At 45.3% G+C, this 129,471-nt stretch overlaps 1 protein-coding gene across 11 annotated transcripts; it reads left to right on the forward strand.

The window, feature by feature from the left end:
* Positions 1-53,074: 53,074 nt before the first annotated feature.
* Positions 53,075-111,880, forward strand: LOC121271283 (ELAV-like protein 2). 11 transcript variants are annotated; one of them, XM_041177142.1, is made up of 7 exons: positions 53,075-53,327; positions 74,209-74,312; positions 83,424-83,577; positions 86,229-86,454; positions 96,107-96,145; positions 108,929-108,946; positions 111,529-111,880. In XM_041177142.1, the coding sequence occupies exons 1-7, from the start codon at positions 53,099-53,101 to the stop codon at positions 111,878-111,880; spliced, it is 1,122 nt and encodes a 373-aa protein (XP_041033076.1). In that variant the 5' UTR covers positions 53,075-53,098. The 11 variants fall into 11 exon arrangements, with proteins under 11 accessions (XP_041033076.1, XP_041033079.1, XP_041033082.1 ...); XM_041177144.1 differs by lacking the exon at positions 108,929-108,946 and adding an exon at positions 84,136-84,138 and having other exon boundaries at positions 53,081-53,327; XM_041177149.1 differs by lacking the exon at positions 108,929-108,946 and adding an exon at positions 83,766-83,774 and having other exon boundaries at positions 53,084-53,327; positions 111,553-111,880.
* Positions 111,881-129,471: the final 17,591 nt, after the last annotated feature.

A 129,471-nucleotide genomic window follows, 5' to 3' on the forward strand; every position in this document is an offset into this window, starting at 1 on the left:
ACAGCCCTAACCCACACCCCCCCCCACATAAACACCCCTAACCCACACCCACCACACACACCCCTAACCCACACCCCACAAACACACCCCAACCCACATCCCCCAAACACACCCCTAACACACACCCCTACACACACAACCCTAACCCACATCCACCACACACACCCCAACCCACACCCACCACACACACACCCCTAACCCACACCTCCCACACACACACCTCAACCCACACCCACCACACACACACCTCTAACCCACACCCCACACACACACACACACCCCTAACGCACACACCCCCACACACACACCCCTAACCCACACCCCCCACACACACCCCTAACCCACACCGCCCACATACACCCCAAACACACCCCTAACCCACACACCCCACACACACCCCTAACCCACACCCCCCAAACAAACCCCTAACCCACACCCCCCACATACACTCCAAACACACCCCACACAGACACCCCTAACCCACACCCCACACACACACCCCTAACCCACAGCCACCACACACAACCCTAACCCACACCCCCCACACACACCCCTAACGCATACCCCCAAACACACCCCTAACCCACACCCCACAAACACACCCCAACCCACATCCCCCAAACACACCCCTAACACACACCCCCACACACACACCCCTAACCCACACCCACCACACACAACCCTAACCCACACCCCCCACACACACCCCTAACCCACACCCCCAAACACACCCCTAACCCACACCCCACAAACACACCCCAACCCACATCCCCCAAACACACCCCTAACACACACCCCCACACACACAACCCTAACCCACACCCACCACACACACACCTCTAACCCACACCCCACACACACACACACCCCTAACGCACACCCCGCCACACACACCCCTAACCCACACCCACCACACACACACCCCTAACGCACACCCCCCCACACACACACACCCTTAACCCACACCCACCACACACAACCCTAACCCACAGCCCCCACACACACCCCAAACACACCCCTAACCCACACACCCCACACACACCCCTAACCCACACCCCCCACACACCCCTAACCTACACCCCCCAAACACACCCCTAACACACACCCCCCAAACACACCCCTAACCCACACCCCACACACACACACCCCTAACCCACACCTCCCAAACACACCCCAACCCACACCCCCCAAACACATCCCTAACCCAAACCCCACACACACACACCCCTGACGCACACGCCCCACACACACAGCCCTAACCCACAACCCCCCACATAAACACCCCTAATCCACACCCCCCAGACACACACCCCTAACCCACACCCACCACACAAACACCCCTAACCCACACCCCCCAAACACACCCCTAACCCACACCCCCCCAAACACAGCCCTAACCCACACCCCCCACACATTCCACTAACCCACAACCCACACACACACCCCTAACCCACACCCCCCCCACACACACCCTTAAAACACACACCCCGCACACACACCTCTAACCCACACCCCCCATACACCCCTAACCCACAGCCCCCAGACACACACCCCTAACCCACATCCCCCCCACACACCCCTAACCCACACCCCCCACACACACACCCCACACACACACACCGCTAACCCACACCCCACACACACACACCTAACCCTCATCCCACACACACACCCCTAACCCACACCCCCCACACACCCCTAACCCACACCCCCCACACACACACCTAACCCTCATCCCACACACACACCCCTAACCCACACCCCCCACACACACATCCCTAACCCACAACCACACACACACCCCTAACCCACACTCCCCACATACACCTAACCCACATTCCCCACAAACACACACTTAACCCACACTCTCCACACACACCCTAACCTAAACCCCACACACACCCTAACCTAAACCCCACACACACCCCAAACCCACATCCCCCCCACACACACCCCTAACCCACACCCCACACACACTCCCCTAACCCACACCCCCCACACACTCCCCTAACCCACACCCCCCACACACCCCTAACCCACACCCCCCACACACCCCTAACCCACACCCCACACACACACCCCTAACCCACACCCCCCACACACACACCCCTAACCCACACCCCCCACATACACACCCTAACCCACAACCACACACACACCCCTAACCCACACCCCACACACACACCCCTAACCCACACCCCCCAAACACCCCTAACCCACACCCCACACACACACCCCTAACCCTCATCCCACACACACACCCCTAACCCACACCCCCCACACACCCCTAACCCACACCCCACACACACACCCCTAACCCACACCCCCCACACACTCCTAACCCACACCCCACACACACACCCCTAACCCACACCCCACACACACACCCCTAACCCACACCCCCCACACACACACCTAACCCACAACCACACACACACCCCTAACCCACACCCCCCCCACACACACCCCTAACCCACACCCCACACACACACCCCTAACCCACACCCCACACACACACCCTAACCTAAACCCCACACACACCCCTAACCGACACCCCACACACACCCCTAACCCACATCCCCAACAAACACACCCCTAACCCACACCCCACACACACACCAAACCCACATCCCCCACACACACCCCTAACCCAGACCCCACACACACACCCTAACCTAAACCCCCCCACACACACCCCCCTAACCCACATCCCACACACACACACACCCTAACCCACACCCCACACACACACGAAACCCACATCCCCCACACACACCCCTAACCCACACCCCACACACACACCAAACCCACATCCCCCACACACACCCCTAACCCAGACCCCACACACACACCCTAACCTAAACCCCCCCACACACACGCCCCTAACCCACACCCCCCACACACTCCTAACCCACACCCCCCACACACACACCCCTAACCCACACCCCACACACACACCCCTAACCCACACCCCCCACACACACACCTAACCCACAACCACACACACACCCCTAACCCACACCCCCCCCACACACACCCCTAACCCACACCCCACACACACACCCCTAACCCAGACCCCACACACACACCCTAACCTAAACCCCACACACACCCCTAACCGACACCCCACACACACCCCTAACCCACATCCCCAACAAACACACCCCTAACCCACACCCCACACACACACCAAACCCACATCCCCCACACACACCCCTAACCCAGACCCCACACACACACCCTAACCTAAACCCCCCCACACACACACCCCTAACCCACATCCCACACACACACACACCCTAACCCACATCCCACACACACCCCAAACCCAGACACCACACACACACCCTAACCTAAATCCCCCCCACACGCACCCCAAACTCACACCCCACACACACACCCTAACCTAAACCCCCCCACACACACACCCCTAACCCACACCCCACACACACACCCCTAACCCACACCCCACACACACCCCTAACCCACACCCCCCAAACACACACCCCTAACCCACACCCCCCACATACACACCCTAACCCACAACCACACACACACCCCTAACCCACACCCCACACACACACCCCTAACCCACACCCCCCAAACACCCCTAACCCACACCCCCCACACACACCCCTAACCCTCATCCCACACACACACCCCTAACCCACACCCCCCACACACCCCTAACCCACACCCCACACACACACCCCTAACCCACACCCCCCACACACTCCTAACCCACACCCCACACACACACCCCTAACCCACACCCCACACACACACCCCTAACCCACACCCCCCACACACACACCTAACCCACAACCACACACACACCCCTAACCCACACCCCCCCCACACACACCCCTAACCCACACCCCACACACACACCCCTAACCCACACCCCACACACACACCAAACCCACATCCCCCACACACACCCCTAACCCAGACCCCACACACACACCCTAACCTAAACCCCACACACACCCCTAACCGACACCAAACACACACCCCTAACCCACATCCCCAACAAACACACCCCTAACCCACACCCCACACACACACCAAACCCACATCCCCCACACACACCCCTAACCCAGACTCCACACACACACCCTAACCTAAAGCCCCCCACACACACCCCTAACCCACATCCCACACACACCCCAAACCCAGACCCCACACACACATCCTAACCTAAATCCCCCCCACACACACCCCAAACTCACACCCCACACACACACCCTAACCTAAACCCCCCCACACACACACCCCTAACCCACACCCCACACACACCACTAACCCACATCCCACACACACACCCCTAACCCACACCCCACACACACACCCCTAACCCACACCCCACACAGACCCCTAACCCACACCCCACACACACATCCTAACCTAAATCCCCCACACACACACACCCCAAACCCACACCCCACACACACCACTAACCCACACCCCACACACACCACTAACCCACACCCCACACACACACCCCTAACCCACACCCCCCACACATACCCCTAACCCACATCCCACACACACACCCCTAACCCACACCCCCCACACACACACCCCTAACCCACACCCCCCACACACACCTAACCCACACCCCACACACACCCCTAATCCACACCCCCCACACACACCCCTAATCCACACCCCCGACAGACACACACCCCACACAAACCCCTAACCCACACCCCCCACATACACACCTAACCCACAACCCATACACACACCCCACACACACACAACCCTAACCCACACCCCACACACATACCCCTAACTCACGTCCCCCACACACACACACCTAACCCACACCCACCCCACAGACACACACCCCTAACCTAAACCCCACACACACACCCCTAACCCACACACTGCACACATACCCCTAACCCACGCCCCACGCACCACCCCTAACACACACCCCCCACACACACCCCTAACCCACAACCCCCACAACACCTAACCCACACCACCCCCACACACACACCCCTAACCCACATCCCCCACACACACCCCTAACCTACTTCCCCCACACACACACCCCTAACCCACACACACCTAACCCACACCCACCACACGCATACCCCTAACTCACAACCCCCATACACAAACCCCTAACCCTCTTCCCCCCAACACACACACCTAACCCACACCCCTCACACACATACAGCTAACCCACATCTCCCACACGCACACCCCTAACCACAGCCCCCACCCACACACACACACCTAACCCACATCCCTCACACACACACCCCTAAACCACACCCCTAACCCACACCCCTAACCCACACCCCCATACGCACCCCTAACCCAAACCCCCTCACACACACCCAACCCACACCTCACACACACACCCCAACCCACAATCTAACCCACACACACGCCTAACCCACACCCCTAACCCACATCCCCACACACACCCCGAACCCACACCCCCTCACACACACCCAAGCCACACCCCACACACACACACCCCTAACCTACAATCTAACCCACACCCCCACACACACGCCTAACCCACACCCCTAACCCACACCCCACACACACACCCCTAACCCACACACCACGCACACACACTCCTAACCCACACCCCAACCGACCCACCACACACACACACCCCTAACCCACACACACCTAACCCACACCCACCACACACATACCCCTAACTCACAACCCCCATACACAAACCCCTAACCCACATCCCCCCAACACACACACCTAACCCACACCCCTCACACACATACAGCTAACCCACATCTCCCACACGCACACCCCTAACTCACAGCCCCCACCCACACACACACCCCTAACCCACATCCCTCACACACACACCCCTAAACCACACCCCTAACCCACACCCCTAACCCACACCCCCATACGCACCCCTAACCCAAACCCCCTCACACACACCCAACCCACACCTCTCACACACACCCCAACCCACAATCTAACCCACACACCCACACACACGCCTAACCCACACCCCTAACCCACATCCCCACACACACCCCGAACCCACACCCCCTCACACACACCCAACCCACACCCCACACACACATACCCTTAACCTACAATCTAACCCACACCCCCACACACACGCTTAACCCACATCCCTAACCCAAACCCCACACACACACCCCTAACCCACACACCACGCACACACACTCCTAACCCACACCCCTAACCGACCCACCACACACACACACCCATAACCCACACCCCCCACACACACACCCCTAACCCACACCCCCACCCACAACCCCCCACACTCACCCCTTACCCACACCCCACACACACACCACTAACCCACACCCCACACACACACCCCTAACCCACACCCCCCACACACCCCTAACCCACACCCCACACACACAACCCTAACCGACACCCGCACCCACACACCCCTAACCCACACCCCCCACACACACAACCCTAACCGACACCCCACACACACATACCCCACTAACCCCCCCCCATGCACACACACCCCACTTGCCCCAACCCCCTACTCACACAAACCCCTAACCCACACCCCCCCACACACACACCTAACCCACACCCCCCCACACACACCCCTAACCCATACCCCACACACACCCCACAAACTCCCCCACATACACATACCCCACTACTCCAACCCCCACACATACCCCACTAGCCCATCATCTCCCCCACACACACACCCCGCTAACACCCCTCCCAACACATATACCCCACTAACCCACCCACCCCACACACACACCCCTAACCCACACCCACCACAAACACCCCCTAACCCACCTACCCTACCCACACACCCCATTAACCCTTCATCCCATCTACACACACACCCCACTACCCCACCCCCCCACACATACCCCACCATCCCAGCACCCCACACATACCCCACTACCCTACCCACCCCACACACCCAACTAGCCCACCCCCCAACACATACCCCACTACCCCACCCACCCCACACACCCCACTAGCCCACCCCCCCACACAAAACCCACTACCCGACATACCCCACACACCGCACTAACCCACCCCCACCCACACACACACACCCCTAACCCACCCCTCACCCACACGCCCCCCCCAACCCACCACCCCCATGCACACACCCCACTACCCCTCAACACACATACTTCACACTCCCACGCATCCCATTAACCCACCCAACCACACACACCCCTAACCCTAGCCCCCATGCACAACCCTAACACACACCCCCACGCACACCCCACTAACCCATCATCCCCCCACACACACATACCCCACCACCCCCACACACCCCACTAAGCCATACCCTCCCACACTCACACCCCTAACCCAAACCCCCACACACACCTCACTAACCCTTCATCCTCCACACACACACACCTAACCCACACCCCCCCCACACACACCCCTAAACCAGCCCCCTCACACACACCCTACTAACCCTTCATCCCCCACACACACACCCCTAACCCACACCCCCCCACACACACACCCCTAAACCAGCCCCCTCACACACACCCCACTAACCCTTCATCATACCCCACACACACACACACACTCCCACCTTCCCCAACTCCCCAACACACACCCTTCACCTCCCCTGCCCCTCCCGCACACACACCCCACCTCCCCCCCACTCCCCCCGACACAAACACACCCCACCTCTCCCAATGCCCCCACCCTACCTCGCTCAGACACGCACCCCCTGATCCCACACACCGCACCCCCCCCCCCCCATCCACCACCCAACAATTCTTGTCCCTTATATAAAAACAAAAAAACTGCGGATGCTGGAAATCCAAAACAAAAACAGAATTACCTGGAAAAACTCAGCAGGTCTGGCAGCATCGGCGGAGAAGAAAAGAGTTGACGTTTCGAGTCCTCATGACCCTTCGACAGAACTTGCGTTCAAGTCCAAGTCCACTTGCGTTCAAGTCCACTCTTTCTTGGACTCGAACGCAAGTTCTGTCGAAGGGTCATGAGGACTCGAAACGTCAACTCTTTTCTTCTCCGCCGATGCTGCCAATTCTTGCCCCTTCTTGGGTTCCTCCCGGTAAAGGGAGTGAAACAGAAAGCTCTGTAAACAGGGGTAATTTCTGGGGTCTGGTGGCTCTTGGTTAAATATTTGCCCATCGGTTTGCAAGGCCCCAGCATCGCTGGGGTGCCGAGGTGTCAGGGGGTGTACCTGGATGTAAAAGGACAGCAGTCTGGGTTTTGTGCGGTATTTTGTTGGTACTCAAAGGAGTCATGTCAGGTTCCAACTCTGCACTGAAACAAAAAGTATGGTGAAGCAACAAGGCAAAGCCATTCTCACTTGACCTCATTACACAGTTCTGTTTTGCAATAGTGTACTCCAGCGCTGCCAGCTCTCAGACAGAGAGAAAGAGGGTGGTCAGTCCTTTCACAGGTAACAATAGAGGCAGCAATTAGTGTACCTGTATCACTGCTGGTATTCATTCAAAGAGGCTTTCTCATGGCAATAAGCCCAATGCTTATTTTTAACAATTACCTCGTCCAAAGACTTATTAAGTGAAGTAAATAACTAGTCATTAGTGAGCTTGGCTGGATAAGGGGACTAAGATGCAAATGGGGGGAAAAAACATACATCATTAACATATTCGAAATCAATTGCCTATTTGAATTTATTTCTGCCTAGTGTTTAGTTCAAAATGTATACATCTTTATTTTGGGTTCAAATAAGTAATGTGTCTGCTGAAGGGCATCAGGTTAGTGGGGACCTACACCCCCTACTTAAAGGGGATGTTTGCTTTAATTAATACCTTCTCTCTGCCCCTCCACCACCACCACCACCCCCCCACGCCCCCCCCCCCCCCCACCACCACCACCACCACCACCACCACCACCACCACCACCACCAGGCTATGTTCTTGTGGCTGTAAGAAACAATGGCAGAAAGGGTATATTTTGTGTTTTCTACACAGGGATGATGTCCCTGTTAAGATGAGATCCTACTCAAATAGCAAGTCACTGTCGATCGAACCCATAAAGGCACCTCCCATGTTTTCATACATTTAAAAACAAAACCCTCGCACCACCACCCCAGGTCCTTCCAAGTGCCATTTGCCTTCCCAACGCATGTTAACAGGTGAAATACAAAATAGGATACTGATCAGCCTTCCGAAATGGGCATCCCACAATCTGTAAAAACCCAATCGGCAAGCCACTATCTTTACGTGGTGTCGATAATGGGACTCAGCCTCAACTTTATTCCTCGAATCAGCCCTCACGTCGTCAAAAATCAAAATTGACTAATTTCTGTTCGGCGAATGCAGGTTAATAATTATTTCCTTGTGAGTTTTAGAGCAGGGAGGCACAGGAATATAATCTGTACTTATTCATCGGCAGTCAGAATAGACGACAATTGTTACCACAGCCATTGTTATCTTCAGTATGTGAGCAGAATTCTTCTTCTTCAACCGAAGCGCTTTATATAAACTGAAGCAAGGAGCCAAAAAATTCAGGGGAGGCTCAATTGTTCAGGCAGTGCAGCTGGGGTGGGGGGGAGACAATGAGTCAGGGGTGGCCTCTGCTCAGAGCCCCTTTTCGCCATCATTTCTCTTGACTTTAATTACAAGATCCGATTGCTCATTGTAAACCGGGGGTCTTAACCTTGAGGGAACCACAGGAGTAGCTGCCCATTCTGCATTGGCAAAGGGTCCCAGGAGTAAATGGCCCCTCGGACAAAGGACTGTTGTGCTGAGCCTGATAATGGGAGTAGCTCACGGGGCTTGCAAGCTGTCCCCCTTTATCCAACCTTTCCCGTTACAGGGGAATAATAATGTGCATTCATCAAAGTGCGAGCGGATGAATTGCCGGTGTCCCCAATAAGAGACGCTTACGATGTTGTTGACTGATCTTCATGAGCCTAGAGCTCAAAATGGTGGTGAGGAGGCAGAATTTCTGAGATGTTCATTGGCTAACACCTGGGCCAACATTGAAACAGGGCATACGACAGAAATATCGCGTTGCTAAACTAATCGTGGGGGAAGACTCAAAGGGCACGGCTTAGTCAGACTTAGAACCCAACACATCAACCTTTACCAAAAAAGTGGAGTCTTTTGTTAACTAAATGAATTTCCCGTTTGCCAGTTAATTCTGCCATGCTGTACGTAGGTCTTGGGGAATGGTTTTCCACGATATAGCCTCGCACGGTCAACACGCAGGGTATGCTTTAAGAGCAAAGGGTGCCCTCAAAAAAAAAGTCGGCCTTTTATTATCTGACCGTGACTACCAGGGATTGTTTTAGCTTCAGCGTGTGAGGAGATAAGTGATAATAGAAGCCATCGGCGTCTGGTATTAAGCAGCAGCTCAGAACTGGGCACAAGACAAGTCAAAGCCTAATTGTTAAACCGCAGAACCTCTGACTCATTGTGTACGTTTTAATTTCTTCCCCCCACCAGCGAAAAATAAATGAGTCTCGACAATGAATGGTCCTTTTCTGATTCAGAAACACAAGGTCACGCCTGTTTTGTTTAAGAGCTTGCAACACTTGCCCTTGTTTAAAAGGGTTCCTGTGTCTTTTTTTTTAATCTCTGCCCCCACCCCAACCCCCACAACCGCGCACCCCGCACCCCATGGAATGAAGCAGCTACTCCAAACGAGAGGAGTATCTACCAACCTTTCCCCCCTACCGCCCCCCCCCCCCCGCTCCAGGGATCAATGGAATTAGAAAGCAGAACTTAACAAAGATTTCCCCCCACGTGTTCTCCTAGGATCCCAACCAGAATTTGCGTGAACAAACACCCTCTAAACTCCAGTTAAGGTTTTCAGTTGGATTTTGAGCACCACGCAAAGCTTAGTTTATTGCACTGCAGTTCAATTAGTGTATGTTTGTCCTGCACACAGAATTGTAGAGGTAGGTGGGTGGGTGCGGGTGGTGTGAGGGTCCTGGTAGAGGGGTTTCCTGGTAAGTGAGTGGGGGTAGGGGTGGGGTTAAGGGGATCCTGGTATGTGGGTGGGGCTCCTGGTAAGGGGGGGGTGGGTAGGGAGAGTTGACCTGGCAGGTAGGTAGAGGTGGGGGCGGGGGGAGTCCTGGTAGGTGGGTGGGGGTGGGGAGGGTCCTGGTAGGTGGGTGGGGGTGAGGGGGTTGGGGGGCCCTGGCAGGTGGGTGCGGGTGGGGGTGGGTGCTGGTAGGGGAGTTGGGAAAGGTTGTCCTGGGTGGAGGTGGGGGTGGTCCTGGTAGGTTGGGTGGAGGTGGGGGTGGGGAGGGTCCTGGTAGGTGGGTGGGGGTGGGGTGGGTTGTCCTGGTAGGTGACGGTTGAGGGGGTCCTGGTAAGCGGCGGATGGGGGTCCTGGTTGGATGGTCATAGGACAACACGACCTATTGGTTTTGCCTCCCGGTTGACACCCTGGTCTTCGTTCTCCGCTGTGGACAACTCCGTGGCTGGAGTTCAAGCTCTCCTTTGGAACGCACTGGCTGAGGGAACTGGGTGAAGGGAAAGTGAAAGCTCACTGGGTTCCGCTTTTCTGGCACTGCTCATTCCCACAGAGCGGCGATCGATGCCGCAATTATGCTTGGGGGGGGGGGAAATGGGGGCGGTGGGGGTGCGGTTGAGGGGGAGAAAAGTAACGCAGTGCTACACAGACAGCATTCCAATAGCGAAACAACAACCTTAAAGGGCCACCTTCCTCAAGTAAGCAGCCTCGTGAAGATTTTTTTTTGGCAAAAAAAAAATATACTTTATTCATTAAATACCTGAAAGAACATTACGAAACATTTCAAGATGGCCATCACAAAAAGTGCAATCATATTCCAGTTTTCCACTTAGATTATGTTGAGCTGCATCGTTGCGTCGCTTGCACAGATGGGAGTTAAGAGGACAATGCCCCTTTAAAATGCGCATGTTATACTGCATGATCTGCAAATCAGACAAGGCCAGGGTACAGGCAGCAGGAATTTATTTTCCCGTTGCTCGCTCTCTCTCATCGGTTTTACTTACAGCCTCTCTGAGCTCATTGCAGTGCCAATGCATATATTAAATAAACTACCATCCCCACCACACCAACCCCCCCACCCCACCCCACCCAACCCACCCCACCACCAACCCCTGCCCCCAGACGTGTGGAAATCAGAGTCACAGACCCCTCCGCACACTGCGCCCGCTGCAGGGAGCTGCATTTTTCACCAGCGCATCCTCGACGCTTCCCCCCCCCACCCCCCCAAGCACCTCAGAGCCTCTGGCTACCCTGGCATCGAGGCTTGCCCTGCCCGCTTCCTAACTCCCCACCTCCCGGGCCGTTTCCGGCTCTTCGATATTCGGGGCTCGGGTAATGCGCCCGAGGTGATGCACTGCGGGCCTGTCTCTCACCGGGTGAGGGGGGTGAGGGCGTGAGGGCGTGGGTCACCCTCATTGAGCAGGGCTGCTGCTGCTGCTGCGGGCGGGATCATACGCAAACCTGCCAACATTCATTAGGACCGAAAAGCTATTGCGTTCGGAAGCCTGCGAAACAGCCGCGTCCATCCGTTCCCTGGAAACGTTCGACCTCGCAAGCAGTGATTGAAACCTTGCTTGGTGACATAATGAGCAATGAGCTGTAGAAACGGGGCACACGCGTTGACAGCAATCCCAGGATTTTACAAGAAGCCTTGTACCTCCGCAGCCACCCTGCTGAAATAAAGGACGTTTCAGTATTTCCTATTACCACCCTGCCCAGTTCCAAAATGGCTGCCTTGTGTTGCTGGAGTCTAAAATGGTGCCAGCACATACTCTATGCACCAATCCAACAATGCGATGGATTGATTAAGTGCTTGGGGAGGCACTTAACTGATGGTGTTTCTTTTCCGCTGGAAAATGTCAGAGTGATTTGTCTCCACTTTTAATTTCTGATTACATTCTCACTTGTGCAGATGCAGATTAACCAGGTGCCTAACAGAGGCGAGTGTAGAACAGTGAGGCACCAGACATGCCGGCATGGTAGGCTGAGGGAGCTGACAAGCTGATTCGTGGAGTCTTAAAAATTCTGGAAATATGTCAGGATGTTGGAAATCAAAGCAGAGCCATGCCCAGCAGAACTAGCTCGGTCTGCCTCAGAAGGGAAAAAAAAACAGTAATAAGAATACTGGTCTGAACTGGTCTTGTGTACCTTAAACTGGGACACCAGTAAAAACCGGGAAATAAGAGTACTGGTCCGAACTGTTTTTTTTTTCCCCTTCTGGGATACACCACTGCATCATTTGCCATTTTCTAGAGATCGAAAATTCCTTTAAAGAACATTCCTCTCCTTATGTTCCCACACAAACCCCATTCAGAGGAGATTTTTAATCTCCTTTATTTCCTGCACTATCATTTCCAAATCCAACTTTAACACAGCTTCATATGGCTGTCTATCTTTTTTGGCCTGGTCAACACCTCTTTACAGTGGGTCTTAGCATCCCCCCCTCACAAAGGGGTAAGACAAAATAGGCTCTGCTTGGCCTATGTCTGACTTGGGTTTCAACCATCTTAAGAATAAAAGGAGCGGTGTTACAGATTCCACATCCTGTAGGGATTGGTATTGTATCGCAGGTTTGATGCTACTTCCCTGCAGTAAGAGCAGTCATCTCATGTCAAAGGGCATCGCCTCAGCGTAGTCAAAGCTCCACCAATGTGCCCTCATGCATGATGAGCTGTAAAGGATTCATGCTCAAGTGATTTCATTAGGGAGCGCCCCCAACAGTGTGGAGGGGCTGCATAGGAAGGTTGAACAACACTAGGTTTCCAAGATACATCATCCTTGGCTGATTGTTGGTGTCGCATTGATTTGTTTGGATTGTGCCAGTTGGAACAAGGTGCTTTCCTCACGTGAGAATTCTAACCCGCACTGAGTTCAAACAATTAGGGAACTCATCTAACTCAGGGTGGCACTTAATTTATAAAGTTAAGCACAATGAAATAGTCGCGCAAAATCCCTTCACCTTCCGAGACTGAAAACTGGCAACCATTTTAAAAAATGATCACAAATAAATATGTTGTGAAGTAGGAATTATGTACAGACTGATTTATATTGGAATGGTTATTTTCACCCTTGCGGCTTTGTCACTCATGCTGCATGACTGCCATAGTGGTAACATCTAAATGAGTATAATCAAGTTCCCTCCTCTTTCACAATTCCCTTCAGACAACACATCCCACACCACCAGACTCCTGCCTAATGCTGCTGATGAAGTATTTGGTGCTTACCGTGTCTATCAGTTAACTTGCAGTAACATGTTAAATGTGAACTCTGGCAACTTGAGGTGAAAGGTAGCTGGTGCGTATGTTGATGTGGGCTCAATGGGCTGAAGGGCCTCCCTCTGTGCTTTAATGACTCTGTGACCTAACTTGCAGATGTGCAAAAGATTTGTTACCCGATAGCTAATCACCCAGGCGAGAGTTTGAAAATTGGCTTCTTCTTGTTTAGTTTGAAGAAATTTATGTTTGTTTTTCTCATGCACTTAATCCCAATGCAGCTTTAGACAAAACACTCATCTCTTGCATGAGGATCACAATACCCCATAGTGTGGACTGAAATGCTGTCTTTTCTTTTCTTGGAGAAGCGGTGGGGTGAGATTTAGTAGAATGGTGCTGGGGATGGGCAAACTTGATTTTGTGGCAACACTGGAGAAGTTGGCATTGGTCTCCTCAAAGCAAAGAGGGTTAAAGAGAGTTTTAATTGAGGTGTTCACACTCATGAGTGGTCATAATGGAGTATTACTGTGTCCACTGGTGGGACAGTCTATAACCAGAGGACACAGATTTCAGGTGATTGGCAAAAGAAAATAGAGAGGAAGATTTTTTTTTTAAATGTGGTGAGTTGTGATCTGGAATGCACTACCTGGAAAGGTATGTAGCAGGAGAAGCAGGCTCAATGGTAACTTTCAAAAGGGAATTGGACATCTACTTGAAAGGGAGCACTTTACATGGCATGGGGATAGAGGAGGGCAGCGGAACTAATTGGGTAGCCCTTTCAAAGAGCCAGCACAAGCACGCTGGGCCAAATGGCCTGTGAGATTCTATGGTTCCAGAAGGTGGCTCATCACCACCTTGTCAAAGGCAGCTAAGGATGGGCAATGAATGCCGGCCTTGCCAGCGACATCCTTATTCTGAGAATGACTTAAAAGCTGAAAATTCGAGGAGCATGGTTATGATAGGCAGAGAATTTGCAGCAGGATGTTGGAAATAGGTGGTACATCTTTTCCAGAGCCAAGAATATCTCAACACTGGCACGGGATTGGTAATTTAATACACACAGCCATGCCAACTGCACGTGGGCAGCACTTAGCACAACCCTAGGAGTTGGCATCAAGTCTCCACCTCAAATCATTGCAAAGAAAAAAACCAAGGAATTTGGAGCAGATCAAGGAGCCATGTTTTACTCTGGTATAATCATGTGCCTTGGTACACAAACCAAATCATGTCATTCCCTGTGGGAAGAAAGCTGTTTGTCCCCTCCTGATATGCTACAAGGTGAGGGGTTGGATTTGAGAATATAATCATGAAAAATTCAGGAAGGGTTTAATGTGTTAAAAGTCAAAAACAGTTCACTCTACTCAAAGCAGCGGAACTCACTACCTCCTCAATCTTTTATTCCCTCTGTAAAGCCACCCAAGGCTTGTGAATCTTGAACGTTGCTTCTTATGTTACCATGTCCTCCTCTCTCTCTAGGAGGCTTTTTTTAAATTTTGGGGTGGTGGGAGGGGGTGCTGTCTTGCCTGATGGGCCTCCATGCACCCCCTCCATCCCTGCCATTCCACCTTATCTTACAGTTCTCAGCTTAGCTCATGCAGCTAGAAAGCCCACTGCCCAGTCTGCATGGAGTTGGTGGCAGAGTTATAATTGGATCCAGTCTCTCTAGTCAGGGGACGGGGGTGGTGGGGGGGGAGATGATGCCCCCACAGTCAAAGTGCTAACCAAAACCAATTGGGTTCCTAAATAGGGAACAACCACTTGGGTGAGAAATAGGGGGCCTGTGGCTTTATGACTTACATTTTTATTGCCTTTCATGAGGTCAGGATGCCACAAAGCATTTTACAGCCAATGAAGTACTTTTGAAGTGCAGTCACTGTTGTAATGTAAGAAGCCCTGTAGCCAATTTGTACACAGCAAGCTCCCACAAACAGCAATGTGATAATGACCAGATCATCTGTCTTAATTAATGTTGGTTCAGGGATAAATATTGGCCAAGGCACCGGGGGAGAACTCCCTTGCTCTTCAAATCACGCCATGGGATCTTTTACATCCACCTGAGTGGGCAGACTAATGCCTGATCCCAAAAAAGCACCTTCGGTAATGCAGCACCCCCTCCCCCCTGACCCTCAGTACCATACCGCAGTGAAGACTGGATTGTGTACTCAAATCCTTAGGGTGGAACATGGACCCACTATCTTCTCCCTCAGAGAGGTGAGGGTACCCTCAGTGCCGCAGCCAACAACCTAAGGTGGGTGGGCAGTGGGTTTGGGTCTGGGCTTGGGGTCCCGCAGAGAGAGAGTCACATTGGAAGGAGGGAGAATAAAATACAGTCAGAGTTTGTTCATTTTTATCCAGCATCATCATTCACATTGTGTGAATAATGGTAACGCTGGTGCCATCAGTCTGTACAGTTTAATAGCACAGTAGATGCGCTCAACCCCCACAGCTTCGCCAGATTAATCCCACAATGTGTCACACTCAAACACGCACACTGTAATCCAGAGGTGAACTAATTGTCTCCAATATTTCTGTTCAATCATGCAGAACCATTCTAACATAAGCAAAGTTAAAGAACCCATCGTCTTTAAAATGCATGCATATATATGTGTGTGTGTGTGAGAGAGAGAGAGAGAGAGAGTGTGTGTGTGTAATTGCCTTGGACACTGACTATTTTAGTAATTCTAGACCATAATCACTGTGAAGAGATTCTTTTGTCTCGGGGGAGAAATGGAATAGGTTTTGTTTTGTCGCGGAGCAATCTGTGATATTGGACACAGCAATTTCAGTAAAATTAACATTCCTTTGCTGGTTCTGCTGTTGGCTCGGAATCTGACAAGGTTCAATCATTCACTATTTGGGGAATTCAATTAAAATGAATACAAGGTGTTATTTGAATGTTACTTTTGTTTCTGTTTGCCTTTCATAGCTGCGGAATATAATACATATTCGACAGCCCCGCTGTATAATGTGATAGCTTGATATAGTAAAGTAATTTCAGGGTGCATCTGCGTCTCTGAAAATTATGGAGAGTGCTTCAGTCTCGGTTTTGTTTCAAACGCGTTTTCCCTGCAACTTTTCCTGAAGGGAAGGCTTGTATTGATACAGCGGCTTGTCACATCTCGCAAGAATAGCATATCATGGACGGTGGATCATTTTGGAGCACAGCTGCCCTTGTTAACGTGGTTCGACTTGCCAGTTATTTTCCGCAAGCAGCCATGAGCGAGGTGTTCGACAGTCGGTTTCTGGGCGCTGTTTGTCGAGGGGAGGAATGTTGGCCAATCAGGGGAACACCTTCGCCCTCATCGAGAGAGCGACTTTAGGATTTTGGATCCACCATGACCACTGGAAGAGGGAGGTAGGGCATCAGTCTTAAGGTAATATCACTGGACTAGTGGTCCGGACTAATCTGTCAGAGGCACAAGTCCAAACCCTGGCACAGCAGCTACAGGAATTTAAATTCAATTAATTAATCAATCTAGAATAAAATGTAATTAATAATGACCATGACACACCACTGGATTATCGTGAAAGTTAATGCCTTTCAGGGGAGGAAATCTGCCGCACACCGACTGCAGCGGCTCAGGGAGGCGGCTCACTGCCGCCCTCTCAAAGGCAATGAACGCTCACACGCCAAGAATAAATAAACAACATAAAGGCTCAGGTTGGTGCTGTTGTAGGTTCCCCAGGCGCTATGTCCGATTGGCCCTTCCTCATGCTTGAAGCCGGAGAGAGTGGTCGCAGGCGTGAAAGCAAGTTCGCAGCACCACCCCACCCCCCCCAGCCCCCAGCCCCCAGCCGGCCTTGGCTCAATTGGTTGCACTTTGTAGTCGTAGCCATCACCTTCAAGACTTGAGCTTCTCATCCAGACTGACACTTCAGTGCTGCACTGTCGGCGGTTACATCTCTGGAGGAGATGTTGAATGTGAAGTCCCAAATAGCTGCTGGATAACAAAGGCAGAGACCAAGCCTAAGACTTCTCCAAACAGAGTTTTATTCAGATCACATGAAACTCCACAGACAAATTGTCTCACCCGTTTCCCCCTTATATACCCCAAGTGAAGCACTTAGCTTGTTAACTTACACTTCAACACGGGTTTCCTTCCCTAACGTTAAATACCATCCTCCTGCTCAGCTGAATGTGAAAGGACCCAAGGCATGAACTGTAAAAACAGAACCACAACAGGGTCATTCTCCCCAGGAACATGGTCAATATTTATCCCTCAGGCTTGAGGGGCCGAGTGGCCTGCTCCTGCTCCTATTTCCTATGTCCTTATATTCTCAACCAACGTCACTAGAACAGATTGCCTTGAAAGCCTGGTGGAGCAGGTTCAATCATAAATATTAAAGGAAACGGATAGAAACTTGAAGGGGAATAACGTGCAGGGCTATGAGGGAAAGAGCAGGGGAGTGACAGTATTTGGCTAACTCATTACAAGAAATGGCATGGGTATGATTGGCATCCTCCTCTGCAGGTCGTTCTACAATTATCTGGTAATTTATCTCATTGCTGTTTGTGGGAGCTCACCTGGACAAACTGGCTGCATGCTCGCCTGCGTTACAGTAGTCACTTGTAAAGCAATTGATTTGGAAGCCCTTTGAGAGCGTGACTGGCACTACACGAGTGCAAGTTTGTTCGTGCCTCTTTAGATCGTCAGCCACACACGCACAATTCACTAGGCAGCAGTCAGGTCAGATCTGAGGAAATTCATTCCAGTACTTTCTCCCTCAGTCAGTTCAGTAAAATGGATGAAGTCCGTGTTGACAGAAATAGATTGTTTCTCCGGCTGTGTTAGGAGTGAAGACAAGAAGGGCCAAGCAGCTTTTTGTCGTGTTTATGTTATACCCGTCTAATTTTTATATACGAAAGGGCTTAATTCTGGGACTCCTGCTTGGTACTTGCTCTTCAGAAACTGGGAGCACCGAGACCCATGTTTCACCCCTTTAGTGCCATCCTCGGTAAGACCAGTCAACTCAGTACAGACCAAGCGTTCTTGGATGGCATTACTCCTCCCATCCAAGTCATTGAGGCAGCTTACCTCCTGAAGTACAGCAAAAAGCTGTGATGCATCACTTTGGGTTTTGATTTATAACTTTGGCAGTGAGCACTGTTTGTGTTTTGACACTCCCTCTGTTAAGCTGCACATTGGAGGCAGGCTCCTGCATTGTAAAAGAGTCAAACAGATTTAGCTCTCAGTGATGCCTCCTGGATGGCCTCAGGTCCTATTCTTTTTATTCACGTTGCTACCCTGTGTACTAATCTACTAATAGGAGAGATGGTGGTCTCGTGGTGATGTCACTATACTAGTAATCCAAGGGCCCAGGTCAATGCTGTGGGGGCCTGGGTTCAAAACACGTACCCCCCCCTCTCCCCACCCCCCTCATCCATGGCAGCTGGTGGAATTATAAAGCTGGTGACCACAACAACTGGCACTGATTGTTGTAAAAACCCATACTCTTTAGGGGAAGGAAATATGCCATCCTTACCTGATCTGGCCTACATGTGACTCCAGACCCACAACAATGTGGTTGACCCTCAAGTGCCCTTTGAAATGGCCTGGCCAGCCACTCAGTTCAAGGGCAATTAGGGATGGGCAACAAATGCTGGCCTTGCCAGTGACGCCCGCATCCCATGAAAGAATGAAGTTCAGAGATGAGTATCAAAGGAGATGATCAGGTATTTGTTAAAATGCTAGCTTCTGAACTCTCAGGGGCATGAGAATGACAATTACGGGAAGTAGTCAAGCAGTGTGAGAACAGACAGAATTCCAGAGTTTTGCTTGATTGACATTGAAGATCTGAGGAAATTCTTTCCAGTACTTTCTCCCTCAGTCAGTTAAGTAAAATAGATGAAGTCCATGGTGACTGGAGAGAAAGATTGTTTCTCATGCTGTGTTAGGAGTGAAGACAGGAAGGGCCAAGTGGCTTTTTGTTGTGTTTATGTTACGCCCATTTAATTTTTGTATATGCTTATTTGGTCAGAGCTATATACAAGAGGGCTTAATTCTGGTAGCCTAGGTAACCATGGGTATCTATTTCCTGTAAAAAATACTAATGATGCTATGTCCGATGCAAAACTAATTCTCTCCAATTCATTAAATATATGACAATTAGTCAAGGAAGACCTGGATAAATTGCACCCACAATTCTTAGCAGAAACCAGATCTGGAATTTTCCTGAAATTCCATCCGAAAGAGCAGCAGAAGCAAATTCAGCTGTTCCTTTCAAAAGGGAACCGGATAAACACTTGAAGGGGAAAAATTTGCTGTGGGGAAATGTGGGCTATGGGGAGAGAGCAGAGGCAGCGAGGCTAATTGGTTAGCTCTTTCATAGAGCCAGCATAGTCACAAAGGGCCAAATGGCCTTTTTCTGTGCTGCATCATTCTATGAAGGGGAGGGCAGGTCGATTGTGAGAAAATTGGCCAGCGGGATTTTAAAATAAAACATTCAAAGTGATCAAGCAAAAGGGCAAAACAGAATAATAAACCGGAAGGTGTGAATTGAAAGGGGACAAGTGAAAGCCTTCAGCATCAAAATGGCAGGCAGCTGTGGGTGTACTGCAGAAAGAACCAGTCACTCGTGACTGCATCATCCTCACAAAAAAAAATATGTTTTTCAGCACCTTCGAAAGGTGCGATCCCTTGCCTCCGAAAGTGTTCAAAAACATCCGAATCGGAAAATTTATGCCCTTGTTTCCAATGCTGTCCTTTCCCGGGCTCTTCATTAGCTAGCTATTAGCTTGTAAACTAAAAGTTTCGAAGCAGAGAGAGTGCCTTTGCAACAACTGGTCAAAAGCAAGACACAAGAAGAAAAGGTCAATGGTATCTCAGTGTGCCTCATAAACAGGCAAACTAGGAGCTGTTTACATAAGAACTGAGCTAATAAATAGGCTTATTTATTTAAGAGGCTGAAAATCTGACCTAAGCTTCAAATTGGATCCACTTTGGGCTCCTGCCAAAAGGTTACTTACAGTAAGAGCACAGGGCAGGAAATAATCTCACTGTATTACAGTTTAATGTCATCGTATTATAGATCCTCTTAATAGGCGCCAGTGTTGATTCAGTGGTAGCAATCAAATGGCTTGACATAATCCAGGCCGACACCTCAATGCAGGACTGAGGGAGCACCACGCTGGCAGAGATGCCCTCTTTCGGGCCAGGCCAATGTGAAAGGCCCTAAGGCACTATTCGAAGAGGGGCAGGGGAAGTCCACCTCGCATCCCGGCCCACGTCCTTCTCTGATCCTCGTTCCCACTGAAACAGGGCAACTCATTGTCCATCCCATGTGTTTTCCTGTGGGATGCTGCTGTGCACAAATTGCCAGCCACCTTTGCCCATGAAGCAGCAGCGACTGCACAGCAAAAGTAATTTAATGACCACAAAAACACGAGGATATCCTGGGGGTGAGATGGTGGGATAGAAATGCAAGTTTTTCCAATATATTAACTACATAGGGACATCCTCTCCCCTCAGTTAATCTTAGACCTCTTTCCAATGGGTCACACACTAAGAGCAACCAAGTGACCTAATCCCTGCAGGACAACCACCTTTGCCAAGTTCAAAACCAGCCAGAGGGACAGGGGAGGGAGATGGACCGATGGCAGGGAGGGAGGTCGAGGCTTCATTGAAAACTTTACTACAAGATATTGGACTTTGATTTTGGGTGGGGGAGGGGCAGGAAGCTAGACATTCTGGTTCACGATCAAAAGACAGACTGCTTGGTCCAAACTCAATGATTGGCGACACTCAACTCCCAGGTCCTTAGTGAGCACTGACTGCTGGGACGATTGAGAGGTTGCCCGGGCAACAACTCTCCTCACCATCATCGTCTCAAGGAGAAAGTGACTACAAACAGGAGATTGGGGGTTTTTCTGGATAAAGCTTCTCCTGTTGGGTCAGCACACTGAGCTCAGTGACAGGTGCGTTTGCCAGGTCTTTCTAATGCTCTCCAGAGTGGTCCACACAAAAGAGCTGCCTGAGCTCCCACAAAGATGGCCCAGACCCCTCGAAGGACCATTAATCATCCACTTGGCCCTGTGCAATGCCGTCATCTTCACTTCGGTCTTAGCAAAGAAGGTAGCAAAGCATTAAATGCAGCTGAGCAAAAACCCTTTGTCAGGAGAAGGGGAAGAATATCGCATAGAATTCCAACTTAGCCACATCAGGCTTCATGTGTCAACTCAAGAGTGCAAGGGGGTGAAAAGGAGACAAAATATACATTTCCATGAGGAATGACAAATTTATTTCTATGGAACAAGGCAATTTGCCTGAATAAGAAAAATTTCCTTATAAAAACTCCTTTTAAAAAAAGACACTCCCTTTAAAAAAAAGCGTAGTTGTTTCAAGTATTATTTAGCTTGGGTGTTTTAGTAAATGCCATGGCAAATAAACTCCAAGCAAAGTTTGACAGAGTTTTAGTCGAAGTTCCTCGCCTTCTGTTCGAAAGGCTGTAAATTCCCTGGTGAAATCTCCCAGTGGATGACACAGGTCCCATCAGAGGCTGCTGCTTCTCCTCCCACTTTCCATTCCCCTTCCCCAGTACGTTCCTTCTATTATGTCCACGGAGCTTAGGGCTGCAGATGCCGATTCTGATGCGTGTAGTACAAATAGGATTAGACAAAACAGCTGAACGAAATATAGGCGGTAGCTTGGAAAGTGGAGGAGGCAGGGAGGGAGGGAAGAGAAAGAATTAAGCAAAAAGAGCCAGTGAAAAGGGTTGCCAAGGCAACTGGCTCTGAGACGCTGGCCTTTAGGGGCAGAGATCTCAAAAGGGGACAGGTGGCTGTCATGTGGGATGATTGAACAGTGATGCCCTAATGTATTATTATGGCTATTGTCCCAGTGGGGTATGGTAACAGAGGCGAACCAGTAGCATATGCTTTAGCTGTCGAACACTATAGGATTAAGGCTTAAGGGCATTTATTGGTTATTTGTTAGTGAGGAAAGTCTGGCGTGTTGCATATTGACATTGAGTCAATTGAAACCAAACGGAACATTGGTAGCTTCTCCTGTATAAATTTTATTGAACGCCTCGTATGCAAAGCATGAGTGATATTGTAGGGTAGCAACAGGATTCCTCCGGGGGTCGAGCTCAAAGTCATGACCCTCCTCCCCCCACTCAGCCAATTCCTTCCATCCCACTGTTTGCCATTTGAGTCCATAGGGCCAGATGATAAAAATGATTTGTATTTATGTAGCAGTTTGTCACACAAAAGGTGATACCAGAAAGGCGCGGGTATACATAACAGGAAAGGGGTGACAGGGAGGGTCTCTTTTCTCTTGAAAAATAAAGAGGCTGGTGGTGGGGTGATGCACAGTGACCTAAGAGAGGTGTTTAAAATGATGAAAGGTTTCGATAGAGTAGATACAGAGAGAATGTTTCCTCTTGTGGGCCAGAGCATAATTAGAGGCCATCGATATAAGGTAGTCACCAAGAAATCCAATAGGGCACTCAGAAGGGATTTTTTCACCAGAGAGCGGAGAGAATGTGGAACTCATCACCACAGGGAGTGGTTGAAGTGAATTGTATAGCTGGGAAGATGGTGGTGTAGTGGTGATGTCACTGGGCTAGTAATGCTCTGGGGACATGGGTTCAAATCACCACGGCAGCTGGTGGAGTTTAAATTCAATTAATAAATCTGGAATTGAAAGCTAGTCTCAGTAATGGTGACCATGGCAACTATCATTGATTGTGGTTAAAAAAAAAACCCATCTGGTTCCTTTAGGGAAGGGAATCTGTCGTCTTTACCTGGTCTGGCTTACATGTGACTCCAGATCCACAGCAGTGTAGTTGACTCTTAACTGCCCTAGCCATTCAGCTCAAGGGCAAATAGGGATGGGCAACAAATGCTGACTCTGCCAGTGACACCCACATCCCATGGAAGAATTTAAAAAATGGATTTAAGGGGAAGCTAGAGAGACACATGAGGGAGAAAGGAAAAGATAGTTACAATGGTAAACTTTGATGAGGGAAGTTGGACAGAGGCTCGAGTAGAGAATAAACACCTGAATGGCCTGCTTCTGTGCTGTATTTCCCATGTACATAATCCCATGTGGCCCTTCCAAAAGTCCACCCTCTCACTTAATTTACATAGAATTTTATAGCGCAGAAATAGGCCATTTGGCCCAGCTGCTGCACCCAAGCATCCTCCGGTCCCCCCTCCTGCCTTCATCTAACCCTATCAACATATCTCGTCTATCCCTTTTTTCCCCTTACGCAGCTGTCAAGCTGCTCCTTAAATCCATTTCTGTTGGAGCCAGTGACTAATTTAGTAGGAAAATTCAGAATTGCCTGCAAAGTCTCCTTAGGAGCTCCAGCGCCGTAGCATTCTGTGATTCTGTGATTCTGAAGAGCTGCTAATCTGGCCCCTCTGAACAGCAGAGCCGTACATGACCCCCGTGGGATTTGTGCTTTCCGCACAAGCTTTATTCAACCATCAGGCATGATCCACCCTGGTATGAAGTTGAGCTAAATACTGACCCAGCTGTCAGCGGCATCAAACATTGTCAAGTCAGCCTTTCATTTGATGTCAATGGTAGTTGATGATAATCATATTCTGGATAACATTCATAACAGCTCTAAATAACAGTTACCAGAATCATAGAGAAATTCATAGAAAGCACTGACATTTCAGTATGGAAAAACAAGGCCCTTGACCTCACTGGCCCATGTTGGTGTTGACCTTCAAGAGTGAACAGCTCCAATCACACTTGCCCGCCTTACTACGATGTGCATTTCAGTACAGTGCCTTATCCTTTCTCTCGGCAATGCTCCCTGATGTGCAACAACTGTCGTGTCGTCGCACTGCGCACAGCAAGATCCCACAGCTAACGAGATGGATGAGGGGCTCCCAAAGGGTCACAAGACTGGTTCCTGTGTTCAGAGAACTGTCCTGTGAGAAAAGCTTGAGTAGAATGGCCCTTCTATCTTCAGAGTTTAGAAGGATGGGAGACAATCTCGTTGAAACTTATAACATTCTCGGAAGGCTGGACCCTGTTGAGCCTAACAGATGTTTCCCCAGCTGAAGAATGTAGAACTAGGAGGTCATAGTCTGAGGATAAGGGATTGGCCACTCTGGATTGAGATGAAGAGAAATTTCTTAACTCTTGTGGAATTCTCTAGCTCAGAAGGCTGTCGACACTCAGTCATTGAGTATATTGAAAAAGAAATTGGGATCTTTATCTGACAAGGAAACATTTGCAGGGCTGCGGAGAAAAGACAGGGGAGTCAAATGAAAGAAATTCCTTTTGCAGAGAGCCAGCAAAGTCCCAATGGGCCAAATGGCCTCCTTCAGTGCTATGACTGTTCTATGACTCTATCTGCAAGACTGAGACTGATAAATGTTTGGGTTGTAAGGGAATAAAGGGATATTTTATTCTTCCAAGGGATGTAGGCTTCGCTGGCTGGGTCAGCATTTGTTGCCCATTCCTAATTGCCCTCAAGAAGGTGGTGGTGAGCTGCCTTCTTGAACCGCTGCAGTCCCTGTGGTGTAGGTACACCCACAGAGCTGTTAGGGAGGGAGTTCCAGGATTTTGACCCAGCAACAGTGAAGGAATGGTGATATATTTCCAAGTCAGGATGGTGAGTGGCTTGGAGGGGAACTTCCAGGTGGTGGTGTTCCCATGTGTCTGCTGCCCTAATCCTTCTAGGTGGTAGAGGCTGTGGGTTTGGAAGGTGCTGAAAGAGTGGGAAAGTGGAATTGATGTAGAAGACCAGTTACAATCTTATTAAGTGGTGGTCTAGGCAGCCTAGTGGGACTGTAAGGCCAACTCCTGTTCCTAATTCTTATAATCAATTAATCTGAGTTTTAGTGTTATTGACTGAGGAGAAATGCTCACTAAGGCTACAGGAGAACCCCAAGTTCTACTTTGCATTTTGCCATTGGCAGCCATGCCTTCAGGTGCTTTGGACTCGCTGCTTCAGAATTCTTTGCCCCTTTCTTCCTTCCAAACCTCCTCTTTGACCGAGCTTTATCCTAATATCACCTTGAGTGTCGAAAGTTTTGTTTGATAATGCTCCCGTGTTATGGGTCCTGGTATTATATTAGAGATGCTGTATAAATGCAAACTATTGTCTATTGCTGAAAAAAGTGACTTTTTTTGTTGAAGCTTTTCATCTTGCACTCATCAGGACAATTCGCAAGAAAATACCAAAGTCAGGGGAAACAACAAATCTATATTGTATGAGAAGAGAGTGCTGATTGGTTGGAAAGTGGACTCTGATGGGTAGAGGCGTTGCCACTGAAAAGGCACCAGTTGACGGTGACTGACAATTAACTGCCAAGAGTCAAGCTGCCTGGTTTAAATTTCAAACAATGCTTGGCAGTTAACGGTCAGTCACCGTCAACGGGTGCGCCACTTTCCAACCAATCAGCACTCTCTTCTCATACAGTATAAATATGTTTTTTCCCCTGACATTAGCACTTTCTTGCGAATTGTCCCGATGAGTGCAAGACAAAATGCTTCGACAGAAAAAACGTCTCTTTTTTCGGCAGTGCTCAAGTTCTGTACTACCAAATGGCTATTTGCAAGCTATTGTTGTAAACCTCTACCTGAACAGCCTGAGCCGGCAAATAGGAATTCCACTTAGCATCTCATGGAGAGGAGGCTCCTGTAAACAATAACTCCCTCAATAAAAGCTGAATTCCAGGGTGTGTCCCAGGGCTGCAGTAAACAACAGCCCCTCCAGTTATGTTCGTAATGATTTTAGATTTCAATTTCCAGCCACAATATCAGTTTATTTTAATTGATCTTTCAGGCAAAATAATTACAAGTCACTTATTTTTACACCTAATGCTGTTTTATTAATCAGATGTGACCTATGAACAGAACACAGGGGCCACTAAAGTGGGCAACGGTGGAAAATGAATCACACTTTAGATTCCTAACCTCACTCACCATCCTGGCTGAAAAATGAGGCCTGTGCAAAGGTTGGGGGAAGTCAGACTGAGATTATCAAGCCGCCATGGTCAGATTATCTAGGCTGAAGGATGGACTCTTGCCCCAAGGAGAGGGAACTGGAGGAAGGGGGAGAAGTGGCGGAAGAATGGGACAGGGCTATGGAAAGCAGCCTACTGCATGAGTGACAGAAATATAAGAGTCGCCAAATCTCACTGCCAACTGCGTCACGCTTGCCATTGGTCCTGTGATTTGACTGTTCCCACGGTGTTTACAACTGGAAAAGAAGCTCCATTCCTGAGTGGACGCTTCCCATCTGCCAGTCTGACAACCTTTCTTTCCACCACCACCCCCACCCCTCCCCTGATACCTCCCCACCTCCAATAATCAACAAATGGGGGTGCTTAAGGAAAATGAAAGCTTTTTATTTGTCACTGCCACCAACAACTGTTCTCCAAGATCGGAATCACAGAGTCACACGGTGCAGAAGAGGCTCTTCAACCCATCAAGTCTGCACCAACACGTGAGAAACACTTGACCTACCTACCTAATCCCATTTACCAGCACTTGGCCCATAGCCTTCAATGTTATGACGTGCCAAGTGCTCATCCAGGTACTTTTTAAAGGATGTGAGGCAACCGCCTCCACCACCCTCCCAGGCAGTGCATTCCAGACCGTCACCACCCTCTGGGTAAAAAGGTTTTCCTCACATACCCCCTAAACCTCCCGCCCCTCACCTTGAACTTATGTCCCCTTGTGACTGACCCATCAACTAAGGGGAACAGCTGCTCCCTATCCACCCTGTCCATGCCCCTCATAATCTGGATCACTGGAAGCAGTCTCCTGGAGCTTAATCTTTAATTCTGGGAAACTCCAGGACAATCCCAGAAGGTTTGGCAACCCTCATCGAGAAGGAAAAATGAATTGGAGGAGAAAACTGAATTGATTTTAAGCTTCTAGTGGCTGAATTAGCCTTGGCTCAGTTGCTAAGCTACTTATTAGAGTAGGTAGTGCTATGTGTTCAAGCCAGAGTCCAGTTTTGAGAACGTAAGTGGAGGGTCTCCAGTATAGCGCTGAGGGAATGCTGCATTGTCTGAGGTACCTTCTCAATTGAATGTAAACACACGTTTATGTTGATGTTTGAAGTCAACTGTGTGGAGCATAAATATCTGCACGGACTATATAATCCGAATAATCTGCTTCTGTGCTGGAAATTCTACAATGCCTATTCCCTCAACTGTAACCCCCAAAAACAGGAGGAGGGAGTCTAAGGGCACTTTATCTCAGAGCTAGTTCATCCAACTTAAACTACAACATTAGTGTAAAGCTAAACCTCCTCATGTTGATCTCATCTTGTAAATTCATTGTATGATTCATCAGAACTCAATAATTTTTTGGCATACAAATCTTTTCTCATTTGGAATATTTATTCTTGTGATGTGGGTGTCATTTGCAAATCTGGTGTTTAATGCATTCCTGAGTTGTTCTGTAGAGGTGACTTCTTTTTGGAGCACCGCAGTCTATTATTCATTGTTGTGGCTTGATTCAACATACTGGCTTGTTACACCACTTCTGATGGGAGATATGAGTCTACCCTGTTAGTTCCTAGAAGGCCACGGAGAGACAGCATTGCCACCAAGCCCACCGCTGTTCATGACTGTAGTCCAAGAGCACTGTTGTGGTGCCTGGCCATAACAGATCGGAAAAGGCCTGCTCTCCCTCCTCCTGATTATTCCCCATACAGATGGTTGCAAGGTTGAAATCACACCCCCTCCCCCACTCTGCAAAAGACTGCCCATGACTCAACTCTATTTGCCACTCCTTAGGGGCAACACTAAGATCACTAAGATGAGGAAGGGCAATTGGTCCAAATAAGTTGGCGATCCAGGTTCTGTTTGAAAGGAAACTTGAGCTCATACCTAATCCTGACACCAACTATGAAGCACACATTGGAGTCACCAGGGTTCTGTCCACCTGTATCATTAGCACCAATTACAAAGACTAACAAGATAGTCAAGCTTCCTTCCTCATATTTACCTTTCCCCCATGTCTTTCTTGCCACGGTTAGCTGATCACATCTGCAAACATAAAATCCATCACACAGTGACAGCGGGTTCAATTTTTACCCAATTCTCTTACCTTACTAAGGTACAGCTCCCGCTAATGAAATCTAGAGGGTAAAGAAAGCCACTGTTTTTTGAAGGAATTCAAAGGCCCCTTGTTCATGTTGCGTAGGGGTTGTAGAACTAGAAGCGAATTCACTTTAGGGGTATCCAGATTCAGGGCAGGATTGAGAATGCCTGAGGCAAACACTAACCTCTTACCATCAATCTTTCCTTGTAATAAAATTTAACACAGCAACACCCCTTTTACCAAAACGAGCGCAGAGTGGTCCAAGCAGAGGAAGTTGAGAAATAGCCATGACTCAATCGAGAACTGAACTAGCAATATAATTAGAGGAGGGCTCTACAAATGAACTAAATATGTCACAGCAAAGATAGTAGGTTGATGTAGCACTCATTAACCTAGTACAGTTGTTTGATGCACAGAATTCATCTACCAGGTTAAGATATGTGTAAATTACTTGCTGGCAAAATGAACGGCAAAAAATAAATGCCCTTTCAAATGCCCTTAATAGCAGTGTTCAAAATTATGAAGAGCTTTGATAGAGTAAATTTTCCCAATTATGTTTTGTGTCATGGAAAATTCTTTGAGGAATACCATTGAGAATATGGCTTGACATATTCTTCAAGGAAAACTGCTTCCACTGGCAAAAGAGTTGTTAAGTAGCAGACACAGATTTAAGATAATTGGCAAAAGCAGCGGAGGGGGAGGTGAGGAGAATTTTTCTCTTCTTACGCAGCGAGTTGTTGTGATCTGGAACACGCTGCCTGAAAGGGCGATGGAAGCAGATTCGATAGCAACTTTTGAAATGGAATAGGATAAATAAAAAGAAAGAGAAAAAGAAGGCTTGCATTGATGTGGTGCTTTTTTTTTTAATTGAATACTTGAAGGGCAAGTATTTTCAGGTCCACATGAAACATACAGGGGTGCGGAATTAATTGAATAGTTTTTTTTCACAGTGTCAACATGAATGGCCTCTTTATGTGTTGTATGACTTTTTGATTTTGAGTGCCGAACAAGATGGGTTTTTGACATTTCAACTTCAGCTTGGGCATAACCCAATGCTGTTAGAAATATAGACGCCCGGCTGCCCTCATGAGGACCATCTAAACGTTGCCATTAGGGTGTCAACTGTGGCTCAGTGGGGTAACCGTTTTGCTTCTGAGGCAGAAGGTTGTGCGTTCAAGTCCAGAGAATTGTATGCAAAATCCAATGCAGTAGGAATACTGGTACTGTCAGGGGTCCTGTCTTCTGCCAGATGGATGACAAAGAAGAGTGGGAGTGTTATTCCCGATGTCCTGGACAATATTTATCCCTCAACGAACATCCCAAAGACAGATAATCTGGTCATTATCACATTGGTGGCATGGGAGCTTGCTGTGCGCAAATTAGCTGCTTCGTTTCCAACACAAACCAAATGACTACACTTGGCAATGAAGAGCTTTGGGATGTCTGGAAGGGCACTGCACCATAAAAATTTAAACCTTTCTTTTCTAAAACATGCCGAATGATGCAACATGCACAGTGCGGTCGGGAATCGCAAACTAAGGCTGAATGGGCACGGTGGTGTAGCAGTTACAGAGGGCTGGAGCAATGATTCAAAGAACCACCATAGCAGTTTGAGAATTTGAAGTTAGATTTTTTGAAAGTTTAAAAATTATGAAAACTGGCATCAGTAGAGACCATGATGCCTTCAAATTGTCATTAAAATTCCAATAAGTTTACTCCCTTTAAAGAAACATGTTGACCTTATGTAGTCTTAATATATATATTATATATATCTATATATATATTTTTTTATATATATATATATTTATATATGTGTGTGTGTGTGTGACCTTATCTAGTCTTGATATATATATATTATATATATTTTTTTAATATATATATATTTATGTGTGTGTGCGTGTGTGTGTGTGTGTGTGTGTGTCTCCAGTCCCAAATCAATGTGGTTGACTCTTAACTGTCCCTCAAAGTGACCAAGCAAGGCACTCAGTTGTATCGTGACTCAAGCAGGAAGCCTGTCACCCAAACGTTTCAAGAGATGGGCAAGAAGTGTTGGCCTTGCCAGCAACCCTCACATTCTGCGGATCAATTAGAAAGCAGAAAGCTCTTTGATTACCAGGGTGTCATGAGTGACGCTGGAAGTAGAGTAGAGCAGCTGCAGATAATGAAGGGCTCAAAAAGAAGCCATTTTGAGACAGAAATAAACATTAACAAAGGACAAAATCACTCTCCCTAAGTGAATGCAGTTTTCTAATTGAGAAATAGCATGTATAATTTGCATTAGCAAATTTTGCAGCCCAGTTGGTAACATTTCTTTCTTGTGACTATCCCTGTGACTTATTTCTTAACAATCCCGGTTTGTGACATGGAAAATTCTTTGAGCAGTTCCACTGGAATATGGCTTGACATGTTCTGTATCAGAAGGCGCACTAGGCGCAATTTGGAGTAGCAATTCTTATATCCGTTTGGAAGTCCACCTAAGTCCAATCAGCTAAGCAACAAAAATGTATTTCTTTGAAAATTGAATATGTTGTCTCAGGATTTTAAGATGGAAAATGACAAATGCAAATTCCTCACCATTTCTTGAGGAATTTTCAGGTTGGCCCTCCATCTGCTTAATTTGTTTAAAGCTTTATTGTTTCCCTTGTGGAAACACTTTTTAGAGTCAGTAATAGAACTACAGAGTTGTCCCTTCCTGATCAACAAGTAAGAAATTTTGACTGATTTATTGCAACCTAGGTCTTTGTTGACACTTTTTCAGCCAGAGAGCAGATTGTTCTGGGTTCTGCGATCTTTCAGATTTGGAATCAATATTGCTCCAAGGCTTGGAGGCTGTTATCTGAAATGGTGGGGGAATCAGATTTCATATACACTTTCAAAAGGCAATTGGACATGTCCTTAAAGAGGATTAATTTGCAGGGTTACAGGGAAAAAGTCCATTTGTGAGACTAAATTGAACATCTCTTTCAAAGCAATGGCACAGACACAATGGGCAAATGGCATCTTTCTGAGTTCTAGATTCTGTGGTTAATGATAGGAAATCGAGGGGCGTGAACGGCAAAGGGAAATACTCACTCTAACTGCAAATCACCTCTGAGGTTAAGGCTTGAAGAACAGGTTAAAGATACTAAATACAGTTGAACCAACCACACTCTGTTAATGATGTATTCGATTTCTTTAACAGAGGCCATTTTGTCTCTCTTGATGTGCAGGATCACAATGGTTACTGCACAGGAGGAGGTCGCTCGGCCCATCTTGTCTGTGCTGGCTCTCTGAAGGACCCACTGCCTCTTCCCCACCTTCTCCCCATAACCCCACACATTCTTCCTTTTCACTTAATGATTCAATTCCCTCTTGAATGCCACGATTGAATCAGCCTGCAAAACACTCTCAGGCAGTGCATTCCAGACCCTGACCACTCGCTGTGTGAAAAAGGTTTCTTCATGTTGCCACTGCTCCTTTTGCCAATGACCTTAAATCTGTTGTGTGGCACTTTATCAAATGGCTTTTGGAAGTCCATGTACACCACAAGAAAAGCATCACTCTCATCAACCCTCTCTGGTACCTCTTCAAAAAACTCGTGATAGTTAAACACAATTTACCTTTAACAAATTCAGGCTGGCTTTCCTTAATTAACCCACATTTGCCCAAGTCACTATTAATCGCATCTCAATTTATCTTTTCCAGGAGCTCTCCCACCACCGAGGTTAAGCTGACTGGCCTGAGTCGCTGAGCTTATCTTCACACCCTTTTTTGAACCCAAGCGTGTAACACTGGAAATTCTCCAGTCCTCTGGCACCAGCCCTGAATGTAAGGAGGACTGGAGAATTATGGCCAGTGTGCCTCTGCAATTTCCACTTTCAGTTCCCTCGGTATCTTTAGATGCACCTCATCCGGTTCTGGTGCCTTATCAACTTTAAGTACAGGCAGCCTACCCAATACCTCCTTCTTACCAACGTTAAACCTTTCAAGTATCTTTCACGGTGACCTGCACAGCATCTTCTTCCTTAAGACAGATCCAAAGTATTCATTTCATATCTCGGCTCTTCCCCCTGTCTCCATGCGTAAATCTCCTTTTTAATCCCTAATCAGTCCCATTCCTCTTTTTACCACCTTTTTACTATCTATATACTTATAGAAGACTTTTGGATTCCCTTTTATATTAGCTCTTAGTCAGTCTCTTCTCATTGACTCTCCTTGCTTCTCTTATTTGCTTTTTCAATTCTCCTCCAAACTTCTATATTCTGACTGGTTCTCAATTGTATTGTCCACCTGACATCTGTCATAAGCACATTTTTTCTACTTCATCTTAATCTCTATCTCTTTTGTCATCCAGGGAGCTCTGGATTTGTTTGTCCTACCATTCCCCTTCATGGGAATATACCTTGACTGTGCCTGATCTCGCTCTTCTTTAAAGGCAGCTTATTGTTCAATTACAGTTTGGCCTGCTGATCTTTGGTTCCAATTTATCTGGGTCAGAGCAATTCTTACTGCACTGAAGTTGGTTTTCCCCCAGTTAATTGTTCTTACTCTAGATTGTTCCTTGTCCTTTTTCATCACCAACCTGAACCTAATGATACAATGATCACTATTCCCTAAATGTTCTCCTATTGATACTTGATCCACTTGGCCCACCTCATCCCCAAGAACCAGACCTAGCAGTGCTTCCTCTCTCATTGGACTGGAAGCACACTCTGTAGAAAATTTTCCTGAACACACTCTAGGAACTTTTGCCCCTCTCTGCTCTTTACACTATCCCAGTCTATATTAGGATAAAGTCCCCCCATTAAAACTACACTATAATTCTTGCACATCTCTGTAATTCCCTTGTAAATTTGTTCCTCTACAACTTTCCCACTAGTTGGAGGCTTATAGACTACACCAAGCAATGTAGTTGCACCTTTTTTGTTCCTTAACTCTAGCCAAATAGATTCTGGCCTTGACTCCTCTGGGACATCCCATCTTGCAGCATTGCATTGTTCTCCTTAACCAACACAACCGTCCCTCCTCCTTTCCATAACACATTGTATCCAGGAATACATAACACCAAGTCCTGCCCTTCTTTGAGCCAGGTTCCCATTATAGGAAGGGTGGTGACATAATGGCATTGCCATTGGACTAGTATTCCAGAGGCCCAGGGTAATGCTTTGGGGACCTGGGTTCAAATCCCACAACAGCAGATGGTGGAAAAATTTGAATCCAATAAAAATCAGGAATTAAATGTCTGATGATAACCACGAAACCATTGCTGATTGTCATAAAAACCCATCTAAGAAAGAAAATCTACCATCCTTACCTGGTCTGTTCTATACATGACTCCAGACCCATAGCAATGTGGTTGACAAATGTCCTCTGAACAAGGGCAATTAGGGATGGGCAATAAATGGTGGCCTAGCCAGTAACACCCACATTGAATGAATAAAAAGAAAATAGCCATAACATCATATTTCCCTGTGGTGATCTGTGCCAATCTTATACCTCACTCTGGGCATTCACATACATGCACAGTAACCCTAATTTGGATTTTATTACTTTTCTCCACTGAACCCGCCTAATAATTCACTATTCTGTGCACCTTGGTATTCCTCTCTAATATTACCTCCTGGCTCCGCACCCCTGTCAAGTTATTTAAATATGAAGAACGCGCCACATGGTTTGATACCATGTCACGAGGCCTGAACATTTCTGCTCGTAACATAATTTTCATAATTGGGGTTCCTCCTCTTCTACCCTCCTCACTACCAACACCCACCCACCCACCCACCCCCCCACTACCCAAAAAAATACTGCCTCATATTATTCATCTTTCACCAGGTGTTGAGTCATTGGTGGCAAAAGCTTTAAGTATCTCACTGCTGCGAATCTAATTAACAACTTGTGTCATATTTATAGAACCGCAGCCATTATGTTCTTCCGACTCTTAGGTAAACTGCAGAAAAGAACTTCGGCTGCACCGAAAAATATCCCAGACAGAAAGTTTTCTGCATTTAAAAAAAACAATTAAATGCAAATTTGCTTCTATTTGAGGAAAGAGCCTTATGATGGAGTTGTGAAGCTGTTCCTTGTTGCTGTGAATATGATCTGTACAGAACAAACCCTGACAGCAACAGACCTGAAACTGTCATATCACAGTCTAGCAAAACAACTGTCGGCACTAATTGGGCAATCTCAGCATGAGAAGCCCCAAGGATAAAGAGCATGGAGGGATGGGAGGTATACTGGTGGGTGGGCGAGTTGCGCTCAGAAATTGGTGTCGGTTTCAGTACCACAGCAGGCCAGGGGGGGAGCCCAGGTTTTCATTTGACCCAAGTCACTGTTTGTTCGAAGCTGGCGTTGGAAGGAAAGTGAAAATATTATCCTTCCCCGGTGCTGTCTCTTATCATCATGGTGAGTGTACACAGATTCATCTTTATTTAAAAATATGTTAATTTATACAGACTGTCCCGTCCAAGTTTGAGAGCTTAACAATAGGTTGCTGTCAAATGAAAGCTTCCAGATCCAACGCGACAAATGGGTAAAACACAAATCAAAGCAAAGCAGACCCTGCCATTTCAAACATCTTAGATCAATCCAGTGATAAAATGAAAGAATTCAGCTGGGGCATCAGGAAGGGCTCTGTAACTGGCCTGGGATTGTCTGGGTTGGGTGCGAGGGGAGGGAAAAAACAGCTACGCTTCCTGCTGCTGATTGCTATTAAATCACTTTTGCTAGGAAGGTGTGCGTGTGCGTGCACACACGTGTGTGTGTGCACATGTGTGCGTGCATATATTCATGTGTGTGTATGTATGTCTGTATACATCTTGGAAAAGGGCAGATTGAGACTTGGCATAATGCCTCCTAACGGTAAAAGTCACTCACCACCTACTTCACTCATGAGCACTTGTTACTTGGCTGATGTTGCAAAATGTGGCCATTTCCCTTAATGTTGTAGCCCAGCATAAGTCTGGACGTTCAGGACTGGCATAAACTAGGTTTATGCCTAGTTTGGTAGCTGCCAGATGGTTTGAGGGTGTTCTTCAGTAGTGCTAGTGGGGCTTGGCTTCACTTGATCATGTGGATTGACCGGTCTGTAACATTGTAGAGTTTCATCTTCCTTTTTTGACCAATCTAAATGTTGGCTTTGAAGGGTCAACGTCAATTTGAAAGCCGACAGGTCTCTACTCTTGAAGAGCATGTAGGGCGGGATTTACTGGCCCCACCCACCGTCGGAATCACCCAGTCCTGCCGAAAGCCAATGGACTTGTGGCTGGGCCACCAACTCTCCTGCATTGGGTCCAGCCACGGTGGGCCCGGAGAATCCCGGCCACAGTCCTGCAAGATTTTCGGCCTCCGTAGGTCAGGCTGTTAACATTTCCAGGTAAACGCAAACCTGTGTTCACCGCCAAACTATGTTGGCCTTCCTCGCTCGATAGCTAGCTGTTCCCAGCATGTACACAAACGTATCAGCAACTGTCCTGTAACGCTATGTGGTGATACAGGTTAGGCCTTTATTCATTAGAGTTTAGAAGAATGAGGGGTGATCTTATTGAAACGTACAGGATTCTGAGGGGGCTTGACAGAGTAGATGTTGAGAAGATGTTTCCACTAGTGGGGGAATCTCAAACTAGGTGTCATAGTTATAGAATAAGGGGACACTCATTTAATACTGAGATGTGAAGGAATTTCTTCTCTCACAGGGTAGTGAATGTCTGCAATTCTCTACCTCAGACAGGCTAGATCACTGAAAGTATTTAATGAGGAGGTGGATAGATTTTTGGAATACCAGGGAGTTGAGGGCTATGAGGAGCTGGCATGAAAGAGGAGTTGAGGCCTGGGGCAGATCAGCCATGATCCTATTGAATAGGGGGGGGGGACAGGCTTGATGGGCTGAATGGCCTACTCCTGCTTCTATTTCTTATGTTCTTATAAGGTGATGTTCCCAAATGCATAGATGCGTTGTAAATTAAAATAATGGAAAAAGAATTGGGACCTGACAGCATCTGAATCGCTTCCAAACAGAGATGAGGAGAAATACCTCCATTCAGACAGTTGTGAACCTTCAGAATTCTCCACTCCAGAGGGGCTGAGATTGATAGAATTCCAGGCACTGAGGGAATCAATGAGGATGAGACGAGAAAGTCAAGTTCACGGATCTTATTGAATGGCGAAGCAGGCTTCTGAACACAAGTTGTCCCACCTTCAGTCTTCTGCCGTCTCTGCTCCCCTCGCTAAGAGGTGCAGCCAAGCACAGGTAACCAGTACAAGGAGCTTGGACCATCTTTTCCCTGTTTCAACTAGCTATTCATGGGTAAGCTATGACTGTGGGGCAGAGCTGAGGGGCAAACCCGGGGCAAGAACATAGGGAGGCACCTTCATAGGATTGTCATAGTTCACTCAGAACTTGGTCAGTTAGGTGTATTAGACTATGTTCCCAACATGTCTTGTCATGCATCTTCTCCTGGACTAGTTGCAATCCCTTAGATAGGTCAGGGAGGCATGTCTCAGATTTTCTTCCTCCCAGATTGACTGGATTTTTTTTAAATCTGGTTTTATGACTCTCCGAGGAGATCAGATGATTTCAAAGTTTCAGGCTGTGATACACAAGGTGCCACAATTGTGTGCGATAGGCTGGATGGCTCAAAGGCTCTTTACCTATGCGCCTTTCTTCACCTACTCATATAGATAACTGACACTCTAAGGCAGTAATGGTGCTGTAGGCTTGACAGGGTTTATAGAACAGGAATCACGTTCCTTACTGGGAAAGGATAACATCAGCTGCAGAATTAGTGTGATTCTGGTTTGCTGATTAATTTCGGGAAGGCAACACGATTATTAGAGCAGAGGCCACACTCCGTAGATTCTAGATCATGGAAGCCATTGAGGATCTTGCGATTGTTAATATGAGAGAATGACTGACAAAAAAAAAAGCTTTTCAGCTTTATTCAGTATTTTGTTCCAAATGATAATTGCCATTTGAGAAAATGCTCTGCCTTTCTAATTTCAGTTTCCATTTTGCTTTCTGCTAATTTAATGTAAACATACAGCTTCTTGTTCTATTGGCCTGAGTCATTCGAAAGAAACAGTCTCTGTTCACGATTTCTATATCATTTAAGAGGGTCATATGCTTCAGTGAAGTCCCTTCTGAGCTGTCGCTTTTATATCTGTTCTTCTGATCTCCCTCTCCAAAGCACCAGTATTTTCATAGCCTCATAGCAACAGCACAGTAGGAGGTCATTCAGCCCCTCATGCCTGTGCCAGCTCTTTGAAAGAGCTATCCAATTAGTCCCACTCCCCTGCTCCTATCCAACAGCCCGGGTTTTTGTTTCCTTTCCAAGTATTTGTTTAATTCTCTTTTGGAACCTTGTCTTAAATGTTCTTCCTCCACTTCTCCAGTCAGCGAATTCCAGATTGTAACAATTCACTGCTTTTAAAAAATTGCCTCCAAGCCCTTTTGCCTATTACCTTAAACCTGTGTCCTCTGATTTTGTTTATTCTTTCGTCATTTGTTGCCCATCCCTAATTGCCCTTGAGCTGAATGGTTTGCTAAGTCATTTCAGAGGGCAATCAGGACCTCTTTCTTTAGGATTGGAGTCATATGTAGGCCAGACCAGGTAAGAATGGTGGATTCCCTTCTCTAAGAAGGGCATGAGTGAACCAGATAGATTTGTACCACAACTGATGATAGCTTCATGGTCACCATTACTGTTACTTAGCTCTACAGTCCAGATTTTATTATTTGAATTTAAATTCCACCAGCTGCTATGATGGGATTTGAACCCATGTCCCTAAAGCATTAGCCTGGGTCCTCTACGTTACTAGCTCAGTAACATTACCACTATGCCACCATCGCTCCTTGAAGGTGAATGTCAGGAGTGGATTACCAACCCTCTTGCCACTCAAAACAATTTCTCACTGTCTACTCTATCAGGACCCCCCTATGATTTTAAACACATCTATTAAACCTTCCCGGCTCAATGGGGGAACAGCCCCAGCCTCTCTAGTCTTCCCACATAACTGAAGCCTCTCATCTCTGGTACATTCTAATATGTTGTGAGAGTGAAGGGAGACAGTGTGCGTGTTTGAACATACCTGTGGAGCGGTCAGCGCTAGGTTAGCTCCCAATTCTATTGGATTGTATTCTTAGTCTGCTGATTAGCTATGAGACAACTATCAAGGGACTGGATCCTCCCCACAGGCTAGAGAAAGATAAATAAAATGACAAATAACACAATCTATCCAGAGAGCAACTACTCCAAACATTAGTACTCGGCTCATTTATTTTTCAAAAACATATTAATTTAGGAGATGTGGGTGTTACTGGCAAGGCCAGCGTTTATTGCCCATCCCAAAATGCCCCTAAAGGTGGTAGGGAGCACCTTAAACCACTGCAATCCATGTGGCATAAGTACATTCACAGTGCTGGCAGGAAGGGAGTTCCAGGATTCTCACCCAGTGACAGTGAAGGAACGGCGCTATACTTCCAAGGCAGAATGGTGTCTGGCTTGGAGGGGAACTTGAAGGTGATAGTCTTCCCTTGCGTCAGCTGCTCATGTCCTTCTACATGTTAGAGATCACCAAAGAAACCTTGCTGAGTTGCTGCAATGGTACACACTGCTGCCACTCTGTGCCAGTGGTGGAGACAGTGAATGCTTACTGCAGTGCATAGGGTGCCAGTCAAACTTGTGTATGGTGTCGAGCTTCTCAATTATTATCAGAGCTGCAGTCATCCAGGCAAATTATTTTTTATTCCTTCCTTGGATGTAAGCATTGTTGACAAGGCCAGCATTTGTTGCCCATCCCTCATTGCCCATGAATGAAATGAAATCAGACCGGAGCTGTGCCCACTATTAGTTCAAAATGTGGCCAGGCAACTCCCTTGATTCATCACATCAAAAAATATGACACAAAAACAGAAAATGCTGGAAAAACTCAGCAGGTTGGGCAGCATCTGTGGAGAGAGAAACAGAGTTAACGTTTCGAGTCCGTATGACTCTTCTTCAGAAATGACATCTCTACTTTTCACATGTCACCTCTTCTTACAGCTGCCCTGGTGGAATCCCTTTGCTTTAATGTGCTATAACCGTAAAAATGGGGAATTTCCCACTTGTCCATGTGCTGTAAACATATTCAATAGTCAGAAGTACCGCATTTATCAATTACGCCCATAGTCAATGGGCCAACCCAGACCATGGGTATTTACTCTTGTGAGATTCCATACTCAAGCTCACAACCCACCAAGGATCAGTACGTGAACACACTGCCTGCAGCTTAGGACAGCGTACGCGTGTCAGGGGAGATGGTGGTGTAGTGGTACAGTCACTGCACCAGTAATCCACAGAGCAGGCTAATGCCCTGGGTACCTGGGCTCAAATCAAGTTAAAATTTAATTAATAAAATCTGAAATCGAGAGCTAGCCTCAGTAATGGTGACCATGAAACTATCATTGATTGTTGTAAAATCCCATCGGGCTCACTGACGTCCTTTAGGGAAGGAAATCTGCCATCCCTACCTGGTCTGGCCTACATGTGATTCCAGACCCACAGCAACAATGTGGTTGGCTCTGAAATGGCCTAACAAGCCACTCAGTTCAAGGGCAATTAGGGATGGACTATAAATTCTGGCCTTGCCAATGATGCCCACATCCCTTGAAAGGATAACTTATAAATTCACTTATCACTTATGCTTGGTTGAACAGATGTGTTTTGTATGAAAGGGAATAAAGACAGGTTTGTAGCAAACCAAGCAACCAATTTGAACACGCCCCACACCGGATGGCCAAAATCGCCATCCACATAACATTCCCTCCAGCTTGAAAAATCTGAAGTTCATTCTTGGATCCTGCACCAATCTTCAACCCAATGTTCTCTCAACATTGAGTACTGAAGGAGCATTTGTAAACCAATGAGTTAATAGTCAGAATCACATTATCGCTAAAATTAAATAGACTATTAATGGAAACTGGGGGAGGACTGGTTGCTGTATAATAAACACACACACACACACACACACATACGCGCGCACACACACATACGCATACGCACACACATGTGCGCACACACACACATACGCGCGCGCGCACACACACACACACACACACACACACCAGAGGCTGACAATTGTGGTATTCTCAGTAAACCAGCTGAACTAAATTACCTCAGCATGTTCAGCAGTCAGTGCATTTATCACAAAATGGTGATTGTGGAATTTTATTCTCAAGTACACTGACCCTTCCATTGCTGCTTCAGCATGGCCGAGCAAATTAGGCCCCAGGCTGTAGAGAGTTGCTCAAAACTGTGGCATCTGGGACATTGAGTTACCTCCCTGAGGTAAAACGATGAAGCCTCATTGCTGGTCTCTGTTCTCCTTTGTAATGAAGAGAGCTGTCGTCAATTGTGGCGTTCTGTTAAAAAAAAATAGCCGGCATGCGTCGCTGATGCAAAAGACAATTTCAGAGCAGGATTTGATGTTTTGGGGTTGGGGAAAGAGGAGGAGTTCCAGGAGAACAGGAGAACAGTTGTATACCTTCCTTTATGGTGGGGAACAAAAACATAGCCTTCCTTATGGAATTATGAGTGGCAAAATGAGGATCAATATCATGACTGGAATATATTAAGATAAACAAATGACTGTCTTAACGCTTCACTTTGCAATTTTATTTTTTTCAGGAGAAATTGTTTACTTATTGTAAATAAATTTACTTTGGTGATTTTTCAAATGATATTTATTGTGTGTGGCAGGCACAGAATAGAAACGATGCATTGTTGTTCCGAACAGAGACTAGCACAGAATGAACGGAGCCATTTCTTTCTGGGGGTGAGGGAACTGTCATCACTTGTTCCAAATATGCTAAAAGACGTGATCTTTTATTGCCCTGACTCCTCACTCTATTAAAATTAAGACACAATATCTTGCCGCTTACTTTCCCCAGCACATTTTACAGCTGACTTACCTCACGGTTTCTTTTACCCCCATCTTCTCCAATGTTAGACCGTTGCTCCTCACCTGGATTTCACCAGGGTTCAGGTCCTGGTCATATCTGCCAGGGCTTTTCTCTCCTGCTTTGTGACAGCCTAAAATGTGCAAATAATTCCTCCAAGTCAAGGAACTGAGGTGAACAAGCAATGACCAATAGGTGCAGGCAAAGAGTAGGGCAGAAGGTGGGGGCAACTCAACGGGAGAAATTTAATGCCTCCCCTTGTGGTGTGTTCTATGGCGGTGGTGGGGGGGCATTTATTCAGATGGGATGGTGGTAGGTGGGGACCTTGCTGCCTTCCTGCCTCAACCCCAATTAAGTCCAGAGCAGGTAGACTTGTGGACAGCCTTCCCTGCTCTACCTCGCCGTCAGTTCAGGCCCTTAAGTGGGCAATTAATGTCCTCATCCCGCGCCACTGATATTAACCCAGCAGAGGGCGGGAGGCTCACCATGCAGGGAGCACGCCAAGCAACCCCGTGTGGGCAGCCGGGGGTGGTCCCTCAGTCAAAGGCGCTCAGTTCCTGATTGAGAGAACCAGGATCGGGAAGAGGGGACGCGCTGAGCGCCACTGCCCTGCCCTTGCCACCAAACCCCCCCACCCCCCCCCCCCCCACCCGCACTCCCCACCATGACATCCACCGCACAAAATTCTCCCACTATCACCTCAGCTCCGGCCTCTGACCCAGCGAGGATCCTAGGCCTTGGATGGGTGTCGCACTGGCAGCAGCCCCCACCTCCCCGATGGCACTGCCGTTCATTAGAGCTGCTGGCCTCTGATTGGCTGGCAGCTGTCAGTGGGCAGGGCTTCCACCCCAAGAGCCCGCCCCTGGCCTGTTAAGTGCTTGAGTGGCACTTAATATGGCAGGCCTTCCCTAAAGAGGAGACGCAGAGCACTTACCGGCTCCCAGTCCGTGGGCAAGATCCCTGATGTCTCCATTAAATCCAGCCCAAGGGTGAGTCTTAAAAGCCTTCAGACGCTTCTTATACCTACCTTGATCCTTCTTAAAAATATTCATTCGTGGAATGTGGGTGTCACTGGGAAGGCCAGCAATTATTGCCCGTCCCGAATTGCCCTCGAGAAGATGGTGGTGAACCATGTTCTTGAATCTACCAGGCTGTTCGGCAGGGAGTTCCAGGATTCACCCAGCCATGGTGAGGGAACAGCAGTATACTTCCAAATCAGTCACCACTAAACTGTGGAAAACCTCAGCAGGTCTAACAGCATCCACAGAGGAAAAAAAAACAGAGCTAACGTTTCAAGTCCGTCTGACTCTTCTTCAGAGACATACAGAATAGAAACATTAACTCTGTCTTTCTCTGCACAGACGCTGTCAGGCCTGCTGAGTTTTTCCAGCATTTTCTGTTTTTGTTTCAGATTTCCAGCGTCCGCAGTGTTTTGCTTTTATCACAAAACTGTTGTTTGTGGGAGCTTGCTGTGTGCAAATTGACTACTTTACAACAGTGACTACACTTCAAAAGTCATTCATTGGTTGCAAAAAAGACAGGCTTGCATTTATATAGCGCTTTTCATGGCTACAGGATGTCTCAAAGCACTTTACAGCCAATGAAGTAATTTTGAAGTGTGGTCACTGCTGTAATGCAGGAATTGGTGGGGAGACAGTGGTGCAGTGATAATGTCACTGGGCTAGTAATCTAGAGATTCAGGCTAATTCAGGGTTCAAATCCCACCACAGCTGGTGGAATTTTGAATTCGATTAATAAATATGGAATTATAAAGCTCGTTTCAGTAATGGTGATTGTTAAATCGGCCGTCCTTACCCTGATCTGATCTAGCCTACATGTGACTCAAGACTGTCAGCAATGTGTTTGCCTCTCAACCCTTGATACCCCTGAAATGGCTGAGCAAGCCGCTTTGCTCGAGGGCAGTTAGGGATGGGCAACAAACGCTGGCCTTGCCAGCGATGACCCACATCCTGTGAAGGAATAAAGAAAAGGAAACTCTTAAAGCCCCTTTGGGGTTCCTGTTGTTGTGGAAGTCGTTGTATAAAATGCAAGATTTTTTTAACTCACTGTCAGGCAACCATTAAACACTATTTATCGATATTCAGTCGTTGAAAGAGGACAATGTCCTGGTCTAATCTGTCCTCGGGTTTTCATGGTGCATCTTGGCTTTAATCGATTCTGTAAGTGAAGGATCCTACACACTTCTCTCAATTTACCTCATCCACTGTCCTGCTCCGTCAACCTTGGCATTACCCTGGATCACTGGCCTTGGCGATTGACCTGGATATTGTGTTACTTTTTATATAAATGAAGCCGCCTCAAAAGATGTTCACGTTGTCCACCAGATCCATCATCAGGTTTGACACGACTTGAAACAAAAAAGAGAAAATGCTGGAAGGACTCAGCAGGTCCGACAGCGTCTGTGGAGAGAAAAAAAAAAGAGTTAACGTTTCGAGCGAGTCCATATGACAAACGGACTCGAAACATTAACCCTGCTTCTCTCTCCACAGACGCTGGGAGACCTGCTGAGTCTTTCCAGCATTTTTTGTTTTTGTTTCAGATTTCCAGCATGCGCGATATTTTGCTTTTGACAGGACTTGAACTGCACACACTTATTCTCAATTTATTATAAAGGGAGAAAAAAATTCTTTGACGGCAGCATAGGAACAGGGGGGAGACCATTCAGCCCATCTGCCTGACATTCAGTGAGATCGTGGCTGGTCTGGATCTCAAATCCATCTATAAGCCTCAGACCCATAATTACCTCTGCCTAGCATAAACCTGTCAATCTTTTAGGTTTAAAATTATTAATTGAGCAAGAATACACTGCTTTTTGAGAGATAGAGATAGAGAGAGAGAGGGCTCCACACTACTGCCATCTCTGCGTTAAGAAAAATATATCTGTTCTACCTCAACCCTCAAAGACGATGACAGGCCAAAAATAGTTACCCAGTTGAACCTCCCAGTTTGATCGGAACTGTTCCAGGTTTGTTGACAGGTTGACCATTTCCTGACTTCCAAAAGAACTGTCCTGGGATAATATGATGTCCCTGCTTTTAAGTGTGTCACTGTTTTGTAAAACCGAATTCACTTACAATTTCATCCTAGGCTTCTATTACAATGTCTGTACATAAGAACAGCCTGAACGCCATTCATCTGAAGTTGATCCATTCTACCTCAAGGGGGAATGGTTCAAAGATTTTCCAACCTTCACAATCACTTCCCTGAACTGAATAAGTGCTAATTGTGCTGAGCTTTCCAATTGCATTATGTGTCTCCAAAAAGGGAGTCACTTGGAGTGGGAGGACAAACTCCTAGTAGGAGTTGCACTCAAAGCGAATGAGGGTCAGAGGCAGGTCTACAGCACCATAATGCTGATTCTCCACACCTGCACTCAACGAGACGGGAGGAGTGGAGAGAAGATGAGTGAACTCAGCTAGCGCTGGTTGGGGTGAAAGCAAAGATGGGTCATCCCACTTCCCAGCAGCCTCTAATGTCAAGGTGACAAGAGCGGCAATGTCACTGGAACACCACCACCTCCGTGTTCTCCTGGAGAACCATTCTGAGGTCAACATGTTCCTTCACCATCACTGGGCCAAAACCCTGCCCAACATCATGCTCTGAGTGCCAGAGGCACAAAGAGTGCAACTGTGAAAGAGAAAGTTCATCACTGTCTTCTCAGGGCAGCTATGATTGGACAATAAACAGAACCTTGTCATCATCCAGAGGAAACAAATTAAAAAATCAATTTGCACCATCGTAAGCATCCTTCATTCCAATTTGACAGCCTGTTTCTATTGACATAGCCATTAGCAATTTATGTTATTATTTGTCAAACACAATGGCACAGCAATATGATCTGTGCCTAAGAAAACCCTGCATTTGTGCAGTACCTTTCATAACCTCAGGACATCCCAAGGTGCTTTAGAGTCAAAGAAGTACTTTTGAAGGGAACTAACCACATGTAGAATTCTCTTCCCCAGATGGCAGTGAAGGTAGGGTCATTGAATATTTTTAAGGCTGAGTTAGATGGGTTCTTGATCGACAAGTGAGTCAAAGGTTATAGGGAGTAGACAGGGAAGTGGAGTTGAGTCCACAATCAGATCAGCCATGATCTTATTGAATGGCGGAGCAGGCTCGTGGGGCCGAATGACCTACTCCTTCTCCTCATTCTTGTGCTAGAAGGACAAGGGCAGCATGGGAAAATCAGTACCTTCATGTTTCCTTCCAAGTCAAAAAGCATCCTGATTTGGAACCATATCACCGTTCCTTCATCATCGTTGGGTCAAGATCTTGGAACTCCCTTCCTAACAGCAGTGTGGGTGTACCTACACCACATGGACTGCAACAGTTCAAGGAGGCAGCTCACCACCACCTTCTCAAGGGCAATAAATTGTGGCCTTCCCTGCAATGTCCACACCCCATGAACGAATAAAGGAAAAGTCACCATTGTCAAGCAAGGAATGCAGCAACTAATTTGTGCACAGGAAGCTCCCACAAATAGCAATTTGATAAAGGCTTAGATAATTTTATTTTTTTTATAGTGACGTTGATTGAGGGTTAAATATTGACCAGGACGCCGGGGAGGACTCCCCTCCTGTACTCTGAAATAGTGCCATGGGGTCTTTTACATCCACCTGAGAAGGAAAATATAGCCTCAATTTAACGTTTCATCCAAAAGATGGCACCTCTAACCAAGTTGCACTCTGTTGAGTGCTGCAGCGGAGTGCCAGCCTCCGGAGTGGGACTTGAACCCGGGTCAGGCTCGGGGGGGAAGGCTGCTGCCCACTGAGCCATGGCTGACCTGTAAACACGCCATTGTCAAGATGTGGGTGTCCCAGCTGTACTTGCTTCCGCGATAAACACATTGGCTTTCTTAGGAAATGTTGTGGATTCATGAGAAAAACAAATCAAGGTTGTTTGCGAAGCTGAAATGCTCCCTAACCGTCATCTGAACCCCATGATTAGATTACCGCCTTGAAAACACACTCTGGTATTCTGCCTTCTCTTTACTACATATGCTATACTGATTTCATGTGGGAGTATTATTCAGATTGAAGTCGTTAGCTTCTTTGCTTCTGGCAATGCGTGTCCCATCCATTCTTCGCAAATACACTCTCAATGGAAGATGAATAACGTGCCACAGATTTATAAAGAAACAATTTGCAATAAATGACTGGGAAAATTCTGTGTTCAAAATGGAGCACGTTTTTTTTCTCCCAAAGGGTCACTGTTTGCCCGCGTCGGTCATGCGGTGTCTGGGTCATGCCTGATGCTTCGTAAGGTTCCTGTGTTGCTATTGTTTATGGCTGGTGTTTGCGCTATCATTTCTCACCTGTCTTTTCTACCTGAACCAATCACCTGGCAGCCAAAAGTAACAGCTGTGTGGCTCACACACCCCAACCCGCCATTAATGTGGATGCTGCAGTGCACACCACTACTTAATACCTAAATTAATTAGCTACACTCCAAATTTGTAAACTGTTTGTTTACCCCATTTCCCTGTTCACCCTCTCTTGCCCCCCACCCCCAACCTTCCCTCCTCCTAATCGCAGGCTGTGCTCCTACTGTCTCTCCCTATTGGGCTGGCTTACAAGCCTGGCACCTGAGTACCTACCAACTTCTCCCTGTCCACTACCAGACTCCAAAGATTGTCTCCCTGCTAACTATCTGACTGACGCCCCCATATACTGCAGACTGGAAGCAATGGTGTGAGGAACCATTGCGTGTCGCACTCTTGCTAGTTCGACTGTAGGTCATCCCTCCCCCTCCCTTAGGCACATGCATGCTGGGGTATGGTTCCAATGTGTGTTGGTCTCCAGTACCTCTGTCCGCTGGCCATCTCTCGCACATTATTCAAGACACTGAGCGCTGAGTGGAGTTATATCAACCGAATCTTTGATTGGTTATTCATTAGTTGGTTTGGTTTCTTTTTAAATTATTTTCCTCCCTTTCTCCTCCTGAGGCCTCATCAGAGTGTAGACTTCCCATGCCCAAAATGAGGAATGGTTGACCCCATCCAGGCTTCACAAGGTGCTGCTCTGTACAGGAGGCAGCATTGCTTCTGTACAGTCGAGGGTGCGGTTCCACAGAAGCCCCCTAACTACTTTTGCCCAAGTGGTCATCACGAATGTCCACCGGTGTTGGCAAGCCATTTACCTACAGGGCCATCACAGCCAGGACTAAATCTACTCTCGTCTCAACACACACATACACACACTTCGAGCAGGGTCATTGAATAGTAATCAGGAGCAGGAACCCTGGCTGATTTTCCAATCCCTATTCCAGGGGCGCTGGGGACAATTGTACCTCCCTTTCCACCGTCTTGGCTGAGATCAAGTAAAGCACAGACCGGGGATGGAATCTGGGACTTTCCTGGTACGTATGGTTCAGCTACTCACTGGATAAACTCACTGAGCCATCAGCTTTGATGACTATTGAATGAATGACAAGTTCAGTAATTTAGACAGCAGGAGTGCCACTCTCATCATACAGTAATCAAAGAGTGGCTTGTCATCATTCATCACCAACCAAACTCTCCCCTCGCAAGGATTAATCAGCGCCAGGGCCACATTTAGAATAATAGAATTCAAAAGCACAGAAAAAGGCCATTTGGTCCTTTGTAACTGTGCCTGCTCCTTCACAAGGCTGTTCACTTACTCCTGTTCCCCTGCTCTCTCCCCACAGCCCTGCTTTTTCTTTTCTTCATGTATTTATCCAATTTCCTTTTGAATGTTACTACTGAATCAGCTTCCAACACCCTTTCAGGGACGGCTTTCCAGATTACGACTCACTCTGTTAAGAAAAATCATTCTCATGTCGCCATCTGTTCTTTCGCCAATCGTCGACCTTTGTTGGTGTCCCTAGGCTACCAACCCCTTCTGTCACTAGAACACTAGAACCAGATTCTCTTTCAAAACTATTGAATCTCCCCTTAGCTTTCCCCATTCCGAGGAGGATTCGCACAACGTATTTTAACCACCAGCCAAACAGCTGATTGGACATGTCATTCCCATCCATTTAACAGGGAGTGGCATAAGGCCAAGGAAGAGGAGGGGATAATTACTCCCCCAAAATATTTTGCGTATAGATATATCCTCTTGGCTGAGGCAGCCTAGCTGTGGGCAGCACCAACCTACCGCTGGGTCCAGTCACGAAGCTCCACTGTCCAGCCAAGCAGCTGACCTGCTGCTTTAACAAGACTTTCACTGCGGGGGAGCCTTGACCTCGTCAATCAGGCAACTGAGAGAAATGTTGTGTGCCTAGAACAGACCCTGAATCTGCCCATTTCAGTCAGTGGGGTGGACACATAGCTCATACCCAAGTATGAAAAATTTACAGGGGCTTTCTCTTTTGCCCATTTCTCAAATTCACACTCTTTTGCCCTTGACAAAAACACTGGGGCGAATCCGGCAAGATACTGAGAATTTCCTAGGATGACCATCAAGGTTTATGGTTTTAGCAGATAACAAAAATAGGATTCAACTTATTCAGACACCCTAGGCCAATGGCCTCAGCTATTGGGAGGAGTGTACAGTCAAGGCCATTGGTTTGTTAGACTGCATTTCCTAAAACACACTGCCCCAAGTCGAATATGACAGAAATGTATTTGGTCACAGAAAGCCCAACAGTCCAATAAAACCAGCGACTCCACAAGAATTCACATCAGCTGATTACCCACCAGTTCCCCTCCATTGGTGTTGTACAGCAGCAACCCTTCAAAGCAATCATCCCCACTAGCCTGCCATAACCAAGCTCTCTGCAATTCTCAAACCCCTTAACGTAACCCAAGATTTTCCACTACCGGGCATTCACAAACACACTGCACAAAACGCCAGGGTCACCTTCCCCTCTCGTTCGTCAGCACAGACGGGTGAGTTATTAATCAAACTTTCAATGCCTCAGGGACTTTTTAACAGGGTACTCAGTAAGCAAATCTTATTGCACGGATCTTCTTGGAGTTTGACTGACACAAGATGCTGTTCCATGTGAAATAGGGCAAACTACTCCCTTTCACCTGTGCTAAAGACCTTGAGTGAAGGACGGTTTTTTAAGATAAGATCATAAGCTAAGAACTAGAAGCAGGGTTAGGCCATTCAGCCCATCAAGCCTGCTCCGCCATTCAATAAAATCATGTCTGATCTGAATGTGGCCTTCACTCCGCTTTCCCGCCTGTTCCCCCAGAACTCTTAACTCCCTCATCATCAAAAATCTGTCTAACTCAGTCTTGAATATATTCACTGACCCAGTCTCCACTGTTTTCTGTTTAGGTGGGAATTCCAAAGACTAAGGATCCTCCTAGAGATGAAATTCCTCCTCATCTCTGTCTTAAGTGGGAGACCCATTATTATTAAAATAGCTCCTCTAGTTCTAGGTTCCTCCACGAGGGAAAACATCCGCTCAACATCTGCCCTGTCAAGTCCCCTCAGAATCTGATATATTTCAATAAGATCACCTCTCATTCTTCTAAACTCCAATGAGCACAAGCCCAACCTGCTTAACCTGTCCTCATAAGACAACCCCTTCAACCCAGGAATCAGCAAAGTGAGCATTCTCTGAACAACTTCCAACGCAGGTATATCCCTTCTTAAGTAAAGAGACTAAAACTGTACACAATACTCTAGGTGCAGTCTCACCAATGCCCTGTACAGTTGTAGCAAGAATTCCCTACTTCTATATTCCATCCCCTTTGCAATAAAGGCCAACATTCCATTTGACTTCCCAATCACTTGCTGAACCTGCATGAAACTTTGTGTGATTCATGTACCAGAATGCCCAGGTCCCTCTGTACTGTAGCATTCAGCAGCCTCTCTCCATTTAAATAATATTCTGCTTCTCTATTCTTTCTGCCAAAGTGGACAGCCTCACATTTTCCCACATTATACTCCATCTGCCAAATTTTCACCCGCTCACTCAACCTATTTACATCCCTTTGCATCCTCCTCCAATCTTGCTTTCCTACCTGATCAAAAAAAGTAGAATATTGTGGATGCTGTAAATCTGAAATAAAAACAGAGAGAAAAGAAAACTCAGCAGGTTAGGCAGCATCTGTGGAGAGAGAAAAACAGAGTCAACATTTCTGACGAAGGGTCGGACGGACTCGAAACGTTAACTCTGTTTCTCTCTCCACAGATGCTGCCAGACCCACTGAGGTTTTTCCAGCATTTTCTGCTCTTGTTTAACATTTCAGGTCTGTCAGAAGTTCTGATGAGAGGCCACAGGCCTGAAACGTTAACTTCAGATGGTTACACAGAAGTGGTCTAACCTGGTGAGCCTTTTTTCCAGCATTTTCTGTTTTAATTTCGCTTCCCTGCCTATCTTTGTACTGCCAGCAAATTTGGCTACAATACAATTGGTCCCTTCATTCAACTCATTAATGTGGATCATTAATAGTTGAGGCCCCAGCCCTGATTCCTGCATCACTCCACTAGCTACAGTTTACCAACCTGAAAATGACCTATTTATCTCAGCTCACTGTTTCCTGTTTGTTAGCCAGTCCTACGTCCATGCTAATATATCACCCCAGCCCCCCCACCCCGTCATTGGATGCTTCATTAAATCCCAAATCAGCTCTGGAGATTCCAGATGTAACATGATGTCCATATCTCAACTGCGGGGAATCTTGGCCACTTTATTTTGAGACCTTTGCCCACCATTCCAAGACATCCTCTCCAGGAGCCGCACCTTTACTGTCATAGGGATGAACCAACACTCATTTTCAAAGTTGTCGTCCTAAACTCGCAACCAAAGGGGGAAAAAACAGGGTTCATTATTGACGCACATCAAGGTCTGTCAGTTTGGCTCAATGGGTGACACTCGTGCGTCTGGATTAGAAACAAAAACAGAAAATGCTGGAAAAACTCAGCAGGTCTAACAGCATCTGTGGAGAGAAAGGCAGAGTTAACATTTCGAGCCCATATGGCTCTTCTTCAGAGCATTGTTCAGAGCGTTGACTCATTCTTCAAAGCAGAGCCGTATGGACTCAAAACGTCAATTCTGTCTTCCTCTCCGCAGATGTTGTCAGACCTGCTGAGATTTTCCATCATGTTCTGTTTTTGTTTCAGATTTCCAGCATCTGCAGTAGTTTGCTTTTACCTCTGGATTAGAAGCCTGGCAGCCCAGTGTGGTACTGGGGGAATGCTTCATTGTCAGAAATGCCCATCGATGACGAGATGTTAAAGCAAAGCCCTATCTCCCTGCTCTGAAGGATGTTAAATATCCCACAGTACTATTCAAAGAAGAGGAGGAAGTTCTCCTGGTGCCCCTTGTCAAAATTCTTCTCAACCAACATCAGCAGTATGATAAAATAGTAATTATAGCTGTTTGTGAAACCTCCCTGGTGCAAAATGGCTGCCTGGCTTGCAACAATCACTGCAATCCCAAGGAAATTGATTGAGTTTTTCCGACATTCCAATATGGCAAGGGTCTATAAAATACAAGTACCTTGACTCGTCCATTTCTCACACCTCCCAACTGAGATGCATTAAAGTCACCAACCAGCTCTCACCCCGACTGACATAGCTCAGACAAATAAGCAAGAGGATTAGATTATTGGGTTGTGGCCTTTAAGTTCCTGGCTAAGTGACTCACCACCCTGAGCTGGGGCCCCCTTAGCACACGCAGGTCAACTGATGTCAACAGTGCATCTTTCAATTTATTCAGCAGACATTGCCAATTGCTTTGAGGGGTACACTCTCCAATATTTTTCTAAACGCGCAGAGTTTAGGATGTCACAGGCATTTAGGATGTCACTCCTCTCACCTCTGAACTTGCGCGATTCTTGGTTTCATGTGTTCAGGTGGCACGATACGCCAAATGGTGAGAAGTGCCCATTGAGCTTGTTCTGGTTTCCAAACTCGCTCCAATCTCATTCTCACTAAGATTCACCATTTCAAAAGGCGACGGTTTTTTGGTTCAAGTTTGCGAGGGCCTCGCTCAAGTTCACGGCCTTTGTCTTTCTACTTTAGCAGATAATCAGCACTATGGAAACTCAGGTGGCAAATGGTCCTACAAGCAACAACACATCCAATGGCCCATCCCTCAACAGCACAAACTGCTCCATACCAATGATGGCTGGGCCCTCTGACGACAGCAAGACTAATCTCATCGTCAACTACCTACCACAGAACATGACACAGGAGGAGTTCAAGAGCCTCTTTGGCAGCATCGGGGAAATTGAATCGTGCAAGCTCGTCCGTGATAAGATCACAGGTAAAACAAACAATGGCGTTGCATGATGTTCCTACGTAGAGCTTGGTTTTCTCATTTAAGTCTCTCAAAGGTTACTTTGTCCAAGGACATGCATCAATCTTGTTCTTTGTCCCTACCTGAGCTTCAGTGCTTATTGAGATGTAGCCTTGTGATATGAAGAGAAACGGCCCATCCCAAAGAGTCACAGACTTCACATCACAGCTATCATTTAAAGTCACCTCCACACAGCATTTATTGCCCATCCCTAATTGGCCTGGGAGGCATTTAAGAGTCAACCACATTGCTGTGGGTCTGGAGTCACATGTAGGCCAGACCAGATAAGGACAGCAGATTTCCTTCCCCAAAGGATATTAGTGAACCAGATGTTTATTTTTATAACAAAAATCAACATCAGGCTTTTAATTCCAGATTCTTTTTATTGATTTTAAATTTCACCATCTGCCATGGTGAGATTCGAAGCTGGGTCCCCAGAGCATTACCCTGGGTCTCTGGAATACCAGTCCAGTGACAATACCACTGTGCCACTGCCTTCCCATATGTGGCATTGGAATACGTTAATGGGGAGAGTTGGCAATGGACAGTAGTGTTACTGGGTTGCAGAAGCTCCTTCCGCTCTACTAAATATGAAAAGGAGAACCAACGGTAGTTGTGGGGCAGACGATGGTCCCACAGCTCCACACCCCCCAGCTGAAGCAAGCACAATATCACTGGCCAGCAACATTTGCCATCTGAAACCACTGCCTTATTTATAAGTTGCCTATTGTGTCTAATTAGGGCCCCTACATTGCAGGAAGGATATCAGGGCTCAGAGAGGTTGAGGTTGCAGGGGGAGACTGTGGTGTAGGTAACAGCAGCCGGTGGAATTTAAATTCAATTAATTAATCTGGAACATAAAGCTAATCTTAGTTATAGTGACCATGAAACTACCATCAACAGACATAAAAACCCATCTGGTTCACCAATGTCAATCTGCTGTCCTTACCCGGTCTGGCCTACATGTGACTCCAGACCCACAGCAATGTGGTTGACTCTTAACTGCCCCTCTGAAATGGCCCAGCAAGCCACTCAGTTCAAGGGCAATTAGGGACAGGCAATGAATGTTGGCCTTGCCAGTGACGCTCACATCCCACGAAAGGATAATAAATAGTAGATTTACTAGGCACAAGGAACTTTGGTCACAGGGAGAAGCTTGCAGTGCTCTCAGAGAAGTTTAGGGAAGACTTGATTAAGGTGCACAAAACCATGACGGGTAAGAGTAAAGGAGGAGATAGGGGCAGGAGGGTCAGTAACCAGAGGACACAGGTTAAAGGCAATTGGCAAATAAAGAGTGGAAACAAGGAGTTTTTATTTAAACACAATGGGTGTTATGATCTGGAATGGGTTGCCTGAAAGGGTGGTGGAAGCAGGTTCTGTCGTAACTTTCAACAGGCAATTGCATAAAATACTTGGAATGAAAGGAGCTGCAGAGGGTGGGGGAAATAAACAGGGGGAGTGGGGCTAATTAGATTGTTTTTTTCAAAGTTTTAGCGCCGGCTTCAGTGAGGCAAAAGATACTAGGGATTAAAGAGTTAAATTATGAGGTCAGTTTTCATCGACTTGGTTTGTTTTCACTGGAGCTTAGATCGCAGAAGGAGGCCATTCGGCCCACTGAGTCCACACTGGCTCTCTGAAAAAGCATTCTACCTAGCCCCCTCCCCTACCTTACCCCCGCAACCTTGCACATTCTCTTTTCAGGTAGCAATCCAATTCCCTTTTGAATACCTCGATCGAACCTGCCTCCACCACCCTCTCACAAAGTTTGTTCCAGGCTCCAACTACCCTCTGGTTGGAAAACATTTTTCCCCACATCACATTTACTCCTTTTGCCCATTATTTTGAATCTGTGCCCTCTAGTTCTTGGTGATCACTTGAGCAGGCGCAGTTTCTCACTATTTACCCTGTCCATACCCATCAGGATCTTGAATACCTCTATCAAGTCTCCTCTCAGCCTCCTTTTCTCCAAGGAAAACAGTCCCGACGTCTCCAATCTATCCTCATAGCTACAGTTCTTCAACTCTGGGTGATTGAGCAGTAATTCTGGGATGCTTAAAAATGATGATTGGTTAAATACAGAGGAAATATTTCCTTTGGTGAGGGGATCCACAACAAAGGGGCACAAACTTAAAATTCTAGACCTTTCAAGAGCAAAATCAGGAAGCGCTTTTCCATACCAAAGGAAATTTGGAACTCTCTCCCCAAAAGTGGCTGTGGATACTGGACCAATTACTCTTTTCAAAGCTGAGATAAACAGATTACTATTAGTTAAGGGTATCAAGGGAGACGGTTCAATGTTGAATAAATGGAGCTGAGGTACCAATCAGGCGGTATTTAACTGAATGGCAGAGCGGGCTCGAGGGGCGGAATAGCCTCTCTTGCTCCTGTGCTCCAGAATGGAAAAATGCTGCCAGATGTGGTACCGCTCGGATCAGCGGTAAACAGTGTATCATCCTGTGTCCAACTCCAACAATACTACCTGACCTGGGAGTGCCGATTTCTGCATGAGTCACTCCAGCTTTACCAAGTCAAATGTAAAAATCTGTCAAAAGGGGGTTATCATCAGAAACAGGTTTAGTGTGCTAGATTATTGAACAAAATTAAGCTCAATAGGACATTACTAGTGGGATGCTGAGACAAAAGAAATAGGAGGAGGAGAAGGCTATTCGGCTTTCCTACCTGTCCCCCTCCATAACCCTAGACTCCCTTGTGAATTGAAAATCTGTCTAACTCAGCCTTGAATATATTCAATGGCCCAGCCTCCACTGCTCTCTGGGGTAGAGAATTCCAAAGATTAATGTCCCTCCGAAAGAAGAAATTCCTCTTCATCTCCATTTAAAATGGGAGACCTTTTAAACTCCAATCCCACCCCCCCCCCCCCCCCACCCCCCACCAACCGCGAGTTCTAGAATCTCCCATGAGGGGAAACATCCTCTCAGCATTAACCCTGTCAAGCCCCCTCACAATCTGGTATGTTTCAATAAGGTCACCAATTATTCTTCTAAACTCCAGTGCGTATAGGCCCAAACTGCTCAACCTTTCCTCATAAGACTCTTAAGCTTGTGGACATGACACATTCTTTCTTAAAATTATGGAAATTCATGTATCTCTGATATTAAAAGGCAAATAAGATAAACGATCTAAATTTTGAAATTATACATAAAAAGATTTGCTGAGTTTCACTATCAGTGGAATGGGAAACTGAGACTAAAGTGGAATTCAGGAAGCTGCTTAAAGTTAGCAATAATTCAGGACCCCCAAAACACCCAGATTTTACTAAACTCCTCAAAATTTTAAAAGTCTCTCACAACAACTTCCTTTATTCCATTTGGAGATATACAGCAGTGCCAAACTGAACTGTTTGTTGTCCGTCCCAAATTAACTTATTTGTAAAATAAATTACTTAAAAGGATCTCTAGCCCTGTTTGTATTCCAAATGCAAACTAAATAACTATTAATTCTACAAAACCAAATAGCTTAAATACATTGTGGCAAAGAAGGATGATGCCATTTTCCTTTCAGAAGTTTCATGTCACTTCCTGTGGTAGACAGGAAGTTCTGTTTCATCACTTTCCATGGCAAACAGAGGATTCTGCTGCATTATTTTTAAAAATTGCTTACGGAACTTTATTCAGTTAATTATAAATAAAGACAATTCAAAAAGAGGACAGTTTGAGGCCAGCAGTGAAAGAAGTGATGCAATTAATTAATACAGGTGAAGAAGGGAGAATATCCTGAATTCTTTTACATTTCTGATGACATATATAAGTCCCCTGGTCAAAGGTGCCTCTGACGGTTTGAAACTGTATATTACTACATCTGGGTATGGTAGAGGATGCTCAGAATCGGCTAGATGGACAGAAAGACAAATGAGTGAATTAGATTCAGGAATTGAAAGGGTTGCTAAGTACAGAGAGAGAGAGAGCCAAGTACGGGCATTAGAAACGAAGACCTGGCAGCCTTGTCCTGGAAACAATTGAAGGAGAAATTGGGGGTTAAAACAGAAGAGGAAGAAGAAAAATGGGATGGGTGAATAACATTGAGACGTGGGCCAAATGAAGAAGCAAGACAATGCCAACAGCTCCCACTAAGACTAAGGAAACAATGAATGAATGAATACTACAAACCTATGTAAGATAAATGCCAAAGAATGGGTAGCTTCTCACCATGAAGCAGAGGTTTAATCCTACACAGGGTCATGTTTCATTACCCACACTGTTTGGGCATTATATCTGATCATTGCCTGGTTGTGTTATCACTGTCAGCACCTGGATGTATCCTAGAGCCATTGTTTCATTCACTATAGATTAGGGATGGAACAAACTGGTTATTTGACAGATGCAGTGCTCTCCTCTCTACCACTCAATCTTTAATACCTGAGAATCCAGCAGGTTTCTTTTCTGGGATGTAGGCATCGCTGGCAAGGCCAGCATTTGTTACCCCTCCCTAATTGCCCTTGAACTGCTAGGCCATTCCAGAAGGCAGCTAAGAGTCAGCCACATTGCTGTGGGCCAGGAGTCACATGTAGGCCAGACCAGGTAAGGATGGCTGATTTCCATCCCTAAAGGACATTAGTGAACCAGATGGGTTTTTACCAGGATAGTTTCATAGTCACCATTCCTGATTCCTGACAAACAATTCCAGATCTTATTAACTGAATTTAAATTCCTCCAGCTGCCATGATGGGATTTGAGCCTGTGGCCCTGGAGCATTAACCTGGGCCTCTAAATTACAAATCTAGTGACATTACCGCTACGCCAATAACTAGCCATGGTCATTACTGTTAAATAGGGATATTGTCATTCGTCAAGTCCAAAATTGGACAGAGGAGTTGAATCATGGCTTGGGTTTTGAGATATGTTTCATTGACGATGACAATTCATTGCAAAACAGTTTGGAAAATTCACAGTTTTGTATCATGAAGCCACTGGAGCAAAGTGGGACCAAATTAAAAACTAGATATTTGGTCTCCTGTTTACCTCTTAGAAATTTCCACTCAGAAGCTGGACATGGTCTTATTGACTGGCATAGCAGGCTCAAAGGGCTGGATGGCCTACTCCTGTTCCTAAATCCCATGTCCCCATAGACTGTCTTTGCCAAAAACTAGTGACCGGTACTAAATAAAAATGTCCATTCACGTGGATGATTTGTTGACACAGTGGTCTGGCACATCGCTACATGTGGAGTGGCAGATCAAGTCAGCACGTATTCATCCTGAAGAATGCCAAGCTACAGGACAGAGGGAACAGTTAGAAGGGATGGTTAAACCGGTACTCCAGCCACTGCTCTTGCAGTGTCCATTTACAGAGCAGCGTTGGAAAACCCTGCTTTGCTGTAGTGCAGAGATTTGCAATTACTTCCCTGTCATGGAATCATCCAAACATTAGGTCATTCGGCCCATCGTGCCAGTGCTGACACTTTGAAAGAGCTATCTGATTAGTCCTACTTCCTCCTGCTCTTTCCCCATCGCCCTGCTGCATTTTTTCTTTCTAGTGTTTATCCAATCCCCTTTCAAAAGTTACTGTTGAATCCGCTTCCATCTTCCTTTCAGGAAATGCATTGTAGACTGTAAACCGTGTGTTTAAAAAATAAGTCTCATCTCCCTTCTGGGATCCTTTGTCAATTACCTCAAATCTCTGGTTACTGACCCTCCTGCCAGTTTTTTTTTTTCCTTATTAACTATGCCAGGACCCTGTATAGTTTTCGAATTTAATGACGTTGTCAGGAATATGACTCAGCAGCATTGCCCCTTTCAGGAATCACGGTGAACTTCACTGATCACCATTTCCTTCATTCCATCTCCTACTGGCCCTTATTTGCAGTAGAATTCTGAATGAACCAGTGAATCTTTCAGACTGGATCAGCAGTGATTCGGAGGCTGGTTGGGTTTTGGCTGGTACTGGTATTGGGATTACGTCACCCATGAACCTCAAGCCCTCCCACTCCATTTTGTTAGAAACATATTCAAGGAGTCACAACAGTGCAAATGGAGGCAACACGATGCCAAGCCAAGCAAACCAAGAAGGTCAATATGTCTAATCATAGAATGATACAGCACAGATGCAGGCCATTCAGCCCATCTTACCTGTGCTGAAATCCCTAAACTGTAGAATTCCCTCACCTCTTTGGCTCTCTACATTTTTCTCCTCCTTTAAGCCAGTCCTTAAAACTGACCTCTCATGTGTCCTAATATCTCCCGATATGGCTCGACATCCAATTTTGTTTGATAATCACTTCTGTGAAGCACCTTAATATGTTAAAGGTGCCAAATCAGGGAAAGTAGTTGTTCATATTGCAAGGACCACCACAGCCCTGCCCTGTCCCCATTGCCTTGCAATTTTTTTTTTGTTGTTTCAAGTATTTATCCCATTCCCTTTTAAAAATTCTTATCAAATCTGCTTCCACCGCCCTTTCAGGCAGTGCATTCCGTATCATAACGTATCATAATGAATTGGAAAGACAATCTCCTGGACTTTTTTTTTGCCAATTATCTTAAGCCTCAGTCCTCAGGTCAATGATCTTCCAGCCAGTGGACACAATTTCTCCTTATTTACTCCATCAAATATCCTGAATACCTTTATTAAATCTTAACCTTCTCGGTGCTATTATAATGTGATCCTTAAAAAATGGCCAACAGCCTTAATCTGAGATTATAAACAGGCCTTAAGGACTTCGACCACACAGTGTGCAATTCTGGGCACTTCATTGTGGAGAAGCCAGAGAATTATGTCAGAAGTGGGATGCTATCAATATGAAAAGGTGTTTGAAAATTTGGACCTATTTGTACAGAGAGGATTTAGCAGAGATTTTAAGAATGATGAAGGCTTTTGAGAGAGTGACGAGGGAAAAATTATTTCCTTCTGGTTGGGAATGAAGGAATGGCCATGGTTTCCAAGTCCAGATGGCATGTGACGTGGAGAGGGACTTTCAGGTTGCGGTGTTCCCATACACCTGCTGCTTTGTCCTTCTGGGTGGTAGGGACTGCAGGTTTTGAAGGTGCTGCGAAAGGAGACTTGTGAGCTGATGATAAATAGGCAAAACCGAATCAGTTGCCTGTTATACACTCAATCGATAGTCAGCTGTATCGTAGTTAATGGAATTGAATAGGGAGGAGAATGGTTGGCCAATTTGATACTGTCCACTCTGCCCTAATGTCATAGATGAGATTCTATCCCAAAATCTGAGGGTGGAGAGAAGTGCTAAGGCGAATATTGGGCTGAACAAAGTTGATCTTCAATTCTGGCCTCTTGCGCATCCCATAATTTCTTCACTGTCTTCAGCTTCTTTGATGCTCCATCTCTCAACCTCTCTCTCTCTCTCTCTCCTCCTGCAGTGGGTCTTACAGGGAGTCAGTAATTAGATGCTATCAATTTAAGGAGGAGTCAGGCGATATGCCTTTAGACAGAAAATTAGGTTGCTTTAATTACCATAGGGAATATTTGAGGCAGAAAGCATTGCATATTTTAAGGGAAAAGTGGATAAACATTTGAGGAAGATACAGAGAGCAGGGCACTGGTTTGGGTAACTCTAACAAAAAGCTAGCACGAACTTTAACTGCAAACATCTTGGGTCCAAGTAGCGACATAATCATAAGTAGAGAACATACATGAGACCTCAAATCTGATAGACACACAATTAGTCCAAATCAGACATGATTCCACACCAGTATATGAGGAGGGAAGGACCCAAGAATGTTGCGTTGAATCAAAACATAGCTGGATGCCTTTGGGACCAGACGACAAAGTCTAACAATTGAGGTCAGAACCACCTGTCAAGCATCTTTGCCAAGTCACAAATGATGGGCCATATTTCAGTCCAGGTTCCAGGGAAAGATGTTTGACATCATGTTGATATCAGGGAATTTTGAACCCACATAGATGAACTGAAGGTTTACTGTTCACCACAACTCAGCATGTACATTGCCTATAGCCTAAAGCAATATTCTTCCTTGGCATTTTGTAGTTCTACAACCATTAAGGTAAAGATCTTGCATCTGGCTTCAGAATCCACAAGTATACAAAGAAATGGAAAGAGAACAGTAATTTCTTGCTGGTTGCTTCCAAACTGGAGTTGAAAACTTACACATAATTGCCAATCAACAAACTTCCATCCCTGATGACAATTAACCTCTAAATGACCTTGAGACATGTTTATCTACAGGAATAATATGTGGCATTAAAGGAACAGTACACATCCGGTGTAGCACTGCCTGAGCAGCAGGGTAATAGATGGTGCATTACAGAGTCATCCTGTCATCATAAAGTACTAGATCTACCAACGGATTATGAGAATTGTGCCATGGGAGAGCTGCTGGAACTGTAGCTGCACTGCTGTGGTGAACCTGTGGAATTCTCTACCACAGAAGGCTGTGGAGGCCAAATCATTGAATTCTCCCCACTTGCCTGGATGAGTGTAGTTCCCACAACACTCAAAAAGCTTCACAGTCCAGAACAAAGCAGCCCGCTTAATTGGTACCACAGCCACAAACATTCACTCCCTCCACCACTGACACACAGTAGCAGCAGTGTGTACCATTTACAAGATGCACTGCAGCAACTCACCAAGGCTCCTTAGACAGCACCCTCCAAACCCACGACCACTACCATCTAGAAGGACAAGAGCAGCAGATAGATGGGAACACCACCACCTGGAAGTTTATATATATATATATATATTTAAGAAGGAAATAGATAGATTTCTGGACTCTAAAGGTGTCAAGAGGTATAGGGAGAAACCAGGAGTATGGCATTGAGATAGAGGATCAGCCATGATCCTATTGAATGGTGGAACAGGCTCGAAGGGCTGAATGACCTACTCCTGCTCCTAGTTTCTATGTTTCTATAAAAATACAGAAAGGGTTGAATTTCGCAGTGATGATAAATGGGCATAACTGAATCAGCCGCCCATTATACACTCACTCAACAGTCAGTCGTATGCTAGCCAATGGAACTGAACTGGAAGGGGAACAGATGGCCAATTCGATACCATCCACTCTGCCCCAATGCTGAAGATGAGTTTCTATCCCAAATTCTGTGAGGTTGGAGAGAAAACCTAAGATGAATATTAGGCTGAGCAAACCTGATCTTCAATTCTGGCGTCTTGCACATCTCATAATTGCTTCACTGTCTTCAGCCTCCTTGGTGTTCTCCCTCTCACCCTCTCTCTCTCTCTCTCTATCTCCTCCCTGAAGTTGGTCCTTAAAACCTACCTCTTTGACCAAGCCTTTGAACTCATATCTCCCTACGTGGCTTGACCTTTTTTTAAGGAAGCTCCCGTGAAGCACCTGGGGACTTCTCGCTTCGTTAGAGGCGATATATAAATGCAAGTTGTTGCTGTCATTCAGTTGCCTGAAGACAGCAAGGTTTTGCTTTCAGTTCCAAGCAAACTTCACCCTGTAGTCAGTTCTCCAGGTTGATTGAGCCTTGTTCACCAGTTGAATCTCTAGCTCAGCCTGCCTGCCTCAAAGAACAGGATGATTCAACAACTGATCAATGGGAACTATCAATCAGCATTCCTGCTCCCGTTAATCCTCGACCATTTTTCGCATGACAAGTTTTGACAATCATTCACAATCACGCTTTCCTCCTTGTAATGTCAACTCCCCGCCTTTTGTTACTTTGCCGCCCAGACATCTTTAAGTGTACCTTTCTGTCATGCTTCTGCCGCGTCAGGTACACAAATGTTTACAGCATCCCCCACCCCCCTCAATCACTTCGCCATGTCACAGTAACAGTGGCTGCAGTTCAAAAGGCGGCTTTGTGTCGAGGAAATGTTTCTTTGAAGCGAACTGTCGTTTATCATCCCCTTATTTGGGGGAAAGAGGCTGACAAGCTAAAAACGCAGTTTAGCGACTTGCGTTAGTGGAACACTCGATCAAGTCTCAAGAGTTTTGTCTCGGAGCATTTCACACACACTTACTTTGATACACCGCATCGCTCTGTAGACACAATGCTGTCCTAGATCTCAGTCATACTCCCACACTTTTTAACTTTTTGTACGGCTGGGACAACACTGTTAGCAAAACCAGTTGACACCTTGGTAGGGATTGTGTGCTCAAACATTAGAACAGTTTAAGAGCAGATTAATTTATGCATTAAATGCAAAGTCCCGCCTGTGAGCGATTCTACCAGCTGCGTGTTAGCAACGGAGCATCTCTGCCAGTAACATGGGATATTATGTCAAACACAACACGACACAAACACAACAATATATCACGTTTAAACTTTATACCAGTCTTGTAGCAATTTGCTTAGAAAATAGTGGTGATCTAGGTACAACGTAAGGCAAAGCTTTTTTATTAACCCAATGAGTAGTTGGGATCTGGAATGTCCTGCCCGATAGTGTGATGGAGGCAGATTCAGTTGTGGCTTTCAAAAGAGAATTGGATAAGCACTTGAAGAGAAATAATTATTTATTTTTTATTATTTAGCGAATGCAAATTCCCGACGCCTCCTCATTGGCTGAATTTAGGTGATTAGTCCGCCACTTAGTCTGTGGAGGGAACACGCCTCAGTAATGTGGAGCATTGTTTGTGTCTTTCCATAAGTAAATAAGGGGTTTGTTCGGAGGCCCCAGCGGTGTAGGCTGGCTGTACAGGGGAGCTGGGTCTGTCCTGAACCTAATTAGCAAGGACCACTCTGTTGTGGTAGTTCAAATCCTGCCATGCTTGGCTTAAATAGCCAAGTGGTTATAGTACTGGGTTTGTAATCCCAAGATCAAGAGTTCAAATCTCACAATGGCAAACTATGAAATAATGTAACTTCATAAGGGCTTGGCCTAAATAGCCAAGTGGTTATGGTACTGGGTTTGTAACCCCAAGATCAAGAGTTTAAATCTCACAATGGCACATTATAAGCTTGGCCTAAATAGCCAAGTGGTTATGGTATTGGGTTTGTAACCCCCAGATCGAGTGTTCAAATCTCACAATGGCAAACTATGGAACAATGTGACTTCATCTGAAACAGATGGAAACAGGTTTGTACTCGAAAGAGTATCAAGAGTTCAAATCCTGCCATTCAACAGATAGGGTTTGTCACAAGGAACTTGCCAGTGGCTTTCCCTGGGTCCCTGCCCTTCATCCAGATGATGTCAGCTGGTAGATCTTGCTCAGGAAGGGTGCTGCATATGGGCCGCCAAGATGGGAGGCGGGCGGTAGGCGGGTTGAACAGGCCATCATGGAGTGGGAATCACAGAGCAGCACGGATGGTCTCAACCAGCTTGTGGGTTTTTGTCAGTCAGTGGCAGACGTGCGGCAGAGTGATGTTCGCAAGGACGGGGAAGGGGTATGGAGCGGAGAGTTCCAAGTTATGATGCAAAGAAAAATCATTTGCAGGATTACAGGAAAGGGGTGGGGACACGTGGGACTAGCTGAGTTACTCTTGCAGAGAGTTGTCGTGGACACAACAGGCTAAATGGCCTCCTTCTGTGCTGTAACCATTCTATGATTCTGTAACAATAATAGATATCTAGGTGTGACTGTAAGATAATAAGTGAGTATTGGAGAATTGTCAAGAATTGACAACTGGAAGTGATTACATGCAGATATGCAGATCTTGGTGTGCAGGGGAGAACTTCAAAGTTTGCAGATGATATGACACTTGGAAGCATTGTAAACTGTGAGGAGGACAGTATAGAACTTCCAAAGGACATAGACAAGTTGGTGGAGAGGGCAGATAGGTGGCAGATGAAGTTCAATGTGGAGAAGTGTCAGATGATGCATTTTGGTGGGAAGAACATGGAGAGATAATATAAAATAAAGGGTACAATTCTTAACAGGGTGCAGGAGCAGAGGGACCGGGGTGTATATGTGCATAGATCATTGAAGGTGGCAGAGCAGGTGGAGAGAGCAGTTAATAAAGCATACAGTATCCTGGGCTTTATTAATAGGGGATTAGAGTACAAGAGAAAGGAGGTAATGCTAAGCTTATATAAGACACCGGTTAGACCTCAGCTGGAGTATTGTGTACAGTTCTGAGCGCCACACTATAGGAAGAATGTGAACACATTGGAGAGAGAGCAGAAGAGGTTTACATGAATGGTTCCAGGGATGAGAAACTTTAGTTATGAAGATAAATTGGAGAGATTGGGACTGTTCTCCTAGGAGAGGAGAAGGCTAAGAGGAGATTTGATAGAGGTGTTCAAAATCATGAAGGGGCTGGATAGAATAGATAGGGAGAAACTGTTCCCTCTCTTAAAAGGATCGAGAACAAGATGGCACAGATTTGAAGTGCTTTGCAAAAGAGGCAAATGTGATGTGAGAAAAAGCATTTCACACAGCGAGTGGTTCAAGTCTGGAGTGCGCTGCCTGGAAGTGTAGTGGGGGCAGTTCAATCGAGGCATTCAAGAGGGCATTAAATGATTATTTAAATAGAAACAATGTGTAGGGTTATGGGGAAAAGGCAAGAGAATGGCCCTAAGTCATAGTGCTCATTTGGTGAGTCAGTGCAGACACAATGGGCCCAATGGCCTCCTCCTGTACCATAACAATTCAGCGATTCTATTACCAATCTTGATGCCACAATCATGCCCAGTTATCTATGATTCCATGTATAAATACACCGGTATAAATACCTCAACTAGAATACAGCAAACAATGTATTTTCTGAACATTGTGTGGTTTAAATTCCACGAGAACGCAATTGTATTTTGCTCTCCATACAATGAGGTGTTAAACGATGTGGTCCCAATGTTGACTCTGTGTGGCTGAATGGGTTTCGAGTGAGTTAAAATCTGGCCCATTAATATTTCAGATGTTTACTTCTGCCGAGTACAAATGAGCAGATTATTTGCATAATTCCCTCTCCTTTAAGAAGTAGCTGGAATTATGTTTCTTTGGCCTGAATTTTAAAGCTTGAGAATAGTGTAGAGTAGAAATCATGGCAAAACTATTAAAGGGATATTCTCGCTGTATGAGTAGGGTTGCCAACCCTCAAGGATTGGCCTGGAAGTCTCCAGGATTGGAAAATCAACCTCCAGGGCACTGCCGTGTGCAACCCTGGAGAAAAATCACCAGGGCATTAAAAAAGATTTTTATTTTTATCATTTTCTTTGAACACTTCTCTTTACCAGATATAAAAATATTGAAAACGGTGGAGGGAAATAAAGGTTGTTTGGCTGACAGTCAAGCATCATCCATTTGGGTAATGAGTCTTTTTGCTTTCCAATTGGTGCAGGAAGGCAGTGCGTCACAAGGATGGATGTGTTGGCCGACTAATGGCTGGAGCATGGGGGCAAATCATGTGATGAAACTTCCAGGAATACATTTAGTCACAGTTGGCAACCCTATGTATAAGGGGGTCTGAGGGGGTGGGTGGTGGACAGGAACACTTGGGTAGGTGGAGTTCCTGCAAACTGTAGAAATTTGCTAAACCACATGGGGAATATCTTGGTTTAATTGGTGGCTTCAGAAGGTGGTAGGTTCAAGCCACACTCCAGAGCCTGACTGTTATAACCCAAGCTTACACGGCAGTGATGGTGGAGTTGCTGCATTGATTGAAACGTCAGGGACAGGCAACAAATGCTCACATACCATGAAGGGATTAAAATAAAAATTCTTTAGATAGTACATTAAACTGGGCCTCGCCGCCTGGTCCACTTCCACCGATGGGCATTGGAGGCCCTGTAACAGTGAGTTTACCCCATGTCTGAGCCAATATTCCTCCCTCAACAGCACCTCCCAAACCCATGCTTTCCACCACCTAGGAGGACAAGGGCATGAGATGCATGGGAACACCACCACCTCCAACATTCCTTCTAATTTTTTTTCTGGAAGTTGTGGATGATTTAAGTGCACGGCTGTTACTCACCGTAAGTGCTTGTAATGGAAGACTGAGTCCAAGCTGGTCTTTTACTTCAAGATGGTTTATTCTCAAGACAGCTCTGCAATGCAGCACATTCTCTCAGTCCATTGCACACTGGGATGTTACAGCTGTACTCATTTATGGGTGAGCCAATGCCCATCACCTGTTTTAACAATGCAGTTGCCTCAACAGTGTCACTGCGATACAACGTCATTGCCAGTCAACAAGAAGATTGTCAAGGTCCAATAACAATGTAATTACTGATAGATTGGCATGGCTTCTTAATTTTTTTGTTGCCGATGGTGCACGTGTGGTAATTTAAAAGGGCCAAATGGTTCACAGCCCGCACTGGGGCTTTCAGGAAGCAACATTGGTCATCTGCATAGTCCCCACCAAGTAGCACACCATCCTGACTTGGATTGAACACTGTTCCCTCCAGGTCAAAATCCTGGAGCTCCCAACACCCACAGCACTATGGGTGTACCTATACCTCACACACTGCAGCAGTTCAAGAAGGCAAATAAGGATGGGCAACAAATGTTGCCCTTGCTAACAACACTTAAGATCCAAAGACAAGCTTTAAAAAAAAACAAAAGTACCTAAACAGTGTAGCTAATTATTCAGCCTGCTGTTATGTATAGTGAGTTGCTGCGCCAAAATGCCTGTTTCTGAGACATGATAAGGAATTCATCATCGACAATTTTGAGTTAGTACCTTTGAGTAGAGAAATAATTATACTTCCAATTTGCTGAAAAGAGAGACATGTTGCCGAAGCAGTTCATCTTGCTCTCATCAAGACAAATGCAAGAATGCTAAATTTCAAACGACCACAACAACTTATACTAAAAGAGAAAAGGGTGCTGATTGGTTGGCAAATCAACTCTGATTGGCCGAGGCATTGTCACGGTGAAAGCAATGGGGAACTATAGGCTCCCCAAGCTCCCCGATAATTCAAAGGCACAAGGTTTGGACATATTCCTGTTGTTTGCAGAGAATGAGTCCTTGCGTATGAATGTATGTTACTTCTAGCAGGTATAAATGAGCCACTTTATGAGCTCGTCTGATTATCTTAAATTGGTTGCTAGTGTAAGCTATTAGCACACTCAGGATTGTTCAGCAAGTGCCGTCCAATTACAGAATCCCATCAAACAGTAGACGTTTAGTTTGGGGTTTTGCTTGTGCTTCCATTATGCCTTCACTCTAGTGACACACTGCATGGAGGAAGATTGGGTGACGTGGAGAAGCAGAAGGATTCAAGGATTCAGGCTCACACAATATTAGAAGTGGTGACTTAAGTAGAAAAGGCCTAGCTCAACTAAAGTAAAATATATCTCAACTGATATTGGGTTTTATTGCAAGAGGTACAAAATATAAAGTTGAGATGTAATGATGAACCTCTTTGTAACCTGAATAAGACCACAGTTGGAGAGCTGTAATTTGGGGTTCCAAAGTCTAGGAAGAATGTTGAGCCAATGGAGAGGGTACAGCACAGATTCACTAAGCTGCTTGCAAACTGGTAGCAAGGACTTCAAGTACAAAGAAAAGCTTGATAAAGTTTTTATCAGGTCAGAGGACATTAAGTGGGGATTTAATAGGAGTGCTTCAAACCACGAAGGGATTTGACAGGGTAGATTGAAACATTAGAACATAACATAAGAAATAGGAGCAGGTGTAGATCATATGGCCCCCTCGAGCCTGCTCTGCCACTCATTACAATTATGGCTGATGTTCAGCTCCAACTCCACTTTCCTGCCTGCTCCCCATATCCCTCAATACCCAAGGAGACCAGAAATCTGTCTATCCCAGCCTTAAATGTATTCAATGATGGAGCTTCCATGACCCTCTGGAATAGAGAATTCCAAAGATTCACAACCAAAGAAAGTTCTCCTCATCTCAGTCCTAAATGATAGGCCTCTGATCCTGAGACTGTGCCCCTGTGTTCTAGGTTCCCCATTCAGGGGAAACAACCTCTCAGTGTCCACCCTGTAAAGCCCCTTCAGAATCTTGTATGATTCGATGAGATCACCTCTCGTTCTTCTAAACTGCAGAGAATATAGAACCAAATTGCTCAGCCTCTCATCATAGGACAACCCTCTCATCCTAAGACCAATCTAGAGAACCTTCACTGTACCAACTCCAATGCAAGTATTTCTTTCCTTAAATATAAAGACCAAAGCTGCACACAGGTGTGGTCTCACTGAAGCCCTGTAGGATTGTAGCAAGGCTTCTTTATTCGTGTACTCCAATCTCCTCCCTGTGAGTTAGGAGAATGAGAAAAACTTGAAAGACATGCATACATATAGCACCTTTCCTGACCACCGGGAATTCCAAACAGTTTACAGCCACTGAAATACTTTTAAAGTGAAGTCACTGTTGTAAATGTAAGTCAGCAGCCAATTTGCATACAGCAAGGTCCCCCAAACAGCAATGTGATAAAGACCAGATAATTTGCTTTTTTTAATTCATTTATAGGATGTGGGCTTCACTGGCTGGGCCCAGCATTTATTGCCCATCTCTAATTGCCCTTGAGAAGGTGGTGGGTGAGCTGCCTTCTTGAACCGCTGCAGTCCATGTGGTGTAGGTACACCCACAGTGTTGTTAGGGAGGGAGTTCTAGGATTTTGATCCAGCGACAGTGAAGGTGCTGTGATGTTGATTGAGGGATAAATGGCAACGTATTGATTGGAGATTAAATATACGAGATTTGGGACAGAGAACCAGAGAAGTTTTTTTAAATGTGGAGGATAAGTGATTAAAGGAGAGATTATGTCCACATTTAAGACAAGAGTGGATTGATGATTGAAAGAGTAGGAATAAAGGAATTTGGAGACAAGGCAGGATTAAGTCTACTACACAGGTGGAAAATATGACCAAGGTGGTCTGCTTGGGCTAAATGGTTTATTCGCCTTGTCATTACCATACATACAGGATATAAATGTATATCTTACTCTTAGTGGCTATTGACAGACGTACAAACTACAGCAGGTGCTGTATCAGCTTCATAACGCTACCCCACAGAGTTTGCACACGCTGGATCTTCTGTGGTGGTTTGCCCTCTCGCCCCTGACTCGGGAAGTTGCAGGTTCAAGGCCCACTCCACAGGGTCAAGCATTAAATCTCAGCTGATATTCCAGTGCTGCACTGTTGGAGGCGCCATCTTTTTTTTTAATGCGATGAATAAGGTGTATGTAAAAATGCCTTGTCACTTCTTTGAAGAAAAGGAGAAAATACCCATCTTATCCTGACCCAAAATGCACCAAAAAAAAATCAGACTAACTGGTTATTGGTCCCATTCATTGCTTAAGGGACGTTGTCATGTGCCAATTGGTAGTTGCAATTTACCTGCAAAGCAATAGTGACTCTCCCAAAATTAACTCATTGACCATGAGATTTGGGATTTTCCTGAGGGCGTTACCTGGATGCAATTTCTTCCCTAGTTCTCATGTAACAAACCAAATAACAGGCGGCCCCCATTAGATATCCTCCTCCTGCCCAATGGAAGGGAATATGATTCGACCCCGTGCGACACAATGGGCAGGGTTCTCGGACTCCATGAGGTCGGGAAAGGAGGTGAGCTAGGCCTGAAAATTCCAGCACCAGCCACATTCACTGCAGTGGGTACAGGGCTAGCAGGGCCACCCATCCCCATGTGATGGACTAGCCAATTAAGCTCATTGAGTGTGTTATTAAGGGCAGTTCAAGAAGGTTGACACAAGGGGAAGGGGTAGGTAGCAGTCTGGAGATGGGCATCAAGCCACAGGCGTACCTTCCTGCCTGGGTGGGGTTGCATCCAAAGGCTGCCCATTAGAGGGATATCCCTACCCCCCACCCTGCCACCCTCCCTTGCCACCAACCCCCTGTCCCACAAACCCCACACTGGTGGCCTGGCTGTTTCTTTCTGTTATTTAATTACATTTATCAAAAGGCTGGTAAGAGAGTACTTCCATGAAGCTCCCTCTCAGCTACTTACCCTCCACTGCAGCCTGCTGCTCCTCTCAAGATGCAAGGCCCCTGATTGGCCCTCTGGTTTCGAGAGCCCGCCTACCGCCCTCAATTGAACAGGGAACCCGTTGCCATGCCAATTGAAGGGCACTGCTGTCAAAACTACAATGAGTGACTGTTTCCCCTCCCCCCACCCTCCCTCTACGCCGCCCTCCCCCCCCCCTCCCCCCCTGCCCCTTCCAGAGGCAGGGGCTCAGACCCAGGAACAGTCCCAGTTCCTGTTTCCTGCCCCCACATTCAATATTCAACCCAGCAAGTTAACCAAATGCTTAAATTTACAGGGGCTGAGCAGATCCTGAGTCTGAAACTTCACATATACATACATTCCCAGAGGCAGCCAAAACACTGCTTTACAGGAGGATTTGATAGGGCAGCAAACCATTGCTGCTGATTGTATCACAACCCTGCGCACTGCAATTTGTGGGATATCGCCATAGCAACACTGCCTCCTCCTGAGGTCCCCAGCATCACCGATGCCAGTCTTCAGCCAATTCGATTCACTCCACGTGATATCAAGAAACAGCTGAAGGCACTGGATAATGCAAAGGCTGTATAGGCCCTGACAATATTCCAGCAACAGTACTGAAGACTTGTGCTCCCGAACTAGCAACGACCCTAGCCAAGCTGTTCCAGTACAGCTACAACACTGGCATCTACCAGGCAATGTGGAAAATTGTCCAGGTATGTCCTGTACACAAAAAGCAGGACAAATCCAACCCAGCCAGTTACCAACCCATCAGTCAAACGAACAAGCGAATTAGTAGGGCCCCTCAAGCCTGCTCCGCCATTCAATAAGGTCGTGGCTGATTTGATTTTAACCTCCCACCTACCTCCGATAACCTTTCACCCTGCAGTCTACTCTCAGTCATCAGCAAAATGATGGAAGGTGTCATAGGCACTCACTCAGTAATAACCTGCTCACTGCTGCTCAGTTTGGGTTCCGCCAGGGCCACTCAACTCTTGACCTCATTACAGCCTTGATCCAAACATGGACAAAAGAGCTGAACTCCAGAGGCGAGCATTTGACCGAGTTTGACATCAAGGAGCCCTAGCAAAATTGGAGTCAATGGGAATCAGGGGGAAAACTACTTCATCAATGACCTTCCTTCCATCATAAAGTCAGAAGTAGGGATGTTCGCTGATGATTGCACAATGTTCAGCACCATTCGCAACTCCTCAGATACTGAAGCAGTCCATGTCCAAATGCAGCAATATCTGGGCAATATTCAGGCTTGGGCTGATAAGTAGCAAAAGGCATTCGCACCACACAAATGCCAGGCAATGACCACTTCCAACAAGAGTGTATATAGCCATCACCTCTTGACATTCAATGGCATTACCATCGCAGAATCCCCCACTAGCAATATCCTGGGGGTTACCATTGATCAGAAACTGAACTGGACTAGGCATATAAGTACTGTGGCTACAAGCATGGTCAGAGGCTAGGAATCCTGTGACGAGTAACTCACCTCCTGACTCCCCAAAGCCTGTCCGCCATCTACAAGGCATAAGTCAGGCCTGTGCTGGTATAGTCTCCACTTGCCTGGATGAGTGCAGCTCCCACAACACTCAAGAAGCTCAACACCATCCAGGACAAAGAAGGCCGCTTGACTCGTACCTTATCCATCTCCTTAAACACACTCCCTCCACCATCAATGCACAATGGCAGCAGTGTATACCATCTACAAGATGCACTGCAGTAACTCAACAAGGCACCTTCCAAACCCGCACTCTCTACCATCTAGAAGGACAAGGGCAGCAGATAGATGGGAACACCACCAACTGGAAGTTCCCCTCTAGTAACTCAGCATCCTGACTTGGAAATATATTGCTGTTCCTTCACTGTCACTGGGTCAAAATCCTGGAAATCCTTCACCCCCACCTTATCAAGGGCAACTAATGATGCGCAATAAATGCTGACCTAGCCAGCGATGCCCGCATCCTGTGAAAGAATAAATGAAGTCAATTAGCAAAAGTAGTGCTACAAAATCACCACAATAATTTTTTTAAAAGATTACTTCGCAAACCTTTATTTCTGATACATTACAACACAGATTGATTTTGAATTGCATCGTCTGTCTCCAAAAGAGATCTGCTGAACATTGTTTCCTCTTCAAAACTCCAACCCCTTTCAAGACAAATGGTGACTGAAACGTTCAGTTTTCAGACTCCAAATGGGAATTTATTGTTGTGGTGAATGCGCCTTTGGCTTTGCAGGATTGTGGAATGCTCAAGGAGACCTTCCACAATAGGGTCACCGACCCTGGACAAATTGCCAGAGCTTTCACCACAAGCCCTCCCATCTCCAGCTACCCCATCTCCACATTCTCGCCATTGGTCCACCATCATGTCCATCCTCATGGTGCCCTGCCTTCCCAAGCCAATTGGAAAGTGGGCAGATTATTCATTACCTGATGGGATGGCTCTTGACTGGCAATCAAAGAGGCTCCATTCCCATTTTTGTAAGTGATCTACTTCTTCTCCAAGGAGAATCTTCAATTTCAGGGTTGTCGAATCATAGCTTAAGTCACGATTTTAGTACCGGCCAGGGCGAGAGGCAGGCCCCAGGTCTACCATAGCTGGAATGGTGATCAGAGCCTGTGCTGTTGGCATTATTCTGATCCATACACGAGCCACCTAGCCAACCGAGCTAACCAGCCCCCCTTTATAATAATTAATTTTTTTTTAAAGTGTTCATTTTTTTTAATGGTCCCTCTGATTTTGCTCTTGATTTTTGCTCCTGGAGATTATCTTTGAATTCCTGGAGACTCCAGGGAAATCCTGAAGGGTTGGAAACCATGGGTACCACACGCCTTGCAGATGAGGGCCCCCTAGCAATGGAGATGGTGACTTTTGAGTGTGGGGCAAAGTGATAAATGTGTCAGTCTTCCTCCACATTGTACGGTATAATTGTGAACCCCACTCCTTGCAAAGAACAGTTTGTGATGTTGCCATAACACGATGTACTGAGGGGATCTTCCCTTTTCAATAATTCTTACATTTTCTGCTCAAACCTGACCTCTTTTGATCTTCTCTGTCACCTTGCAGGCCAGAGCTTAGGATACGGATTCGTAAACTACGTGGATCCAAATGACGCAGACAAAGCCATTAACACCTTAAACGGACTCAAGCTGCAAACTAAAACTATCAAGGTAGGCAGAACTCTTGGCAACTCTTTATGTAGCCTCCTAGTTGTCCGAGGATTGCAAATTGTGGCTTAAACCATGATATTACACAGGGCAAAGTGAGGAGGCAAGCCCCAAGGACTATCTCAGCCAATACAGGGGTTTAACCCAGGATGCTGGTGTTAGCTTGCACCATGCTCTAGCCATCGAGCCAATTGAGCTAACCAACACCCATGATTTATTGCGCCCTGTATTTGATATGTTTAAGGAGGAGCTTGATGAACATATGAGGGAGAAGGGAATAGAAAGATATATCCATTAGGGTTGAGGTGAAGTCGGGGTGCAAGGAGAAAGTTATGGAGAACAAAACAGCGGAATGGGTCAGTGGACCGGCTGGCCTTTTTCTGGGCTGTACATTCTTTAGATTTTGCTAAAGAAGGTGTGGTGCCATGGTGACGTCACTGGATCAGTAATCCAGAGGGCACAGGCTAATGTTCTGGGGAGATCAATCTGGAATATAAAGCCAGTCTCAGTGATGGTGACCATGAGCCCATCATCAAGTGTTGTAAAAACCCATCTGGTTCACTAATATCCTTTAGGGAAGGAAATCTGAGATCCTTACTCAGCCTGACTTACATGTGACTCCAGACCCACAGCGATGTAGTTGACTCTTAACTGCCCTCTGAAATGGCCTAGCAAGCCACATAGTTCAAGGGCAATTAGGGATACAAACATACATACAAATTAGTAGCAGGAGTAGGCCATTCGGCCCCTTGAGCCTGCTCCACCATTCAACTAGGTCATGGCGATCTGATTGTGGCCTCTATTTTCCTCTTTCCTGCTATACGCTTTGCCTCCCTTGTTTGGCCTTGCCAGTGAGGCCCATATCCCATGAAAGGATAATAAAAACAAAACCCTTCCCATTCTCCTGTCTACATGGAGATTTCTTTTTAAAACTTTTGAAGAAGAGGTTACTTTGCTGGAATTTGTTCGCCCTGGCTTCAGTGCCTGGCAGCTTTTGCCTGGCAGGGTACCCACTTCCGCTTCTCCCCACCGTCTCTGCTTCTCTGCCCACCCCACTTCCCCCACCCCCATCTCCCACCCAAATCCTGTTTGTCCCAACCCAACACCAGGCCAACTGAAATTTCACGCCTTGGGCTTGATCAATTTTTGTTAAGTGAGGGTAATTCAGGAATATAGAAGATGGAGTCAAGATACAGATGTGCCACAATCTCACCGAGCGGCAGAACAGGCTCCAGAGGGCAAATGACCTCCTTCTGTTCTTATGTTCCTACGAGAGGCGATGAACAGAAGACCCAAGTAGAGATTACAGTTGGGAAATAAGACTAGATACTGGCTGCCTAAACCATTAAGTGTGCCACAGTGTACGACACAGAAGTACGCAAAACAAAATAGATTCCAGAACTTTCCAGAAAGCCTCCTCGAAAATGAGATTGCTGTGCACCCCTGCCCTCCCCACTGGCTTGACTCTTCGGTCAAAATGGCAGACGTGACCCCCAATTACATCAATGTGGCCCTATCTGTCTGTTTGAAAAGAAATCACACCCCCCCCCCCCAACCCCACCCTACCCTGCCACCTCAGTGTTTGGGCTAAAAATGCTCACTAAAATGTTAAAATTGCAGTCGGGTAGATTGGGGCCGGGGTGGGGGCTGGTATTGGTGGGGGGGGTGAAGAGTAGGAAAGCACCAGCTAATGCCCCTGATCAATTTTACCCTCCCCCACTCCTCACCCCACCAGGCCTAGTTTCTCCTCCATGCAGGCAAGGTGGTGGGGTAGGGGTGGGGGTTGGGGGTGGGGGTTGGGGGTGGGGTTGGTTGGGTGGGGGGAGGAGGGGAGAGAGTTAAAATCGAGCCCACAGACACACATCAATTAATCATCCACTGGGGAAGGTGACGTATGAAGAATTAGCACTTGGACGAGATGTGGAGGAGGGTGGGGGGGTGCAGGAATCCACAGCTCCATAACCGTAACCCCAGCCAGAGTCAACAATTTTCAGTTCAGAAAAACAAGAAGCGTAAATTCTCCAAGGAGTTCACCAAAAAAAAAGAAACGATGACAATGGATGCTGTGAATAAGCCACACATGCGTCTATTTATAATGCAGTCAGAGGAGATGGAAGATTCTGGCTCTGTGCTATTTTGGGAAAAAAGAGATTTAAAGCAAATGCCACAGATCTTCAATGAGCTGTCACAGTGACTCTGTAGCAACTGCAGGAGCTCCAGATTTTCTTGCGCAATTATTATTTTTTAATTTAAATATTTTTCCATACAAGCCTTTGGAGTGGGGAATGGGCGGAGCTAAGAATTCGCATGACTTATTCCTCCATATAGGAATAAAGGATTTAACCAGCATTAGACTGCAGAGGATAGAGTATAAGAGCCTATCAGAAGTACCTCCTTGGCACAATTACATAATATTTGCAGCACAGTTCTAGACCATTCGGCCCAACTGGGCTATACTGGTGTTTATGCTCTGCTTGAGCCTCCTCCCATCTTATTTATCTAGTCCCATCAACATGTCTCTCTATTCCATTCTTCCCCATCTAGCTTCCTTTTAAATGCTTCTATGCTATTGACCTCAACTACTTGCGTACAAGTTCCACATTCTGTCATACTACACCCACCCCCAAGCACTGCAGGGCTAATGCTGCTCAGTAAACGAATAACAGGGTTTCCATTTATATAGCACCTACCATGATCCATTGTCCCAATGTATTGACAATTGCATTCTGCATTTTGTCCACTTGAGGATATCACATGCACATGTACCAACAGAGGGAGTCTGCTAGAATGAGATTTTAAAAAAAGGATCCATGTTCAACAGCTCGTGCAGTTCTAATTCTAAATGTCTCTGGCTGAAAATATAACTGTTTCTGTCCTGAGGGCTTCATATGAGGTGCTTTACAGGGGTGGATAGGAGGCCCAAGAGATTTGTAGGGGTTTTTGAAGATGAGAGGTGTAGAATGAGCTTGCATTTGTATAGCACCTTTCATGTCCTCCAAACATCCCAAAGCACTTTTTGACCAACGAAGTACTTTTGAAACACAGTCCCTGCTGTACTATGGGAAATACAGCAGCAAAATTTGGGCATAGCAAGCTACCACAAGTAACATGAGATAACTGGCCAAGCCAGGATACCAGGGAGTATCCCCTGCTCTTTTTTGAATAGTGTTACGTGATCTTTTATAACCAACTGAGAGGGCTACTGGAGGGTTTTGATTTAACTTCTCAACCATGACGATACAACTCTGACAGTGAAATTTCTTAAGCAAGGGGTATTAAGGGTTATGGGACCCAAAGCGGGTTGATGCAGTTAAGATATAGATAAGCAACAATCTCACTGAACGGGGGCCTGAATAGTCTCGTCCTGTTCCTATGTGCCTAGGAGAAGAGATGAAGAGCGAAACCAAGTAGAAATGGGTATTGGGAAATAGGATAGATTGCAACGGTGAGAAAATGTATTATTAACCATCAAATGTGCCACAGTATAAGACACTAAAATAAGTGGAACAGAATAGATTCCAGAATTTTCCAGAAAGTCTCCTCAAAAAATTGGATTGTCCAAATCAAAATTGGATGGGAGGCTACCCTAAAAGGGTTACCATGGTCAGTTTAAAAATCATTATCGCGATGGTACAATGAGTAAAGTCTCCGTCTGGTGTGGATTGACACTTCACAGAGAAGAAAGGTGCCAAGTTTAGTTGATGGACCGTGTTGTGTTGGGAGTTGTGATCAGCCTCAGCACAGGCCATATAAGGACCAGGCGGCGAGGGACAAAATCAGCCAGAGGTCATACTCATGGTTGCTGTCTGGCAGCTCCTGTCCGACTGTCTATAATTCAACTGTGATCCCTCCCACTGTCACCACGTAATTCACCAAGAACAACAACAAATTGCATTTATGTTGCATCTTTGACGTAATGAAATGTTCCAAGGTGCTTCAAAGGAGCGTCATCAGGTGAACTTTGATGGCCAGCCACATAGAGATAATAGGCAGGTAGCCAAAAGCGTGGTCAACGAGCTGGGTTTTAAGGGGCATCTTAAAGGCGTAGGAGAGTTGGCGAGGTTTATGGAGGGAATTCTAGAATCTAATGCCCTAGATAGCTGAGGAAATAGCCGCTAAAGCCAGGACATAGGGAATGATGCATACACTACAAACCAGAATTGGAGAAATACAGAGATCTCGGAGGGATTGTGAGGCTGGAGGAGGCTGGAGGAGGCTACAGAGTTTGGGAGGACGGAGGGGTTACGAAGACAAAGATGATCATTTTAAATCTGAGGCATTGTTGTGTCAATGTATCAGTAATTGCAATGTCAAAGTCCAATAACAATCTTCTTGTTGATTGGCAATGACATTGTACAGCAACTACTTTGTTAAAACAAGTGATGGGCATTGGTAAAGAGCTGTAACACTCCAGGGTGGAAGGGCTGGGAGAGGCTGCTACACTGCAGGGTTGTCTTGAGAATAAATCAGCTTGAGGTAAAAGACTAGCTTAGGACAAGCACTTATTGTGAGCAACATGTTGGATGTTGTTGGATTCAGTGTTGGTCAGTGACAAGAATTGTTGTGAGTTCATATATGGGCAGCAGAGATTTGGATGATCTGAAGTTCAAGAAAGGTTCACTCCCGCTCTAGACTCACACATTAAAGAATGGACACTCGGAGAAGTACTGGAGAGCGTAGAGGCCACTATAAACCAGGCTGAGAAGAGGGAAGGTCAAGAGAAGTTTGAGATGTATGTAGTTCGCACTGAGTGTTGTGGAGCAGATGTGTGGAGCAAATCAGGAAGCCGGATGGAAAAATATCCAAAGCTTAACCAACGCAATAAAAAAAACAGGTTATCTGGCCATTAACTCTGTTTGTGGGAGCTTGCTGTGTGCAAATTGGCTGCCACGTTCCCTACATTACAAAAGCAACCACATCTCAAAAGCCCAAAGGTGATGAAGGACACTCTACAAATGGAAGCTCCTCCTTTCTTTCACAGAAAATAAACTGTCTTCTTTTAACGATATTTGGGGTTATGTCACAATTCAGACAGGGTTATTCTCGCCTCAAAGCAACCGGCCAGATTTGGCGAATTAGCCTAAATCCTGGCACAATCCAGGCCAATTTGGAACAGAAGGGCTTTTCAACACTCGACTATTGTTCTCTGAAAGCTGTTAAGTGTCCTCCATTTCACATATGCTCATGCCCACGTGTGAGAAAGCAAACCACAAATCACCCAGTAATGAGTGTCTCTAAGTGGCTGGTGTGTATTTCAGTTGCCAAGCGTGTCAAATCCCATTTCTCTACTCCCCAGTGACAGCATCATCCCCACAGTGAGTCAGCCTCGCAATTAGCTTCTTTGAGCAGCAGATGGGACCCTCTGTCAGATCTGTTCCGGGCTCCTGGCTGCCAGTTAATTACCATCACGCAAAAATGGGTAGCTGACCCTACTGTGTGCACTGTGGCTTCCTGGTCTGAGAGATGTTGTGCGAAACATAATGTGCTCTTTCTGTCTGGTTGCTCTAAGGTTGAAGGAGAGGCATTGGGGGGGCGGGGGAGATTGGGTTGGTTACAAACTCTGTTGATTTTACCCAAAAAAGTGACTTGAATATTTATTGCACCTTTCACAACTCTACGATGCCTCCAAACTGCTTCATAGCCCATTAATTACTTTTGTCGAGTGCCATGTCTGGTTTTAATGTAGAAAACACAGTAGTAGATTTGCACACAGCAAGCTCCCACAAACAGCAATCAGATAAATGACCAGATAGTCTGTTTTTACAATACAAAAACAGAAAATGCTGGAAAAACTCGGCGGGTCTGGCAGCATCTGCGGCAAGAGAAACAGAGTTGACGTCTCGAGTCCGTATGACCCTTTGGGACTCAAAACGTTAACACTGTTTCGCTCTCCACAGATGCTGCTAGACCTGCTGAGTTTTTCCAGCATTTTCTGTTTCTGTTTCTGATTTCCAGCACCCACAGTATGTTGCTTTTAGTCTGTTTTTACGTGTTGGGTTTGAAGGACACATATTGGCCATGGTTACTCTTTCCTTCGACCAGGCAGGGCCTTGGCTTAATGTCTCATTCAATCAACAGCACCTCTAACTGTGCAGCGCTCCCTCGGTACTGCACTGGGAACGTCAGCCTGGATTTTAGGCGCTCAATTCCCTGGAGCGGGACTTAAATTCACGACCTCAGATTTAAAATGATCATCTTTGTCCTGATAACGCTCCGTAAACCCCTCCTCCATAAATCCAGAGGGGGGAGTGCTACACGCTGAGCTTTGGCTGACACCTTTGTGGGAGGCCTGAGAGAGGTGAGGGGGTTCTGCGTTTTACTCTTTGAGATTGTGGGACAGAATGAGCAGCGTGGATGGCCAGGTAACAAGTCCTGGCTGTGAGGATTAAGAGAAGAACGTGCGACAGAGTATCCTCAGGGCTCGAGGAACGGGGGAGACGACCCCAGAGGGGCGGCTTTTGATGTATCGTCAGCAGCGAGAAAGATTAAAGCAGCGCGCGAAAGATTGGGGAGCAAGTTCCGGCTCTCAGGAATCAGGAGTTGCTGGAGGGCGGAGACCAAAGAATTCTGCACCTTTTTCTTTTCGAAACAAAAGACAGGCAGGGCCAGGTGAGGGAGACGATCATCTAAAGCTTTCGTAAGTCGAGAGAGGATGTCTATGCCAGGCAAACAGGGCTAGGACACATAAGGTAAAGAAATACCGAGTATCACTGTTTTTAATCCTCCTTCATTTGACACCAGAGTCACGCAGGGGCCATGATGGACAATAAGTGGCCATAGATGAGCCATAGAGCAGCATCAATAAGACAGTAAAGCTGCCTGAATACTTTGCTCCGAAGGACAATCAGAAAATGAGGAGTAATAGCACACAACCGATTTAATTTATAGTAGATGCTGAATACAAACTCAAAAAAATGGCAGAAGCCTCTCCTGAGGTGACCTTCCACTCCCCCACCCCCCCCCCACCACCCCACCATACCCCCCCACCCCCAAAAAAAACCCCATTATTTTCAAAACCATCCTGCTTCATCCTGATTTAATTTTTTTTTTAAATAAAAGACGCAGAGGCCAGGTTTTTTTTTTAACAGGGAAGATGTTCATGTGTCGGAGGTTGCCATGGAGACACAGTTCCCTTAAGGTTAATTTACGAAACATTTTGTACCTCATCTCGTGGGGGTGTCGCAGTAATGACGGCCTTGGTTCATAGCATGCGCCTTTCCTTGTCTTTCAATGTGTGTTGGATCAGCTGAGGATCCCTTTAAAAGCCAGTTTGCCTGACAGATGGTCGAGCTGCATTATTGCCATGGCAAAATTAGCTTCGGAATTCTCCTGGGATGGAGATGGCTTGTGTAGTGAACATGAGAGGGATTATGGGTAGGTCATTGCAGCAAGACGCCACTACACAATCTGTTCTATGTAGCAGGCAATTAATGGCTTGTTTTAACAGGATCAGGAGCATCAGCTGAAAAAGAAATTCTAACCTATTTTTTTCTCAATATGTAATAACGGGGTGTTAGGCTTTCATTTTGATTTAGCCGAGGCTTTTTAAAATTGAACGGGTAGTTGGAATACTCACCCTTAGCAGCTTTCAGTTGGGTATATACTCAATTGCTTCCAATTTTTGTTTTAAAAACATTACCGATGTAGGTTTCCGATTGGTGTGTTGAGGTAGATCAGCCATGGTCTAACCAAATGGATGGGGTAGACTCGAGGGGCTGAAGGGCCGGCTCCTCTTCCTATGGTGCTGGGATACAGCTGACAAAGGCCATTCAGCTCATCCTTGTGTCACCAACCAGATCACCCCCTCAACACAACATTCAGCAGTTTTTTAAATAACACAAGGCTCTTGTCTCAGTTCCAAGTTTTGATCACTTCATACGAAGAACTTGATGTCGGTCGTGAATGGTCCTTTCTTCGACATGCACCGATACCACCCATCCATGGCCTAAAATGGCGGCCACCTCAAGGCTTAGGGCTGCAGGTTAATGAAACCTAAATGTAAGGCAGTTGGTTTTTTTTTTGGGGGGGGGTACTGTCGGGTAGCGGGGGTAGGGAATGCTGGCAGGAACCAGATGGAAGGTCACCTCAAAGAGAGACTTATGCCATTTTTGTGAGTTTATGTTCAGCATATACTATAAATTAAATCGCTTGCGTGTAATCGCTCCTCATTTTCTGATCGTTTTTCAGAGCAATCAGGAAGCTTTGGACCATCTACTGTCTTAATCATGTCGTTCTTGCTCCTGGTCTTCCATGGAGAATGGTGCGTTCATTTTCTAAGACGTTGTGCCAGAAAGTGAGCTTGTGCCTGTGAACTATCATGTAGAGGACACCCTCTATGTCCAATTATCCCTGCCGCTAACTCCACTTTACCCAAAGATTACACATCGTCCCGATCCCTGCAGGCTCACAGGTGATCACATAGCCTAACTTTTATATTGCTGGAAAGAGAGACATGATGCTGAAGGTCAGGACAAATGCAAGAATCCCAAGGCGGGATTTTCCGGCCCTGTGGTGGGTGGGACCCTACGTGGGCCAAGCGGCGCCCCAGCCAGAAGCCCGTGGACTTGCGGCGGGACCGGACAACCCCGGCGGCAGGCGGGTGTGGAAGATCCCGCCCCCAAGTTTCAAACGCTCACTTTATACTACAGGAGAAATTGCTCCCTGTTGCTTTCTCCGTGGCAACGCCTCAGCCAATCAGAGTCAACTTGCCAGCCAGTCAGCTCCTGTGGTGTAAATTGTTGTGAGCTTTGGGAATATTGGCGTTCTTGCATTTGTCCTGATGAGTGCAGGACAAAAAGCTTCAGCATCATGTCTCTCTTTCCAGCAATATAAAAGTTAGGCTATGTGACCACCTGTGAGCCTGCAGGCACAGGGATCGGGACGATGTGTAATCTTCGGGTAAATTGGAGTTAGCGGCAGGGATGATTGGACATAGAGGGTGTCCTCTATATGATAGTTCACTGGCGCAAGCTCACTTTCTGACACAGTGTCTTAGAAAATGAACGCACCATTCTCCATGGAAGACCAGGAGCAAGAAAATTCCATCTTTTCCCTTCCCTCACTGAAAGCGTTTGAACCAACCACGTTTTGAGTGCGACCATTCCCACCTTCTAGGTTTCCTATGCCCGGCCCAGCTCTGCCTCCATTCGAGATGCTAACCTGTACGTCAGCGGGCTCCCCAAGACCATGAGCCAGAAAGAGATGGAACAACTCTTCTCACAGTATGGCAGAATCATCACCTCACGCATCCTCGTCGACCAAGTTACAGGTAAGACGCACATTCTGCCTCTGCCAGTTGAAGGTTAGTCAATAGACTCGAGGGGGTTATTTCTCAATGCCATGCCATGAGATACTCCTGCAGTCGTAGGGTGAGGGCTGTGCCATACATTGAGTCTAACTGATTCACCATTCTATCGTAGTGAGATGCACTCGACAAATCCCTAGTCACCTACACAGGACCGCAGTGTTAAGGGAGCCTCCAGCAAATCCCGAACCTAACTGATCAACTGTAACCCTTATAAAATTCTGACAATAGATCCCATATTAAAACTATGATGTGCAAACAGTCGTACTTTATACATTGGGTAATACAGCTGGCGTGGATTCAGTGGGCTGAATGGCCTCGTTCGGTGCGGTAATGGCTCCAAGGGCCGCATTTTCGTTACCGAGGAAATTTCCTGACCCACCAGACTGCCCAGTCACACACAATTTTCCCTTAGGGGATGGGAAGTAGGGGGGAGGCGGTGTGGTTGCAGAGTAAAATCAGGCCCACTGATCCTGGATGCAGATTCTAGGCAGCCACGGGACAGGCAAGTGCTGAAGCCAGCTGGTTAGAAGACCCACCTCAGTTCTTTGGGACTTCATTCCTGTTGTAATAAAGCCCACTTGCCCTCACACAACCTTACCCCTCCACCCAGTCCTCATGGCCCTTCATATCTTCCATGTCAACTCATGCCTCCCAGCCACTCCCCATGGCCTTTGGGTTTGCCCCTGAACTCATTCTGCATGTTTGGCTGCAAGCCCAGACCAATAAAAACATTAACTCAGCAGGAGGTCCTGTTTGGACAACTGAAGTAAGTTGTTGGCTTTTACTTGATTGACATCTTTAAGCGGTTATGATAAGTTTTTGTGATCTCTTCTGTCAACACCTCAATGTTTATTTGGACAGGATTAAGAGGTTTGAAGTGTTTGAAGCCTCTGTTATTAATACTTTAATGTTCTGTCTGATTGACACTTTCATGGGGTTGTAGGAGCAGCAGTTTTTTTTCAAAAGAAGATTTCTGAAGGTTCTTTCTTCCTAGCAGCTCACCACTTGCCATTGTTATTATTTGGCTCATTGGTTATGTACATAGTGCATACTGGGTGAATGGGCATGGGAGGGGTATGAATTGGCATTGAGTTGGCATGGACAGTATGAGGGGCCATGGGGAGTGGTTGGGGGGCATGGGTAAGATCTTTTGAACTTAACTTTCAAAAGGTTCCTGAATCCAGACTATGGTTCACGACTCCTCCGAGGGATCACGCACCATGCAGAAGCTGGTCTGACTCCACAAAAATTGTGAGGGGCTAGAAGATGCCTATTACACTCAATGGAGCCGGCCAAGTCATAAGTGCAGGATGCAGTCTCTCTACCTGCACCCTCATCCCATGCAGGCGAAAATTGCTGGCGCTGGGAATGGGGGCGTAATCCCGGAATCCCGCTTCCTCCTAACTCCACAAAAATCTGGTCCAATGACTCAATGACATTAGATCAATACTATTGTTAAGTTGTTGTCCCTCTTTCCATTGTTGCGATGAAGTTGTCACTGGATTTTATTTTGGGACTGAATGGGAGCTAAGAGCTTTCAGAGTTGTTGTTGGACTGAGCTCCTAGAGACAAGCTCTCCTGCCTGGTTGAGTGTCAGACACTAACTTTGTTTATGCTTCTGCCCCAAAACTATTTCTATTTAACATTATATAATTCGTCTTTATGTATTTCCGCCTCTGCGAAAATACAAATCTTTCGGGTCACTAAAATCATGCGGTTTCCTGATGTCTCGGTTGGTAACAGTGCTTGCCCAGCCTCAAGTCCAGTTCAGCATGGACTCGGCTTTGATCCTCAGTCTACAGTGGGGCATCTGGTCTCATCGTGGTAGCATAGGAATGCTGCAGAAACCCTGCTGGGCTTGGATGGGGAAACACCAGCCCAGGTTCCCACACTTCAGCTATCCAGTGAGTCCTGATAGAGTGCGCAAACAGGAACACCGGTTGGGTAATGGATTTAGCTCATGTGTGGCATTCCAAATTGTGGAATAGTAAGTGATGACCTTTCCTTTAGCTCAGGTATGAAGAGTGACTGGGAGAGATCTCAGTGGAACAATACCTCGGCAAGATAGAGACTTCAGAACATCCCAAAGGACTCTACAACCAATGATGTCCTTTTGACATGTAGTCAGTGTTGCAATGTCAGGAAAATAGCAGCCAATTTGTGCACAGCAAGCTCACATGAGCAGCAATATGACAATGGCCACATAATCCGTATTAGTAATGATGGCTGTGTGATAAATATCAGGCCAGGATACTGGGGACAATTTTGCTTTGAAATAGTGCTGTGTGATTGCAGTCAGAGCCTGAATTTATGGTCTCATCTGAAGGATGGCACCTCTGACAGTGCAGCACTCCCTCAGCCCTCTAGCAGTGTCAGCCTTGATTTTTTTGCTCAAGTCTAAAGCGAGACTTGAGCCCACAGCCTTCTGACTCAGAGGTGAGAGAAAGGGCTGGCCACTGAGCCCAGCAAGAGTCACGAGGAATATATTGGAAAGAGATTTTAAAAAACAACAGGCAAATTCATACTGTACTCTACATAAGTAAATCACAGTCAGTATCTTGAATTATGTGGACCGCAGACAGGTTATCATTGTTCTGTCTTTTCCCAAATAGGTGTCTCTCGAGGGGTTGGCTTCATCCGATTTGACAAGAGGATAGAGGCAGAGGAAGCAATTAAGGGGCTGAATGGGCAAAAACCCCTAGGAGCAACTGAGCCCATCACAGTGAAGTTCGCAAACAACCCCAGTCAAAAGACTGGCCAGGCACTGCTGTCTCAGCTGTACCAGTCAACAAGCCGGAGATACCCTGGCCCCCTGCATCACCAGGCACAGAGATTCAGGTGAGCCAAGCACCAAACAGCCACCAATGGCACTTCCTCATCATGGCTGGCTGTGTCCACGATGGCCCAATGAACTGTGGGACTCTCGCTCCATCTTTCTGTCAAGTTGGCATGGTAACCTAAATTCCCACAGTGCATTGCGTCAGGTGAGCTTGGTCAGCCAGCTGACTGAGGTATAGCATGTAGACCCATGACTGCTGAATTGTCTTACTCAGGCTTAGGATCCTGCCTTCAAAGCATGAAAAGCTGACATTGCATTTCAACAACACGTGACTGAAATGTAAATTACTTTAAACAAAAAAGGACTGAGGTGTTAACCAGTAGAATTGTAATCATGTTTAACCCCAGCCCAAATATTTTGAGTAGAGTCAGAATTTCTTGATGCAGTTCCCCAGCTCCCTGAACATTTAATAACAGAGTCCTGCTCCTTTGGAAGTCAATGGTACCAATAAGAAACTCAATATCATGAATTTTGTGCTAATTTGGGTTTTGAGATAGTAGCAGTTTAGGGTCTTTATTGCTTACTGCCACTAGGTCAATGATGTCTCCACCCATCGCTTGCAGTTTCGTTCCTTCGGCACTAGTGTCTCACATTCGCTGTCTTACGTCACCAATGTTTTCAATTCAAAATCATTGAATCTGAACTCTTTAGTCACTTAATTGCATTCGCACTTTCAGAAGGTTATCGCTCTCAGGGATGATCAGAATTGTTTCCCACCTGGTCATATACAGATCATATTGTGCATCAAATGGAGCAAATACCTATGATAGAGACAAGTTTGGTTAGAGAAAAACCGGATACCAGGATTAGTCCAGCCAAAATAGAACAGCAAGAAAAAGAGTTGTCCTGGACCGATGTTCCTTCCAGTAGCTGGGCATATTCTCATAGAATCATATAGAACAGAAGGAGGTCATTCAGCCCATCATGTCTGTGGTGTGCAATTGTTCTATGTTTGATTATGAGAGTCTGTTTACTATTGATGCTCACTGTGCTTGACTGGTTAAGCCTGGGTGTGGACTCACAGATAAGTAAACAGACACTACAGAAAGAGCAGGGATCTGCCAGAAACAAGGTATGGACATTTTAAAGCATTGTATAGAACTCTAAATAAAGTTCCTGCAAAGTTAGAAGCTAGTGTCATCTCTGCATTGCTCTGAAACAAATCAAACATAGAAAATACGTAACAATCACAGAATCGTTACAGTGCAGAAGGAGGCCATTCAGCCCATCGAGTCTGCACTAGCTCTCTGAAGGAGCATTCTACTTAGTCCCACTCCCTTGCCTTATCCCCATAACCTTGCAAATTTGCTCCTTTCAGGTAGTAATCCAATTCTTTTTTGAATACCTCAATTGAACCTGCCTCCACCACCCTCTCAGGAAGTTTGTTCCAGACTCCAACCAGCCAAGCTCTGGGTGAAAAAAAACTTCCTCACATCATGTTTACTCCTTTTGCCAATTATTTTGAATCTGTGCCCTCTAGTTCTTGAGGTACTCTTGAGTGGGAACAGTTTCTCACTAGTTACCCTGTCCATACCCCTCAGGATCTTGAATACTTCTATCAAGGCTCCTCTCAGCCTCCTTTTCTCCAAGGAAAACAGTCCCAACCTCTCGAATCCAACCTCGCAGCAACAATTCTTTATTCCTGGAATCATTCTTGTGACTCTCATCTGTCCTCCCTCAATTGCCTTCACATCCTTCCTCAAGTATGAAGCCCAGAACTGGACTCAGTACTCCAGATGAGGTCTAACTAGTGTCTTATACAAGTTCAACATGACCTCCTTACTCTTGTACTCAATGTCCCTATTAATAAAGCCTAAGATACTATATGCTTTATTAACTGCTCACTCAACATGCCCCACCATCTTTCATGACCTATGTACGTATACACTGAGGTCCCTCTGTTCCTGCACCTCCTTTAGAGTTTCTCCCTTTATTTTATACTGTCTCTCCATATTCCTCCTGCCAAAATGAATCACCTCACACTTCTCCGCATTGAACTTCATCCGCCACTTGTCTGCCCAATACAACAACTTGTCTATGTCCTTCTAAAGTTCACAACTCTCCTCATCATAGTTGACAACATTTCCAATCTTTGTATCATCTGCAAATTTTGAAATCATTAATATGTATCAGGAAGAGCAAGGGTCCCAACGCTGACCCCTGAGGAACTCCACGACAAACCTTCCTCCAATCTGAAAAACAACCATTTATCACTACTGTCACTCAGTCAATTTCTTATCCAAGTGCCTTTTATTTCATGAGCTAGGATTTTGCACACAAGTCTGTTGTGTGGCACTGTATCAAATGCCTTTTGAAAATCCATATACACCACATTACCCATATCAACCTTCTCTGTTTTTGTCCCGAACAATAGTTTCCAGAAGTTTCCCTACCATTGAAGTCAAACTGATTGGTCTGTAGTTGCTGGCTTTATCCTTGCACCCCTTTTTGAACAAGTGTATAACATTCACAATTCTCCAATCCTCTGGCACCTCCCCTGCATCTAAGGAAGACCGGAAGATTATCACCAGTGCCTCTGAAATTTCCACTCTCACTTCCCTCAGTACCCTTGGATGCAACTCATCCCATCCTGGTACCTTATCAACTTTAAGTAAAGATAGCCTTTCTAACACCTCCTACTTCTCAACTGTAAATTCTTCTAATGTACCAGTTACCTCCCCTCTCTTTCTGGCCTAGAAAGCATCCTCTTCCTTTGTAAAGACAGATGCAAAGTATTAATTTAATACCTCCGCTATTTCTCCTGTCTCCATATGCAAGTCCCCTTTTTATTACTATTCGGCCCTACACTTTCTTTTACCACCCTTTTATTATTTATATGCTTATAGAAAACTTTGGGATTCCCTTTTATGTTCGCTGCCAGTCTCCTTTCATGTTCCCTCCTTGCTTTCCATATTAGTTTTTTCACTTCCTCTCTGGTCCTATATATTTAGCCTGATTCACTAATGTATTTATGCCTGACATCTGTCGTACACGCACTTCTTCCTTTTCATCTTCACCTCTATCTCTCTCGTCATCCAGGGCGCTCTGGATTTATTTGTCCTACCTTTCCCCTTCAGGGGAATATACCCTGACATTACCTGAAATACTTTCTTTTTGAAGGTAGCCCATTGATCAGCCGCTGTCTATTCTGCCAACCTTTGACTCCAACTCAGTCGACTCAGGCGCATTCTCGTCCCATCGAAGTTGGCTTTCCCCCAATTAATTATCCTTGCTCCGGATTGTTCCCTGTCCTTTTCCATGGCCAACCTAAACCTTATGATACAATGGTCACTGTGCCCTAAATGCTCTGCTGCTGATCTTTGATCCACTTGGACCAACTCATTCCCCAGCACCAGGTCCAACAGTGCCTGCCCTCTCATTGGACTGGAAGCATACTGCTGCAGAAAATTATCTTCAACACATTCCAGGAACTCTCACCTTCTTGTCCCTTTGCGCTATTCCGACCCCAGTCTATATTTGGGCAACTGAAGTCCCCCATTATAATTACTCTATAATTCTTGCACCTCTCTGTAATTTCTTTGCAAATTTGTTTCTCTACATCCCTTCCTCTAGTTGGTGGTCTATGGACTACACTGATCAGTGTTATTGCACCTTTTTCATTCCTTACCTCTAGCCAGAGAGATTCCATTCTTGACCCCTCTGGAACTTCCTCTCTCTCCAGTACTGTAAAATACTATCTTTAATCAATACTGCCACTCCCGCCCACCACCACCACCTCCCCTCACTCCACCACCTCCCCCCACTCCACCACCACCACCTTTTCTCTTTTTCCTGTCTCTCCTAAACATCTTGTAACCAGAAATTTTTAACACTCAGTCCTGCCCTTCAGGTCTCTGTCGTAGCAATAATATCATAATTCCATTCGCAGCCTGTACCTGTAGTTCACCAGCCTTATTAACCACACTCCGTGCATTCACATACACGTACATTAACCCTGATTTAAGCTTTTTTACTTTCCCTCTTACTCTGACCCCATCTAATGGGCAGGATTTTACATCCCACGGGTGGGACGCTCGCCCGAAGTCATTGCACACTCGCGCGTTATTTCGATTTGTGGGCACGTGTGAGAATCGGCAGCGCACCCGCCGACATTTTAAAGGGCTATTAGGTCCATTACTCAATTAATTAAGCAGTATTTTTTGCTGCCCTTACAGTTGGTGGGTGGACGAATCAGCCAGGCGGGCCTTGGATTTTTTTTTAGGAAACCTCATCCACGGGCTGGTTGAGGTTCCCGACAGTAATTCTGTAAGAAGTAAAAAAATGTAAACATCATTTTTAATATGCCCCTGTTCATGTGGCTGGGTCACATGTTTCTCTCACTTTTAAGATCTTTACTTTTGAATTCACAATCCTTCAACTCCCTGAGGCAGCTCTGTGCATTCGGGCGGCGCCTAGTCTAGGTCTGTCAAACTCTCCAAGTATTCTGTGAACCTTTACACTACTCTCTGTTATATCCTCATTATCAGTTAATAATTCGGCACTTCCCACTGCCAGGTTTTTCTCCCTCTCCACTCTAAATTTCCCCTCAGGTTCCCAGCCCCCCCTGCCAATCCTCCCCAACAGCACTAGCAAACCTCCTCACGAGGACATTAGTCCCAGTCCTGTTAAGGTGTAACCCGTCCTTCTTGGACAGGTCCCACCTGCCCCAGAACCGATCCTAATGCCTCAGAAATCTAAAGCCCTCCTCCCTGCCCCATATCCCCAGCCACATGTTGAACTACTCGATCTTCCTATTCTTACCCTCACGAGCAGGTGGCACTGGGAGTAATCCTGAAATTACTGCTCTTGAGGTTCTGATTTTTAATCCCCTTCCCAGCTCCCTAAAACCTACTTTCAGGACCTCATCCCTTTTCCTGCCTATGTCATTGGTCCCAATGTGGCTGTTCACCCTCCCCCAAAAGAATGTCCTGCAGTCGCTCTGTGACACCCTTGACCCTGGCACCACAGAGGCATCATACCATCCTGGAGTCACATCCACAGCCATAGGAACACCTGTCTGCTCGCCGAACTATGGGATCCCCAACCGCTATAGCTCTTCCACCCTTCCTCCTCCCCTCCTGTGCAGCTGAACCATCTGTGGTTCCACGAACTTGGCTCTTGTTACAGTCCTCTGCGGAACCATCTCACTCACTAGTATCCAAAATGGAAAAGCAGCCAGAGAGCAAGATAACCTCAGGGGATTCTTGCACTACCTGCCGGTTTCTCTGAGATACTCCAGCGGTCACCCATTCCCTAGCTGCAGCGTGACCAGCTCTCTAAACATGCTACGTAATCTTCAGTCTCGCACAGTGACTCCAGCTGCCGCTCAAGTTGCTCAACCTGGAGCTCAAGTTTCTGCGGCTGGTGATACTTCCTGCAGATGTAGTTATTGGGGGCACTTTGCGCCTGTATGACTTCTCACATCCTGCAAGATGCACATTCCACATGGCCGAGTTGCTTGACTTACCTTAAACTTTATATAAAGCATTCACTACAGTATGGTATCAAGTAATTCCTCACCTATCATCTCCTTTATGCCAAGTCTGGAAAGGTCGATACTTACCAACCAAACTTACAGGACTTCAGCAATGTCACTTTTAGATTTTATTCCTCCACTCCCGCTGTTGTCAATCCCCTGAATGCCTCTCCACTTGCGCTGTTTTCAGATTCCCAACAGTATCTGCCTGTTTATTTATTCTTTTGTGGGATTTTGCCGGACCAGCATTTGTTGCCCATCCCTAATTGCCCTTGAACCAAATGGCTTGCTCGGCCATTTCAGAGTCAACAACATTGCTCTGTGGTGTCACATATAGGCTAGGCCAGGTAAGGATGGTAGATTCCCTTCCCTAAAGGGCATTAGTGAACCAGATCGGTTTTTAAACACTAAATCGATGATAGTTTTACGGTCACCATTACTGAGACTAGCTTTCAGCTCCAGACTTATTAATTGAATTTAGATTCCACCAGCTGCTGTGGTGGGATTTAGAACCAGTATCACCCAGAGCTTGGATTATTAGCCCAGCGACTTTACCACAATGCCACCATCTCGCTCATAAACACAAGGGGTGACAGCTACTTCCATCAGGATATGTGGTATTGTTCGGATTGATATTTCAGAAAATTCCTAAGCGTAGCGTTGTTCGTCAAGAATAGAAATAGACTGACATGTTTGCCGATACTTCTGTAGGTGAACTGACAACTTGTGTCCATGTGGACTGCTCAGTACAAAGGAAGAAGTGCTGTGGAATGTCGACATGATAAAATGTGCACAGTCTAATACCAACATACAGAGAACATAAGCCACCAGGCTTCAGGCCCAGTCTCTACCACACCCAGCTGGGCATTGATGGAAGTGCTACTGCAGTCTTCAATGCTTCAGTTCGGGAGAAGAATATAGTGATTGTGTTACTAAACAGGCAATTGAGATTAATAATCCAGGGGGGCATGAACTCACCCCATGGTAGCTTGAGAATTTGAATTCAGTATTTTTTTTAAAACAAATCAGGAAACAAGATGTTATCAGTGATGCCCTTTAGGGAATGAAGGCTGCCATCCTTAACCCATCTGGTTTGTATGTGACCCCAGTCCCAATGCTGATGGAGTTGACTCTTTACTGTCCTCTGAAGGAGCCTGACTGGACAGCAAAGAATGAGGCCATTCAGCCCGTCATGTCTGCACCGGCTCTCTGAATAAGCAACTCACTTAGCATCATTCCCTCACCTTCTGCTCATCACCCTGCACATTCTTCCCTTTCAGATAACAATCCTATTCCCTCTTGAATGCTTTGATTGATCCTGCCTCCTCTACACTCTCAGACAGTGCATTCCAGACCTTAACCACTCACTGCGTAAAAACGTTTCCCTCATGTCTCCATTGCTTCTTTTGCCAATTACCGTTCTCGACCCTTCCACCAATGAAAACAGTTTCTCCCTATCTACTCTGTCCAGACCCCTCATGATTTTAAAAATTTCTATAAAATCTCCTCTCAACCTTCTCTTCTCCAAGGAAAACAGTCCAACTTCTCGAATCTATCTACGTAACTGAAGTTCCTCATCTCTGGAACCATTCTCATGAATCTTTTCTGCACTATCTCTAATGACTTCACATCTTTCCTAAACTGCAGTGCCCAGAACTGGACGCAACACTCCAGTTGAGGCTGAACCAGTGTTTTATACAAGTTTAACATTAACCTCCTTGCTTTTAGACTCTATGCCCCTATTAATAAAGCCTAGGATACTGTATGATTTTTTTAAAAACTGTGCTATCAAGCTGTCCTGCCACCTTCAATGACTTATGCACACATACACCCAAGCTCCCCCTGCTTCTGCACTGCATTTGGAGTTTATTTTATATTGTCTCTTGATGTTCTTCCTACCAAAATGAATCACTTCACACATTTCTCCATTGAATTTCATCTGCCAATTGTCCACCCATTCAACCAATCTGAATACGTCCTTTTGAAGATCTACACCATCCTCCTATTGACCTGTGGGAACCTCTACGACAAACCGTTCTCCAGTCTGAAAAATGTTCGCTAACCACTACTTTCTGTTTCCTGTCACTCAGCTAATTTCCTATCCATATTTCTACTGTCCCTTTTATTCTATGAGCTATAACTTTGCTCACAAGTCTGTTGTGCGACACTGTATCGAATGCCTTTTGGAAGTCCATGTACACCACATCGACGGCATTACCCTCATCAACCTTCTTTGGTAACTCTTCGAAAAACTCCAGCAAGTTCATTATTGTTCAGTTATTTAAGGAGGCAGCTCACCACCACCTACTCAAGTGCAATTAGGAATGGGGCAACAAATGCTGAGCTTGCCCACAAAGCCTACCTCCCAGGTGGGATTTTCCAGTCCCGCCAGGACTGAGATCATCGCGTGAAGAACGGGAAAATTTGGAGAGCGGCCAAACCCCCATCCCCCCAAGAATGAAACTTGGAATGACAAGATGGACACTCAGTAGGCTGCAATCCTGTTTTTAACAGGATTTGAAGGAAAATGAATAGGGATCTTACATCTGCATTGGACATAAATTTTACCTGGAGTCAACTATACTTTTAATAGGGGGTTAGACGCTAAACTCTTGACTTACACTGCAACTGAGTATAAATGATTTACTCTCTGATAATGCATCTCCTGCAATATTGAGCCCAAGTTGGTACAAAACTAAACTTTTTTAACTCCTGTTATGGACAGGAGGGGGTTTAAGTTAAACAGACCCGGTTTTTCCTCTCCCCACCCATCCATAAACAGAAAGGTGTTTTTGATCTTTGACTTCCCCTTTTATAAGTGGTGGCATATTTTCCCCAGCCCTTCAGTTTTGGACTGATCCAATGCTCCATTAATAACCCCACAGCAAACTTGAGATAGGATAAAATCAGAGGGTTAGTTTATTTTACACCCACTCAAAATGCGGGAAGAGGGTTCACACTGTCCGCCCCGTTTTGCATTCATACAATGAGGAAAAAATGGGAAGAAAGAGGTACAGGGGCAAAACCCACAGAGATGATAAGAACTATTGTTTCATGTGGGTCCAGAATCAGATGTCCAATGGTGTGTTCCTTCAGAGGTTAGCAGGCTGAAGCTGATGCAGGGTGATCCACTTTTCCAGTAACACTGACTTCCATGATGGGAGAAGCACATAGAGATGAATCAGTCTTGTAGTAGGCACTGGTACAGAAGTTCAGGTGTTCCAGTAGAAACATACAGATGAGGGCCAGACAATTTAAACCTGGAATGAGCTCAAGTGCTGCTACTGAGGTTTTGTTGATGGAAGTTGGCGTATTGCTTCTTTTAGTTTGTGGAGGGGTGGTCATGTAACATAACTCCCACTTCTTCCCCTTTGTTTGGACAAAGGATGTATATTCCTGGTCTGGGTTCTTGAGACAGTTAATGTTTTGTCCATTAATATGTTTCAGAGATTTCCGTTGTCCTTGCAGATGTATCGTCTCCACTGTCCAGGGCTCTGCCTTAGAAATGTAAAAGGTCTTCGTGCATTTCCTGGGAATGTGACTTCTGCAGTCACAGTGTCTCTTTAGAGATAACGAAGTCCTTACTGTTTTTTGAAGGCTAGAAATTCAATGTGTGTGAGTCATAGCTAGCCGGGCTTCAGTTAATGTAAAGCCTTTGATCATTTAAAAAAAATAATAATTAGCTTATAAAGTAGCCAGGATGATATCGACATATATATTTTCCTTCATGTCTTTTAGACATGTCACTCTATTCTTGGTTTGTGACAAAATAGCTACAAAGATGCACCTAGACATGCTATTGGCAAGAAATAATTTGGCAGGATATCATCAGTGAACCAATTTTTCTTAACAAATGCTACAGCCTAATTCAGTAATAGAGCCAAACCCACACAAACACTGTTGAACATGCTGTGCCACCTAAATTCAGCAGTCATGTTAATCTCATGTTTCTGGCATGATTGGAAACTGTATGGTTGGATTTGTTTCATTACATATTGTGACATGCACCTGATGCTGTGTATCTGCTATTGCTGTCTCTCTACCTGTCTGTGTGTGTGTGTGTGTGTGTCTCTCTCTCTCTCTCTGTCACTCTTACTCTCTCTCTCTTTAAATAAAGGCTACTGTTTCATAAGTACTAACATCCACCCTTCCTTCCGTCTCCCTTTCCTTCACAGGCTGGACAATTTACTTAACATGGCCTACGGCGTGAAGAGGTAATTAATGTTCCAAAGCCGTCATGCTGGCAAAGGGCTAGAATTTAACGTTCACCCCAGTAATCCAGTTAAATATACTGGACTGTAAAAGCTTATACAGTTGACCTTTAGAATAGTAGTTATCTGATATCATGTAAATGTTTGGCAACAGACAACCCTTTTTAATTATTCTTATCAGTTACTTTAATTGTCACAGGCTAAACCCACTCCTTCTCCATATCCCTCCTTAACATATCTATCCAATTCCATTTTGAAGGCCACTATTGAATCTGTATCCACTACCCCACCAGATAGAGATAGAGCCATGGTCATATTGAATGGCAGAGCAGGCTCCAAGGACTTGCTCCTGCTCCTATTTTCTATGTTTCCATGCTGCGTTCCAAATCCCAACTGCTTCGTGAACATATTTGCTTTCTCACACACTTTGTGCCACTCGTCTTGATGTTGGCTCCAATGCGTCCTTCAATTTGAAAATGACCTTCAGTCGCTGACACTTCTTAGCCCATCACTTCCTACTCGCTCACATTTTACTTGCAGATTCCTCGCAGGCAATGTGTTAGGTTTAATTGGAATTTTCCTTTTGTCAAATCAGACAGATGTAAAGTGCTGCTTCGACCCCCCACCCACCCACCCACCCAAAACTGCCGTGGCAATTAGTGGATAAAGGGGGGGGGGGAAGTAACAGTTGTGATAAAATTCTTCATTGTTGATAGCGGTGTAAAACTGTGCTCACAAAAGCCCTGCCTACCCCAGCCTTTGAGTGATATGAATGTCCCTCTCTGGGCAGCCACTAGGGACCTGCTTAACCCCCTTCAAGGAATGGCAAGAGTTAGGATTCCGAGCTCGGAAGGTTATTTCTTTGGCCATGCTGTGCGGCTGGGATTCCCAGGTTGCTGATCACAGATTCCACCCTCGCCGATTGGACAGAAAAGGCGGACTCTCCTTCGGCTGGAGTTTTCTGTCCCCCCACCCCCCCCCCCCCCCAGCTGCAGACAAATGGCGAACGGGTCTTCACTGACACAATGCAGGCGGGGATTGCCCTTTAAAAATCCCCAATGCATATTCCACAGGCCACGAACCCACCAAGTCTATAGCCCTGATTCAACCCCTGAGCATCGTGGTTGCCTATAAGTGGCAAATTCCAAGCATCTGTGTGGCAAGTGGATCATTTTGTAATCAAAGAACAAGAGTTTTTGGTGATCAACGCGCAGAAAGAGGCCATTCAGCCCATCAGGCTTGTGCCAAAGCTAGCCCGCCAAATAGATTTATCGACTCACATTCCTTCACATTCTTCCTTTTCACATTTGTATTCGCTTCCCTTTTTTTTAACCAATGGTACGGTCTCCTTCAACAGGCGCTTGTAATAACCTTTCCAATAACTTGCTGTGTGAGAAAATAAATATCCTGTAACTTGCGCCCTCGCTCTTCCAATGAAACTCCGGTGTCTATTAACCCTTCGTGCTGTTTCACCAGCTGATGGGAGGGGGGGGTGGGGGGGTTGTCCAGCAGCATTGACCCTTATATCATGTAGCAGAAAAGGAGGCCATTCAGCCCATCATGCCTGTGCCAACTCTTTGAAAGAGCTATCCAATTAGTTCCACTCCCCAACTCGTTTGGTCATGGCCCTGCCCAGATCTTTACTTTTTTAAAATATCTATCCGATGACCCCTGGGGAGCTGTGATTTAATCTCTTTACGCCACCAAAGCTGCGCATTCCAGATCATAACAACCGGCTGTACATAATATATAAAAAAAATTTCTCATCTGATCCTTTATCTTAATTATCTTAAATCTGCCCCCCTCTGGTTGCCAACCCACCTGCCACTGGAAACACCTCCTAATTCACTCTGTCGACACCCCTCGTGATATCGCCCTCTGTTCAATCTCCCCTCATCCTTATCCGCTCCAAAAGGGATTAATCCCAGTTTTCCTTAAAGTCCCCTCATGACTGGCTTCGTGATTCTGTGGGAAGATGTTACGGCTGCACGTCCGAGGCAGCGTTAAATGTTCACACGTAACAGAGATGACTGGATTACGTTGTTAAATTCTAGCCAAGTGTCTCATATCTTTTTTTTTCCTCCCTCAAACTAACTTCATCTTTTCTTGGCACCGCAGGATGTTATTATTTCTCTTTCAACGTCTGGTCTCTCAGCAGCATGCACTTTCATTTTGCTTCTGCCTCGACATGTTCCGATAGCCCCAAAGTTCATTTAAGCATCTGCCCTGTTTAATCCCACTAATGTTACTAGTCTGCGGTTCCATTAGCCGAGTGCTCCCTCAATGCATGTTCTTTTCGCTTGTTCTGGATCACTGCATTACTTTGCTTTTAAGGCAATAGATTGTGTTTAAGTTGTGTGAAAATACGTCCAAATTTGAGTCTCGGGTTCATTTTGATAGATCGGGTTCATCTTGAACAGCTCTTAACTGAATATGTTTCTTTAAGAACGCCAGTAGAGACACATGGTGAGTGGCGATGACATTGTCCAGGGGTGTGTGTGTGTTTGGGGAAGCGGGGGGGGGTGGGGTGGTGGGCTGCGGTTTGGTGGGGAGGGATGGGGGGTTGTAAGGAGGAACTATTTTGAGGAACGCAGCATCCTAAACTGTAAAAAAAAAACAAAACCGTCCAACTTCTTAATGTTACCTGCTACCTGAACCTGTATTCTGTCCTTAGGTCATATTCCAACGTGAACTGTTTAATAGCATGTACAACCGGAATTCTGGAACAGCATGCCCTTGGTTTCTTTATTGGAAATTAGCTAGCTGGTCGCTCGTTAGTTCTTTGTGGTACCTCCGTGTGCAAGGAACTGCTTTTTGTCCCATCACTGTGACTGCTCTCCGAATATCATTTTTGTTGTGAAGTGGCTGTGGGGTTATCCTGAGAATGTGATAGGGGTGTTTTTTATACATCAGAGCAGGTTCTTTCATCCGCTGTGGCTCTGTAGTCCGCGCTCTTGCCCCTGAGTGGATTCGATTCCCACACCAGGGAGTTCAGCACAGAATTCAGACTGACCCTCCAACGCAGTACTGAGGGAGTGCCGCATTCCTGGGGCTGCTGTCCTTTCTGTGAGGCGTCAGACCAAGGTCTTGTCCCTGCCGTCTCAGGTGGATGTGAAAATATCTATTTTAAAGAGCAGCAGGGAAGCAATATTTATCCCTCAACCAACTTCAATAATTAAAAAAAAACAGATTATCTGGCCATTATTGCATTGCTGTTTGTGGGATCTTGCTGTGCGCAAATTGGCTGCCACATTTCCTACATTACAGCTGTGACTATGCTTCAGAAAAAAAGTACTTCAACGCCTGTAAAGCACTTTGGGACATCTGGTGGTCATGAAAGGTATTGTATAAATGCAAATCTTTCTTCTCAATCTTCACTGTTCCTTTCAGCGTTTCTCACGTTGCGTGGGATTACCACAATCCCAGTTGATCACCTTCATGTCAACCAGCATTTATTTTTTTGGATTTGGCCCGTGGGTTTTTTTACAGCCGGAGGCTCTTCCTGCCATCAAGCCTCCCCATTTGTCTGGGCCAGGGACTGGCACCAACACACACTGGCTGGTCTGCACCAGAGCCTGGCTTCTTTCAAAGTCAACCAGTCTTGGGGTAGGACTGGGACCTGGAGCCTTCAGCCTCAGAGGCAGGAGAGCTACCCACTGAGCTGGTCCAGTTCCCTTCTTTCCAATGCACTAATGTCCTTTCTACAAAGTAATACCGAGCATTACAATGTCTTGTCAAATTTCAACATCAGTTCCCTGTTTTTGTGTTTGTTGTCCTTTATTTGTAGAACCCAGAATGCCTTTTGCCTTTTTGACCTGTCCTCCCATGTTTAATGATCTGTTTCTCTATGGGTCTCTCTGTCATTCCGCTCTATTGAGAAAGATAGGCTCATACATTCAGCCACACAGATCTTAGTCTTTAAAAGCACTAATTGGGCTGACCAAGCCCCAATATCGCAGACAGGAAGCATATACACATTTCCAGCTGAAAGTGTGCCATCCACCATGCTGGTGAAGGAGACAGGCTCCCATGACCCAAGCCTGGTCACTATCACATCGCTGTTTGTGGGAGCTTGCTGTGTACCAATTGGCTGCCACATTTCCTACATTACAACTGCGACTGCACTTCAAAATCACTTTCCTTCCTGTAAAGTGCATTGGGATGTCCTGAGGTCACGAAAGGCACTACGGTAAATGCAAATCTTTCTCTTTTATTTTTCTCTCATTCTGTGACCACTAACTTTGAGACAATGGAAAGGTCCAACTTGTGGACATCAATGTCCTTATCCACGTTTTTCATCTTCCAACTAGTGGCAAAAACAATTACGAACAAATACTGCAATTATTGTGGTATCATGTGTTTGAAAACAATGGGTCAAAACTATAAAACTTAAAAGCATATTTTGCATGCTTTTAATGTCCATTTGGTTAATTTGATGTTTTATATTTTCCAATTATGCAGTTCTCAGAGTCAAGTACACCCAGTTAAGGTTTTATATGAGTTAAGAGTTAAGGTTAAGCATAGTGTAGATGTCAAACCGCCCTGTGACCCATTAATTAATTTATCTTTCATTTTAGAAGAACACTTTTTCTGCTGTACAAGTCTGGCATTTACATTTTCCATGTCTGGTAATTAAACAGTCTTGCTCAGAACAGTGTAGGAATAGGAAGTTTGCCCAGCCCGGTAAAGGCGGGTTCCAGAGAGAGCGAGGTGGGAAAACCCCTTGAAACCGATGATGTTCAGGTTTCTGGCATGATCCTGCCCCCTTGCAGCTTTCCCTGAGGCCAGACAGTGAAGTAAGAAATCAGTTGCCAATTTTTTTTATACTAGATTTATGTGCAGAATACAACAACACTTATGTCTACCTCCTCCCTACCCCAAGGGTCCCAGCAGTCTCTCTTTATAAGTTTTTCTTAGATTAGACTTTTTAACTCCAGTTCTTTTTTATTGAATTCAAATTCCATCATCTGCCATGTGGGATTCGAACCCAGGTCCCCAGAGCATTACCCTGGGTTTGAGATTGCTAGTCCAGCGACAATACCACTATGCCATTGCCTCCTCAGGGCAGTGTCTCTTTATATGTACTCAGGATAGTTAAGCAATCAATGCCCTTCACCTGTGTATCCTTAACCTTGATAATACAATTAATATACCATTAACACCCCTCACCATCTGGTGGTAAAGTATTTGGGATGATTAAAAAGGCATTTAGAAGCTTTTTTAAACATGAATTCCTTCTTTCCCAGCAGCGCAGAGCTTCTTCATTGCTTCTGCACAGTGGCAAGAGCTGCTGCAATGAAAGTGGCAGGCTGGGAAGCCTCTAATCAGTACACTGTAGAGCTCCCAACATAGCCAGGTGAGAGGCTGCTGTTCAAAGCACTTCTCTCAGAATGTTTTCACTGTTTGACAGGCGAGTGCTAACTTTTTGGAAAGTACTTCCCCTGTCGAGCACTTTGTTGCACTCCAATGCTGCCAGCCTTCAACCACTGCATAGGACCAGCTTATGCTGGTGAGGGTCACGAGCAGAGAGCACACCACTGCCAACAGCTCCAGTAGTAGCAGGAGCCGCATCAGCAGAATCTCCAGCTGCCTTCTACTCTGCTGCCTTCCCCCTCCACAGAACAGATGGAGTGGAGCACCAGATCTAGCTAGAAGAAGGCAAGGCCCCAACACAGGGTCTACAGGCAGAGGATCAGCTCTCCTGACATGTCTGAGCACTAGTGCTTCTGGAGGGTCTGGCCCTTACAGCAGGTCACCAGCATCAGCATCCTCCTGGAACTAGACCTCTTTCTCAGTGAAGCAGCTGGGCGTGCATTGCCAGTGACTGATAAGGTACCAGTCACTGGAGGGCCCCACCACTACCCCCTTCCCCCACCCTGCCTCTCGCCAAGTTGTGCGCTCTCTTCACCTGCAAGGAGATAAAGCAGAGATGGTGCATGTCTGCAGAGGAGAGAATTACCTCCTCCTAGGTGCACTGCCTCCAGGTTGGAGGGAGCGCACTCAGTCTGATCACTTCCTCGGCCAATCCCATCCAAACCTGGTGGGTAGGGGAGGCTGTCCTCTTCCTCCTGTCCTTGGGAGAGATCACCTCACTCCTCCCCCCTCAGATCCCACGGCAGGACCTCCAGGAAAGGGTGAGACACCCAGGGAGCAGCCCTCCCAGCTCTTAGCTTCATTCCTGAGGTCGCTGAAGCTTGAAAAATCCAAGTGCTGGTGAGCCCTTGTCACCCATGCTGTCGTCCCACCCCCCAAACTCCCTGATTGGCTGGGGAGATCGGAGTTGGGGTGGTAATTAGTTCGCTCTTGAGTAAGAGCAACAGCCAGGTGCAAGAATTAATGAGCCAGATTCCCCATCCAAAAATGGCTCTGTCATTCATTTCAACTTGAGTTCAGGGGCATTGGTAATCTTGCTCCCTATGTTACATACATCTGCAGCTCAACTCTCGAACAATGGTGAATCATCTGTCATTAGCTTGGACAGAACCAAGACTGTGCACTGCAAAACAAGTTATCATGATATTTTCTCCCATGCTTTGGCGTAAATAGCTTGTTCTTAAATTGCTTTATCTGTGTTGCAGTCGATGACTCATCCTCCGATTTTTCCATTAACTCAGGAGTTCCCTGAGCTTCTATTCTCTCTCCTGCTCCGTCTGCTCACCGCTGGCCCCCTACTCCCATTACCCACTTTTGTTTCTGGTGATTCACTGACTGGTTATCAATTAGATTATAGACATACAGACTGCAGACCCTGCAATTTTCTCCCAGTGAAATGACCAAATCATATTTTAACTCTCCTCCAAGATGCAAGTCTAGCAAGGCTCGAGTGGCACTGACTAGTTGAGCTGAATGGCCTGTTTCTGTGCAGTACATTCTATACACCATGCAGAAAAGGTTTGACCAGCAACAATAGCAATTAGCTGTAATGGTTCTATCCATAATACTTTCAATCAGGGATATCTTTGGTCCACTATCTCTATTGCTTTGAGACAACATCTTATCGTATCTCACTAAATTCTCCGTGCAGTTTGCATACAATGAATTTGAAAGCTTCAGGTGCACTGAAGTGTCTAACTTCAAGTGATGCTCCCACACCTCTTTATTTGCTAAATTTGTCTCCACAATGATTGGTTTCCTCCTTTGTGCCCTCAACAACTCAATGCTGCTGGTCTGAACAACTCTTCAATATTACTTCCGAACACTGGAATCTTCTTTCTTGCAACCCTATACAAGATTCAGGAAACTGTTGGTCATCCCATCGACAATACTGCTTTCTCCAGCCTCCATTACCCTATCTCTATGACAACCTGGCCTGTCTTTCTCTATATAATCAATACTGCTTGGATTCAATGCTTCCCTGAATCCTCACCATATAGATGCAGCGGAAGGAAGCCACTTTTTTTATTGTTTCATTGGATAAGGGCACAGCTGGCAAGGCCAACATTTGTTGCCCATCCTTTGAGAAGGTGGTGGTGAGGTGCCTTCTTGAATCACTGCAGTCCATGCTGTGTAGGTACACCCACAGCGCTGTTAGGAAGGGAGTTCCAGAATTTTGACCCAGCAACAGTGAAGGAACGGCGATATATTTCCGAGTCAGGATGGTGTAGCTTGGAGAGGAACTTGCAGGCGGTGGTGTTCCCATGCATCTGCTGTCCTTGTCTCTAGGTAGTAGAGGTCGCAGGTTTGGAAGGTGCTGTCATAAGAGCCTTGAGTTGCTCCAGTGCATCTTGTAGATGGTACACACTGCTGTCACTGCATGCGGTGGTGGAGGGAGTGAATGTTTAAGGTGGTGGTTAGAGTGCCAATTAAGCAGACTGTTTTGTCCTGAATGGTTTTGAGCTTATCGGGTGGGCTTATCATCCAGGCAAGTGGGGAGTATTCCATCACACTCCTGACCTGTGCCTTGTAGATGGTGGACAGTCTCTGGGGAGTCAGGAGGTGAGTTACTCACTGCACAATCTGTAGCCTCTGACCTGCTTTTGTAGCCACAGTGTTTATATGACTAGTCCAGTTGAGTTTCTGATCATTGGTAACCCCCAGGATGTTGATAGTGGGGGATTCCATGATGTTAATGCCATTAAATGTCAAGGGGAGATGGTTAGATTCTCTCTTATTGAAGATGGTCATTGTCTGGCGCGAAACTCACTTGTCACTTATCAGTGGAAGCCTGAATGTTGTCCTATCTTAGCCTCACTCATCCAGGCTAGAACATATGCTTCTTTCCATCACATCCTGAAACTTGAATCTTGAATGAAGATGTTTGTTCGTCCACTACACAACCTGGAAGACTATTGTACTTGCTTAAAACCGTTTGCATAATGTCTATCTTTAAATGCCCTTTAACCAGTTTCAACCTGATGCAATGCTCTCTATTGTCCTGATTTACCTTGTAGCAATGCTCTGGATTTATCTATACCATTTAAGTTCACATATACTTATACAATACCATCCCCCCCACCCCCCACCCCCCCTCAGTTGCCTGGCTAAAGCACCACAGGTTCCCCAAGCAGGTTGCATCACAATTTAACCCTTTGGTGCCAGAGATCAGAGTTGTGGCTATTCTTGGCATTGTCCTGATGGCTGAATGTTTAACCAAATATTAAGTACAGTAGTTAAGATATAGTCAGAACTGAACACTGAACAGTTCTGGCAATGATGTCCTCCAGCTTGTACTCAACAGATCTGACAGAATAATTTAACATTCTATTGATTGTTTTCCCTGTTGATTAGCATTTCAAATGCTGAATCTTCCATGGCACTCGGACACTTTGCATACTTTTAACTATTTCCGCTCCATCCGTGGCATTTTGTGCAGTTATGCATTTCATTCCATCTATTTTCCTCCCCTAGTGTAGAATCTCACGTGCGTTGGCTTTGAATTTTATCTGCCACTGCTTTACACTTCTGCGCACTTGATCTATTGCTTTTGCAAGTCCTTGGCATGTGAAACAGCTCCCATATCCTTTCCCACCCCCAGCTTTCAGCATTTTTACTTTGAGTTTCCAAAATTCGAGTCACTCATGCAGACGAAGGACAAAGATTCCCCAAGATCTATGGAATCTATGGAATTCATTGCCACAGAAGGCTGTGGAGGCCAGGTCATTGAGTGTATTTAAGACCAGGATAGATAAGTTCTTGATTGGTAAGGGGATCAAAGGTTACGGGGAGAAGGCGAGAGAATGGGGTTGAGAAACTTATCAGCCATGATTGAATGGTGGAGCATACTCAATGGGCCGAATGGCCTAATTTCTGCTCCTATGTCTTATGGTCTTAAGATCAATTCATGGACATTCCATTTAGCTGATCTCCTATCCTGGCATCGCTCGCCAACTAGCACCAGTGGCCTACCTTCCTTTGACTAATTTCTTATCCACACTCAGGTCTTACCTTCAACTCCCATTGTATTTAGTTTCCTTGCATCCTTTGTTGTGGAACTTTATCAGAGACTTCTTTTCTGGAAATCCAGCTAGATTGCTATATACTGTTCCTCAGTGTCCTCCTGGGACATTATTTCCTCAAAAATGTCAAGGAGATTTGGCTACTAAAATATTCTTTGAAATCCCCTTCTCATTCCTTATATGCTTCACAAGCTCTCTCCTGGCTGCATCGTCATTGTTGTAACCAAGACTCGCTACATACTCTTCTCCTCTAACGTTTTTTTCACAACCTGTTAATCTACTTATACCTCGAATGAGGTAGATTTCTGACCTGCATTTGGAGGTGAAACTGTTGTTGTGAATTAAATATCTGTTAAGTGTCAGTAAATGGCTCTGAAGAAGAGCTCAAAATGTTAACTCTGTTTCTCTCTCCACAGATGCTGCCAGACCTGCTGAGTTTTTCCAGCATTTTTTTGTTTTTATTTCAGATTTCCAGCACCTGCAGTATTTTTCTTTTATTACCATATAGATGCAAGTTTATGTTTCCTCATTAAATGAAGTATATGAAATGGTCTATACTAATATAGATGTCAACGTTTGAAATTTGGGTCAATAATTTCAGATCAGTCTTTAATTATAAAACTAGCATAAATGCTTTCACTTTGAAATGATACTGAACTTAGGTATGAGGTAAAATTACTGGGAATATTCTGCCACTGCTGGGAATGTTCACACTGTGGTATGAAAACACTCTTTGGATGACAGAATGAGCCTTTGGTGGAACAATTACTTCGGTGGGATGTAACCATTTGAAGCCAATGTTAGTTCAGTGTCGCAAGAGCAAGGTGATTCGATTTGTTCCTGGTGTCACTGGGGTTTTCTTGTAGAACGGATAGTTTCCCTGTTAGATGCTCAGGAAATTTGAGCTGGAACAAACCAACCCAATTAGCGTTATATTGGATGTCCACCTCCAATTTTTGCTTGTCCCTCAGGATGCAGTGTTGTAATCCTTAACGTGCAGCACATGTACATAGAGCACTTGACTTCTTCCACATAGCAGGACAAGGGCAGCAGGCATGTGGGAACCACCACTGCCTCCTGAGTTGCACACCATCCCCCACTTGGACATACATCACCTGCTCCTTCATCATCGCTGTGTCAAAACCCTGGAACCCCCTACCTAAAGGAGCAATGACAGTGCCCTCACCACATGAACTGCAGAAGGCCAACCACCACACTTTGTATAGGGCAACTAGGGATGCTGCAATAAATGCTGGCCTTGCTAGCAATGCTCATTTCTCAAGAATGTCTTTGTGTTTTTTTTTAAAGTGCTGATTTGAATATTCCTCTGGTTCAATGTGCCACCCTACCAGAGATGCCACTTTGGACAGGACATTAAGCTGTATAACTATTGCAGCATTCAGGTGTACACTGAAGCCCCCCACGTCACTTTTTAGAGGAAGGTTTCCCAACTTTTCTGGTCAACGGTCCTCCTTCAATGTAACACCATCAAAACCAGCTAACTTAGTCATTTCACGAATTGCTATTTGTCAGGCTTTATTCCATGCAAATTGGCTGTACATTCACCTATTAAACAACAGCTACAATTCAAAAGTATTATATTGGGCGTACAGCACTTTGAAACACTTTGAGATGCACTGAGGCGCTATTTAATGCAAAATACTTCCATCAAAACAACAATATCTAAATCCTATTTGATTATATTACAAATAATGGTATACCACATGTGGCATATATCAGAATAAATATGAAAAAAAGATAATTTTGCCAATACAACTGAATTTTATTTATTGCTTTCTTTCCTTTATCAACATTTAAGAAATTAATCTTGCCCATAATTTGCATTTAGATATGAAATTATACCCAACACAGCCGTGGAGTAGTCTCAAGACTCTTAAGGAAAATTAGTTTTAGCCCCCAAAAAAGTGCACTGAGATTGAAATTTCAGCCTAATTCGAGGCTTGTTGCAGGTAACTGAAATGTAATATTGATCCCAGTATGCTTAGTGAGAACTTTAAGTGCCTCCTGAGAATGGAATTTTGATTGCTACCCTAATCTACCAAATGTATCCTGAGATCACTGGGATTTTATGATTGGTGCATCCATTCTCCAAAGGTGTCCTTCAGTTTGATGTTCCTGACTGGAGCCATTAGATGAATGAGTTAGAACCTATCCTTCCCTTTTGGCACCAGAGTTTGATTCCAGTCTAGAATGGTGGGATAAACATCTCTGCTCTGTGCTTGTTCTAAGTATCAATGAGACATGGATTTTAACAGACTCGTTGTGACTCTTAGTGAGCCCACTGTTCAAAATTGCTGGTGATTATTGTAATATGTCTTTAAGGGATTGTAGTATGACATCACTAGAAAGGAAGTATGTCATGCAATCCACTTTTGGTTTCACTATTGCTTTCAACAGAGCATGCACGCACACACACACACACACACACACACACACACACACACACACACACACAGCTCTACTGCTGGTGTCTTTAAGCTTTCTGCCCATGTATATCTGTTCACATGTGTCCAGAATTAATAAATGAACCCACAACATGCTTACCCAATCCCTTATGACTGATTGGTACTTTTTATATCATAACAACACACACAACAGTAAGCTGCTGCTAATGAATATCAAAAGGGAGATCATCCATTTTGACAATCTAGAAGAACAGCTTGCATTTATATAGCTCTGTTCACAACCTCAGGACATCTCAGGCTGATTTACAGCCAAAAAGCACTTCTTATTTAAGTGTTCTACTCTAGGAAGCATGGCAGCCAATTTGCGCACAGCAAGCTCCCACAAACATCAATCTGTTCATAACAAGATAGACTGTTTAAGCAGTTGGTTGAGGGATTAATATTGGCCAGGACCCCAAGGAGCGTGCTACCCTGCTCTTCTTCAAATAGTGCCATGGGACCTTTCACACCCTTTGAGATGGCCTCAGTTTAACATCACATTTGGAAGGCAGCACCTTTGACAGTGCAGCACTCCCTCAATACTACACTGGGAGTGCCAGAGGGAGCAATTGCTTGTATTGCTCTCAAATTTCCAAAATATTAAATGAGGTTTAGTTGGTAGAAAAACTTGCATTCCCCCACTCCATTCCCCCTCTGAACTAGCTGCTCGAAGGTATAGGGCCTAGGGTTCTCCTCTGTACTTTGTTCAGTACCTGGACTATATGGCACCTTTCACAACTTCGGGGGGTCCAAAAGCCCTTATAGCTCTGTTGTAATGTAGGAAATGCGGCAGCCAATTTGTGCATAGCAAGATCCCATAAACTGATACAATCTGATAATCCAGTGGTTGAGGGATCAATATTGACCAGGGCACCAGGGATAATTCCTCTCCTCTCCTTCAAAATAGTGCCAAGGGACCAGAGCAGGCAGATGATGGGGCCTTGGTTTAACATCTCATCTGAAAGATGGTGCCTCTGACAGTGCAGCACTCCCTGCGTACTGCATTGAGAGTGTCAGCCTAGATCATGAGTTCAAGCCTCTGGAACGGGATGTGATCTCTAACTCAGAGGCATGAATACTATCCACTGAGGCACAGCTACTAGTTAATTACAGATGTTGTTTTAGCACTGACACATATGCATCCATACCATTGTCAAGAATGACTTTGTCCTCTAGTAACTGTGAATTCCAGGATCATTTTGTTAAATTGAGTGTTACTGTCATGAGGAAAGAGATTACATTGAAGCAAATTAAGTGTTTCTTTATCTAAAGTCTACATACTTCAGCACAATCATTGCACTTTTTAATCAGGTTGTTCTCAAGGCCACACCTATTGTCAATCACTAGTTGTCCTAAGAGGGCTGAGGAATGGGTCTTTTTTTCTGAATAGCAACCAGATGTCTCACTAGCCTACAGCAGAGGGCATCAAGAGTCAACAATGGAGTGTGAGGCTGAAGTGATGTGCGGGCCAGATGCTAAGTGACAAGAGTGAGCCAGCTAGGTTTTATGAACAATCCGCTGGCAAATTTTACGGTCATTGTTTTTTTCTTTCTGAACGTCTGCTCACACATTACCAGAATTTATTGAATTCCATAGCACTGCTCATTGTGGTGGAATCTGAATGTGTGATGTCTGGACTGTTAGTCTGGTATTGTATAGCTATGCGCCTAGTTTTAAAGTGTAGGCTTTTCCTAAGGGTGTATGTTATTCTCTCAGCTGGCCTCCTATGTGGCAGTGTCCATTTAAAGTGTTTGTGAGGGACTTTAGTTTCTTCCTTTCCCTGATCTCTTTGCACGGTGGTCATCCACAGTCGGCTTCCCCCCACTCCATTCCCCCTCTGAACTAGCTGCTCGAAGGTACAGGGCCTACGGTTCTCCTCTGTACTTTGTTCAGTACCTGGAGTATGGATTAGTCAGGACCAACCAGTCTTCCAGCATGACACATCTGACACTGCCCACTTGAATTGGATGAGGTTCACATGACACCACGTCATATCAGTGTAAGACAGTCAGTAATAAATCCAATTGGGAATTCAGGAGAAACGCCTTTACCCATGAGAGTGGTGAGAATGTGGAACTCGCTACCACAGGGAATGATTGACGTGGAATTAAAGGGAAAGCTAGATAAGTGCATAGGGGAGAAAAGAGTAGAACATTATGCTGATAGTGTTAGATGAAGAGGGGTTGAGGGGAGGCTTGTGTGGAGCATAAATACCAGCAAGGAGCAGTTGGATCTTGTGGGAGAGACTAGAACTAGGGGACATAGTTTAAAAATAAGGGGTCTTCCCTTTAAGATGGAGAGGAGAAATTTATTCTTTCAGAAGGTCCTGAGCCTTTGGAATTCTCTTCCCCAGAGAGCGGTGGGGATGGGGTCATTGGATATTTTTAAGGCAGAGGTAGATAGATTCTTCACAAGGGAGTCAAAGGTTATCAGGGGTAGGCAGAAATGTGGAGTTGAGGCCACAATCAGATCAGCCATGATCTTATTGAATGACGGAACAGGCTGGAAGGGCTGAATGGCCTACTCTTGCTCCTGATTCATATGTTTCTATGTTCGTATGGACGGTCTCTTTCTGCGTCGTAAGGCCTGTGTATCTTTATCCAATCATCTAAGTGATCCACTAATTCACCAACAAACTCAAACATGACTTCAACACCAAATTCAACATTAAGGGAAAGCTAGATAAGTGCATGGGGGAGAAAAGAGTAGAACATTATGCTGATAGTGTTAGATGAAGAGGGGTTGAGGGGAGGCTTGTGTCTTTTATCTCTGTATTAAGGGATGCTGTTTGGTCCCTTCTTCAACAGGAGACCTGCCTTGCCAATGTCAAATATAACATTTCCGTATAATTGTTCCCTGCTTTGCCAGCAGTATAGAGGCAGAAACAACTGCACTATTAGCAAAGCTCCCTGCAGACACTGTAACTGAAGAACTGGGGAGAAATGTCATCTTGCACGAAAGATGTAGATGTGAGGAAAGGTTGGGACAATATTTGTAGAACAATGGGTCAGATGGGTATAACCAGTATGTGCTGCACAGATAGTGTTAGATAAACAGGGATTGAGGGGAGGCTTGTGTGGAGCATAAACACCAGCAAGGGCTAGTTGAATCTTGAGGGAGAGACTAGAATTAGGGGACAGAGTTAAGAGGGCTCCCATTTAAGATGGAGATGAGGAGAAATTTATTCTCTCAGAAGGTCCTGAGTCTTTGGAATTCTCCTCCCCAGAGAGCGGTGGGGATGGGGTCATTGGATATTTTTAAGGCAGAGGTAGATAGATTCTTCATTAACAAGGGAATCAAAGGCTATCAGGTTTAGGCAGAGCTTCCAAAGAAGATTATGGTCCCCATTCTGGTATCTGCAGCATCATGACTGCACCTGGAGGGAGATCCACTGCATTCTGATTGTACATGAGCGATGCCACGGGAGGTCTATAACTAGATAAACCTTGAACGGTGTATCTGCTGATGCTGGGCTATTTTACTATTTTTGTGTGTGAAGTGGTAGAAAATCTGATTCACACCCAAGCAGCCCTCTCTCTCTGTCCACCAGGTTCTCTCCGATCACAATCGAAGGGATGACGAGCCTCGCTGGCGTGAACCTCTCGGGCCCCACGGGCACCGGCTGGTGCATCTTTGTGTACAACCTCTCCCCCGAGGCGGACGAGAGCGTCCTCTGGCAGCTGTTTGGGCCCTTCGGGGCGGTCACCAACGTCAAGGTCATCCGCGACTTCAACACCAACAAGTGCAAAGGCTTTGGCTTCGTCACCATGACCAACTACGATGAGGCGGCCATGGCTATCGCCAGCCTGAACGGCTATCGCCTCGGCGACCGGGTCCTGCAGGTGTCCTTCAAAACAAGCAAGACACACAAGTCGTGAAGGTGCCCACAGGGGCACCAGAGAGAGAGAGAGAGAGAGAAAGAGAGATTAAAACACACACACACACACACACACAAGCACCCTCCACAACATAAACATTATATATAAAAAAAACAAAAAAAGTCAAGCAAAATAATCAGTACGCCACCAAACACACACAGCAACAGAACAAAACACACACACACACACACAAACAATAAAAAAAAACAAAAATATCCATTAATATACCTGGGCTTACAGAGAAAAAAAAACAGACTTTTTGAAGAGCCAGTGTTAGCGTTATATTGATACAGGACATCTTACAACAAATAACGAGGAAGCAATTTCATAAACAACTTTGAATACTTTTTTCATAGCTCTTACTATATGAATATAATACGTATAAAACAATACTACGCAGGGGGTTTTAACCCAGCCTAATATTAATAATAATACTTATAACTACCTTCCTTGAAGGTGATTATCTCTTGTAATGATGGGCAGAACAGAAAGCTGGGAAACTTAGAACGTTTCACAAAGACCTGTTTTCAGAAGTGTCGTGTGGTTGCAATTGATATATAAAAACAAAAAAATCTTTTCAAGGGGAATATTTATGAATTGCAGCTCATAATTAATTTACCTTTTTTTCTCTTTTTCCTGTTCCTTCCACGGTTTTTTATTAACTGAGATCAAAAAAAAGGAAAGTGCAATACCGTCTAGCAGAACACTGAAGCTCTGTCAGACACTGAAGTGCATTACCGTAGATTAATTGTCCAATGTCTTCACTGACTTAACTCGCCAACTTCCTGCTGAGTGTTCCGTGTTGTGAGAGGCATTTCCCACTTTGTAAGCTTTTGTAAAGGACTCGGATGCCTGGCTAAGAATATTTTTTTTTTTGGGGGGGGGGGTGGTTTGGGGGTGAAAGTTATTTCTGTGTGATCCAATTGGCAGGGAACTGGTTATTTTGTGACTCGATGCCTAAGACAAAATGCTGCTTGCGGCTTACTCTGTTCCGGAGTCAGACATCGCCAGAAGTCCCAGTGAGGTCCACTCCCCAGGGGGCGGGGGGGGGGGGTGGGTGGGGGGAACAAAAATTGCACAAAGGCGAAAGTGGACTTTCCCACAGGAGGGGCAGCACGCTTTAATCGATTGCCTCTGTGAGTTAACCTATTTCCTTTTCAAATAGGGTAGACTTCCCCCTTTAATAAGTAATCTTAGTCATTTTAAAGTGGCCGTGCCTCACAGTGATTTTGATCCCCATTTTTAACAACAAAAAAAAACCCACACTAGTGGGCTTTTTTTAATTATAGGTTCTTTAAAAAAAAATAATGATGTGGAAAACCTTGAAAACAATGTTACGGCGTTCAACGAAACAAAACTGGTGTGTAAAAACGAGGATGGCTATATGGTCCGTTTGCAAGGTGGCTGTCTTCTTTGGCACTTTTGACCAGGTGCAGCGCCTGCAAGTGAGCATCTTTTATAGCGACATATAAACTCAGGGGGCTGGAAGCTGTGGAGGCTGAATATTTTACTGTCTGCTTTTCTTGCACTCCCTGGTTTTAACCTGTTCTCTCTGGTTATCTATTTTAAGCCAAATCTTTAGATTGTCCAATGCGACTGCCCTAGTCCGTCCACCCCTGGAGCACTCACTCCGAAAGCGACACCACCAATTTGTTGGACACAACTGAAGCTTCTTCATAGGCATAACTAATGGATCCTGTCAAACTGTTCAGGTTGCTGAACTTTCAGGAGAACAGATAATGTAAAAAATGTTCTTTGATAGCCTTATATTTATAAACGCTAAAATAAAGCATGCACCTCTTTCATATTTAAACATTAGCTGTTTTCATGGCAACGCATAGAGAGTATAAGAAGGGAACGCTTGACAAATGCCCTGGTGGGAAAGCCTCTGCACTCCTCAAATTCCCCTCGCCCTCCCCATTGTTTGCTTGTCTGTCTCCTTGTGTGTGGGAGGGAGGGGGGGTGGTGTGGTTTGTGCAGTCTGCTGGGGAGAATTGTTCAGTCCCTGTTACAGGAAGATTGCAGTTGACTGGCTCGACCAGTCTCACTTGAACGCCGCGGCCTTCACCTCATGGCCACCAGGTTGTGACCAACGTCCGAATCCATGGTGTCCCACCTTCCTCTCCTGTCACCTCCAGTTCCTCACGGCCTCTCTCCTCAAACTCCACTGTCTTGGCATCATTCCGAGACGGGGAAGTCCGCCTTCCAGTGAGTGTCCGTTTGAATTCCTGTCAGTCTCCTGTCGTTGTTGAAGCATAATTACCAAAAACAAAACACTCCAATGGCAACATTGAAGATGGGAAAAGGTGGAGTTCGGCCTCCGTTCTACATGGAAGGCCTTTAGGCTGATGTAAGGTCTCCGTCTTATTCCTGAACAGCCAGGACATGTTGCAGGAATGTGACAAACACTTTCCCTCTGGTCTGCTTTCCTCTTGTGCTCCCATTTGAAGACATGGCATTCATTCTATCCATCCCAGAAGGAGCAAAGGCTGCGTGATCTCCATTGGGAAACAAATCCCTGATCTTTCAGCTCTTTGTCAGTAGGTTCAACTAACAGACCTACGTTATATCGCACAAAGTGCCATTTTCATATTTTGTACCATGAGGAAAATTTCTAGTCAAAGTCATTGTCAATAATGGGGAGGAGTTCCTCAGTGCACTGCCTACCATAGACACTTCACCCCCTCCCCCTCCAAGGTTACATCAGTTTGGGCACCTGTTTAAAGTTAAAGGGGCATCTTAGCCCCTAACATCTGAATGACCCCATACACAGTACAAATAGGTCGCACAGTCAGGGGCTGTGGACAAGATGGTCAGTCCGCTTATGGTCCAGATGTTGCTGGTAAACTGATAGGACAGACTCCTGATGGGGGGTGTAAGTCAGAATCCACAGCTCCTGACTGGGTATTTTGCAGTGCTACCTTTAGCACTCAGTACCTGCCTTGTGCCAAAAGCAAACAATATCATGCTAACTGAAATGAAAAACGCCATGGTACTCCCAAGCACCCCATTCAGTATTGCCTGATTAACACAGTGAATATAAATGTTGCCACTTGTAACACACCCCCACATCCCCAACCCAACAGTTCCCACTGAAGAACCAGACAGAATACAGGAGCGGGTAGTACAATGGCAATCAATGGAACAAGCCCTCTGGTCATTCACCTTAAAGTTAACTCTAACCCTAACCCACACCACAGGTCGGTTAAGGGTAGCAATACTGACACTGGTAGTAGTAACACATGCTCGCAGATGCAGTGTAATCCACACATCAATGTCTGATCAAGTGTTCTGGTTCTTTCATGTATACACACACAGACTCCAAGGTACTTGTATACGCACACACACCATACACTATAGCACATACAATATCCTGATAAATAATAATTCCATTATTTCTAGGGAAAGAAGTGTGCAGAGTCATACCACATTATGTAATAAATCATAGTGACCCAATGGGGAAATTCTTGTCTCCCAGTGAGAAATACAAGTGGCTGATTTCTCCATGAGACCATCACACTAAAGCATTTTATCACATCTTACCTAGAGCCTCTGGTATTCCTAAAGTCCAAACTCTTTTTTAGGTAGAATGCCTTGAATTAGATTTCAACTTCGACCCTTTGCCAGAATCTTGGTTCCTGATGCTGTTTGTGCCCAACACTCTCTAATATTCTTTCAGATTTTTGCCTTTCACTGGGACGGGTATGCTTCAATCTGTGCTTTTATTGTTATTTTGGCAACATAACTGGAGGGAATTTGCTACCATACTTCTCTGCTTTAAATATTCTTTTTTTTAAAAAATCCATCAAATTTTGTGAGTAATCAACTGTCACTCTTAAACCAGGAGACAATGAGCAAAGTGAAGTACACCTATGGGAACATTGTAGAAATAAGTACAAATATCACCGCTTGGGTTATTTTGATTCTAGACAAGAAACTATGAGCTTTCAAATACTTAATGCATTTATATGACATTCCTTTTAACCCATTTAAACTATGTGTTAACTCTTCTGCAGGTAAGAGAATAGACACCTTTAACATTATGAACAGAAATTTTCGGGCTTGAGTATTTTTGAGACTTCCTATTGGTCACATCTTTTTCCTGTCACAGTTTAGAGCCATAGAATGATGTAGCACAGGAGGAGGCCATTCAGCCCCTCATTGTGCCTGTGCCGGCCCTTTGAGAGTGCTACCCAATCATTCCCACTCTCCTGCTCCTTCCCCATGGCTCTGAAAACGATTCCTTTTCAAGTCTTTATCCAACCCCATTATCAAAGTTCCCATTGAACCTGCTTCCACCAACCTTTCAGGCAGCACATTCCAGATCACAACTCATTGTGTAAAAACATAAATTCTCCTCATCTCCCCTCTGATTCTTTTGCCTATTGTATTCAATCTGTGTCCTTTGGTTACCATTCCCCCACAAGTGGAAACAATTTCTCCTAATTTACTGTTTATTTAATAATGTTTGTGCAGCATGTAACTCTTTCGAGTACAAACCCATTTCCATCTGTTCCTATTCAGATGAAGTTACATTGTTTCATAGTGAGATTTGAACTCTTAATCTTAGGGTTACAAACCCAGTACCATAACCACTTGGCTATTTAGGCCAAGCGTGCAGCATGTAACCCCAAGAGATGTGGACTCAGTACAATGGTAATGGCAACTTCTGTTACTTTTTACAGGTAACAATAACAGCTGTTGTACAGTCCTCCCAACACTGGTGGCACTGCAGCGTACCCTGTCCAGCTCTGTCCTCCACCTAGTCCTGTTAGACCTTTGCTGCCTGGTTGGTAATCTGGAAAAACAGATCGCTTCCCCACTCCCACCTCCTATTCCCTATCGCCCGATTTCCATCCCAATGTAACCTATTAGATGAAAATCAGGCAGGTTCTACCAATAAGTTGGCAGTCTTCCCTTCCTAACAGCACTGTGGGTGGACCTACACCTCACAGACTGCAGCGGTTCAAGAAGTTGGTGGTGATCCTCCGCCTTCTTAAGGGCAAGTAGGGATATGCAATAAATGCTGGCCTAGCCAGCGATGCCCACGTCCTGTGAAAGAATTAAAAAAGCAATTTGCTGCACTAAGGGCAGCATTCTTTCTAATTGTGAGCAATGCCACTGGAGGTTCACCATTACCAAAAAAGCAGGATATGAATTCCTACCTTCCTTAGTTTTGCCTTCATACAAAAGTACCTGTGCATTTCCTGGCCCCTTCACTCAACTACATAATTATCCCTTCACCACATGACGAATTGAGGTGATTCAAACATGTGATAAGGCATCATTTCACATGCAAGTATTTTGAATTCAGGTCATAGTCTAAGAGGGGGCTATCAGAGTTTCTCCTAAATGTTTGATAGTCACCCATGCACAAGGTGTCTAATACACCCAAGTAGCAAAGAGAGTTTCACCTTCAAAGCATTCCATCTTAGAATCATCTGCTATTTTCAGACATCAGTCGCCTATTACTGATAGAATTTAAAGTGACAATTCCAATTCTTCTGCCACAGTATTGATGATACACCATAGCCTACACTTTCCCCTTTATATGTGGGTCATTGTTACAGTTATAATGTGGTTAAAATAGAAGAACCTATGGGGATTAAATTCAGCTACACCTCCTCCTCTTCTCTGTCCCAGCATGATGGGAATAGTTTGAGATATCAACATTTGTAAGTGTGGGAGGACAGGGGAACAATAATGAGTGCAGAAACGTGAGACAATCGGTGGTTTTGTTGCCAATTTGGGAAAGGCTACTTCCGGAAACGGATATCTTTGGTTGGATACATCTTTTGTGGAGGTGTACCTTGCACATGTATCTAAAATTCCTGCAATAGATACCTCAATTTCTCTGTAGGAATATTAATTTATCATGGGGATTCAGTATTTCTATTTAACTCTTGAATTGAGGTGTAGTGAGTATATCCTGTGCTTCCCCAACCCACCCCTGTGGAACTATCTCATGCCATAATTCCTAAGAGTTTCTTGAAACAGGGACCTCTCTAACCTCAATTATATTGACAACTGAAGTGACTTAGACAAGCCCCACTCCATCAAAACAACACTGGGCTCGAAAGTATTGACATCAGCACTGGCCTTAGACATCAGGACTTACCCTGTACTCAGGGTGTATGAGGTTGAGAGGAATTGTTGATGTCACTTCTGGACTCCACCAGTGTCACACGCATGTCAAATTCAGGGTCCAGCGCACAGGCTTCATTCCAGTTTAAAGGGTTTACAATTGGAGCTGAATCCATGTTGGATTCTCAACACCAAATTTTATAGCTTAGGTTTTGCTGTTTTGTGATAGTGTGTGAAGCAGACACTGCACAACATTATTATTGTGCAGTAGTCCTTCACAATAACACTCCCTTCACCTCTAATAGTACATAGATCATTTGTTGCTCCTACTATCAGGGAAAATAACACACTAATATACCACAGCCTCACACATAATTCTTTGGTCATGGCTTCATCAGTAAACCCTCTGTACAATACAGATATACCATAAGCAACACTAATTCATGCACACTTTATGTGCACATATTAATAGACACCATATGAACATCCCATTTATGAAAGACTCATGACTATATAATGCTCTATGACATACTATGCTCTGTGACATGACATGCATTCCCTGATCAATATGGACACCTCAGAAGTCTACATCCCTCACTTGTCATTTTATTACTGTGCAAGTTTATCGAAGAGTCTGTGCTTTAATAGGTTAGTCAGACATACAATGGAGAACTTAACATGGTTCATTTTACTGCCACATCATTTAGTTGAGATGGTTAACAAAATCATCAGGCAACAGAACGGCAAGAAAATAACTGCCGGTCCTTACGGTTATTTATGGGATGGAGATATTAGGATTAGTTCCAGGAAAACATCACCTCTTGCCTTGCTAGTTTATCACTATGAAAGAAGACCTGGGTCATCAAAGACTGAAAGGCAAATATTTTCTGCAGAATTGCTCCACAATCACTTTACATTAGCAAAAGTAGACTTACAGAGGCCTCTCTGTTGCCTCCTTTGACTGGGTTGAACTTCTGGTTAGAAGGTGCCTTGATGTGACTCCATTGATCAAGAGGACTTTGTGTAGGTCATTGTTTCTATTCATGATACCACCTAAGGGAGAACTCTGTATAGATTGCTAATCAACTATCTCCAGAAGGCAAAATATAAAATTCAGATATGCCATTGATAATACAGGAGATTTTCCTGCTACCAGTTATTTATTCCTGAGCCAATTCAATTTAATGTATTTCCCCTTTAAGTTCAAAATTGCATTGGTTTTCAGCGCAATCACAAGTTGACTTGTGCCCCCATCCCATCTGAATGTTATTAGGAGTTGGTTTGAAAAGTGAACTTATTGACTCCCCCTCTCACTTTACGATAAATGTCCTCTGTAGCATTTAGCATCTAAAACGTCTCTCAACCGTGCATTTCACCTTCTTTCTATATATATAAAAAAATTCAGAATACAGAGTGAGTTGCATTGTTCTAGATACAAGTGTGTTCTGGATTATTATCAGGATCGAAAATGTTGTTGTATCACAAGTAGAGTTAAATCATGACCATTGTCCATTCTTGTATGAGTATGCCTCGCATACAGCTGCCAAAGACAGTTATAGAAACGGTCCACTGTATTCATAAATGTCTCTAATAATCCTTTGAATGTGGAAGGACTGATAAAAGAGAAATGAAAGGTATTAATGTATAGGGTTTTTTAAACAAAAGGATTCATAAGTGATCCCCTTTCTGATGTATCTAAAAATCCTGAAGACCTGTTGAAAGAACATGATGCAGACTTCTAACCATTTGTCTCCCCCCTTCCAAGCTCTTCCTATTTATTGTGATAGATAGATTATTGTAAAAAGTCCTTATTTCCATGCTGGGGATGGGAGGGTTCTAACAAACAACATTGGCGAAACATTTGATGACTTTTCATATTATAATAAATCTTGCCAAAGAGATGATCTCTTTGATGTGAATGGGTTTAAAAAAATCTATTTTTATAAAAAAGAAAAAGACCTCATTGAAAATTTTTACAGAACCTTGATCGAAAAAAAAAAGAGAATATTTTGACAGGTTATGTTCTTTTAGTGGGAGGGGGAGGACAGTTTTGTCACGTGTGCTCCAGGCTGATAACTTTTTAAGATTAAAAAAAAAGGGAGCATAAAACACATTGTTTTCGAGCAAGAATTGTTGATACTAAGTTTGTACTCAGTAACGAGAGCATGTAGTTTGACGGGGAGCACTCTCTCAACAGTACAGGTTCCACACAGTGACATCACAACAGCTGACAAGGTTTAGTTGAGGCCTTCCTATTTAGTTACCATGACAGATCGACATTCCTAAAGAGAAGATTGCCAAAAGAGAGAGAGAAAAAAAAAAAATCAAGTGACTTTCAACCTGTTGGCTTTGCCGGGTGTTGGTAATCAGTTCGCTTTCAACAAGGTGGCAAATGGTCGAGTTCCAAGCTCCCTTCCTTCATTTTGTTCCTTCTTGAGGTATAATTCCTGGTTAAAAATAAATTAAGGCCTTCTTCTGACGGACGCATGAAATTCTCCGTCATGGCTTTCATTGCACTGTAAAGTTATTCATCGTGTTTGAAGGATTTGAGTTGTTTCTGAGGGATCAAATAGCTACTTAAATGCACATTTTCTTAGCCATCTTGGATATGTGTCAAATTCTCAAGATAATAAATGGAAGCATATATATATGTATATATATATATATATTATACACATATATATTGATATAGATATTGTTTTTATACAATTTTTCCCTCCTCGAAATTTATAGTTCACTTACATTCTTGTAGGGAAATATTAGACCCCTTTGGCATAAACTTGAAATCATGTCTCTTTATTTTGGACATTCCTGTGTTTTTTGGCCAACAACAAGTGTTGATTGACACCAACACTTTTCAATTTGTGTAAAGCACCTGCCTATCACCAGTCTTAAAGGGTTTCCTCGCAGTTAAGGACAGGCCCAGTGGACAGGCTAGCTTAGCTGTGAGGACCAGGTCTTATTGATTCAACCGGGCCTGCTCTCCATATTGTATCATGGCCTCCTCAGACTGACTACACAATTGGCCTCCGGCAACAGAACAGTTTGTGAAGACCAGACAATATGTCACACTCTGCCATCTTTGCCGGACTTTAAGCCTTCAGCAATTTTTACTGATGAAAAGGAAGTGAACGATTGGGATCTCTGGGACTGATTACAGCAGAAGGGGAAACAGGTCCAATTACCCAACCTGCATGCAAGGGACAAAATGAAAGAAAAATGTGATGAAGTCAAGTTTTTTAAAAGAAAAGCAGTTGACACTATTCTCTTTAATCAAAATTGTTTGATCATTTGTCTGAGGGCCTCAGTATATTTATTTATCTTTACCACCTCTTTAAGATAAGTTGTTCTTCCTTCGTTGGGTGCGGTAGGTGCTAGTTGAATCTTTGTGTGTTCCTAAGGCAATGTTTGCAGAAAGCCACTGGTGCAAGCCCTACCTAACCTTTTCAAAGCTAAGCAAAGCACTAAAGGCTCTGTTACGTTTGAAATAAAAAGCTTTTGATTTTCAATTTGGCTTTGCTTTGACCCATGTTGACTTTATGTGGGGGAGGGGTTTTTTTTTTAATTTTTTTTCCCCCCCCTCTCCCCCAAGACTTGACAATTGCCAAACTTGCCGGTTAGTTTGCATTCTCACTTATTTGTTTACTCCTTTTTCTTAATGTCAGATGTTTCTTTGTGTCTGGAACTCTATGTGTAAGACATGGGTCTCATTTTGTTAGAATAGTTTTTAAGATAAAAAAAGGGAGAAAAAAAAAGATTTTCTATTGTTTTAAAACCGTGTTAAGTGTATTGTATGAATCTGTGGTAGCTGACATTGCAAGAACAAAAAAAACATTAAAAAAAAGCACCATGACCTAGGTAATATTTTGGCAAATAATAGCTTCTTGTAGCTTAACTTATTCAGAGGTTGAATATATATTATCGCACTGTAAAAGTCGTTCTGTGTATATTTATGTTCCTTTATATTTGCAAGTTTTAAACAAAAAACGACTTTAATTTTACCAATAAGTGGTTTAGCTTAATTTATTCTAAAGGGAACAAACTTAAAGTTTGAGGAAGGCTCTCCCTAGTCAAGTACACTGATTTAAAAGTGTATGTTGTGATTCATACGAAACAAAAAATATTGAGTATTAGGAAGTTACTTTGTGTGATAGTTGTTATAACTTTGCTATTACTTTTGTCTTGTTAAACATTTTCAGTCTTATCCTAATAGTAGTGTCGATGGAATTTAACACGTTGTTGCTTGCTACCTCTTTGGTTTTATTTTTTCCTCTATGCCAATCCTCTAATGGTGAGCGGAGATGACCCAAAAGGGAATTTTTTTTTTTAATTAAAAAAAAAAGATGTCTCTGAGATATTTTGTGGATGTTTTGTGGATGAGGGAAGTCCAATTGACTGGATTATCGATGAGAAGTTGTGTTTGGGTGGGGGGGGGGGGAAGGGGGAGTGCGGGGTTCTGGAAAAGTCGTAAACAAAATGGAACCCTGGACTTTGTGGCTTGTGTGTACAAAGCATTAGTGGGGCGGCACAGATCTTTTTACTCTTTGGTGTATTTAGTTGGGGGAGGGTTAAAAGTTCCTACGATCATTTAACTTAATATTTATTTCGATGGTAAATTATGGCTGATTTCATGTTGGAACAAACTTGCTAGTTTAGAGTATTTATTACTGGGAATACAAATGTGAAAGCTGTAAACATTTTTCATTGAATTGTTTGATTATTTGTACTTTTCATGCCAGACAATAAACTTCAGAATCTTATTGCAGAGCTTCATGCTGTGGTGTTGTTGTTTTTGACCTTCTCAGCAGTAGTGAAATAGCTCTCGGTTCACTTATGGAGCTTCTCCTCCAAACAATGAGGAGGCGCTGTTGGAAAAATATTTCCCCTTCCCTAGTTTTCTGCCATCTCTTCCTCCTCTTCTGAAGACACTGGTTCCTTCTGAAGGGGATTCAGTTTAAGGCTCTACCCGCATGTTAGTAGCCCTTTCTTCAATCTTCATGGACCTACTTTTAAAAGTAAGAAAAATGTTGTGTTTTATGCCTTGGAGATATGCAGAGACGATACACTCCAGGTTATATGTGTCCCACAGGGGTTTATTCAGTGCTTTAAAATGTCTTCTCTCCCACTCTTCTGGCTGCTTGCCTCAGTTTAGTTACTCTTGCTAAGTACCCACACCCAGGCTTAACTAATCGCATACAGAAAACAGGTACCAGACACACACAATCAAACACCAAATAGTTGAACAACTGAACACTATAGGGAGAATGAGATTAAAGTGCGCGTAAGCCCCAAAATAGGTGGAGAACCATGGACGAAGAGGCCCCGCTGATCTTCACAGGCATAGATGTTCCCTGAATCCCTCCCAAACACGACCATGTCCATTATTTGTCTGATGGGTGAGAATTTGGTGTCTGAGAACCGCAGCCAGAGGTGGGAACTGTAGGAAATTCACACAAACTTCTCGGACTCTTTATCATCCCAGTTTCAAGGTATGTGATTTGTTATGAATCTGTATGGTATACAAAATTCCCGAATTATATGTTACCCAATTCAGTGTCACAATATTGAACTCTGGCGCAGAGCCTATTCAGAAGGGGAGATGGTGGTGGTGCTGGCGGTGGCTGTTGCGATGACAGCGATGGCGATGTCACTGGTGACCCAGAGACCCAGGGTAATGCTCTGAGGACCTGGGTTGAAATCCTACCATGGCAAATGGTTAAAATTGAATTCAATAAATATCTGAAATTAAAAGTCTGATGATGACCAGGAAACCATTACTGATTGTTTTGTAAAAACTCACTTGGTTCACTAGTGCCCCTTTGGGGAAGGGAAATCTGCCTTCCTTACCTCATCTGGCCTACATGTGTCTCCAGACCCATAGCAATGTGGTTGAGTCTTAAAAATGCCCTCTGAACAAGGGCAATAAGGGGTGAATGAATAAAAAAATGTGTTTGTTGGTCAACTGTATTTAATTCATTAATTTCTCAGACTGGCTTACTAGTCCATTTCAGAATCAATTATTTTACTGTGGGTCTGGAGTCACTAATATCACCCACAGGACATTTATGAACTAGGTGGTCAGTCCATTGGTTCTCTGGTCATCATTACTGCTGCTAGCTTTTCTTTTTAAACTTCAGATTTATTTATTAACGGAGTTTAAATTCCACAAGGGATTGGAACTCTCAAATCTCCAGATTGTAAATCCAGGACGCTGGATTACTACTCTAGCAACATAATCACTGCGCTACCGCTCCCACATCTTGATCACCACGTTCATCATGGCCAAGTAAGTATCAGATCAAAACCGTGCTGACAGGTTACATTGCCTTAGTGCAAGCTTCAGTTAAGAGGCCGGATACAAGGGCAGCCCAGGAAATTCAGGAACAACCAGGAAGTTGACACGCCACATATAGAATTGTAATAAAAGGAAGAGAGACGAGCAGCACCATCACAGGTGTTCTATTTTTAAACACACATTCCAATCTAAAAGCAAAGTCACCATGATTCCTTACACAAAAATAAATCACGAGGGAATATTTGCTGGCTCCCTCTGAGGAAGAAAGCAGAAACAAATTGTTGTTAGAGAAACGTCACAGACTGTAACTCCAGATATTTTCATAGAGGTGACCTCTTAGTGATTTTCCCAAACCCAACTCAAATAGAATAAATCTTAGCATTGACCTTTTCTTACGTAGGTTTTGGATTCATTTAATGAGTTATTCTATTTTATATATGTTGTATACTATATATATATATATATATAGAGTGTCAGCCATGGCTTAGTTGGTAGCATCATTATCTCTGAGTCAAACAGTTGTGGCTATCACTCCAGCGCATCACTGAATAAGCGCAGCACTGTTGGAGGTGCCAGCTTCCACATGTAATGTTAAACCAAGGCCCTGTCTTCTCCCTCATGTGGACGTAAAAGATCCCATGACACTATTTTTGAGAAGAGCAAGAGTGTTCTCCCTGATACTCCCATGGCCAATATGTATCCTCAATCAACATCACTAGGGGAAAAAAAAATTTTGGTCACTGTTGCAGTTTGTGGAGGCTTGCTGTGTTTCCTGTGGTACAACAGTGATGACACTTCTAAAGTACTTCATTAGCTGTAAATCACTTCAAGATAGGAGATGGTGGTGTAGAGATAATGTCACTTGTAATCCAGAGACCTAGGCTAATCCCCTGGGGGCATGGGTTCAAATCCCACCATGGCAACTGGTGAAACCTAAATTCAATTAATAAAATTGACAGCTAGACTCAGTTATGGAAACCATCATTGATTATGGTCACATCTAACTCAGCAATGTGGGTTGGGTAAAGATTATTGGTCAGGCAGATAGTGAGCTGAGATCTGAATGAAACATGAATTTCTCTGGACTATTTTTGGCAAACCTTGGGTTGAGAACCTCTTTCCTCTTCACTAATGTTCAGAGCATTCCCATGCTTATCCAGAAGCTTCTACAGGGATTGCCAACTCTGACTGAATGTATTGCTAGGAGTTTCAACTTGCCTCAAACTGCCCCATTGCCTGACCCCACCCCCCCCACCCCATCCCCTCCACTCCTGCTATTGGTTGCCCAACATGTCCATCATCGCTTTGCCCCGCCTTTCGATTGGAAAGTGTAAAAACTCCGAATTACCCAAATGGATGGTGCCTGACAGTCAGTACAATAGTCTTCTTTCCAATCACCAATATTCTTATAATTATTAAACACAAGTCTTCAAGGAAAATTGCACACATTTTTTTCCTAAAGCCCTGATGAATTTTCTCCTGTGTTGCTTGGACCAATGTCCTGGAAATTAATCTTTAATTCCAAGAGATTCTAAGCCATTCCTGGAATGTTCTCAAGCCTGGGGCTCTTACTTGGTTTCGACTGATATTCTGCAGGGAAAGCTGTTTTTTTGGGACAGAAATCAGCTAATCCAGCAATCTGTTGTACGAGCATTAAGGGGCAGTGAAACATCTCTGCAAGAAAAGTTGGGCATGGACAAGGATGGGGTAATATTTGGGCACTATTTTTGGTGGGAACGGGTTAAGGTTGAACTAGCTTTGTATTGTCTCCTGTAGACAAGACCATTCTCGAGATCCTTCCCTCAGCCAGTGTGCTGCTTAAGCACAATGAAGAAGCCCACCCCAGTCATTGATAATCAGATTGTCATGCAGAGTTGGCTGCAGTGGAAAATAGAACTGAATTGGAAACAGAGATAATGGACTCATTCCAATTAGAAAATACCTTTCCATTCTGATCCCCGCTTCTGGAATACAGCAAGAGATGGGGACAGAGTAGCAACATGCTGGCTGCTGCACACCACAGGTCATTTCTACCCAATTTGCATTTATATAATGCCATTATTTTAGAATTATGCCCTGAGCCAATTCACTGAGGCAGTAATCAGACAAAATGGGCACCAAGCAAAGGGAGATATATTAGAAGGGGTGATTAAAAGCTTGGTCAAAGAGGTACATTTTAAGGAGTGGTGGAAATAATTCCGAAATTTAGGGGCTCAACATTTAAAGGCATGGGGGAATGGGGGGGACACACCAACAGATCGGAGGATGCAAAATTCAGAGAAAGGGACTGTGAAAAGGCATTACCAGATTTAAACACAAGGAGGGGACTTTTAAATTAGGGCCAGGGACCAACTTGAGCAAGCAGGGCTCATCTGGTCAAGGCCAGCAGAGCTTTGGACAAGCTGGTTTATGGAGGGTGGAAAGCAGGAGGCTGGAAAGCAGGGTATTGGGATGGTTAACAGGCCCAATTTTAACTCGAAGTGCATGGGTTTTATGTGAGTTAAAAACAGGCTCATTGAGTTTAAAAGTAACAAAGGCATGGACAACAGTTGCAACAATAGACGGCCTGAAGCTGGGACAATGAATCATACTAGAGAATGAAGTATGCAGTCTTTTTGATGAGGATATTGGGAGCTCAGCTCAGGGCCAAATAGGACATGGAGTTCATACAGAGCCTGGTTCAAACTGAGGCAATGGCTTCAGGTCATGGAATTAGTGGTGAGGGTAGCGAGTTTGGGTTGAGGTTTGAAGTCTTCCTAATGTTTAACTTAGGAATTTGCAGCTCACCCAAGACCTGGATGATGACAATGGTCAAGGTAGATGAAGACAATGAATAACATGAGGAAGCAGGGAAACAACCAAGAACCATCTATACACTGAAAATTTCAAGTCTTAATGAAACCAGTGAGAGGGATAAAGAATAATTTGTAATGTACAAATAAAGATATTGAACCTTAGGAATAATTAATAGGCATATTGCTGAATTTTGAGGCTGTGAAATTAATTAATGTAACTGAAATTAAACTTTTTTTAAAAGCAATGCACCAGCAACATATGGGGAGTGACAGGGGTTTGGTGTCACCATTGACAAGAAACTTAACTGGACCAGCCATATAAACATATAAATACAGTAGCTACAAGAGAGGGTCAGAGGCTGGGACTACTGCAGCAAGTGATTACCTCCTGTTGCTTCAAAGTCTGTCGACCATCTTTAAGGCACAAGTCAGGAGTCTGATGGAATATTCTCCACTTGCCTGGATGAGTGCAGCTCCAGGAACACTCTAGAAGCTCAACACCATCCGGACAAGACAGCCTGCTTAATCGACAGCCTATACACGAGTTCACTCCTACCACACCCAGTACACATTGGCAGCAACGTATCCCACCTACAAGGTACGCTGCAGCAACCTCTACCACCTAGGAGGATAAGGACAGATCATCAGTGGCAAGTTCCCCTCCAAGCCACACACCATCCTGACTTTTTTAATTCATTCATAGGATGTGGGCTTCACTGGCTGCTCCAGCATTTACTGCCCATCCCTAATTGCCCTTGAGGTGTTGGTGAGCTGCCTTCTGGAACCGCTGCTGTCCATGCACATCCACAGTGCTGTTAGGAAGGGAGTTCCAGGATTTTGACCTAGCGACAGTGAAGGAACATCGATATATTTCCAAGTCAGGATGGTGAGTTACTTGGAGGGGAACTTCTAGGTGGTGGTGTTCCCATGCACCTGCTGCCCTTGACCTTCTAGATGGTTGGTTGTGGGTTTGGAAGATGCTGTCAAAGGAGCCTTGGTGAATTCCTGCAGTATATCTTGTAGATGGTACACACTGCTGCCACTGTGTGTCGGTGGTGGAAATATAGTCGCTATTTTCTTACTGCCCTCAGGTAACAATCCTGGAATCCCTTCCTAACAGCACTGTGGTTGTAACCCTTACAGAGTTAAAACAATTAAACTAAATTAACAAAATTGGGATAAATCAGGCACAGCTCCTAATTCAGGTCAGCTGTAGAACCAAGAGCAAAGTTTAAAGGAAACTTAGAAACTTTAAACCAAAATGTGATTAAAGGGGTCGATAAAGCACCCCAGTCCCCGCGGTGAGCACTGTGGTTGTACCTACACCACATGGACTGCAGCGGTTCAAGACAGCTCATCATCACCTTCTCAAGGCAAACTAAGGATGGGTAACAAATGTTGCTCTTGCCAGCAATGCTCACATCCCATGAACAAACAGAAAAGACCGGAAGGTCCCAGGTTTGAATCCCCCAGCCCTGTCTACACTGAGTTACAGTAATGGATCTGTTGAGGCAGTGCACCTGAAAATTGATGGAGTGGTGATGAGGGAGAGGTTGGAGAAGGGGAACAGATCCTAGGTCACTCATCTAGATCGCTGTCTCATGAACCCCCTGCTGGATAATGCAAGTGTTATTTATTTTAATTCCTTCATTGGATGTGGGTGTCATTTGCTGTCCATCCCAAACCGCCTTTGAAACATTTTGGTGAGCCGCCACTTCAAACTGCTGCAGTCCATATAGTGCATGTACATCAACAGTGCTAGGTGCATGTCAAATGAGGAAAGGATTAGCCACAAGTGCAATGTCTTCTAGGGCAGAGGGGAATCATTTGTTGACAGTAACACAGAATGGCCTCTTGGCTGAAGTATCAGAGTGGAAAAAGTGCCAGCACCTCAGCACTTTCAGGATGGGGAGAGAAAAAAAAGTTAATTTACTTCACTGCACACAATTGACATTTTTTTTGGCAGTTTATTGTAAAATGTGCAAACTTATTGCCATAAGCCTCTAATACGCTAACTTTGGATCCCTTACAAATACTCTGCAAATGGCACCTCCTGTATTTGTAGAACATCATGTACCCATGGTAACTCAATTATTTTGTCTTTACTACGGTCGATCCCATGGGATGACTATCATTGATGCAGTGACAATAATCAGTAGTTTTCCGGAGAGCGAGATGGTGGTGTTAAAATCCCCTTAGCAACAGTTGCTAATTTGCAACTCTCCACTTGAGAAAGCTCAGTAGAGAAAATTGTACTTTCAAGCTCGCAAAAACCTGTTTATTAACACCCTTGCAAATGATTTAAGGATAAAGTGGAGCTGAGGGTTAAATCTCCACAGGGCAAAGATGGGGATACTAAAGTACCAATCACCATCAGAGTGTCAAAACCAACTCAACTCCTTGGTTTTCAGGGTAAC

The sequence above is a fragment of the Carcharodon carcharias genome, chromosome 30 (genome assembly GCF_017639515.1).
Source record: "Carcharodon carcharias isolate sCarCar2 chromosome 30, sCarCar2.pri, whole genome shotgun sequence".
Lineage (NCBI taxonomy): Eukaryota > Metazoa > Chordata > Chondrichthyes > Lamniformes > Lamnidae > Carcharodon > Carcharodon carcharias.

What these genes read in the sequence shown, in the direction of transcription:
- LOC121271283 (XM_041177142.1), top strand. Translation starts at nt 53,099, where the DNA reads ATGGAAACTCAGGTGGCAAATGGTCCTACAAGCAACAACACATCCAAT. An exon ending in CGTCCGTGATAAGATCACAG is followed by an intron (nt 53,328 to 74,208) that starts GTAAAACAAACA and finishes GTCACCTTGCAG; the next exon opens with GCCAGAGCTTAGGATACGGA. An exon ending in CCTCGTCGACCAAGTTACAG is followed by an intron (nt 83,578 to 86,228) that starts GTAAGACGCACA and finishes TTTCCCAAATAG; the next exon opens with GTGTCTCTCGAGGGGTTGGC.